The sequence below is a fragment of the Macadamia integrifolia genome, chromosome 6, assembly GCF_013358625.1.
Source record: "Macadamia integrifolia cultivar HAES 741 chromosome 6, SCU_Mint_v3, whole genome shotgun sequence".
Classification (NCBI taxonomy): domain Eukaryota; kingdom Viridiplantae; phylum Streptophyta; class Magnoliopsida; order Proteales; family Proteaceae; genus Macadamia; species Macadamia integrifolia.
In genome coordinates this window covers 6,588,979-6,694,544 of record NC_056562.1, presented here as the reverse complement: position 1 = coordinate 6,694,544, position 105,566 = coordinate 6,588,979, and the positions used below count along the sequence as shown (strand labels likewise).

At 38.9% G+C, this 105,566-nt stretch overlaps 3 protein-coding genes and 1 pseudogene across 7 annotated transcripts in view; 2 read left to right on the top strand and 2 right to left on the bottom strand.

Annotated features, from left to right (window-relative positions):
* LOC122082023 (poly(rC)-binding protein 3-like) overlaps positions 1–5,589 on the bottom strand; it is a 31,923-nt gene extending 26,334 nt beyond the window's left edge. For 2 of the 4 annotated variants that reach the window (XM_042649511.1, XM_042649509.1), the window contains exons 1-4: positions 5,347–5,589; positions 2,289–2,347; positions 2,127–2,209; positions 1,895–2,022 (exon numbers count right to left, since the gene is read on the bottom strand). In XM_042649511.1, the coding sequence (XP_042505445.1) occupies positions 1,895–2,022; positions 2,127–2,209; positions 2,289–2,347; positions 5,347–5,511 (435 nt within the window). In that variant the 5' untranslated portion in view covers positions 5,512–5,589. The remainder of the gene's footprint in view (positions 1–1,894; positions 2,023–2,126; positions 2,210–2,288; positions 2,348–5,346) is intronic. The other 2 variants (XM_042649510.1, XM_042649512.1) reach the window with 2 other exon arrangements.
* Positions 5,590–18,852: 13,263 nt separating this feature from the next.
* Positions 18,853–81,944, bottom strand: LOC122082319 (probable serine/threonine-protein kinase SIS8). 2 transcript variants are annotated; one of them, XM_042649805.1, is made up of 10 exons: positions 81,555–81,944; positions 77,285–77,346; positions 76,368–76,762; positions 70,138–70,341; positions 45,797–45,988; positions 45,360–45,619; positions 41,930–42,019; positions 36,011–36,106; positions 28,921–29,007; positions 18,854–19,114 (listed from the first exon to the last, which is right to left on the bottom strand). In XM_042649805.1, exons 3-10 carry the CDS (start codon positions 76,614–76,616, stop codon positions 18,895–18,897), a joined length of 1,398 nt encoding a protein of 465 aa, XP_042505739.1. In that variant the 5' UTR covers positions 76,617–76,762; positions 77,285–77,346; positions 81,555–81,944; the 3' UTR covers positions 18,854–18,894. The 2 variants fall into 2 exon arrangements, with proteins under 2 accessions (XP_042505740.1, XP_042505739.1); XM_042649806.1 differs by lacking the exon at positions 77,285–77,346 and having other exon boundaries at positions 18,853–19,114.
* LOC122082322 lies at positions 48,502–49,022 on the top strand (annotated as a pseudogene).
* Positions 81,945–96,548: 14,604 nt separating the features above from the next.
* Positions 96,549–100,320, top strand: LOC122081059 (low-temperature-induced cysteine proteinase-like). Its single transcript, XM_042648012.1, has 5 exons — positions 96,549–97,279; positions 98,273–98,505; positions 98,611–98,748; positions 98,856–99,383; positions 99,889–100,320. The coding sequence occupies exons 1-5, from the start codon at positions 96,790–96,792 to the stop codon at positions 100,027–100,029; spliced, it is 1,530 nt and encodes a 509-aa protein (XP_042503946.1). The 5' UTR covers positions 96,549–96,789; the 3' UTR covers positions 100,030–100,320.
* Positions 100,321–105,566: the final 5,246 nt, after the last annotated feature.

Here is a 105,566-nt window from a genome sequence, read left to right as displayed (position 1 = left end):
AATTGGTATTTTCTCCATCACGATTATTGTGAAGAGACATCCACAATAATTAGCCTGGGACAGTTTATTTGTGAAAATGGAGGGAAAATCAGTGATGTGAATGTGCCTGTGGAGACTGATTTAGAATAGAATAATACTTCAAGGAAATTGTTAGCTGTCAATCCTGTTATGGGCAATGGAGAGGCACAGTAGGGCATATACATATAGGCAGGGAGGGGAGCTACAGCAGAGAGGTCAGAGTTTAGAGCAGTTTTAAAAGGCTTCTGCACCAGGCCAAGCTAATTCTGTTCAAGGAGATTGAAGTGGACATGATGCAAGCAAAATATCTTAGTCAGCATTTCAAGAAATGGAATCGGACCAGACAATCTGGATCGGAATCGACAGAGGTCGATCCCGACTCTGGCTGATCAAGAACAGGACTCAGTGGATCAGATCAGCCATACAACTCTGATTTGGATCGGCTGACCCACCCTCCAATAACAAAATGTTTGCCAACATGATGGACATGTGGCCAACATACAGCAGGGCAAGGGGCTGCAGGGGGCAGGACGGTGATGGAGAGGGGGAGGGGGTGTTGCAGAGGGAGGGGTGGGGCACTGGAAGAGTCTGGAAAGTGGAGAGAGTCACTTTCCGCATGTCCTTTTTTTTAACCGATTCACGCCCAATCCAGGCTGATTTGGATCAGAATCGGCCAGGATCAATATGGAACCCAATTCCTAGTTCTAAACCCTGGGCGAAGTGGTTGAACACGAATTCAGAGATTGGCTGTGGGAGTAATTTAATGTGCTATTGGATGTCGAGCGCTTACGTTGGATTTCTCTTTTGTTGAAGCATCTGATGTTTCTAGAGTAGTTAATGATGTTTCTCATAGTATGGCAATTGCATAATCTGATTTCCAGTTTCCGATATCAAAGCCTACCAGGATTTTGGATGCTCTAGTTTCGGATGGTTGCAAATAACTATGCTTTCAACTCTCCCTCCCTCCCTCCCTCCCTCCCAAAAGAGTTTTTAGTTGAATCTCCCATGTTCTTAGTTCTTACAAAAAAGAATAACAATTCTTTTCCTCCACTCATTCAGTATTTTCTTGGTGCTTATTATCCCTTTAATCAACCATGGTATTTCACCCATTCCTACACATTTCTGAAACTCAACAGTTGCACCAACTCTAAGTGAAGTTGAAAGGAAAAGGTATGAATATAAGATACTAATGAATACAAATCCAAAATTGGGTCGAATTTCAAGTGATTCAGTAAAGTAACAATGAACGACATCCAAGCAACCAAGGGAATACCCAAATAGTAGTGAATCAAAAAAAAAGAAAAAAGAAGGTGCCACCACATGAAAACAAAATTATTATGCAAGCAAATCACAATATCAAACTCATTTTCTATCTTAAAACTAAATCGACTCTTGCTCTTCCTTACTGGGGCCCCATCTTTCATAGGTGAATTCATTTTTACAATTTTTCAGATGCAAAAAAAAAAAATGGCTACATAGAAAAATGGCTAAAGGGAAATAGTTGCATTCTTCCGATTGAGCGGCGAAGTTATTGAATCCAATGCCAGGAAAAACCAGGCCAGTAGGGACTTGAGCTACATTTACAGTTAACCAGGTACTTCCCATCAATCCAGGCAACATAGAAAAAATGGTCAAATGGTATAGTTGCATTCTTCCAATTGAGCCACGGGGTTATTGAATCCAACAACAGGAAAAACCAGGCCAGTTGGGACTTGAGCTACATTTACAGAAAAGCATGTTCTTCCCATCAATCCATCCTAATGAGAAAAAATTGCTTTTGATCTTTTCTTGATGATTGTTTGGGCCTGGATGTGTAATTAACAACTATTTAAGGAAAAATGGAAGAGGTTCCAACTGAAACTTCTGAACTGCATACCTTGACCGTTGCTCCAGACTCAGTTCTGATCTTTGAAATGTTGCAGCCGCACTTGCCGATGAAACCACCAACCATTGTCTCCGGAACCATCATCTCCAGTGTTACATAATCAGCTGCAAATGGGAGCCCTATAGACGATGTTGTTATAAGACAAAATGTCCCAGAATGTTGCACTTGCAGAATGGTGCAGATAGATAGTATGGTTGTTTTGATCTGAGTAGGACTGAATAACCTGAAGTTGGGGCCATATAAGGTTGATTTGGGTTGAAAGTGTACGCTGGTTTGACGGAAACTACTTTTCTTGGCGGATTTTCCCTGAAAAATAAGAAATTTCAATAAATAAGAAAGCAAGCTGATAAACATCAACTAATTGAATAAAAAGAGATTGACTAACCTCAATAGACAACCAATTTCCTCCAAAGCTTTCAGTACTCCTGGACCATCACCTGATATCTGCTTTTATACTAAAGTTATTAATAATAGAAGCCCAGAGGCCAGAAGTAAATCAAATAGTTCAAAACAAGGTCAAGAAGAGGCACAATCTCACAAAGCCTTTTCAAGCAGTCGAGAAGAAGATCACCACACAAACTACCAGAAACTATTTAACATTTCTTCATGCACATGAAGCTTAAAATTGCCCCTCGCATTCACAATATTAACCTTCAACACCACACAGTGAATAAAACAATATGGAAGATTTTCTTGTCTCATCCCTTTTTCTTTACCAAAAGCTGAGGTGGCTCAATCAGCTAATCAAGTCCTACAATAAGTGAAGCATGGTTTGAGACTGGTGGAGGAAATCGTTTCCTTACTTCCTACAAAAGGCAGCATTGGGAAGAAGCCAATGATGTCCTACTCCTATGAGCTTCAGTATGGATAGCATATGCATCCCCAATCCCAATGAATTATAGCGACCATATGGTTATTGTGGTTTTTCATTTGGACTTTGCATTGTGGCTTGCATCTTAGCATCTATAAATCGCACTTGATGTAAAAACTAGTTATGAGAAAAGAAATTCAAGCCCCCCCCCCCTCCACATGTACACTAAGTAGTGCAATAAAATTAGGAGGAATATTAGAGGAAACACAGGATTTTTGGCAGTGCCTTCATTGTCAATGGATTGTTAATGGAGACCACATATGCAGAACATATATACACCGAACTCAATAACTTACGCCAATGCATATCAGCACTTTCCATCCCGAAGAACGAGAAAGTTACCAGTTTAATATCAGTAGATCCATTTCTAATATATCTGACCAGGATAAAGCATTGACCACTGGAACGAGAGAACAATTCTGAATTCGCAAAAGGGTCAATGCCTCTGCATTCATAGTACTATATCATCAGAGGTGCCCTTAGAACCTCTTATGCTCTCCCATCTATGGCATCTCTCCCATCGATGGCGTCAGCTTCAACAGACCAAAACTAAAGCTCGCAAGGTTCAAATAATCCAAAAGAGTCGTGACATGAGCTCATACCATTATGAAAACTAAATGTTATATCCATGACTATCCAAATATGTAGTATGTAGTTTCCCCACATTACATCCCTCCTCACTCTGGTTCTGACCTTAACTGCATTGAAAAGGATCTAGTTCCAATTAATTTGTGGTGAAAATCCGGATAACAAGCTAAAAGTGCCGATGGACAAAGGCTCGATGTTTCACTCCAAGTTCATAAAGTCTTTGTCTGCTATCAAGTATCAACACCTTGCCGAATTTTAGATCTTGTTCTCCTAGACAATCTCGATTATGATCTCCCTTTTATAATCCATTCCTCTCCACCATCAGTCCCTTTGTATCTACGAAGGAAGGAATTCACAACATCTTCAATGGAGAAGGCGAGAAGCTATGTTATTACGATTCCAGCCCTATCAGTCCCTTTCACGCCTTACAAAGAATATTACCTTGCTACAACAAGAGATTGTTCGCCAAAAGAATCTCCGAGCAGCTGAGGAATCAACAAAGGTTACTCAAATAAAAACAATTCAGTACAAGTTACTACCCGAGCCATTCATATACCTGAATAAATGCAACAACATGAAGCTGAGGACCTCCTTCAAAAAGGGCTTATTTGACCCAGTAAGAGTCCCACCCCTATAGAGTGAGGGTGCAGCATTCTACATCAATAATCAGAATGACCAGGAATGTGGTGTTCCGACGCTAGTTATCAATTATAAGCCCCCCCCCCCCATGCTGCTCTTCAGTTGATCAGATATCCTGCTCCTAACTGTTAGATACTTCTATTCAGGATTACATGAGCTAGAGTTTTCAGTAAGTTTGATCTCAAGTCTGGTTTCTGGAAAATACAAGTAGCAGAAAAGGAAAGGTTTAAAATGGCATCTATAGTTCCTATGAGACAATATGATTGGTATGTTATTCAATCGATTTATTTGAGGAACTTCCTGGTCAAATTGAAGACAGGAATCAGCTCAATAGGTTTTTGTGGTACCTTAACCATCTGGCGAATCATAATATGCTCTTGCATTCAAAAAGAAGATTCCCCCAGCAGACATCAAAAGAACACTCTCCTAAGCCCCACAGTTTATGCTAGTTGAATAAAATTGGCTTTTGATCCATATACTCTGTGAGTTTCGGAATAATGTTGTAAGATGTAATGCAACCCTTGGTGAGATGCTAAGGTCAGGGCTCATGGGATTTCAGTCCAGTTCCAGGTTAGATACTTGGTTCATATCCATCTTTCTTCCAATTTTCCTCAACCAAAACATCATCAATCAGGTCAGTACTTCTTCGTTTTTGTTCAGTTTCGGGAAATTTCTGTTCTCATGGTTTACATCTTAGTTTTTAAATCAAATCAGTTTTAAATCAACTTCAGATTTTGTCATCCGATTTCATTTTAAACCCTCCTACAGTTGCAAAATCTGATCTTCCTGCTGTTATGATAGAGTCCTACAGCCATATGACCTCCTGGAATTTCAGATCTGGTTTTCCATTCTCAGTTATATGTTTCTGATTCTGTTTCAGCTTGATATTTTACTGTTGATACTTGATTCCATTTTTGTTTGATCATCCCTTTAACACTGTTGATTCTATCATAAGCTGAGGTCAATATTCTATTCTGGAACCCTATTTCAGTATACTCTAACTAGTAGGATATTATCATAACTTCAGATCAGACTATTGAATCTGAACCAAACTTTGGAAAGTTGTTCCCCTCCATAAATCAGACCTTTGACCAGAGTTTTGCATCCATCTGAATTTCTGATTTCAAATTGTCAATATTTCCTTAAGTCTGGCCTAATTAATCACAGAATTGTTCACCTCCTGTAATCTAGGTTCAAACTCTCCACTACTATAAACATAAAGCCAGAAACAGATGATGACGAAGAATAAGAAGATCATGATTTATAAATAAAGTTTTAATTTACAATAAAGGAAACTGGGAAAAAATTGTCCACAAATTGCAACTCAAGAAAAAGACAAGCTCACCTGCACCAAGCGATCGGATTCATGAGCAGAAGCACACAAAGGGAACTGATTTTGAGCCAAAATCATGATATTGGCACCAGATGAATTCCTCAATTTCTCGATATTCTGACCGGACATCCCAATCAACGATCCTGCTTGTGAACCTGAAATCAGCAACCGAAGCATTTTGACAGTCACCTGTCCAACACCAATTGAGGCAACAGCATTGACATCATCATCCTGTCAAGTCAGAGAAAAAAAGAAGTTTACAACCCAATGACCCATTAGCACATCACCTTACAAGCAAAAAACCCAGACCTAAGACTCATTTGTCCTCAGAAATTAAAGCTTGAAGCCTAGTTATTGCCATTTTAACAAGATTTCAGCATCATTACCTAAGAATATGACTCTGCAAGACAACCAACAACATATTAACCAAGTGATACCCCAAAGAGATGCTGTCATGTTCATTCCAGTCTTCTGATAAGGGTACTTCATTTTCAAAATTTCGTGTCAGAAACCAACATCAACAGTCTATCTCCAACGAGCATATATGAATTTCCAGCAGAGGACATAGGTCTCATGTTCCATACTAAATATCAATGTTGCTACTGACACCCATATAACTGTCATTACGGCGTTACCCATATTAAGAATGTAATGACAAGGGTCCCAACATCACTATTCATCTTCTCAACAAAAATAAAAGATATTAAAGGTGCACACTCATCATTCATTCTCAAAACCACGAACATCAGCTAAACACTGGGCAGATTGATGCAGATCAGAGAGTATGATCTGATGGTGGTGGGCTTAAGAGAGAGAATAAGAGAAGATAAGGGGCTGATCCTGGACTGTGAACAGTACCCCTGAACAGTACTACAGAAGATATGAGAGAGGAGAGAGAAAAAAGGAGAGGCACAAACTTCCACTTCAAAATAAAACTAAATCAAGTCATGGGTGAGGTCCAGCCTCTTACATGTGTTTATATAAAACAGAAAAAGACAATAAAAAAAAGATTTATTGAGCTGAGCCAATTAGTCACTAGAAAAGTCAAGGTAACAGCTAACCTAAGCTTTCTACTTGACTCAAACAATCAAATAATAGAAGAAATAACAGTTTAAATAGATAAGGAAACCCCTTCCTTAAGCAAATGCTTTGGAAAGAGTCCTAAGCTAACTCAAAACTAACCTTATCTCCTCCAAACTAGGTCCCACAAATAAGATAAACTTCATCTAAAAAAATAACTTCCCAACTAACAGTTCATGGGTCCCGTTATTAACACTAACTACCTAATCAAAGTACTAATTACATATAAACCCTATGGACCTAAAACTGGTGCCTTAAAATTGATTCAATTGCAAATAAAACAATTAAAACAAAAGCCCATAACCAAGTACTATCAGAACGAGCCTTAATGTTGCATCGAAACGGTATAATTCCCTCCTTGTTTGAAAAAAACTAGCCCTCGCGTTTTGTAGAACGAAAGAATCATTACCACTCGACCAGTATCAACAATCAACCGCCTTGATTGGATGATTCAATGCTTCTCTCTATAACATAGACATAATCATTGAGCATCAGGATATTGGTGTCGAAGAACTATTGTGAAATAACAAATTCCACACATTTGATCTTTCATAGGGTCAATCATGATTTGCTCCTCTTCAACATGATCTTCCGTAAGAGACAACTTACTCATCGATCAGATCATCAATTTGCCTTTGATTCTGATTATGGGCTCCTCCTGAGGGTCTTCATCGTCAAAGTGCTTCCTTGATCAACTCGTCTTCTGCATCGATCACACATTGCCCACCGAATGAAATTAATAGATTGAAAGAAGTTCCCATACGATCAGATGTGACCAACAATACACTCTTAAATTCGTTAAATTGTTGTCAATTTTCTTCGAGATTCGTTTCAACTTTGCACAAATTCTTTTGCACTAGTTGAGGTCGTTGGCTAATAACAAACAAGAAGGTAGGAAGGATATGATCCATGGTATCTATGGCCAGGTTTGGCACTCATACCAAGTTGATACAGATTAGAGAGAATGATCTGCTGCGGTGGGTTTAAGAGGGAGAACAAGAGAAGAAAGAGTAAATAAGGAGTTGTTCGAGGACTGTGAACAGTACACAAGAACAGTACTTCAGAAGAAAGATGAGAGAGGAAATAGGAGAAGCACCAACATCCACTTCAAAAAAAAAACTAAATCAAGCCATTAATCAAGTCATGGATGAGGTTTAAGCTCTTCTATGCATTTATAAAACTGAAAGTACGAAGACAAAGTACCATTTTGACTTGATTTTTAAGAAAATGATGTTTCCATTGTGTTTAGAAGGCCTAAAATAGGGTAAATGACAAGTTTTAGGGGCTACAAAGACCATATGGCCACTGAGACCAACCACCGAGTCGACCAAGAAAAATACAAGATCTCAGCGAGATCTCGCCAGATCTCTGCTTTTTGGCTTACCGAGATTAGGGGCGAGATTGAGATCTTAAACCTTGAGCCAAACCTTCTTGAATGGATCCTAGAACTTTATATTTTAGACCTTATGCTAGGGCGTCCCTGGAAGCAACGCACTGCACTCTGACCTAGGTGTAGTGAATAGTGAGCAAGGGTTAAACAGGGATCCCCTGTAGACAACACACCACTTTAGCGCATGATTCCCTCATCTACAGGCAAAGAATCTAATCCAAAAGCAAGGGATTAGATTAGCATCTTGGAACATAGGAGCTCTAACAGGAAAGATTTTAGAGTTTTGAATTGATAACATAGCTTGTATACTAGAGACTAGAAGGAAGGGTAATAAAGACAAGGAAGAGATGACTATAGACATTGACTATAGACACTGACTATAGATTTTGGTATACTAGGGACAAAAATAATAGAAGTGGGGTGGGAATAGTAGTAGAAAAAAGATTTAAAGAATGATGTCATAGATGTTAAATAATTGCAGATAGGATAATATCCATCAAACTCGAGTTAGGAAAAGAGGGGTTCAACATGATTAGTGCTTACGCACCCAAAGAAGACTGGATGAAAATACTAAAAAAACAATTTTGCGAATATATGGATAGATTAGTTCAAGGAATTATTCAAGAAGAAAAAATCATTATAGGAGAGAGTTAAATGGACATATTGGAAGAGATAGTAGAGGTTATGAAAGAATTCATAGAGGATGTGGTTTTGGACATAGGAATGAGGAGGGTTGGGCATGCCGCTAGTACATATGCTTTAAAAAAAGATAAGAACATTTAATAGCCTTCAAAAGTGGACAAAATAGTAGCCAAATAGATCTTTTTCTAACTAGAAAGACCAGTAGGTTATTATGTAAAGATTTTAAGGTTATACCATTACCAAGAGGGAGCTTAATCACGCAACATAGGTTACTTATTATAGATATGTGTTTTAAAATGGTGAATTATAAGAAATGTGAGATAATTTGCTCTAGGATAAGATGGTGGAACTTAAAAAGAGAACTTGAAGACATTTACTGTTAAATTAGCAAAAAAGAGAAAGTGAGACTTCAATTGAGACACTGATATGATATGGAACGAGATGGCTACTTATATTAAGAAAGGGTGAGTGTTGGGCATGCCGCTAGCTTTCCTGGAGCTAGCGGCTCAAACAATGGGGGGCTGGGATGGGACGGGCATCGGGGTCATTTTCCAAAAGGGAGGGGAAGAGATTGACACGGGCTGGGAACCCCAACAACGAGCCCAGCATTTTCCCATTAAGAATATAACTAAAGAAATTTTAGGAGAACCTAAAGGAAAACACTCATATAGGAAAACTTGGTGGTGGGATGAGGAAGTTCAAACAGCATCAGCTAAGAAATCCAGTTTCAAAACTTGGCAGAGGACTAAGGATGAGAAGAGTTTTAAGAGGTATAAAATTTTGCTAGAAATGAAGCCAAGAAGACAGTAGGGAAAGCAAGGTCTAGTAAATATGAGGACCTATATAACAACTTGAGCACAAATGAAGGGGAAAAATATATCTGTAATAAACTAGCTAAAATGAGGGAAATGAAAAGTAGAGATTTTAACCATGTTAGATGCATTAAAAGTGAAAAAAATAAATTAACAAAGATATCAAAGAGAGAGGAAAATTTAGTTTCTATAACTTAGTAACTTACTAAATGAAAATACAAGTAAATGTTCTAGAAGGTAGTAAAACCATCAAGAAAATTCATGTATTAGGGTGCCCGAAGTAAAGGAAATTTTAAAGAAAATGAAAATAGGTAAAGCAATAGGTATGGATGGTATTCCAATAGAGGTGTGGAAGAGCCTAAGAATTTGAGGAATAATTTCGCTAACTAAATTGTTTAATAAGATTATGAGCACAATAAAAACGTCAGATGAATGGAGGAGAAACATTGTGGTTTTGATATGTATAAAAATAAGGTGATACACAAAGTTGCAATAACTATAGAGGAATAAAACTAAAGATTTGTTATATGAAATTATGGGAGAGAGTAATTGAAACTTGCCTAAGACAAGAAACGAATATTTCGGATAACCAATTTGGTTATATGCTAGGACGATCAACTATACAAGTTATTTATCTGCTTAGGAGACTAATGAAAATTTAGAGAATATAAGAAGCATCTCCATATGGTCTTTATTGGCTAGGGAAAAAAAACTTACGCTAGAATCCCTAGAGAGTTAATTTGGAGAATAAAGTGTTATGAGTAAATATCTGGGCATAATTAAAGATAAAGGAAATTACACTCCCATCCCCTGTATGTTTCAAGTATTACACTTAGACCCCCTACGAAGTTTGAAATTACAACCGCACCCTACGTTGTTAACTCTGTTAGAAGTTCATGTTAAATGACTCATTTACCCCCTTCCGGTCATTGAGGCCGCCGGAATCAGAGCCAGGGGGAACCAGGTACTGATTGGGTTCGAAGTTTTCGGGGGCCGAGTGCAGCGGACCAGTAGCCGTCGACTCTGGTGAGAACGATCCAAGCTTATGTGAAGTTCTTCTACGTTTGATACTCCTTGATCATCGTGAGGCACCCTTCTACCAGATTGAAATACTGTAGCAATCCTTGCACAAATCACAACCATAGCCAATCAACCATCAGCAAGTAGCAGCATCTTTTAGCCAAATTTGTTCTCCCAAATGAACAGGGAGGGTAATTACCCTCTTGGGTCCAGGGCGGTGGAATTTTTTTTTTTTGGGGTAGAATTTGACTCAAGTTGACGTCTGGATTATATGAGACGACACGTATTTCTTTAGCCAACTCTTAGAAAGTGTTTTCTGCAAAATCGTGTTATCCATATCCAAATTCCGGTACCCATCTCAAACTACTTTTGCATGGCCTACAAGATAGCTTGTGGGTACTCATAGAAAGGTAAAGTTGGGTCACCGGCACCGGAGAAGATGATCGGTGGAGCTTTAGAGCTTTTTCTTATGTAAATTAGGAGTATATCATGGCCAAACTCAAACTAGTCAGTTTGTATCAGTTTCCTATACTTACCGCTCTATCGTCTCCCTCCTTCACAAGCCCGGTAGGTCACCACCAACCCCTCTGCACAAACTCTGGCCATCCCCCACCACCCTTTGACCCTCTTCAATGCCCCTGGCAACACCAGCCACTATCTCCAACCCTTAATCAACAGATGGGTTTCATCTTCAAAATCAGATTCTGTGACGTCCATCTGGTACCATAGTTTTTAAGGCGCTGATGCGGTCCTTTGGTAGTAAGGCAATCCACCGACTTATGAGAAGTGTGAAAGGCGACCGCCTTATACGCTAAGGCGCTATAAGGCGTGAAAGGCGACATCTTATGCACGAGGCGGTCGCCTTATGTACTCCCTATTTTAAAAGTAAAATTTAAAATTGTTTTGCTGAAGATTCCAAATTACATTTTCTCATTGGCAGGTGTATAAGTTTTGATGCACATGTGATGCATTGGATCGAATTTTTTTTTTTTTTAAAACACATTATCACATCCGCAGGACCGACGACTGAATGCTTCTTGTCGTATATTTTTTTTATCCACGTATATCTTCAATCTATCATAATTACTGGAAACATTTGAAAATAGGTTACCGTGAATTAGAACTTTATAACACCATACGTTGGAATATGCTATCCCGCAATGCAAGAGTTGACGCACCTTACCTTATCCGGATTAGATCATCGGTTACTATTTTTTTTTTTTAAACAAATTTTAAAATTGCTTGATGAAGATTCCAAATTACATATTCTAATTGGGAGGTGTATAAAGTCCGATGCACATGTGATGCATTGGATCAAAAACCATATAAAAAATAAAAACCCTTACCATAAAAAAAAAATTTTAATAAAAAAATAAAACCAAAATCAGTAAAAATCGTGCCTCTCATTCTCTCTCAGTCTGCGACTTTGCCTCCAAATCGCAAACCCCCAAGGCCCCAACGTCCGACGATCCTTTCTCCGGCGACTTCTCCTTCTCCTCCGACAGCCTTCGGCAACATCCGGCTATCTCTGGCGATCTCCGACGAAGTGCTTTCATCTCTCTCAGTCTCCGCTCCAAATCGCAAAACCCCAAACTAACCGATGGTGAGCCGCGGCAACTGCCTCCTTCGATTCTTCTCCGGCGGCTTCTCCTTCTCCTTTGGCAACCTCTAGCGACCTCCAATGAAGTGTTCTTCCACATCTCCAGGTATGTTTTAGTCTGTATTTTTAATTTCTGATTTGTGCGATTTTTTTTCTCTTTTCTTCTTTCTTCTCCCTGCTTCTTCCTTCTTCTTTTCTTCTCTCTCCTCCCTGCTTCTTCTTCCTACGGTGACTATTGGCTGGTTGATAAGTGCAGGTTTTTTTTTCTCTCTCTTTTCTTCTTTCTTCTCCCTTCTTCTTCCTTCTTCTTTTCTTCTTTCTTCTCCCTGCTTCTTCCTTCGTATGATTAGTTTTTTTTTTTTCTTCCTACGGTGACTGTTGGCTGGTTGATAAGTGCAGTTTTTTTTTTTTAATAACATTAGGGCTTAACGTATTTATTAAAATAATTTTGGAGAAATTAGAAGAAAAAACTTAGTTATGTAAAGAAAATCTCACAGAAAGGCTATCTGAATTTGAGCTTATGAATGAGCAACACAAGTTTTGACTCCACATTTGACTCCAATTTGTATAGATTGTGTTAATCTGAGCACTACTAATATTTTGCCCGAAGTATTTTTTTCTTTTTCTTTTTCTTATTTTGATTTTCCCATATCTCTTTAATGGAGGCATTTGCTTTTATTACCTTATTACCTAATAGGCTAATATTCCCTTATAGTAGTAATATTCCCTTTTATTACCTTTTTCTTATTCTGATTACCTTTTCACATTACAGTCTTAGACAAAGAGACAAGTTAAATCCACTCATCTATGGAAACAATTGGTGGTAGCAGTGGGGGTGAAAATACAAGTACTGCTGCTACTGCACAATCAACGATTGAGCCAAGCAAGGATCCAAAAAGGAGAGCTAAATCAAATGATCCTGGATGGAAATATGAGTATTGGCCTGACGTATCAGACAGAAATTGGATTAAGTATACCCTTTGTGGGAAGGATGTCAAGGGAGGAATAAAACGATTGAAGCAACATCTTATTGGTGGCTATGGAGATGTAGCCAAGTGTGTGAAAACAACTGAAGCAATTGCTAAAGAGATGAGAGATGCAATCTTAAAGAACCAGAGGAAGAGGAACCTTGATTGTTTGGATGATTTGGATGTTAGTGATGGACCTACAGAAGTAACAGGACCACAACAGAATATAGTATCCGATTTGGGGGTCTCATTTCCTATCCCTAGCTCTGGGACAACTTCAAGAAGAAATAAAGCTATCATTCAAACACAATCCAAACAACAAGTAAGGGGTCCCATAGATAAGCATATGAGGAGGATTCCTGAAGAAGTGGTTGCAGATAGGCGGAATAAAGGTTCATATCAGACAACAATGGAGAACCGAGTAAGAGGAGAAGAAGAAAGAGATAAACTTCGTTCTTACTTTGTAAGGTGGGCTTATGAGAGTGGTGTTCCATTTAATGCTTTGAAGTTAAGGAGTTTTGAGGAATTGGTAGAGGCTATTGGTCAATATGGATCAGGTTTCAAGCCCCCTTCAATTCATGACTATAGGGGGCCTCTATTGAAGTCTGAAAAGGACAAAATTGATGAGTTAAAGGTGAAGTATCAAGGATATTAGAGGAAACATGGGTGCACACTCATGTCTGATGGGTGGACAGACAAAAGAGGAAGGCACCTAATTAATTTTCTTGTCAACTGTCCAGAGGGGACTTTTTTTTTGGAGTCTATGGATGCATCTAACCAATCACAAACAGCTGAAATGTTATTTAAGCTACTTGATAGTAAGGTTGAAGAGATTGGTAAAGATAATGTGGTTCAAGTAGTCTCTGATAATGCTGCCAACTATGTTGCAGCGGGTCGACTACTAATGGAGAAAAGGAAGAGGTTATTTTCGAGTCCATGTGTAGCTCATTGCATAGACTTTATGATGGAGGAAGTAGGCAAATTACGCTCTTATATGTCTGTTATATCGAAGGGCAGGAAATTGACTGCATTCATCTATAGGCACATTCGTCTTCTTGAAGCCATGAGGCAAAAAACAGGAGGAGACTTAGTGAGGGCTGGAGTGACTAGATTTGCCTCTTCCTTTTTAACACTCCAGAGCTTATACAAGCACAAAGAATTTTTGAAAAAATTATTTGTTGATGATGAATGGTCCCGTTCTAAGCTTGCATCTACAGAGGCAGGGAAGAAAGCCTCTGAGACTGTGTTTGCTACAACATTCTGGAATGGTGTGATGGATTGTATAAGAGCATCACAGCCTCTTCTTCAACTCTTGAGGATTGTAGATGGTGATGAGTTGCCTGCTATGCCTGAAGTATATATGGCAATACAAGTGGCAAAGAAGAACATCAAAAAAAATTTTGGAGACGATGAAAGGAAATGGAAGAAAATCATAGCGATTGTTGATCACCGTTGTGAGACTATGATGAATGGATCAATATATTTAGCGGCCTTTTTCCTCAATCCAAACAAGTTCTTTAAGGCAATAGCAGAAAATCCAGATAATGAGTTGGACTTAGCTCAAAAAGCAAGTGATGCCTTCAATGATGTTCTTGTAAGGTTGGTGCCTGATGAGACCTTGCAAGATAAGATCATTGTCCAAGTTGACAAGTATACCACTGTTCAAGGAAGTTTTGCAAAGGACATGGCGATTAGACAAAGGGACAAGTTGAATCCTAGTAAGCATATTTCCTTTTAAAGTTCTAATTAGTTTAAAACTTTGTATGTTGATTTTTTACTTAACCTATTTGTTTATATTATATATTTATAGTCTCTTGGTGGTCTCGACATGGAAGTACTGCTCCTGACCTTTCAAAGCTTGCATTGCGCATACTTGGTCTTTGTTACTCATCTTCTGGTTGTGAGCGCAATTGGAGCACATTTGAATTTGTGAGTATTGACTATTGAGTTCTGAGTACAATAGTACATGTACTTCACTTAATATGGTTTTATTGAAGATAAGTAGATAACCTCATATTATTAATGTTTTTCAGATTCACACCAAGAAGAGGAATAGGTTAGAGCATCAGCGGTCAAATGATCTTGTCTACATTCAATATAATCGCCGACTTCAAGCAAGGTTCCAAGAAAGAAAAGAACAATGTAGAAACTATAATCCATTGTTACTCGATGAGCTTAATTGGAGTAGTGAGTGGATGATTGGTGAATCAGAGGATGAATTAGTTCATCCTGAGAATGATATCACTTGGAGAGATGTTGATAGAGCACTTGGAGCATCTTCATCATATCAAGGCCATAATAGACCAAGGAGGGCTCCAGCATCTACCAGTCGAACCAATCTTTGCTACACCCGGCGTGGTAGGAGGGTTGAGCTTGAGGATTCTTCAGATGAAGAAGTGGATGAGATGAGTGAAGAGGATATTCATGATGATGAGAACATTGAGGATGATTATGGCATAGCTCCAAATGATGCAAGCCAGCAACAGAATGCAGATGAAGAAGAAGATTTTAATTTAATTACTGATTTGGATTGAAAGTCTTTGAGTCTTAGAACTTTGACGTATTTTGAGTCTTTAAACTTTAAAGTTTTTTGAGTCATTGAACTTTTAAGTATTTGACTTTCATTGTTTACTAAATTTTTAGCATTTTAGTTTATTTTATGTTTTTTTTCATTGAAGTTTAAAGTTTTTTAGAATGATTAAGAATCCCCAAGTTAGTCACTTTTCATCCATTTAATTTGGCATCTCGATTTTTACTTTCGATGTGTTTTAATTCTAAGTTCTTAATTACTTCTTTGACAGGAGTAGAAATATAGTGGATGACCTTAGGGCTTAGGCACTCATTATGGCATCATAGAGGTAAGTATAATAAATACTTGTATATTTTATGTCTTCTTTTCTTTATATTTATAATTTTGTTTCATAATTATGTATTTATATTATATGTTAATATGTTATGATGATTGATGATTGAATATTGATGATTCATGATTGAATATTGATGATTGATGATTGATGATGAATTGATGATGAACTTAGTTTATTCACTTTATCGATTTGTTTTCTTGATGAATATCTTACATTGGTATGAATATAAACATTTAATATTTATTTAGCATATGAGTAATAGGATTTAACTAGTATTTGAGTCAAATAGATTGGTTTTATAAAAAAAAGTACACAAGAACGCTTTAGTCAATAAGGCGACGCTTTATGCCCGCCTTATTGCTAAGGCGCTCCAACAGGCCCTCAAACGCCTTAGTCGCACCAGCGCCTTAAAAACTATGCCACAGACTACATTGCATTAAAGGGCTTTGAAGCGAAGGTCAACCTCAAACATATGTTGCATCTAAGGATTGATTTGGGTGGAGGGAGTCGAGTTCCCCTGGTGGTACGGCAGCACAATCTCTAAGGTTGGTGGACCTAAATTAAGGGGGTGAAATTTTTGGACCTAGTGGTCAAGGTACTAAGGTGGGTGGACTTTGCTTTCAAGTCCACCATGCGAGACTTACATGTTGTTGTAGACATTATAAGGAGCACGTGCACAATGTGATGTCACGTGACAGTAGGGCTTCCTTAATATTATTAAGGATCGCCAGAAGCTTCAACTTACGAATCCACTACATAAGGCTAGTGAATATTTTCTTTAATGTACCTAATTCACATTGCATGTTATTACTTATAGAATATTAAGTCAATATTCAACATACTATATAAACCCCAAGATCAATATAGCCATAGACCAGGGGTGAATACGAATCTTATAAAAGCAATGAAGCAAGTGGTTGCCAAGTTCAAGCCCCGTAATCCAATACAACCTATCTACAACTTAGAGATGAGTTCTATAGTTCATAATGAATATAATAAGTAATTACTCCAACTATTATTGGCTGCTAACATTACTAATGTTTCAAATGGGTATAGATTAAAACTTTCAAGGATGCCTTTGGGAGCTTTGAAACTCCCAACGCAATGGTTGGACAGTAAAATATAGATGCTAGTATGCAATTCAGTATCTTATTCTCTTTCATCTATATTAAGACTTGTGAAATGCAAATAAAAGGGGTCAACCACACTTTTCCAGCCTCATCCCCAAGAAACAGGGTGCTTCCTAGCACGATTTCTGACCTATCACCCTCTGCAATCTCCTCTACAAGTTCATTTCCAATCAAATAAAAGGGGTCAACCACACTTCAATCCCAATCAAATCAAAGGGGTCAACCACACATCCGGATCTCATCAGTGTCGTCAGCAGTTTCTTTTTAAATCCCAATCATATCAAAGGGGTCAACCACACTTTCTTCTACCTCATCCCTAAGAAATAGGGTGCTTCCTCCATGCATGATTTTTGACCTATCTTCCTCTACAATCTCCTCTACAAGTTCATTCGCAAGATGCTTTCCAACCATTTTCATCTGGTCATTGATTCCTTGTTCAATGCAAACCAATCAAATTTTATTTCTGAAAGAAGCATTGCTGACAACATAATCTTGTATCACGTCTCATGAGATTATCAGAGGGTTTGATTGAAAATCCCACTCCCTCACCACCCTTCTTAAAATCAACATCCACAAGGCCTTCGATTCCATTAAATGGGATTTCATCTCCAACATCCTTCTCCAAATGTCCTCCCCCCCCCCCAACCCCAATCCAACTTCCACTTCACTATCCTTATCAACGGTAGCCCTACTGGCTACTTCCCCTCCTCGGTGGACATTAGACAAGGATGTCCCCGATCCCCTTTCCTCTTCTCCCTTGCTCTTGAAGTCCTTTCTAGATCAATTCAATCATCCACCAACCTCCATCTTATCTCCCCATTCCTAAGTGTAAATCCCTTATTCTCACCAATCTCGCCTTTGTTAACGACCTCTTGATCTTCTCTAAGGTTGATCCTTTATCCATCTCGTCCATCATATCCTCTGTACATCTCTTTGAAAACCTCTCAGGCCTCCATGTCAATCTCCTTAAATCCTGCATTTTCCTCACTGTTGTCCCTGAAGCTTCCAAAGATCGCCTTGTTGATCTCGTTGGGTTCACCTTGGGCACTATTCAAGTCAAGTACCTTGGCCTTCCCCTGATCGCTACTAGGCTAACTGCCCACCATTGCACACCCATGTTGGATCTCATGAAAGAAAATATTTCAGCTTTGGAAAGGAGAGCTTCTCTCCTATACAGGTCATCTGGAGCTCTACCGATCTGTGCTCCAATCTATATAGCTATATTGGTCTGGAATTCTTGTTCTTCCTCACTCCAGAATCAAAGTTGTGGAGTCCTTTCTCAGCTCCTTCATTTGGAAAGGAGTAGACTCTTCAAAATTCCTACACCCTCTTAGCTAGGCTTCTATTTGCCTTCCTAAAACTTGTATGAAAGAGGCATAACATGGTGGTGTTAGACTTGAGGCAATGGGGTAAAGTGGGTAACCATTGGGACATGGTTGTTGCAGCCATGTGGAGGTGGCAGCAAAAGGAATAGTAGCATGGTGAGGCTTCTGTTGACATATGGGAAGCAGAACTAGCAGTTCTGGAAGACAGGATGCTGAGAGTGGTCGATTGTTTGAGAGGAAGGGAGGCATGATAGTGGAGGTGGCAATGATAGGGAATGCTGCAGCATCTCAATTGGCACCAGGAGGATTTGGGGGGGGGGGATATTTAGGCTTTGGATTATATCCAAATGATTTATATCCAAGTCCCACAAGACCAAGGTTGTTAAATCATTGCCTAAGCATCCTAGCCACTTTTTTTATGGGCACCTAGACGCCTTGTTGGTGTCACCATAGTTTACAACTCCAACTCCACCTTGGTTCGCCTAGCTCTTCAACAACTATGCACAAGACAAGAATTGTAAAAAAGCAATATTTTTCACATCCACATTCGAATACAATATATCAATGACTGCACAATCCACTTCCACCACCTACTAGAGGTACTGTAGCATAAGGAAAAGACGTTTGCATAACTCAACTATGTCCTTACCAAAGGTACCAAAGATACATAGTAACAAAAAGGTGAGCAACGACAACATCAGTTGGTCTAAGAATAGCAACAAACTTTTAGAGTAGTAAGCCCTCATGCAACTTTGATGACAACAATAACAGAGTAATGCCAAATGGGCAATTAAGAACTGCAATCCTTTGAGCAGACGAAATAGAAAAGCATACATTTTGTTGAGGATCTGAACAATTGCTTTGGTCATTTGTAACCAATCCATCATCAGCTTGTTCTTTTAACAGTCGGTTTTGCTTCAGTGTCTCATTCAGAGCTCGCACAGCCCTAAAAATGAGTTCATTTGGCACAATATGAGCATGATAGCTAAAGGACAATGAAAAATGAAAGATAGTCGCTAATTAAACAGAAGAGGTTGTAAAATGACAAGATAAATAGAAGTGCTAAAAGTAATCCTAAGATTCCTATATCGTTTAGAATGCTAGTATCTTTAAATTCCATTTAGCTAGGGTGTTTTGGTTTCTTATTAATAACATGTAAATAATCAGAATGCGCAAACAGTTATATGGATTTCTCTTGAAGGTGGGTCAACTTTCTTCTCTGTTTTAACATTTCTCTTTTTTAGTTATAACGGGATTAAAGGAAGGCTATGTATCAAATCTTTGGTTTTCTCCTGCAATTTAATTTCACTCTCTCCATTCTAAATCCACGAAACAACTACTTTTCTAGCCAGGCCTTGACCATACCTGGTTTTTTAATTACATATCTCTAGATCTATTACCATTTTCTTCTCCCTCCCTCCCCTTTCAAGAACTCATTGACCAAAAATGGCCTTCCTGATATGTCTACAGTTCACATGTGACAGAACTATGTGTAAATCGTATTGGAACATGAAGCCATAAGTAAGTAGGACTGTAGGACATACTTGCTTCTGACTAACCTGATGCTCCTCTCTGAATTGACTAAAGCTCAATAAGATCCCTATTCTGAGACTTCTCACGACCAGCACAAAAATTGGACTTCCTGTAGGCCTTCTGAAGCTTAAAGTGGTCAACAATCCAAGGACCAGAGGTTACTGCTTTGACTCAGTCACTCAACCAATAAAAAGGTACAGCCTTTCACTTAACAGATGTTACAATATCATTTCAAGCAGACTAAATATAAGAACTTTACCTCTGCACAGGGTTCCAAATTTCAACCGAAATGCCGAAATTTTGGCAAAATATTTCGGTTTTGGCAGGAGTCAAAGTCCCACCAAAATCCGAACTTTTAAACCTTGCTTCTGGAATACCAATATGGTGTCACTACAAATTATATATATATGGGAAAAGGTTGGCACGCTGCTGGGGTGCCCAGCCTGTGTCACTCTCTCCCTCCCCTTTGGAAATGATCCCCATGCTCCTTCATCCCAGCCCCCCATAGGTTAGGCCGCTAGCTCCAGGAAAGCTAGCAGCATGCCCAACCCTCTCCCTATGAATATATAAATATATATATGAGGAAAATAATGCTCCCTGGTCCACGTGGCCCCCGCACTGGGGGCCACACATGGCCATCAAAGTGGGGTGGGTCTTTTGGGTTTCACTGCCCTGTGTGTCTGAGTGAAGGGGCAGCGCAACCAGGGAATGTTTATTTCCTATAAAATCCAAAGTCATGCATATCGGCAGATTCTTTCGATGAGCAAGACCAAAAGATGGCATCCGCTTCTACCATGTCATCCAACAAAGAACAAACTAAGTGTAATCTCTCCTGCATAAAATCTAGAATCTAGCCTCATTCGTCTCAGACATCAAATACTTTCTTCTTTCAGTTTGCCCGTCATTAGTTCTCCTACATGATGCTATCACTGCACTTAATGGAAATTCATCGTCAATATTTAATTTTAAATCTTATAACACCATTTTCTGCATACACTGACTATTATGAAAAATATCACGGGTTTAGAACTCAAAACTTATTCTTAGTCAGTATACTTGGTCACCTTGAATATCTCACTCTTTCCTTCTTCCATCTGTATGTGCGATGAATTAATGGCCATGTTCATGCACTCTTTCCAGGCTTTACATGTCAATTCAAGAGCGGATGGGTTTGTGTGTGTGTGTGTGTGTGTGTTTTTTTTTGGTGGTGGTGGTGGGGGGGGGGGGGGGAGGAGGAATGCATGTGTGTGTGTTTGCGTGATTATATGTAGAAGTAAATTACCATATTAGCATTGTAAGCTACTATATGAAATAAGAAAAAGACACTAAAGCAGAATCTAACTATATCAGTACATGAAAGAGAAGAAGAAAAACTATAGAGCATACCATTTAAAATTTAAGAGAATGCCCCTGATCATCGAGGAAGAGAGGATAAGATTTCCTGGCCCCCCTCTCCACAGGGATGTTCACCCCTGTCTCTGCTTGGAACCATATTCATACATCGGGCTCCCCAATCCCCTAGAGTAACTTAACCTGGTTTAAAGGCCATATCCCTCGCCACAGCTTCACTGCTTGGCGAGCTCTCTCCAACTGCTTTCCTACACAGTCTTTCCTCATCTAATGACATATGCCAGTTTCCCCTTCTTGTTGCCTCTACTAGAACGGTGTTGAAGATACTGACCATCTCTTTTTCTCCAGCCCCTTTTCCTCCTCTGTTTGGAAAAGGGTCCTTAGCAGATGCTGGCCATCTCGCAAAAGTATTCTCCCCTTGAGTAGAGAATGGATCTGGGTTGATATGACTTTTGGTGGTTCCTCCATTTGTGACACAACAGGGAAATTGGCCTTCTGTGCTACCATTAACCATCTCTGAATGGAGCGCAATCTCCGTAGATGGACTTCCAACTCTCGCTCCTTTGAGAAGATTTGAAAAGCCATCTATTTTGATGTAAGCTCCAAACTTGGACACATCTATCATTCTATGATTATTGACTCCCCAAGGAATAGGCTCATTGTTGTCTCCAGGGGTCTTCCCCTTTCTATCCCATTTGGCTGTATTTTGGTTGGGGTTTCCCCATTTGAGTTTTTCTGCCATCCCTTTGGATAAGGCTTTTGGGCTTTGTCCCCTCCCCTCCCCTCCCCTCCCCTCCCCCTTCTTTCCCCCCCGTATATTCTTTCCTCTACTTGGTAATGAACTTTTTTATTCATCCAAATAAAAAATTTTAAAGAGAACGTAGTATTTTTCTTGTATAGGATATCTAAGAATTTGACTTGTAAGCATTACATAGAGAAACATTACTGCAAATTTTAGGACACAATCACTGCATGTGGAAAAAAAACGGAGCATTTAAGGACTTCAGAGGACCAGCCGTCACCAAGACTATTCTCAAAATGGCCCAACCTAAAAGATTGCTTAAGCAAAATATCAAGGTTCGATGACTTGGATGATCTAACTCTTAGTTCTTGGAACTTGAGATTTGATAGACAACTAGATATCAATAAGATGAAACGTAAATGCTGCAATAAGGGTAAATCTATCCTATGGGGCAATTCTTGCACTTGTACCTTATTTCAATAACTTAGTCTTCTCCCAACTAAATGGTTTCGGCACTTACTATAAATAAGTAGGGTTGTCAATCTCAACGACCAATCATTCCCCATAATTCAACATGGTATCAATGCTGAGATCCACCTTGGGATCGCATCCCTAACCACAGCCTCTCCCTCTCGGTGCTCACTTCCCGCCTCTCTCTCTCTCTCTCTCTCTCTCTCTCTCTCTCTCTCTCTCTCTCTCTCTCTCTCTCTAATCACCGTCTGCTCTCGGTGGTGGTTCCTTAAGCCATCGAGTTTAACTCAAATCTTAGTCGTGGTTCCTCTTGTTTGTGGCATGTTCTAGCATCTCTTCTTCAAACTATGTGCAAATTGAGTGGTAACTATGTCAGATCTTATCACATCAACTAGAACTAATGGGATGAGTCGTGGGACTCAATACTGATGATGATTTTCCCTTCATTCCCTGTGAACTCCATTCGACTAGATGGGAGCAATTATTTGATGTAGACGCATTCGTGTTACCTCAATAGTTGTCACAGCACCAAGGCAAACCAAGGTGGAATGCTTAGGCAACAAGTCGGCTTCCTAGGCGCCTAAGTCACCCAAGTGTTATCTTTTATTTTCCTTCTTTTCTAACATTATGTAGTATGTTACGTATACCTTGTATCATCAAAAATCAACATCAAGCCACATCAAGTCATCAAAAATCAACATCAAGCCACATCAAGTCATCAAAAATCAACATTAGGCCACATCAAGTCATCAAAAATCAACATTAGGCCACATCAATTCATCAAAAATCAACATTTAGAGAAATGTTCTTGTTCTTTAGTAAGTTTGACCGGTCAAATGATTTTATTTTTACACGTGACTTTTTGTATTAGGTAGAGCACAAAACCAACTTTCCAACAAGTCTAAGGTTACTTGAATTTAAGTCATAATGACAAAGTTATGTTCTTGTCAAACTTATTTTAAAATGCGGAAATGTTGTTAATATCGCTCGAATGAAAATAATTTTATGGACATCAAAACAAAATATTATTTGGTTTTTAGCAAATTTTTACCATGATAAAATTTATAAAATTTTCAGAATTGAGAAAACCTATGTATTTGAAAGTGGAAAATTGCCCCAACAACAAATATCCAACTCTTTTTCTTGGATTGGAGGGTTGACTTTTTATCCTTTTGGAATTTGATATTTATACTATATTTAAATGATATTTGACATAAATAAGTGTTGCACCTTGCAGTAAGGTGACAGTCGCCCAAACCCCAACTAGGCAGCTAGGACGACTAGGCGACGCCATCACAACTATGGTTACCTCTCCATCAATTCAAGCGAATATGTTGGGTCTATTACAAGCAAAAGTAAGAAGCCTGCAACTGTTGGTCCTGTAGAAAAAGTGGAGTTCCGATAACTCTTTAGTCATGTCGTTTCTCATAAAACTCTATTCAGCCCCAGATTGCTCAAGGTTATCTTCTCTTGGATACTACTACCAAGATTTGGAAAGTTACTCAGGATACATATTCCTAGGTTGGAAATGATGCACAGGTCAACGAACTTTGGAAGAAACTTCATGAGACCAAGCAAAAGGACCTAACTCTGTCACAGTACTATCAAGTTCGTGCCCAAGTGCTTAGCCGAGATCCATTCCCATCCTTGGAGCAGTCCTACTCTTTGATTCAGCTGGAGGACAATCGTCACACTGCTATGTTGCAGCCTATTTCTCAAGGAGGCTCAACCTAACTTTCTGGATCTAGTTCACAACCTAGAGGTGGCCCTAGTGATCATTATCCCTCTGAGCGGGAACCTGTAAAGTGCGACTAATGTCGTAAGGAACGGCACACCAAGGAATATTGTTGGAAACTTCAAGGCCAACACACTTCCTCCACACCACAAGATCGGCTATGGTAGAGTGCATGGTGGTCTCTATTTGCCCGACGATGATACCTCCTCCATCTATCAAGCTCTATAGACCAATTCTATTTCACCCTCTTTATCTGACTTATTACTTTGGCATAGGTCTTTAGGACATCTCCTTGTTGGAACTCTAGCTAAATTTTATCCTAGTTTAATTCAGAAATGTAACCCAAAGGATTTCTTTTGTGATGTTTGTGTTTTAGCTAAGCGAACACGTTCTACTTATTATAGTTTAAATAACAGACGTGTTACTCCTGTTTGTTAATTCATTCTGATGTTTGGGGCCCTATCCATTGTGTTTCCATCTCTAGTTACCACCGGATTGTTACTATTATTGATTGTCATACGAGAGTTACTCAGGTTTATCTGATGCATCACAACAGTGAAGTATTCTACTATTTCCATCTCTTTCAAAGCATGGTTCGCACCCAAATCAATCCGAACATTCAAATCCTCAACAGTGACAATGGTTAGGAATATATGGATGGTTCGCTTCAGACTTACCTTGCCACATAGTGGATCCTCCATCAAACCAGTTATATTGACACCCTGCTCAGAATATTGTAGCCGAACGTAAGAATCACCATTTGTTAGAGGCGGCCTGCTCTCTTTTGTTGGAGATGCATGTTCCTTCCCAATATTGGAGTGAAGTTGTATGTACAACTGCCTATCTCATCAACCGGATGCCAACTCGATTTCTTGATTTTCGTGCTCCACCTGATGTTCTCCAAGGGTTGTGCACCTTCCTTATCCCTCCTAAAATATTTGGTTATGCTTGCTTTTCCTAGAATCACCATCTTCATGGAAAATTAGATTTGCGGGGACTCAAGTGTGTTCATTGGCTATTCTGCAACCCAAAAGGGATACAAGTGCTACCATCCTCTGTCTCATCGTGTCTTCCTTACCATGGATGTGGTGTCCAATGCATCTTCTGCCTATTACTCTCCAGCACCTCTTCACGGGGAGGACCCTATGCTTTGTGAAGACGTACCTCTTGTTGTTCCTCTTTTGGACCATCTTGTTGGTAAACTTGATCTTCAGTTCCTTTAGTTCAGGGGGAGATTCAAGACACTAATCAGCCTAATGTAAATGTGTATGTTCGGCTTCATAAGCAGAAAATAGACACCACCACAAGCTGCACCAACTCTACTTAATCAACCACCACCTCCTGATCCAGGACCTGCTCTATCTAGTAATCGCTTTCCTAAGTCTTCTAGCACTTCTGATCCCTCTCTTGACTTACCTATTGCTCTCCACAAGGGAACGAGATCTTGTACTAAACACCCTATTTCTTAGGTGGTTTCGTGCAACTCTCGTTGCCCTTCATATCATGCTTCTGTGTCCTCCTTGTCTTCTGTTACTTTTTCCCATAACTAGCAAGAAGCTCATATAGACCCACGGTGGAAGGCAGCCATGGTCAAAGGATGCAAGCTCCAAAAAAGAATGAAACTTAGGACATGGTATCTTCCTCCACACAAGAAAACTGTGAGTTGCAAATGGGTATTTATAGTGAAGCAAAATATGGATGGCCTTGTGGATCGGTACAAGACTAGGCATGTCGCTAGAGGATTCACTTAGACCTACGAACTTGATTATAAGGAGAGATTTGCTCCTGTTACAAAGATGAATACCGTTTGTGTGATTTTTTCGTGTGCAATTAATCTGGGATGGGAATTGCAACAGCTTGATGTCTGAATGCATTCCTTCACGGAGAGCTCAAAGAAGAGGTATATATAAAGGTTCCCCCTAGTTTCTCTTGTCAAAAAACTAAAGGGAAAGTACACAAGCTCAAAAGTGCACTATATGGGTTAAAGCAATCTCCTCATGCTATTCCATCAAGCCACGGTGTTCGTGGGTTACACTCAAAGCAATGCCAATCACACTTTGTTTATCGAAATGATCTAGTTCCAAGATTGCTAATTTTTTTATGACATTGTTGTCACCAGCAATGAAACAAAGGAAATTCTGCGTCTAAAAGCTTTACCTCGATCGAGAATTTGAAATCAAAAACCTTGGCAAGTTAAGTTACTTTCTCGGCACAGATATTGCTCATTCTACAAAGGGTATCTCTCTATCTCAACGGAAATACACTCTTGGTCTGTTATCTGAGACAAAGATGCTAGGTTGTAAGCCTTCGAACACCCGTCCTAAAGCTAATGTTCGCCTCTCAGGTAAGAATAGTCAAGGATTAAAGTATCGGTATCGGTCGCCGTATCGGTCGCCAAAATTAAGATACGTATCGGAGGGTATCGTATTGTATCGGAAATATACTAAGATACGCACATAAACGGATAGGGAACACATTTTTATACACTTTTGCATTAAAAAACAATTTAAAAAAAAAATATATATATAACATGTAGAATGCATAAACACTAAAATAGACGATATCACACTGATAGACAGGTATATTAAGTTCAAAATGTTCAAAATGATGAGGTTTCTTACAATTTTTTCTGATCTCATTGCCATTGCCACTATGATGAGCATCATGAAAAGTGTCGTGGTGGTTCATATCCATAGCTAGGACCTTCTTCTTGAATAGGAACAACTAAGATGATGTTATGCACTTGTCGGACATAGGCACAAATGGGAAGAAGAAGGAAAAATGGAGAATAGAGGTTATGTTTCAAGGAGATGGAAATAATCTGTTTTTAAGGCCCTTAACCCTTTAAAAAGTGTGTATCGGTACGATACTGTACGATGCGTACCTATACTTAACGATACGTAGGATACGCCATTGGAATTTTAAAACAAAACCAAACATACATATCACATGAATCGTACGTATCGTACCGATACGATACGATACTTACGATATGCCAATACGAGAAGATATCCAAAAAATTCCACGTAGCGTATCGGTATGTATCAAACCGATGGCTACCGATACTGATACGTATCGGCTGATACGGTACGATATGTACTGATACTTAAAACCATGAGAATAGTGATCTTGTGGATAAGGGACAATATCAACGGTTAGTTGGAAAGTTGATCTACCTATATCCCATACTCAGCCGAACATTGCCTTTGCCGTCAGCTTGTTTAGTCAGCATATACATGATCCTCACACACTTAGAAATTATGTTTTGTAACCAATGCTACTTGAAATCTACAACAGAAAAAGGGGTTATTTTCTCTTCCCATGGACACCTATGAGTCGAGGCCTTCAGAGATGCTGATTGGGCTAGCTCCCCTGATGATTTGCAGTCTACGACTGGTTATGGTACATTTATGGGTGGCAACTTGGTTACTTGGAAGAGTAAGGAGCATGTTGTGGTTGCTCAAGCCAATGCTGAAGCTGAATTTCGAGCTAGGTCTCATGGGATTTGTGAGTTGATGTGGTTCTAGAGTCTTCTGAAAAGATCTGGATCTCTCTGTGCCCCTACCAATGACACTATATTGTGATGGTAAGTCTACCATCCGCATTGCTCATAATCCAGTTCAGCACGATCGCACGAAGCATGTGAAAATTGATCATCATTTTATTAAAGAGCAGTTGGAACAATGATTGATCTATATGCTTTTTGTTTAGTCTTAAGTCTGGAAATCAGTTAGCTGATGGTTTTACCAAAGGATTGAGTAGTAAATTGTTTCACCCAATAGTGTATAAATTGGGATGTGTGATATTTTATGCACCAACTTGAGGGCGAGTGTTGTAATATGGGTGTAATATGGGTGTAATATGGTTATAAGGGTAAATCTGTCCTATAAGGGCCTTCTTGTACTTGTACCTTATTTCACTTATTGTAAATAAAGTAGGGCTGTCAGTCACAACAGTCAATCATTCCCCATAATTCAACAGTAAAAACATAAATAAATAGAACATAATTGTGGTAATCTATTCAAGACTAATATTTTCCTCGGTAATCTCTTAAAAGGAGCCCCACTCGATTTGTGCGTCTACTCAACCCTAACCATGACAACCCATGAAACATGCAAGAAATTTACTGAATTTACAAGGTCAATGAGGCGGAATGGGGAGGGGCAGGTCACATGTTTCTCATTGTACCGAAAGGGATGCAATCCCAAGAAAGGATTCACAAAAACTAAACCAAAGTTGAGTGGTAGGACCCATTTCAAGCTCCAACATTGTCATCGTTATCCAAGAACCAGGTAACAGTCAAATCCATTTGTCCTTTATTTTTTTCTTTCCCCTTAAGTTCCTCCTCTTGGGCCCTTAGCACCTAAGCTAACCCGCAACGACCCCTTAATGGCTCACTGGCAAAATTAATTACGTTTATTAAGTCTCCCTCAGTCACCACCATATATGCTAGGATTAGGAAAAGCCAAGCACTTGAAACAATTAAGGGCTTTGATACTAGTCAAATACTTCCACCACTAATCAAATGCAAAGATTAGAAACTGCTATGGTCTCTAAATGGTAGCCGAATATAAAAATTGCTCTAGTATTATGGTTTTGTTACTTTCAAAATAGAATCTTTTATAACAAAGTTGTCTGCATAAGATCACTGCTGACAAGAGCATATTAATTTTTGCGATTATTGTCCCGTAAAATTTCTCCAACAAGGTATGAACTCTCCATCAAAAGAAGCTCCAAACCAACATGGTAGAATAAGAAAAATTAAGTTTTATTTAAAAAAAAGGAGATAACAATAGAAAGAACAAAAAGGAAGATACTAATATTTCTACAAAAGATGAAGGGAAAAAAAAAAAGGACATGCACACAGTAAAAGTGCCATATAATATCTGTAAACAGAAGCCATGGTGTAGCCAGCTCCAACCTTACGATATCATCACCAATTTCTGGAGTAATGCTCATACTTCTTCTTCTTATTCTACGAGTCTCAGACGTTGATGCTCCTTCTGACCTGAAATTACATTTTCTATGGTTAATTAGTTCATGTTTTGTATTCTATATATATTCTCCTACAAAATGTAGAACTGAAAGAAACAATACAGATTGGACCAATAGAGGAAAACAAAATCAGTTCTCAATACAAGTCCAACAGACAATATACACACAGAAAATGAATAAGAGTGTAGTCCTATTGAGATTGCATCAATCCTATTACAGAATCAAAGAGTTAGAAACATCATACTATTTTCAGAAATACCAGTCTCACTAATAACTATTTCTAATTTTCTAGAACTGCTTTCTAATTTTTGAACCTAAGAATATAACTAGAACAACCTATTCACTTAAACTTCCAGAATAGAAAAGGAAATAAAACATCCTATTATTTACTGAAACTTCCAAAAAGAGAAAACTATCAAACCTGATACCATCGTGGTAAATTAGCCATACTTTTTCACAAATCAGAATTGTAACATCTTGGTCCATAGTAAAGGTAATTACATACAGCTGCCAAATGGCACCTAAAATAGCTCCAAATGGACCATTTTTTTACATTCCAAAGCAGCACCAAAGTGAGGTGATGTAAATAGTCCATAATGCCTCAAAATATTATCAATGACAAGATGCTCCAATACTAGTAAAAACAAAGAACTTATAACCTATGTTGTAAATTTTGTTTCATATTGGCAAAAATTCCAAAAGTCTCAGATTTTAGCCTGCAAAACAAAATGCATAACCCCCATCACCCACCAAAACTAAACTCAATCCAATTAAGCCTTATCCCAACTAAAATGGGCTCGGCTAAATGAATCCTGTTTCACCATTCAACTCTACATAGAGATAAATTTGGTGGTAATCCAAAGCCTTCCACATCTTTCTCCACATTTGTCCCAGAACATTTTTAGCCTATCTCCTGTTTTTTTTTTTTTTCTTTGTTTTTTTTTTCCTTTTTTTTTTTTTTTTTTTTTTTGGGGTGGGGGGGGGGTGGGTGGGTTGAAGGAAAACTATTAAAGAAAAGAAATGGATACAACAGTTAGAAAAGATGGCAGTCAATGGGCAACCCCAAACCGAAGTAACAAAAAGCCAAAGCGATAAAACAAAATTAGGGGCAGGCGGCAGGGGGCAGGGGGGGGGGGGGGAGAAAAAACTAACCAAAAGGAGGATACACCAAAACCATGGGGGAAGGAAAAAACAAACTAAAAGGATAATACACCAAAAAAAACCCCAAAGGGGGAAGAAGCAAAAATCAAAAGGATAATACATCAAAAGCCGAGGCAGAGAAATGAGAGGGAGATCCCAAGAAGAGGCAATATTCCTGTTTCTTAAAGTGTCTGAGCACACAAAATGACTGGGAAGGATCCTGTTTTTTATCTCAAATGTGATGGTTTCTTAGGTCTGCTCAATAGAATGAGACTGATGCAGATAAGTCACCTAATGGGCTTATTTTATCAGAAATAAGACTTGGGTTGGGTTATGTATGTGTTGGGTCTTTGATCCCATGGGTTTTCTTTGTAATAGGAAACTTTAATGGTCCAAAAATATAGGTAAAAAGTAGGAAAACGAGATTTAATCCATTAATTCAGTTAGAGTCTTGTTTTGAGTTTATTTTCCTTCTTATTTCAGTTTTCTAGTCAATTTAGGTTTCCCAATTAGTTAAGGATTGGGTTAGGCCTTTCCTTTTTAATGTTTAAGTCTGTTTTGAGTCTTTCATATAAGTTTGTAAGGGGCTACAACATTGAACACGAATTTAGGAATGATATTTGTAGCTAATTACTCCCAAATTATGACAAAGAATTTCTTCAACAGCTGAGATAGCTGTGGGCGAGAGGCCCAGGCTAAGATAGCCATCCCACCCATAGTTTTTAAGGCGGTAAGGCGACGGAGGCGTTTGAGGGTCTTTCAGAGCGCCTTAGCGATAAGGCGGGCATAAAGCGTCACCTTATCAACTAAAGCGTTGCTGTGTAATTTTTTTATAAAACCAATCTATTTGGCCTAAATCCTAGTTGAATCCTATTACTCATATGTTAAATAAATATTAAATGTTCATATTCATACCAATGAAAACAAATTAATAAAGTCATCAATCATCAATCATTAATCATCATAACATATTAACATATAACATAAATACATAATTATGAAACAAAATTATAAATATAAAGAAAACAAGACATAAAAAATACAAGTATTTATTATACTTACCTCTATGATGCCAAAATGAGTGCCTAAGTCCTAAGGTCATCCACTATATTTCTACTCCCGTCAAAGAAGAATGAAGCTCACTGCTGCCGGAGCAAAATGGTGGCCTGGATCAATGGTTCTTCCTTGTTCCTTGATTCCTTCTCAAAGCCCTTTCTTAAAACCCTTGACAAAATCCAAACCCTGTTTGTGAATCGTGTTTTTGTTTTGTTTGTTTTGATTATTTTTTATGGAGTAAAGCTGATCCCATACATCTTAAATGTTAACAAAACCATATACCTACCAATAAAAAATCTATATTTGGAATCTTCATCAAGTAATTTTAAAATGTGTTTTAATAAAAATAAAAAACCCATAAGATGCCACTTCACATAAGGCGGAGCACTGCCTTACCATCTCTAGACCGCATCAGCGCCTTAAAAACTATGATCCCACCCACATCTATCCCATATTAATCCTTCATCTTTCTTTTTTATTCTTTCATCATCTTTTTCATCCAACAAGAAGTAAGTATTGTTTTTCGAGTTCTCCTTGAATTTATTCAGTCTTCTAAAAGGTTGAAGTCACACGTTTTTTTCAGATTAAGCAATTCAACCATCCAATCAAAGTCACATTTTGACAATGCATTCAAGAACCCTAATTTGGAGATTGGGCCCTTTCTAATGGCTTGATCTTGAGATATTTGCAAAATACCAATTCTGCCCTTCCCTTCTCAAGATCTGAAAAAAAAATTACTGTTTTGTATTCAAATAGTTATTTTTTTGCTTCCGTTTGTTGATTCAAGTTAGCTCTTTAAATTATAGATTGTCTACACTTTATTACCCTAATTTTCGGCTAGAAATTATTTTTTTGCCCCTCACAGATATTGTTTTGTTTTTCCTCCATAGTTGCTGTCTTATTTCACTTCTAGTCTTTATTATTTGCATCAAAATTATCCTTTGAGTAAAGATCCTTGTCAACTGGCTACTATTTTAATTCTTTCAAATGTAGTACTATATCAAAGACAAGGACGACAATATTCTTTTATTCCATTCCCACCAAACATGATGAATCAGAACACTAAAAGCCAGTTTACCAATGCTGTCACAAGGAGATTTTCCACTGATTTTTTTTTAAGACCCACCTCCCTTCCCTATCAAAAGAAAAGATAATTCTGGGATGGGCAACACTTTATCAAAATTCCTTTCCAAACAGAATCGGAAAAAGGACGTGTGAAGAAAAGGTGGTCAACACCTTCCAAGGAGTTCCAACAAACACAACAATTAAAGATAGACATTTCTCTAAAGGAGAAACTCCTGAGTAGGAAGCGAATTAGTCAGCTCTCCAAACAGTAAAATAGTGTCTAGGAATACTGGAGCTAAACCAAGCCATCTTACACCAAGGAATTCTAGGGACCTTAGATATCACCAAATTCCAAACAGAATAAGAAAATTTCTCGGAAGAGTGAGCTAGCCAATGGACTAAGTCCCCGCAACCTCTAGGTCTTAATTTAATGGAAGGAAGTTTACTCCAAACCTCAACGAGAGTATGAGAATTACTAGGGCAATGATATCAGGTACCATTAGAGATAATGGAAGACACCTTTGTCAATCTGTCAGAGCCAGCATCATGTATGATTCTATCACCATCATAAAAAATGAGCACACCTTCAGGATACCAATTTTCAAACCAAAGGTAAGTGTCAATATCATCATCAATATTTGTCTTGATGGAATCACAGACAAGATGCCTATATTTAAGAAATTATCTTCAGGCATAAGAAGCATCCATAGGGAACAAGACAGTCCAAATGGAATCAGATTTAAGGAATCTGGAATATACCCAATCAACCCAAATGCCCTACGTTCTAAAGGCATTACTCCAAATAAGTTTAAAAATGCCATAATTATTAGATTTCTTAACCCTACGAAGACCAAGCCCAAGCCCAAGCCCACCCTACCCTCATCTTTAGGGAGAGAAACCTTAGCCCAACACATGGAATGAAGAAATTTTGAAATCTTTGGGCCTTTCCAAAGAAAAGAGAACATAATTGACTCAATCTTTAGAAGAAATAGAAGCTAGAAGACCAAGGACTCCAGACCAAAGAATATAAGAATTCTACATAACTGATCTCATAAGCTCAAGCCGACAAGCAAAAGATAGAATCTTACTCTTCCATAATCAAAATCTCTTCCGAAGCCTATCCAGAATAGGAGAACAATGATGAGAAGAAACCTCGGAAGAAATCAAGGAGAGACCAAAATAGGTAACAGATAACCTTTAGCTGAGCTTTCAAATTTTCAGAAACACCTGCAAAGAAAGAAAAAAGATTTTCGAGGATTAATGGAGAGGCCAGAATTCCCAAAGAAAAAATTTCAGGCTTAAGAAATGGCTAAAACAGAAGAGAGAGGCTTTAGTGAAGATTATAAGGTCATTGGAAAAAAGTAAATGGGAATATGGGATGTCTTCAAAGCCTTGCACTTAGGGATAGGTTGAATGGAATTCGCCTCAACTCTAATCATCAGAATTCTGGAAAGGCCCTCCATGGCAATAGAGAAAAGAAGAGGAGATATAGGCAACCTTAACGAATCCTAACTTAGAAATAGAGAAACCCTAAGGGGAACCATTGACCAAGATAGAAAAGTGAGCTGATGATATGCAATAATGAATCCAATAAATGAAATTAACCAGGAAGACTATCCTAGATAGAATTTGATCAATATAGTCTCACATAATGGAATCAAAAGCTTTAAGAATGTCAAGCTTGAGGAGGACAATAGTAGGATGATTTTTCCTATCAAAACCCCTAATAATTTCACGACATGCAACATTCCTAAGGCAACACAGTGCACGAGGCTCCCACAGTCCCACTAACTGTAGGGTCTGAGAGGTGCAAATGTATGCAGCCTTACCCCCTGCTTCTCAAGGAAGGTTGTTTCCAGGTTTTGAAACCGTGACCAACATTTTACAATAGTGTAACTTAAACGTTGTGCCGGAGGCTCGCCCACTGCTATCCTCAATATTCCAATCAGGGATAAAAGCAGCTTGTTTATGAATCATTAAGACCATCAATAAACAACTTGAGCCTATTAGCAATGACTTTGGCAATAAACTTATAAAAAATAATTGCAAGGGAAATGGGGCGAAAATGAGTAACAGGGTCAGCCCCCTCATGATTTTTGCAAGAAACTTATCACTTGTTCTTTTAACTCCCTATTCTGGCTTTGAGTCACACCTCCCTACCAGAGGATTTAATGGTCACACTGAGTAGATTAGAAAAAATTTCTTGTTCATTAAAATTCCTCTTTCTCTATGCAGGTGGCTAGTCCAAGATCTACTTCACACCATGTTCTCTGTCTTCTATGTGCTGTAAGTGTTAGTAGTCAAACACTCCACATTCATACAATTAAATTCCTCAGTACTAATATCCACCGAGGAATTATGAATTAACTTAGTATAATTAAGTGGTGAATGCCCTTCTCCAACTTTCAATGCTTGATGAATCAAACTCCAACATTTGTATTATGTAAAATGTCAACATAAGTATAAATCATCACTCTTTCAGATTAAAGACGTTTAGAAGGATGGGGAGCATGAAGAAAGTAATCAATGGCATGTATTACTGGAAAAAAATATCAAAGAAAGGAGCGGGTAACAATAGATCACAGTGCTCTTCATTTAAAACAACACAGAATTAGAGAATTACTATAAAGTAGAAACAGTCAATGACATGCAAATGTACAGTAAATAAGAAAAGCAGCAAGCAATACATGCCGAAATGAATTCATTACAGCATAAAAAATAAAATCTAAATAGAACACATACAACTAGTGACTAACCAAGAAAGCAATGGTCTTTCCATTAACACGTTACCAAAACCAGTGACTAGAATGACAACTAGTGTAAGTTTGTGTCCAGGCTGTCGATCTGTCTGGGCCCGCTTTGTTATGTTATTTAGTTTTTCCTGGGTGTGTCCTTTTCAGTGTAGAGATATTCAGATGTATTAGCAGTCTAACCCCCTTGATAAGGGGGGAAAGTTGATGTGGCGCTTCACTTTCTTAGTTGGCATTTGGACCATACAGAGGACAGGAAGAACTGGTCAACTGGATGTTTCAAGGATGGACTAGGACCTCTCATGAGATGATTGATTTGATTGTTATTCAGACCACTAGCTATTCTGTCACATTGGAAGCTTTCCGTGGAGTGCTGACAAACTCCTTCATTAGATATTGGCATATTGTTCGACTATTGAGTTCAGCTATTCTCAGAAATCAGATCCGCCACTTGTGGAACCCCTCTCCTACCAACACGGTCAAACTAAATGCTGCAGCTGAGTTTAAGGTGGCAATCAAAGGGACGGAGCGAGCCTTTTCAGACAATTGTTAGATGCTATCATAGAAGGTGAATTAAGATTGCTAAAAGGCTGGATTCAAACTTTTGTAGGATGTCCTTGGCTGTACTCGCACCTAATTAGGAAGGCAAGACACCTGTGTGCTCAAGGGAATTCTTAGTTATCTTGGAGATTGGAATCTGCTAACTCATTTGCTAGTGAGTGAGCTAGGGGAGGGGTTGCTAGGAAATCATTATATGTGGGATCCTGTTCTATTGACTAGCCCCTGCTGAAGCTGTTTTCAGGTGGTTTGTCCACTTTGCTGTTGTTGTTTTGTACTATATTGTCTCTTCTTGTTTCCACCTTCTTGCTTTCTTCACAAAATCTCGTCTTTCAAATAGATAAGTCCCCAAAACCAATAAAGGAAAACAAAGAATCAATCACATTTGGCTAAACTAAGCATTAGTCCATCATAATTCAAATAAGAAGGATTATTCTAGGAAGGAACCTTGATGGAGCCATATGATCTGAATATTCTCTTAATGATTGTTTGTCACCACTTAGCATGGACCGCCCACGTGCCCGAAATAAGGGATGCTCCGGACTGGAAAGGGGAATATAAAAATAAAATTAAGAAGACAAACTAAGATTGACAGACCACACAAATACAGAACAGACAATTTAAACTACACAAGTGGGAAAATCAACTATTTTTACATGACCATCAAATAATATTTCTAACTTGCATGGATAATTAACTTTCACCACAGATAGACCCTCAAGATGAAGATTCATGAAGAGTAAGAACATGTACATTGTTTGCACTTTGCAGAAGAAGCAAATGTTCAAATTACAAGGGAAGACCGAAGAATGGGAAGATATTAGCAACAACGCCAAAGAATTCAAAATTTGGTGGCCATAAAATAGTGCAGACCATGACAGAGTATATGAAGCGACACCTATCATAAGATTATTACGCATATAGATGAACCGTCAATGAAGATTTTATTTAATCATTAATTTTATTCATTTTGGGTGTCACCTATTCAACATTGACACTAAGGAGGTAGCCTGATTCAACCAATGGTATTATAATGATATTTTTTCCATCAGTCTCACAGATTGTGAAACTTCCTAGGCCATCTTCGTACAGATTCTAACAGATAGTGTCTTAAGCAGTCCTGGGCAGGACTTATAAAACTATTTCATCAAGAATTTTATGCATTAATACATGTGTAAGGGAAAATACTTTTTGTTCTTTTTCTCTCTTTTCCTCTCTATCCTTCCTTCTCACCTCTGGCTCTGGCTCTGGCTCTGGCTCTGGCTCTGGCTCTGGCTCTGGCTTAGAGTGAATGGTCTCCAAAGCATGGTCTGGCGACTATTGGGGGGATGGGGAAAGCATGATTTTTGGAGTCACCATCTAGGATTCAGGGCCTAGAACCCTATGGTGGAGCCCAATTTTGATCGAGGGATTGAGCTCGAATAGGGGGTTGGTTTCTTGCGAAAGGAATGAACCCCCTAATTTGACTTCATACTTTGGTCTGTTCCAAAGATAGGGGTCCGTGTCAGGTTACGAGTGTGGGAAGGTGTTAGGCACCCACCTCGCCCGGCATCCCGATCTTTCTACAAGAAGCTTGGATTTCGAATATTCTCCCCCGAGAATTTTAACAGTCTAAGCTAGCACAGAAGTTCTATTACATAAAATAACGCAAACATATATACATAAACTTGCTTAAAAGAATTCCACATGAAATAATAAAATTTGCATAAAATAATGAGAAATGCAATTATCTTACCCATATACACGTTCTATGCTCTATGACAGGAAAACCATGATCGTTATTTTATGTGAGGAACACATGCGATAACATATAAAATGATGAAACAAACTACATTTAATGGACAGATGCTAAAATTAATACATAAAACTACAATAGTAAATCCTTATTTTATGCAATAAACAAGTAAAACAAATATATACAAAAATGAGGCATATGAAATTACAATATAAAATTCACATGATAATAATCGATGAAAATGGTGAATTTTTTGATAATTTTCCTCGACTCAGAGGCAACGATTTAATTTTCTTTTCTCTTTCTTGGGGAAAAACTTTCGGCACCTAAATAAGAAAGTTGATAGGGCTTTTTTTTGCTAGGTTGTGACTATGGATTCTGGTTTCCGAGAATCTGAATAGGACTTCCATACTATATTTCTAGAATCGGAATCAACTCTGGAAATTTGGGCAAGGCTTCCGCGCCGTATTCCTAGGGCTGGAATCAGCTCGGGAAATTTTATGCAGAGCTTCCGCGCCGTATTTCTAGGCTTGGAATCAGCTTCGGGAATTTTGGGCAAAGCTTCCGCGCCATTTTTCTAGGGTTGGAATCAGCTCGGGAAATTTTATGCAGAGCTTCCGCACCGTATTTCTAGGGTTGAAATCAGGGGAATTTTAGGCAGAGCTTCCGAGCCATTTTTCTAGGGTTGGAACCAACTCAGGAATTTTAGACAGAGCTTCCGTGCAGTTTTTCTAGGGTTGGAATCAACTCAGGAATTTTGGGTAGAGCTTCCGCGCTATTTTTCTAGGGTCGGAATCAGCTCGAGATTTTTGGGCAGAGCTTACACGCCGTAATAAAAGCATTGAATTTAAAAAAAAAAAAATTTGAACAAGAGTTCAGTACTAACCTAATATGGATGACGTGGACTCCGTCAACTTCAATAAGCTTGGTTCAATAAGCTCGGCTCAGTCTATTCTTTTTCTTTCCTCTCTCCTTTTTTTTCTCTTTTTTGTAAAGCCTCTGGAACAATTTTTTTCTTCAGGGGTTCTTCCCTATTTTTTTCTGGGGTTTTACAGTGACCCGGGGTCACTATATATAGAGGGGAGGAGGGGTAGTGGTGTAAAAAACCCTAAAGAGGGCCAAATCTATCCCTTCTCAAATCCGTGTAAGGCCTTACACGGATGTGTAAGGTCTTACAAGGATCCCCCCTGTATCATCCCGTTGTGTGGTGAAAAAGATACGTGTCACCCCATTACGCATTGAAAAAATACGTGGCACCTCGTGAGGCTTTCAAATACCCTGTGGCACCCACTTACACCTCCAGATACTCCCCTAGACTGGGCAGCTACCCCTAGCCTGGGCGGCAGTAGCCTTTGGTGGAAATCTTATCACGTAGGTTGGTCGGCAAGATAGGGTTTGGTTTAGGGTGGTTTGGTTTGGCTTTACGTTTAGGTTTAGGATGGGTTTAGGATTTGATTTAGGGTTTAATTGAGGTTAGGGTTTTGATTCGGGTTTTGGGTTTAGTTTATGGTTTAATTAAGGTTATGGTTTTGGTTTGGATTTAGGATTTGGTTCAGGGTTTAATTTAGGTTAAGGTTTTGGTTCGGATTTAGGATTTGGTTTAGGGTTTAATTTAGGTTAGGGGTTTTGGTTTGGGTTTAGGGTTTAATTTAGGTTAGGGGTTTGGTTAGGTTAGGGTTTTGGTTCGGGTTAGGGTTTAGTTTGGTTCGGGTTAGGGTTTAGTTTGGTTCAGCTCTGGTTTGGTTTAAGCTGATTTGGTTCAAGCTGATTTGGTTCAGGGTTTGGTCTAGTTTGGTTTGGTTTAGGGTTTGGTCTGGTTCAGGGTTCAAGTAGGCATTACGGCACACCTGGGTATCCGTTTTTTTCATACAAGATATCAATGAGACCGTGTTTCCGAATACTTTCCAATGATACGGGAATCGAGCACCTGCTAGGCTTGATTGTCGTTTTCTAACAAAAGGTATTAATGACCACTTCCGGTCACCTTCCCTTTAAATTTTGACCAATCAAGTTCTGGGATAGTCTGGATTTGTGCCGAAAATTCAACTTCTTTCCGAAAGAGAAAATATGTCTCCTCATTACCCGTAATTCATCATTGCCAAGGGGGGACAAAATTTGCTGTCTACAACATGATAGACAATCATATTAACTACAGAATGCAATACATAATTGAAACTGGAAAACCATAAGTACATACGTAATTGTATATATTTCATTTACTCGTTGACAAAACACCATGGAAGCTCACAGATGACAAGCCCAAAGTATTGAAAATTACAATTGTACGCTAAATCATAGGAGTCACCATGTACCAAATGAAATTAACCTGGTAAGGTTCTTCTTCAAGTTTTTAAACCTTAGAAGTATATTTAAAACAACAAACCGATCTCAAATTAAATAGAAAAATGATTCCTCCACTTCTAATCCATATCAATCATTTAAGCAGTTACTATCAGCTATTTTACCACTTGAGCACTATTGAGCTATAGATCATGGTCATCAAAAACTCAATTTTTTTTTCTCTCACAGCAATTACAATACTCTGGCTTAACTCTAACACAATGCTTCCATATGGCATTGTATCCCTCCCAATGGAAATGGTAAAAGAACAAGTTCAGTAGATTATGAGGGTTAAATATCTGATTTCCAATTTGAAAATATTCTTTTTCCCCACAAACCAAAATTGATAAGTTTGTATTTATTTATTACCCTTGAATAATACTACTACTACAACAACAACAACAACAACAACAAAAAACATAACCTTATCCCAACTAAATGGGGTCGGCTACATGGATCCACTATGAAAAAAGGAAAATCAAGAAGCAACAAAAAAGGAAAAAGTAAAAAGGGACTAAGAGGAGCAGATAAGGCAGAAATCAAAGATGCATCACAGGGACATCCCTTATAGGGTCGGCTACCCGGGTCCTTTTCCTCCACAAAACTCTATCCATGGTCATACTAGAATCGAGCCCAACCGCATGTCTTTTCTCACCACTTCATTAATAGTCATTTTAGGCCTGCCCCTACCTCTTTTGGCTCCCTCCAAATGAATCTGCTCACTCTACTTTACTGGGGCATCTATAGGTCTTTGTTGCATATGGCCATACAACCTCCACCAGTTCTCGCGGAGCTTATCTTGGATTGGTGCTACCCCCAACTCAGTTCTAATGCAATCATTCCTTACTCTATCTCTCCTGGTCTTGCCGCACAGTCCTCTCAGCTACACTCAATTTAGTCAAATCACTCTTCTTAACTACCCATACTCCACTCCATATGTCATAGCTAGTCGTACCACTTTCCTGTAGAATTTTCCCTTGAATATTAAAGAGAAATAGGGGGCATGCAATCGAAATTCAATTAGATATAGAGAAGGTAATGTTAGTTTGTGGAAGCAGCCACGTAGCACATTTGGTGCCCGAAACTTAAAGACCTTCCATCCTCTCTAACAAGGTCTAAAAAACCCAATGACTAACAACACTTATGGTGTCCATAGAAGCACCAGACTTCCAAAGAAATAAGGGGGATAAAGAGAAAAACTTATAGGCTGTGAACAAAAACCTAGATGGGACCCTACTTGAATCATAAAATACAAGTAAAATTGTAAGACTCAACTCAGATCATAAATTGAATCATTAGATCCAAACATCATCTATACATTATTTCATAAAAGAATCCAATGCCAAGAATCTAACAACAATGGCCTAGTTAATTATAACACATTTAAAACGGCGTTCCCATATTTTCTGAATAAAACACTGGTTCCGTTTTGATACGAAAGATACAGTAAAAACAGGTATGTTTTTTGCAGCGGCTTAAAATGGGTTTTAACCGCATTTCTGTTTTTTACAAACCAAAAAAAAAGCCCAAAAATCTCCTAATTTCCAGCCCCAACTCCTAAACCCACATTCGGTCATTCGACTCATGGGTCATGACAGGGTAGTAGTGGGGGGAGAGAGATGACACACCACAACAGTAATGGCCACAAGTCATTGTAAGGCTACAATGGAGAGAGAATACACAAATCTGATAATATCACATGTATACTAGTACTCAAATAGATACCACATAAAATAACATTTAATAGTCTGTATTAAATAAATATAAGTAAACATGGGATATATTAAATGTATCATGTGTAAATAACTGAAATTAGTAATAATGATCAATAACCTTAAATTAGAATAGTGTGTATATATCAATATCTGAACCGTACTCAATTATAACATGAATACCAAGAAGTATCCAAATTCGTATCTGGTATTTGATTATCTATTAGATATCCAAATAAAAGCATACAAATCAATATTTTCAACTATTCATCCACACCCTTATCCCTCAACAATACTCAGAATCATCAACAAATATTAATGTTCCAACTTCTTAAACTACCAAAGCATATACATCCACAAATGAGAATACAATATAAACATCATGAACTACCGATGAAGACAATCTTAAGCCTGCAGCAACAAGTGCAAAACACATGCAACATAAATATCGGCACAAAATATAGCAAAGCCCAGTGCAAAATATAAATTAAGGTGGTTAAGATACCAATTCAAGCATAACACAATTTTCATTGCTATAACAATCCAAAGAAAGTAGCCATTCAAAGAAAAGAAAAAAACCTTGAACTAGCTGTTCGTTGTTCAGCAATGACTTTCTTCCGACTGCGTCGCCAAAACGTATTTGCAATGTTGGGTTCACTATGTGATAAACTGAAAAAAAAAGAAAAAGAAAAATACATATCACAACACCTCAACTTCTAATATTTCATTATTGAATAAAAATTCATGCACTAAAATGGAACAATGGTTTGAAAATTTTCAAGGAATTTCTGAAGAAAAATATTCCTGTATAGGCACAGAAGTTCTAGGCCCAAGGGTTTTAACAATATGCCTAATTCTAATTTGAATAAAAAAGCATAGTAAACCATTCATATATTCATAAATTATATATGTTTCCTTAGTTCATCAACACTCTTGAAGATATTGAAGAATGAAAAACAAAATCCTTTGGAACTTTCTGGCTAATGACCTGTCAAGGCAAGCCTCAGACTTGTAAGTGCACTCGAGCAACGAAGGTCAAGCTTCAGAATTCAAACGAGAACAGAGGTGTGAGATCAAAGTGAGACATGGATTGTGTGTTACTGTGTTTTGTGTTATAATAGATGACCAGGCCAAGGGACGCTGTTGTAATCTCCCGGTTAAGTCGGACAGCAGTGACTCACTTTCTCTCCCGAGAAGGGACTGCTCCCACCTCTGGGAACGATCGGCATGTAGACTAGCCGTATTTGCAGTTCGGGCAGGTCAAAGGTAATCCTCCAATCCGGGGAGAATCGACACTCGACAGGGACCTAAGGGAGGCCGATTAGTGATATGAACAATATATTCAATGGTCAAATGCATCTTGCTGGGAAAAAGGAAAACCATTACATAAATTAACACTGCAAGTGGAGGGACTTCTTTTCCCCGGGGGGTGGGGCGAGCAGTACTAGGAGGGGTAATGTTAGAAATAAGGAGTTGAAAGAATCTTAATATTGGCTATTGCAGTACAATATAATACTTTCTACTTATATTAAGAACACAGAAAATAGAACTGAAAAGGGTTCTACATGGCACTTTTTACGAAGATAATAAAAGTGGGATAACTTGTAGCATGAAAAAAGTTTGAAGTTTCTCCCTGTAGCTCAGTGATTTAAATGATTTGTAATTAAAAGGTATGAAACCACAAGGAATGTACAAACTAAGCGTGGTCATTAGGATTATAGGCTCAACTTGAAAAACAAGCAGACCTGGAAAGAAAGATAACCGATGCTATGAAAATCTCCTTGTTGTGGAACATAAAATAAATAAATAAATAACTAAAATTTTAACTGGTCAGCAACTTGCTCATGGGAACTATATAGCCATCCATGTGCATTCCCTCCAACCAAGCAGGTAAGATGCATATGGCTATAATTGCGGGAATGTCAAGGACCAACTACTCTAACGGCAATGGCTCAAGTGGTTCTCCAACACCCAAGATGAAACTAGCTCTACACATGGTTCAATATTGCTCATCGGTCAAAAACTCGCCAAACTCTTGGCAAAATTTCACTATTTTTACTGATTTTGAAAGGATGAGACGAAACAAGAACCGAATTACAAAATCGGCACAATTTCAGTCGAAATTTTGATGTTTTGCAGCAAATTCGTCCTCGTGTCAAAACGATACAACTTTTGGGCCTTTACAAAAGGCACTGCTATTTCACGAATTGTGGAGGAAATTTCAACTAGAACTTGTCAATGCCAACTGTTTCGCCTTCAGGAATGGGAAACCCCATTTATTCTTGGATTTTTGCCATCTCACCTCTACACACTGCTGGAATGTGCTGTTGGGGGTTGCCACATCACGACAACGACATCGTTTGCTGCATATTGGTAAAGATTTGGTCACATTCAACATTTGTAGGCAATGAACTTAAAAAGGGAGTACCCAGTTCACGAGGCTCCAGCCACTTGGGGGACTAGGGAGGGTAGCAATGTATGCAGCCTTACCCCCGCTTTATAGAGAGGCTATTTACTGACTCGAACCTGCAACCACCAGGTTGCATCAAGGGCCACCCTTTAAAAATGACTTTTTGCAAAAAATATGATAAATCCCCAAAAGTTGGTGATGCAATTTTTATTTCAAACATCAGAGCACAATCTACGACCTCAACAGTGTCGGAATTTTCTTCCATTTATATACATTCTAGTTTTTAAAATGGATTTTCCTACCAAAAAAATGTGAAACAATTAGGGTTAATATCAGCTAGATGGGGCTCCATTTTATAATATGTTAGACAACTTTGGCCGATCTACGACCTCATGGAGTCCCATTATTTTCTGTTGGTATATATATATATATTATTTTAGAAATTTTTGAAAATATTTTAAAAATTCAAAAAAAAAATCCTATTTTGGTTTGAAAAGAAGGAAATTATGAAAGTAATTTCAGCGTGTTTTGAGGGTAAGAATCCATGTAGCCTGTAATATCAGCTAGTGTTCGAACCTGTACCAACTAACAAGTATGCCTATGAACAGAGCTGATTGGAGGGTAAGAATCTATGTAGCCGAACCCATTCAGTTGTAATAAGACTGAATTGAGTCAAGTTGATATAGCTAATGATTTAAAATATCAACAAGTGCATATCTAATGATAATAGTTCGGATTTTTAACAAACGCCTCCACCAGGGAGAGGGGGCAGTGGTAGATCATAATGTAAACACTATATATTACATCAACAAAGACTCATCACGATACATCATTATAACTTAAGATGACGTCAAAATAGAATGACCCTCATTCCATTATATTTGTTATCAGAAGTACCAAACATCAATAATTCTTACAGCACAAATGAAAGTGAAAGTTAAAGTTTCAAAATCTAGGATTCATTGGCAAAACAATTTTGTAAATTCACAGCAGGTTGTCAGCATTGAAAAAGAATAGACTGAATGCAAATAAATATAGTTTCTCTGCAAATTGTTCAATAAAAAGTGGCAGAACTGTCCAAATCATAAAGGATACCACAACACCAGATCTAACCTGAACTAATAACCTCGAAGTTAAAAAAAAAACCACTACCAAAGAACCTACCAATTCCAAGCCACCACTTAGAACAGAATCAACAGATCAATTTTCCATTTTTTGTTTAACAGTAAAGGTGTTTTATATTGGAAAAAAAAAAAAATTAAAAGAGAGAAGAAAAGCATCATTACCCACAGAAAGAAGTTGGTAAGGAGGAAAAGGAAGAGGAGGGTGAAAAATGCATCAATCCTTATTCATCAACCTCCCTAACAAGCAACGTGCTCTCTTAAATAGTGACTAGAAGTGTGCGTTATTACTGTTTATAAGTATTTCATCATTTAGGAAAGGAAAGGAAAATGGCCAGCTTCACATACCAAACCATAAAAGTAGGACCAATTCTCTTAGTGAAATAGCATACAAATAAGGGGAACAACGAAAGAAAATCAAAACACTGGTGAATACATCGGAAGATTGAAAACCTAAAATCTATGCTTAGTTGCTTACCCTTCCGCATCCACCCTATCTGAAAAACCATAAAGAGGACTGTTTGGTTCAAGGGGTGAGTCGCATGAGTCATTTTCTGCTGAATCACTCTCCCCTGCTGTGGAAATGTGAGACAACCAAATTGCCTTGGTCGAACATGGAATTAGTTGTCCTGGGAACCGCATAAGATCAACAAGTAGTTCCACAGAATTCAAAACGACTATCACAGACATATGCTTATATGAGTCAGCAGGTTCAACAGCTCCATCACTTGGTAGACCCTGAAACAGTTAGTAGCAAATGAGAATGACCCTATACAGATTAGCTACGATAATCAACAATTGCATATACCAAGAAAGGTGTCTCTTTATGAAAATATAAAATGAAAGTACGCAAATATCCAACAGACATGGACATTATATCAATAAATTGATTTAACAAATAAAGAGAGAGCTTACCACCATAAGCCTACTCTCAAGTCCAACAGTATCTGCAAGAACTTTAAATAGGATTGCTCGGGGTCGGCACGAACCATGTTTTATTTGCCCCAACAGCTGGACACCTCGATTATCTGACACATGAGACATTTCCTCCAATGCTGCTTTAGCTGGACTTAGTTCTGAACTTGGTCGCTTATAAAAATCAGAAACCTACACATGAGTGACATCAGGGCATGGAACAAACATTGACAACATTTTGTTTTCATCTTTTTGTGATAATATTAGTAATAGTTACAAAACTGCAAATGCATTTGCGCATGCCAATGTGTAATGGAATTTGTATATGGTCGAGAAAGAAATTAGTAGCATGCATTGAATCATGAGATAATATTTGTTCGATGCACCTACCAGAAATAAAAAATGTTACAACGTAGGGTTTCAAAACCCTATTAGGTCGTTATGGGCCCACCCCAAGCCAATAATACTCTCAATCAAACAATTCAGGGGCAAAACCGAAATTTCCAGAACCAGACTTTTTGGAAAGGCAAAGAGACACTCGGACAAAGTGTAAATAATTTTTAAGAGAACTTTTTTGGATTTTAAACTCAGAATATGAACAATTTAGGAAAAAATCAGCAACGGAGGGCTTTTGGATAAATAACAGTCTGTTAGTATGTGGAATTTCTAAAGTTCCGATTCACCAACCTCATGACAGAACCAGAACATGGAATGATTTTCTAGCTGTAAGAACGCAGTCGATACAGCACCTACTGGCTTGAAATTTGAGGATTACATTGTCAAACCTTAGGAATCTTAAATCCACTCAACAATCACCAAAACCAGCAGCCAGAAAGAAAAAAATAAGAAAAATCCTGCAAATAGAACCTGGTGGTAGCAAGCCATGACTCAGTTTTGGTTGCAGACTTGGTTATCTTCACAGAAACCATGTTCCGGCCACAACTTCTGCGGTTAGAATCATGCAAGAGAAGAGAACTAAGCCGATTTTTTAAGAACCGAGAGAGAACAACAAAATCCTGTGAAACTACCTGTACTACACAACAACAACTCAGCCTTAAATGACTAAATGGGGTCGGCTACAAAGATCCTTGCCCTCCAATCGTCTCTATTTGACGTCATACTTAATATATAGCCTAAGCTATGCATGCTTTTCCCCACCAATTCTCCTAAGGTCATTTTAGGTCTGCCCCTGGCTCATTTAGATCCTTCAATCAGAATCAAATCCAAGGTTCAAGAATCCGTTTTGTTTCTGTGTTTCGGTGGTTTCAAAACCACCGAAACTTAGCCGAAACGGTGTACTTTTTCCCATGTGTTTCATTGGCCATTTTGAAGGGCTAATGTCTGAAGTTGCCGAAATTAGCAAAATGAGTGAACGAAAATGACCAAGATGGCCGAAATTTCAAAAAAATAGTGCATTTTTTTGGCTTACGTGAGAAAAATTTCAAAGCGAAATGACCGAGATTATGTACTTTTTGTGTTTCGTATGCCATTTCGTTTCTGTAAAAAAAAATCCAAAATTTCTACGAGATATTGCCAAGTTTTCGAACCACGATCAAATCACTCCTCCGTATTGGAGCATCCAAAGGCCTCCGTTAAACATGACCACACAACCTCAAACGACTTTCTCGTAGCTTATCATGTATTGGAGCTACTCCCAACCAGCTCTAATATAATCATTCTTTACTTTGTCCTTCCTAGTTTTACCACTCATGCATCTCAACATCCTCATCTCCGCAACACTGATTTCATCTACATGATGCTTCTTAATTGCCCAACATTCCACAACATATATCATAGTTGGTCGTATGATTGTCCTATAAAATTTTCCTTTAATTTTTAAAGGAATATGTCAATCACATAACACTCCGGATGCACCTCTCCCCTTCATCCATGATTCCATCATATTTTAATTATTTTTCAAAAATCATCCACTATATCACCTTCTTTATTTATGATTGAGCCTAGATACCTAAATAATCACTTTGCAGAACCTCGCTCTCATCAATTTCCACCACCTCATTGTCCATCCTCTCGTAACTAAAGTTACCATGTATTCCGTTTTTTGTTCTACTTGTCTTAAAAACTTTTGATTCTAAGGTTGATCTCCATAATTCCAACTTGGCATTAATCATGCTTTCGTCTCATCCAACTAAACAATATCATCAGCAAAAAGCAAACACTATGAAACCTCACCTTGAATGTCTCTGTTAATTCTTCCATGATAAGCACAAACAAATATGGGCTTAAAGTTGATCCTTGATGTCCCCAATTGTAATTGGGAATTCACTACCTTGACCCCCCAACAGTTCTTACACTAGTCACCACATCATCATACATATTTTTAAGGGTAATTTACAGCGCCACCCCCTAGAGAATGCCACTAATTATAAGAACACCCCCTCTGTAATACCAAATTAAACTCAGACCCCTTGTTGTCAGTCACTTAACAGTGAGGAGTTAAAATGACCATTATCCCCTATTCACTCCTTTCCCCTCTCTCTATCCTTTTTCTGGCAATTGCTATGGAATCGCCTGAGAGTGTCTCCAAAGAATTCGAAGCCACAAAGAAGCTCATCCTCAGGTGGGATTCCACTGCATCTGAGGAGGCCAGGGAACGTTCAAACCATCTACTGAGTACAGAGTAGGGTGAATTAGGGTTTATTGTTCATCATCGATTAAGGATTCGTTGCTCTTCCTCTACAGTTATGGCGGATGTGGAAACAGATGTTGCATCAGGGCAATCAAAAAGAAGAACATTCAAGAAGTTCAGCTTCAGAGGCGTCGATTTGGATGCTCTTCTTGACATGTCAACTGACGAGCTTGTCAAGCTCTTCCCGGCATGGGCTCATAGAAGGTTCCAACGAGGTCTGAAGCAGAAGCCGATGGCTTTGATCAAGAAACTGTGCAAGGCTAAGCGACAGGCTCCACCCGGTGAGAAGCCAGAGCCTGTTAGAACTCACCTCCGGAACATGATCATAGTACCTTTAGATGATTGGAAGCATCATTGGAGTTTACAACGGCAAGACCTTCAACTAGGTAGAAATCAAACCAGAAGTTACTTGGTTGAGTTCTCAATCTCTTACAAGCCAGTTAAGCATGGAAGGCCTGGTATTGGTGCTACCCACACGTCAAGGTTCATTCCTCTCAAGTGAGATCTTCACCAGCACCCTGGGATTTCAACTAATTTTTCTTCTCTGAGAGTTGGTCTGGTGCTAGTTATGTTTTCTTTTTACCTTTCGATTAAATTTTGAAGAATCTCTATTTGTTAGTTCCTTTTCTAGTTGGATTTTCTTTTTTTTTGGCCGGCAAACCAATTTTGAGCTTCCAGCTTCAATTGAGTTTAATTGAACATTTTCCTTGTGAACATTACTTGTGGGCCATCGACGAGATCCAACGCTCCACAAAGTTGGTCTCAGTTTCTAGAGATGGATCTCCCGATGGTGGTGGTAACTCCGACAAGGTTAACGGTGTTGTCTGACCTCTTGTCGGACGTCGATGAGGTAGTTTAGGCACTCCACATTTAATAAGGACATTTTGGTATTTAAAAAAAATATAGTAGTTGACATCAACATACAAGGTATATTCCATAACAGCGACTGACAGTAGGGGGTCTGAATATAATTTGGTATTACAGAGGGGGTGTTCTTATAATAGTGGCATTCTCCAGGGGGTGTCGCTGTAAATTACCCTATTTTTAATTATGTCCACATATTTACTTGATACACTTCTTTAGTACTCGCCAAATTATCTCTCTAGGGACTCTATCATAAGATTTTTCTAGGTCAATAAAAGACCATATGGAGATCTTTCTTCCAATCTCTAAATCTTTCCATGAGTCTTCCTAGCATAAAACCAAATTGGTTCTTTGTAATAGTAGTTTCTTTTCTAAATTGGATTTCAATAACCCTCTCCCTTAACTTCATATCATGACTCATTAGTTTTATGCCTCTATAGCAATTCCAGCTCTAAAAATTACCTTTATTTTTGTACATCGGAACCACAATGCTTCTCGTTCATTCATTTGGCATTTTCCTTGTGCTCATAATGATGCAGATCTAAAGGTCTACTCAAGGAGGAACCGAGGCTGATTGGGTCGACCTGCTTCTATGGCCCACGGTTTGGGTTTGGGTTTGGGTTTGGGCTAAATTAGTTTCTAATTTCTGTTCTAAGTTAGTTTCTAATTTCATAGATTACAAGTTCTCAGTTTTAGTAACTACATGTTGGTAGTTTATTCAGCCAATAGTTAGAAGCTTAGAGTTTCTATTTTTGTAATCTTCCCCATCATTAATATAAATAAAGAGAAGGGCAGCAACATAGCACACGATTTTGATTATTAAGAAAACAACTCTTGTTGCTGCCGCTGGGTATCTATGGTTGTTTCCTTGTGTTTGATCGAGGAAGAAGGACTTGGTGTGCGATCCAAGTGACTCCTTGCGGTGTAAAGTCCAGGAGGCCTACTTCAAGTATTATTCTCTTTTAAGTTCTTATCTAGTTTTCAAGGTTTATTAAGGCTGCAAAACCAGACTATTAGTACTTCAAACAATTCTTGGTTTAATTCTAAAACTGCTGCCGGGTTGGTTTATTCACAGTGTTACTGTCCTGACAGATCGATACTGTTTCTGCGATCTGGGGTGACTGATTGTGATCTGTTTTCTGTCCTAAATCTGTTGTTGATTGATTCTGCTTACTGGTATAATTTTTGCTAGTCGACATTCCAGAATCTTGTTTACTGATTAATTCTAGATTACTGTTGCTGTCTCCTATTGGGTGAATTTTGGTTGTTCTTTGGTTTATAATTTCCTGCAGTTTTGGATCTAGTTTGGTTGTCAATTCCAGTCCTACATTAAGTGGTATGAGAGCATGGATGAGAACAATACCCCCACCCTAGCTTCTATTATGGAACTGCTACTGAATATAAAGGCTGAACAGGAAGCTAAGTGGGCTGAATTGAATACAAGGTTGTTGGCTACTGAGACCTCACCACAACAGCCTACCGGTGGTTCACAAACAACACCTGAAGTGGAAGCTCCACTAAATGTAGCTGCTCAGTTGGCTAACAGGAGGGCAAATCCTAATCTGAGACCAACACAAAGGGTTCCTGTAGTGCAACCTACATTTGAAGAACATGTAAGGGCTTATTTCGAGCTTGAACGTACCACATATCAGAGGAACTCTGGAGACTCATAGAAAGTCAAGCTCGATCTGAAGGAGTTTGATGGTAGACATGACCCCCAATTGTTCTATGATTGGGTAGCTGCTTTAGATGATTATTTTGATTATTATGATTTGCCAAAGGAACGAAAGATGAAACTAGCTCGTGTAAAGCTAGTTGGGGCTCCTCGTGATTGGTGAAGAACCTATGAGCTAGAGTTGGAAGACTGTGGGAGAGAACCTACTAGTTGGGAGGAGATGAAGCTTGAGCTATCTGACAAATACTTGCCACGCAACTTCAGAGCTTGCATACAAGACTAGCTGAGCTCTCTTCGTCAAGGGTCTATAACTTTTGCAAAGTACATGAACACGTTTGATGCACTTTATTCGCGCATAGGCATAAGGGAGAATGAAAGGCAATTATTATCTCAATTTCGACTAGGATTGCGAGCTGAAATCAACAGGGGAATTGGTGTTGTTGATGTGTACTCAGTGAGGGATTGCTATGACAAGGCCCTACGAGCAGAGGAGCTCATAGCACAACCAATTAGAAGGTTTGGTTTTCATGCTAGGGAGAAAGAGAAATTTTCCAGCAACTAAACCTAGTAGCTCAGCACCCCCAAAGTCCACTTTTCCTCCACGGACTGATCACAAAGGAAAAGCACCCATGACAAGTAGTAACAAGGTACATTGCTTCCATTGCCAAGAGGTAGGACATTTTGCTAAGTCTTGCCCACATAAGCAGAGGGTTAATGCAGTAGCTGAGGTTGAAGACTCCAACGAGGAAGATGAGTCAACTCTTTACCCTTACCGTTTGGATGATGATGATGATGATGATGGTGGATGTGACTATGACATTGAAGACACTAATAAGGATGGCACTCATGGAATAAACATTGTTACTCGCATATTGGTGGTTGAAACCAAAGGAGAGGATTGGCGACGTAACTACATATTCTATAGTCGTATGAAGTCAGGTGAGCATACTTGTCAAATTATAATTGATAGTGGCAGTTGTGTCAATGTTGTCTCTGAAGCCTTTGTGAAGAAAGCAACCTTGAAATCTGATCCACATCCTCAACCCTATAAGGTATCCTTGCTGAATGGTAATACCTTGGAGATGAACAAGAGGTGCTCAGTTCCTTTGAAACTTTACTGGCATGAAGAGAAAGTTTGGTGTGATATGATCCCAATGAAGCTCACAAATGTATTGCTAGGTCATCCCTGGATGTATGACAATGATGCCATGGTTGGAGGGAAAAATAATCTGTGTACTTTCATGTGGAAGGGTGTTCCTACAACTTTTTATCCGGTAAATGTGCCGGCTGAAATACGGCGCAAGAGATCCCTAAGGTCAGATCAGAAGGACATTGACATAGAGAAGAAGGTAATAGCTAATGCCCACAAAAGAGTTTCTAGTTGTTCCCCGCAAGCAGTTCTTACGCACAAGTCATGAGACTGGAATGGTTATGGCTCTTGTTACTAGGGAAGTCACTCCCCAACCTAAGGTAACACATAGTGCACCTATCAGAGAGCTCCTATCTGATTTTTCTTAGTCCCTGATGATCTCCGAGATGAGCTACCTCCCATGCGATACATACAGCATGCTATTAATCTAGTACCAGGTTCGGTTTTACCCAACCTTCCCGCTTACAGACTTAGCCCAACTGAGCATGCCGAGCTAAAACGGCAAGTGGATGGGTTATTACAGAAGGGTTTCATTGAGGAGAGCTTGAGTCCTTGTGCAGTACCAACTTTACTCACGCCGAAAGATGGTTCTTGGCGTATGTGTGTGAACAACCGTGCTATCAACAAGATAACAGTCAAGTATAGATTCCCTATACCATGACTAGATGATTTGTTGGATATGCTATTCGAGGCAAAAGGTTTTTTCCAAATTAGATCTGAGGAGTGGCTATCATCAGATTCGCATCCGTTCTGGGGATGAGTGGAAGACCGCCTTTAAGACCAAGGATGGCTTATATGAGTGGAAAGTCATGCCTTTCGGTCTGACGAATGCACCTAGCACCTTCATGAGAGTTATGACACAGGTACTTCGTCCTTTTATTGGTCGCTTTTTGGTAGTTTACATTTATGATATTCTGATATACAGTAAGAACCAAGAAGAGCATATGGATCACTTGAGGCAAGTCTTGAGAGTACTCTGTGCTGAGAAGTTATACATTAATCTCAAAAAGTGTTCCTTCATGCTACCCAAGGTTGTGTTCCTTGGATTTATAGTGTCATCAAAAGGGGTTGATGCTAATCCGGAGAAGATCAAGAGCATCACTGATTGGCCTATACCTCAGACACTAACAAAAGTACGTAGCTTCCATGGGTTGGCTTCCTTCTACAGGAGATTTATTCAGAATTTCAGTGCAGTTATAGCACCTATCACTGAATGTGTGAAGGCAAGTAAAAGGAAGTTTGAATGGACAGTTGCAGCGACCAAAGCCTTCACTCTTATGAAGAGGAAGATGACAGAAGCACCCATTCTATGCCTACCAGATTTTGACATAGTATTCGAGGTAGCTACTGATGCTTCACATGTTGGGCTAGGAGGAGTGTTAATACAAGGGCACCCGATCGCTTTTTATAGCGAGAAACTGAATGAGGCCAAGAAGCGCTATTCGACTTATGATCTGGAGTTATATGTAGTTGTCCAAGTGCTACACCATTGGAGAGACTACCTTATTGGTAAGGAGTTCATTTTATATACTAATCATGAGGCTTTGAAGCACCTTCATTCACAGAAGTCAATTAGCCATAGGCATGCCAAATCGGTAGCTTACTTGCAAGAGTTCATATTTTCTATGAAGTACAAGGCGGGAAAAGAAAACACAGTGGCTGATACACTTAGCCAGAAAGTGCTCACACTTAACACTTTTTCAGCACATGTTATTAGCATTGATCAAATACAGGGTGAGTACGCATCTAATCCTGATTTCAGCACTGTCTTTGCAGAATTACAACAGGGTGGGTAGCACCTAAAGTATTCTATTCATGATGGGTACTTGTTCTTTGCACACGGCTTTGTATCCCAAATTATTCCCTATGTCATCACATCATATGGGAGTTACATGGAGGAGGATTAGAACATTTTGGGAAGGATAAGACTCTTGCACAGGTGACTGATCGATATTATTGGCCATACATAGCAAAGGATGTCGATCATGTGATCAAGAGATGCCGTGTATATCAGTTGGCAAAAGGGGAAAAACAGAACACAGGTTTATACTCTCCACTACCTGTTCCTCACGCACCGTGGCTTAATGTTAGTATGGATTTTGTTCATGGACTACCCCCTACTAGAGAACAATATGATTCCATTACAGTCGTTGTGGATCGTTTCTCTAAGATGGCTCATTTTATACCTTGTCGTAAGACTTTTGATGCTTATCAGGTTACAAAGCTCTTCTTCAAGAAGGTAGTACGACTACATGGGCTACCAACTAGTATTGTGTTTGACCGTGATGTTAAGTTCATGAGTTATTTTTGGAAGACATTGTGGTTGAAGACAAATACCAAGCTGAAATTTTCAACTGCATTTCATCCACAGACGGACGGATAGACAGAGGTAATGAAGCGTAGGTTGGGAAACTTGTTGAGGTGTTTGGTTCGAGATTATGAGAAGACATGGCCTTCTATTCTTGATATTGCAGAGTTTGCCTACAACAGCTCAGTGAATAGGACAACGGGTCGTACTCCTTTTGAGATCTTGCTTGGAGTTCATCCTAAGCGACCTATTAACCTTATGTCACTTCCACCCCAAGCTTGAGTTAGTATTGAGGCTGATGAGCTCTTACGTCATATTACTGAGGTGCATGCCAACGTCTGACCATGTATTGCCTTGAATAATGAGGTGCATTAGGCTTCTGCTGATCGTCATCGGCGTTATGTAGAGTTCAAACCCGGGGACATGTTGATGATTTGAGTAAATCCAAAACAGTTTCAGACGGGGTGTCAATACCAAGTTACATCCACGAAAGATGGGTCCATATAAGGTGCTGAAACATATAGGACCTAATGCTTATGTGCTTGAGTTGCCTAATGATATGACCATAAGCAACGTGTTTAATGTGGCTGATATTCACCTTTATGACGGGCACCATTCGGATGATGGAGACACGGAATAGATGTTAAGGCTGCCCCAACTGAAGCCACCTACTTCTGAAGTTATTGAAGATGTCTTGGATGATAATTACAAGACCTCCCACCGTGGCACTGGTTATCATACTTTTCTTGTAAAGTGGAAGGGCCATCCCCGTAGTGATTGTACTAGGATTCATGTTGATGATTTCAAGAAACTTGATCCCGACTTGTATGAATGCTACATGTCCATTGCCCATTCGTCGGAGACGAATGTTTTCAAGCCGGGGAGAGTTGATGCAGATCTAAAGGTCTACTCAAGGAGGAACCGAGGCTGATTGGATTTACCAAGGCGGATTGGGTCGACCTGCTTCTATGGCCCACGGTTTGGGTTAGTGATGGGGAATAATAGTTTCTAATATTAGTCATATTTAGTTTCTATTTTCAGTCCTAAATTAGTTTCCAATTTCTGTTCTAAGTTAGTTTCTAGTTTTGTAGGTTACAATTTCTCATTTTTAGTAACCACATGTTGGTAGTTTATTCAGTCAATGGCTAGAAGCTTAGAGCTTCTATTTTTGTAATCTTCCCTAGCATTAATATAAATAAAGAGAAGGGCAGCAACATAGCCCACGATTTTGATTATTACGAAAACAACTCTCTTGTTGCTGCCACTGGGTATCCATGGTTGTTTCCTTATGTTTGATCGAGGAAGAAGGACTTGGTGTGAGATCCAAGTGACTCCTTGCGGCGTGAAGTCTAGGAGGTCTACTTCAAGTATTATTCTCTTTAAGTTCTTATCTAATTTTCAAGGTTTATTAAGGTTGCAAAACCAGACTATTAGTACTTCAAACAGTTCTTGGGTTAATTCTAAAACTGCTGTTGGGTTGGTTTATTCATAGTGTTACTGTCTTGACAGATCGATACTGTTTCTATGATCTGGGGTGACTGATTGTGATCTGTTTTCTGTCCTAAATCTGTTGTTGATTGATTCTGCTTACTGGTATAATTTCTGCTAGTCAACATTCCAGAATTCTGGGTTTGTTACTTCTGGTTTTCAAATTCTGTTTACTGATTAATTCTGGATTACTGTTGCTGTCTCCTATTGGCTGAATTTTGGTTGTTCTTTGGTTTATAATTTCCTGCAGTTTTGGGTCTGGTTTGGTTGTTAATTCCAGTCCTACATTACATAATCTTATTTGGTTAGCTAAGACAAACCATAAATTCCTAAGCTCTTCCACACTTCTATTGGAACCTCATCTGGGCCTTGTGCCTTGCCTACTTTCATCCTCCTTAAAGCTTCTTTTACTTCAAACACCCTTATTTTTCGTATATATCTAAGACAAGTGGTGTCTTGATTGGTAATGCCTGGGACACTAGTACTCAAAATGTCTCCATTTAATAAGCTGTAGAAAATCACTTGTCATCTCTACTTAATGTTCCCATCCTCTATTACTACTTTACCATCTTCACTTTTAATACATCTAACATGGACGATATCTCTATTCTTCCTTTCCCTCAGTTTAGCTATCTTATAGATAGCTTTTTCCCCCTTTTTGTGCTCAGATTGTCATAAATATCTTCATATTTCTTTGCCCTTGTTTTTCCCACAATCCTTTTAGCTTCAGTTCTGGAAAATTATACCTTGTAGATCCACTATATCTGCAGTCCTTTGCAATGTCTCCAATGAATACATCTTTAGCAACCTTTTTAACAAGGTTTAAGATCTCAATCTCGCCCCAGTGAAATTAAGATCTCAATCTCGCCCCATGTTTCGCTGGGCCAAAATAACGAGATCTGGTTTTTTTTTTCCCAATCATCTCTGTGGTTGGTCTCGGTGGCCATATGGACTTTTTACCACATGTAATTTGTCATTTACCTTATTTAAGGCTTTCTAAACACAGTGGAAATCTCAATTTTTTTAAAATCAAACCCAAAATGGTACTTTAACTTCGGACCTATGTAGGTAGTCTTTAGACCCTTCACCCTAGGCTATTTCACAATGAAAACAAACAACTATTGATTATGTTTCTATTAAAAAAAAAGGTTTTGAGAATTTGGTTTTACCTAACAATTTTCTTGAAAAGAAAAGGATCTCCAAAGGTTGATGATGAAATGATAATCTCCAATCTCCAAGTGTCGAAGTCATCAATCTACACTGCAAATGAGAGATTTGGAAAGAAAAACCATCAAAGTCTCACTTTTTATTCATAGCACAGCAAGATGTGCGAGAGATGTCGAGTTACGTCAAGTTAGGTCGAGTTGAGGATCGGAATTATGTATATACCCCATGTGACTTGTGACTTGGTCTCAAGTCGAGTCAACACCGAGATATTCATGAGATCTCAACTGAGCTATAGTACATTTCATATATCGCTTTTGCTCTCGTCTCGCCAAGCCAAAAAAATGAGTTAATAGCGAAATCGGTGAGATCTCGCTTTGATCTTGTCCATGCTTATAATATAAGCAATAATCTCGTTCCTCATCGTATTAGTGTCTCCCTCAAAGTCTCATTTTTCTCGTCTGATCACTTTATTTGTAGATTTCAAAGCATCTCTTTTTAAACTCCACCACCTACTAGGGCAAATAAACTCACCTTTCTTACGATTCTACATAGTGAGGCATATATCCATAACCACTAATCTCTGTTGTGTAGTTAGACTCTCTCTTGGTATAAACTTACAATCCTTACATAATAATCTATTGAACCTTCTAGTTGGGAAGAAATATATTTGGCTATTATAATGCCCACTTCTGAAGGTAACTAAATGATCCTCTCTCTTTTCAAAGTAAGTATTTGCAATAGATTGAACATAAGACACAGAAAAATATAAAACTGAGATCCCCTCCTCATTCCTCTCTCAAAAACCATATCCTCCATGTACACCTCCATAGCCTCTATGATCTTTCATGTCCATTTAGATCACCCAATATTATAATCTTTTCTCTTTAACTAAAACCTAACACTAATCCATCCATGTGTTCCGAAAATTGTAACTTACTACTTTCATCAAATCCTACTTGATTTATGTAAGCACTAATTATACTGACAACCTCCTTCTCCAACACAAGCTTGATAAATATAATCCTATCTCCAAATCTTTTAAAATCCACCACATCATTCTTTAAATCTTCATCCACTATTATGCCCACTCCACTTCTGTTACTTTTATCCCCCATATACCAAACTTTAAAGCCATCCAACTCCTTAGCTTTTTTACCATTCCATCTAATCTCTTGAACACATGCAATGGTAATCCTTCTTCTCCTCATAACATCTATCAATTCTAGACTCTTACTCGTTACAGATCCAATGTTCCAAGAACAAAATACAGCCAAGGGAACTCCAAAATCCAAAATAGAGAATATATTGATTCAACTTAAGTATCAATTAGAAAAAGAAAAAGGGTTACAAGCTGACTTTTGGTGCAGAAACAAACCATAGGAAAGAAAAACTATCAGGGAATTAAAACAGCAGCAAACAAGGTGTTAATACTCCAAGCCATAACACTGGGTTTCCACACAACACAAAGTCTTTATCCTGCAATGCCTCAATTCCTCATTCATTCAAGTGACATATCATATATGTTACATTGTAGTGTATCTTCATATTTATAAACTAGCTTAGTCCCTAACCTAATTAATTAACTAACTTCAAACTTAGAAACTTTGCTAAGAACTTCATGAACTAGAAACAGAAACTAAATCAGCTACAACTAAACAAAACAGAAACCAACTCTAAATCCCGTATAGAGTCTGCTCCCACAACCCCCCCCCACAAAAAAAAAGGGCTTAGGCTTGTACAGTTGGCCCTTGTACAATCTAAATACCTTAGTTAAAAGCCCAACACCTATACTAAGAATCCAAGGCCCAATCAAAGGCTTAATTAAGCCTAATCTTCTTAAATTGAGGCCCTAGGCCTCCTACAGGGAGGGATGCACTTTCCCATTGACCTATTAATCCCCAACCTATGTTGCTGGCCTGCATCACAAAAAAGGATTTATTGTCAAACGAGCACGATTTAAAGCTCTAAAATCCAGGTTTAGGATGGGAGAGCTTGTGCACACGCATAAGAAAGACACATAAGGCAATAAATGAGGTAAAATAAGATGTATGGCCTTATAAAATGCAGAAAAAGCTGATGTACCAAGATGTAAAATACAACTGGTTACCACCTATCTGTACCACCTGCAAACGCTTCGGCCATTCTACAGTTCTTTGCATAAAAAATAAAGCCGATGTCCCAAAAGCTCTAACTATATCTTCTCGTTCGAAGCCTCCTGCAATCGCTGAGAAATCTCATGAACCCCTCTTCACGAAACATGTCTCTCGAAGAAGAAAAAGAGACCTAAATCGCAGATCAATGCCACTGGAGCTCTCGCCGTCTCACAACCTACAGATGCCTCTGAATCTTGGACCATCGGTCCGATTGAGGCCCCTTTACCCTCTGGTCAGAACCGATTATCCATGTTAGCATGCTCTGGCTCTGATGATGGAATCGATGAACTGTCGCCTCGCCCCTTTGCTCCCACTTCTTCATGCACTGCCTCTGCTACCCTGCACTCTGCACCAGTCGAAGGTTCTCTCACTCCTTTTTCTGGCCAGCCTGAACTGCTTCCTTCTTCTAAACCGATCTTCCCTACCACCTCCTCTACCTCCTCTCTCCCTCCCCTGCTTCCTCTCCCTGTTGTATCCTCCTTTGTCATTGAACCCCTCATTTCCTCCTCCCCTTCACGCACTCACTTAAACCAAACCACCTCCATTACCGCCCAGCTGGCTCAGTCTGAACCACCTTTCATACAATTGAACTAGTATATCCCAGTTCAACTGCTATCCACTTTCTCCAAATTCCCCACGGACCACCCTCTTTACCCAGGTAACCTCTACAACCTGAACACCCTCTTAAACCCGCTCCTTGCCCCCTCCTCCATACCCGACCCACTATCCTCCTCTAACCCGCCATCTTCTACTTACACTCGTAACTTGCGCCCACCTCCTTCCTCACTTGACCCCTCTTGGGACGCCCCTGGTTCCCGACACCTCCACCACCTATTCTTCACCATTCACCGTTGTCACTGGCTCGATTGTTGACTTTCGGGATTCTCCCTCATCCCTCACTGGTGCCCCCTCTATCGAGCTGGTCCTCTCGACCAAGAATTAAAGTATCAGTATCAGTTGTCGTATCGGTAGCTAAATTTAAGATACGTATAGGAGGGTATCATATCGTATAGGAGATACGCTAAGATATGCTAAAGATCAAGGATTAAAGTATTGGTACCAGTCGCTGTACCGATCAGCTAAGTTTCAGATATGTAACGGATGGTATCGTATCGGTATCACAGATACTTTAAGCCATGCTCTCGACCAGCCCTACTATCGCTCTCTTGTTGCTCTGACCTTCGAAGGTCCCACCTCTGCTTCCTGGCATGTACTGGCCCCCCTTATAATGTAGGACTGGATTTGACAATCAAACCAGACCCAAAACTGCTGGATCTTATAAACCAAAGAACAACCAGATTTCCATTAAAATAAACCAATCAAATCAGACCAACAGAAACAAAGCAAACAGCAGCTATCAATCTCAGAAAAAACCAGTAATATCTAGGACTGAACAGTACCAGATGGATAGAGATAAATCAAGGACTGATAGTAGTTCAAAACAGTATCAAACAATTGGTAATTAAGGATTCAGAATCCAAAAATCACAGCATCCCAGATCAATGGATTTCAATTCTGTCCAAAACAGATCACTAGAAGACACAAAACAGAGATTTTATAAAACTTCCAATCTGCTGGCCAGAACCAGACCTAACTGGGGTCGAGTCCTCCTTGGATACTGAAGAAGCTTCGATCAAAATTGTAGCCCCAACAGAGGACTAAAACTACTACAGATTCCAGGAACCGATTGTACAGAAAAAAGGATTTTCTAGGCAGATTTTAAAAATAATTTCTTGGCAGATTTTAAAAATAACATACCTGTTCCGATGAGCAGTAGCTGATTCTTGAAAGCAAAGCTTGAGAATAATTATAGAGCAATAAGAAGATACTTGTAGAACCCTCCTGGACTTCACGTCGCAAGGAGTCGAATGGATCAAAACACCACTCCCTCCCACTGTGATCAAACACACAGCAGTCCCAACAGAGACATAGCAGCAAGCTTCTTTTTTTTATTCATAAATCGTGGGCTATGTTGCTGCCCTTCTCTTTATTTATATTAATGATGGGAGAGATTACAAAAATAGAAAAGCTTCTAACTATTGACTGAATAAACTACCAACATTTAGTTTCTAAAACTGGAAATTGTAATCTATGAAATCAGAAACTAACTTAGAATAGAAATTAAAAACTAATTTAGAACAGAAAATAGAAACTAAATATGACTAATAGTAGAAACTATTATTCCCCAACACTAGCCCAAATCGTGGGCTATCTAAGGCCAGATCTAGTCGACCCAGTCAGCCACTTGGGTCGACTTTCTTGGTCTTGGTCCTTCTCTGGTAGACCATTGTCGGTGCTACATCAACTCTCTCTCTCCGGCTTGAAAACATTCGACTCCAACAAATGGATAAGGGACATGTAGCGCTCATACAAGTCGGGGGGTCTTGTAATTATCATCCAAGACATCTTCGATAACTTCAAAAGTAGGTGGCTTCAGTTGGGGCAGCCTTAACATCTGTTCCATGTCTCCATCATCCGAATGGTGCCCAACATAAAGTTGAAGATCAGCCACATTAAACACGTTGCTTATGGTCATGTCATCATCAGGCAACTCAAGCACATAAGCATTAGGTCCTATACATTTCAGCACCTTGTAGGGACCCATCTTCCATGGATGTAACTTGGTATTGGTACCCGTCTGAAACCGTTCAGGATTTACTCGAATCATCAACATGTCCCCGGGTTTGAACTCCACATAACGCCGATGACGATCAGCAGAAGCCTTATACACCTCATTGTTCAAGGCAATACGCTGTCAGACGTTGGCATGCACCTCAGTCATATGACGTAAGAACTCATCAACCTCAATACTAACTCGAGCTTGGGGTGGAAGTGACATAAGATCAATAGACCGCTTATGCTGAACTCCAAGCAAGATCTCAAAAAGAGTACGACCCGTTGTCCTATTCACTGAGCTGTTGTAGGCAAATTCTGCAATATCAAGAATAGAAGGCCATATATTCTCATAGTCTCGAACCAAACACCTCAACAAGTTTCCCAAGCTATGATTCACCACCTCTGTCTGTCTGTCTATCCGTCCGTCCATCTATGGATGAAATGCAATTGAAAAGTTCAGCTTTGTATTTGTCTTCAACCACAATGCCTGGACTGGATTTGACAATCAAACCAGACCTAAAACTGCCGGATCTTATAAATCAAAGAACAACCAGATTTCCACTAAAAAAAACCAATTAAATCAGACCAACAGAAACAAAGCAAACAGCAGCTATCGATCTCAGGAGAAACCTGTAATATCTAGGACTGAACAGTACCAGATGGATAGAGATAAATCAAGGACTGATAACAGTTCAAAACAGTATCAAACAATTGATAATTAAGGATTCAGAGTCCGAAAATCACAGCAGAAATCATCCCAGATCAATGGATTTCAATTCTGTCCAAAACAGATCACTAGAAAACGAAAAAACAGAGATTTTATAGAACTTCCAATCGGCTGGTCAGAACCAGACCTAACTGGGGTCGAGTCCTCCTTGGATACTGAAGAAGCTTCGATCAAAATTGTAGCCCCAACAGAGGACTAAAACTACTTCAGATTCCAGGAACCGATTGTACAGAAAAAAGGATTTTCTAGGCAGATTTTAAAAATAACATACCTGTTCCGATGAGCAGTAGCAGATTCTTGAAAGCAAAGCTTGAGAATAATTATAGAGCAATAAGAAGATACTTGTAGAACCCTCCTAGACTTCACGCCGCAAGGAGTCGAATGGATCAAACACCACTCCCTCCCACTATGATCAAACACACAGCAGTCCCAACAAAGACATAGCAGCAAGCTTCTTTTTTTTATTCATAAATCGTGAGCTATGTTGCTGCCCTTTTCTTTATTTATATTAATGATGGGGAAGATTACAAAAATAGAAACTCTAAGCTTCAACTATTGACTGAATAAACTAACAACATGTAGTTACTAAAACTGGAAATTGTAATCTATGAAATCAGAAACTAACTTAGAACAGAAATTAGAAACTAATTTAGAACAGAAAATAGAAACTAAATATGACTAATATTAGAAACTATTATTCCCCAACACTAGCCCAGATCGTGGGCTATCTAAGGCCAGATCTGGTCGACCCAGTCAGCCACTTGGGTCGACCTTCTTGGTCTTGGTCCTTCTCTGGTAGACCATTGTCGGTGCTGCATCACCTTCGGCTCCCCTAATGGTTACTGTCAACAATGAACTTACGGACTCTCAAGCTTCGCTACCTGTCTTTGCTACCCAAGAACCTATGCTTGAAGTGCTGGCATTAGAAGGCCTCATCGTCCCTCCATTGTTTCAGCAAGAACCCTCTATGCCCACTTACTGGCCCTAGCCACTGCTCTCCGAACTGGCCCCCTGGCCCCCCTTCAGTGGATGATTCCCTAACTCATTATGTTTCCTTGAAAGGCCCTTCTTCATCTCTCTGGTCCACACAAGCCCTTCTTGCGTCCACCTTTGATGCTAGCTCTGCCCTCAGCATGGATGGATCCTTGCAGACTCCACTGCATGCTACCCATAGCTCTCCTGCCCCTGGTTCCCACCTTGTTGATAACCCCCCCGAGACCCCCTCTTTACCAGGCAATTCCCTCACCTCCCCTACGATATCCTGTGCCACTCCCCCCTCCCTTCTTCCAGAGCTCCTCTTTCAGTAGCTAACCCCAAACTTTCAAAGAAAAAAGGTGCCACCCCTACCGCAAGGTCCTCCAAATCTAAGATCCTTCCTCCCACCCCCAACCCAATCCCCTATCATCAGCTACCACCATAGGCCACCCCCTAAATCTGGTTCCTCCCATCCCAAGCCTCCTCCCTGCTCCTTGGAGCATTTGTTGTCTCCCCCTCCCCCTATTTCTAAATGATCTCTTGGACCATTTGGAATGTTCAAGGCCTCAACTCCTTGTCTAACCAAGCCGACATCCGTCCCGTATCCCTTCCTCCCATAGCAACCTCTGTTGTCTTCTCGAAACTAGAGTTCTTGAGGCTAATGTAGGGGCGTCAACCGGTCCAGTCGGGCCGGGCCGGGCCGGTCTCGATCGGGTCGGTCTTGGTCAGGCCTATTCGGGCTTGACCACTTGGAAACCTTGCACCATGAATGCCCGTTTAAGTAAACGAGCTTAGCTTTGGGGGACATGGTACGGCTAATAATTGGGCCGGTTGGTATCGGGCTTTAATCGGGCTACCATAAACAGGCCTTAACCGGACTATAGACCTATTTAACTTTAAACGGGCTTTAAACGAGTCCTCTTTAAAATCGTTCGATTAAATGTGCTTGAAAATGATTACCAAAAAAATGAGGCAAAGATGCACAAAGTAACTAAATTACTAAAGTACTCGATCTTTAACTCATGAAACTCAAATCAATTATACTATGCCTACATAACCCCAGTTTAGTAAGTTCAAATCAATTAAACTATGCATAAAAAAGATGAATGTTCATATAACAATTACTACCATATTAATTGTACATATCACAAACCCTTAGGACTAAATACAAATAGTATTAAAAAAAAAAAAAAATACAAGTAGTATTAAAGGGGTCGAGCTAGGTCGGGCTTAAAAGAGTCTGTTCAAATCGGGCTTGTAAATGTGTAGGGCCGGTCGGGAGCAAGTCGGGCTAGGTGGCTACACTGTGTGCTACCTATTTATAAATGTTTCGGGCTCAAGCCCAACACGTTTATTAATCGGGCCAGTCTAGGTCAGGCCATAAACGTGTCGAGCTTGGTCGGGCCTACCAATGCAGGCTTGGAATTGACACCGTAGGCTAATGCCTCCCGAATTGCCCCCTCCATTGCTCCTTCTTGGTCCTTCATTTCTAACTACCTCCATAGCTCCAATGGCAGAATTTGGATCCTCTGGGATCCCTCTTCTCTCCACATCCCTGCGCTCTCCTCTTTTACCCAAGCCATCCATCTCTCCATCTCCCATCCTTCTGGTTCCCGCATTTGCTTCCTCTCCATCATCTATGCTCACAACCTTGCTACCCTTAGGCTTCCCCTTTCATCTGAGCTTCTCTTCTTTGCCCCCTCCACGGGCTCCAGCCCCTAGGGGATTGCGGGAGACTTTAATGTCATCTATTTTAGTCACGAAAAGCATGGGGGTAACCCCATTGATACCCAGGCAGTTGACTCCTTTAATGACTGCATTAATGACCTTAGCCTGAGTGATCTCAGATGGTCAGGTGTCAAATCTCCTGGCACAACAGAAAATCTGGCAACCTTTGTGTGGTATGCAAACTTGATAGGGCTCTGGTCAATGAAGCTTGGCTTGATTCTTTTCCCTTTTACCATGCATGTTTTGATCTCCCTGGGATCTCTGACCATAGTTATATCTCCATTTATGTCCTTCCCTTTCGATCTTTTGGTCCCAAGCCTTTCAAGTTCTTTGACATATGATCCTTGCACCCAAATTTTCTCTCTATTGTCTAAGGAGCTTGGTGCATTCCTATTCACTCTTCCTCCTCTCCGCTCATTGCCTTCAACAAAAAGCTCAAGAATGTCAAAGCTGCTCTTAAGCTCGGGAACTCCACTTTGGCAACATCTCCTCCTGTGTGTCCTCTTGCCGAGACAAGCTCCACTCCATTCAATCCAAGATCCAATCCGATCTCCCTATCCTTAAGCTTGCCGCGGAGGAAAAGGCCCTTGCTTCTGACCTTTCCTTGCTCTAGCCCAGGAAGAGAGTTTTCTTCGCCATAAAGCTCGTGTCAAATGGCTTGACCTGGGCAACTCTAATTCTGCCTATTCCACCGGTCTCTTAAGGGTAGAAATAATGCTAATACCATCCCCAAACTCATCTCCTCCTTCGGGAATGAGATTCTCAATCCTAAGGACATCAAATATGAAGTCGTCTCACTTCAATGGAATATTTCTCCTGCCCCCTCTCCCCATCCATCCCAACCTCAACAAATTCATCCCGGAAGATCTCCTCCCTAGTCTCCAGTCCATCCCCTCTGATGAGGAAATTCTCTCGGCTATCCTTTCCCACAAAGCCAATAAAGCCCCTGACCCGGACGGCTTCAGTATGGGATTCTTCTCCTCCTGTTGGAATATCATTCGCAATGACTTCATTCTTGTAGTCCGAAGTTTTTTCTTCAATCCCAACCAGATCAGTGGAATTAATCATACCTTCCTCTGCCTCGTCCCCAAAAAAAGGGTGCGGCTACCATGAATGATTTCAAACCCATTTCTCTTTGTAACCTTATCTACAAGTTCATTGCCAAAATCCTCGCCAATAGGATTCAGAATGTCCTCGACTCTCATGAGCCCTAATCAATCCACTTTCATTGCTAGAAGGAGCACTGCAAATAATATCATACTTTGCCACGAGATTATCTGAGATTTTGATCATAAATCCCATTCTCCTGCAGCCAAGGTTCAAAATATCGAGTTTCAACCCTTGGGGAGACTGAAATTTCGATGGAAATCTGAGAAATTTCGAGAAACCAGAGAATTTTTCCAGTTTGGTGGAAACTTTGGTTCGACCCCCAAAATGTGTTTTTTTTTTTTCTGCCTATTTTTTTGTATACGGCCTATTTTAGACATTTCTAACCCATTCACATAATTAGTTTCATTAAAATAAATAAAAAATACATAAAAAAAAACTAAAGTCATACTAATGGTGTTGACCAAAGTTTGCTAATGTACGTTGAGTCGTTGACTAAAACTATACTACATAAGTTCATATATAAGTTACTAACTAAAAATGTGAAATACATTATTAATAGTTTAAAAACAAACAAAACACAATGCAAAGGATCCAAAATAAATAATAATATCATATAACTGTGGGTTATCTCTCAAGTTTCATGTCTCAGCAGTCAACACTCAACAGTCAATTCCAAGTAGAGAGTCTAGGCGGTTCCAGTCCACGAGTTGCATACCATTGTAGATACTGTAGACACTCCACCGAATGCACCACATATGAGTCCTATGACATATTTTGGGCCCAATTGTTTTGGTAGTCCGTCACTGCCCATCTATAAGATGCATCATCAACATTAGCTAGGTATCCTAGCCTAGGGAATGGCTCAATCACAGTGACAGGATATGGATGTGGCACACAAGGTTGTGATGGATACTCAAAGATACTGTCAACAAAAGATGGCCCACCACCTGAAATACCCTCCTATCCAAATAAAGCAGAAGATCCACCATACTGTCCATACCCACCACCATATCCAAATGAACCGATGCTCTCGAAGGATGGTAAAAAAGGTTTAGGGAAGATGGGATTTACCTTTTTGGCCCAAGCTCCCTTCCTTAGGTAGATTTGCTATGGATGTGCAAGATCCAAGCCTAGAATGAAGATTTAATGGCATAAGGGAAAAATCATGAGTGTTTCCCAAGTTTTCCACTTCATAGAGAAGAAATAGGGGGAGAGTTGAAATTTTGAAATGAGAAGGCTTGGTTTCCCATTAAAGAAGGTTTTATAAAAGTTGGTCTACTCAAAAATTCCCATATTTCAAGGATTCCCACATTTAAACCGAAATGTGGGAATTTTGTTCGATACTGGTCGAAACCAGAGGCTTGTAAAAGTCACATGGTATTTGGTATCAGAATCCTGGGATACCGTCGAAATGTGGGAAATTTCGATAGTATCAGTGGAAACCTTGAACCATGCCTACAACCCTCCTTAAAATTGACATTCACAAGGCTTTCGACACATTAAGATGGGACTTCATCTCCAAAATCCTGCTCCACATGTACTCCCCTGCTTCTTTTGTCCACTGGACTCACTCCTGCATTTCCTCCCCCTGTTTCTCTGTTTTGGTCAATGAGAGCCCTATTGGTTACTTCCCCCCAGGTCTAGGCATCAGACAAGGGTGCCCTCTTTCCCCTTTTCTCTTCTCCCTGTCCCTGAAGTTCTATCTCATTCCATTTAATCGGCTATCGACCTCCACCTCATTTCTCCCATTCTGAAATGCAAATCCCTCCTGCTCTCCCATCTTGCTTTTGCTAAAGATATCATGATCTTCTCTAAGGCTAAACCTCTTTCCATTTCCATTATCATGTCCTCTCTCCGTTTTTATGAAAGCCTTTTGAGCCTCAATATCAACCTCCTCAAGTCGAGTCTCTTCCTGTCTGGTGTTACTGCTGAGACTCAGGCCCATCTCCTTGGGATCACAGGGTGCTCCTTGGGTTCTTTGCCTGTCAAATACCTGGTTCTTCCTCTCATCTCCTCCAGCTTTCTGCTCATCACTACTCCCCCATGCTTGATCTTCTAAGAAAGAGGCTTCAACTCTGGTCTCTCACCCTCATTAGATCGGTTCTCCAGTCCATGTACCTTTACTGGTCTGGTGTTTTTGTCCTCTACAATCAAGTCCATCAAAGGGCTCTTCTGCACCTTCCCTTGGAAAGGTTCCGATTCCTCAAGTTTCTCCGTCCCCTCTATTGAGATAAGATCTGTCTCCCCAAAGCTAAAGGAGGCATGGGATTAAAAAGAATAAAGGAGGTCAACTCTGTTGGTATTCTTAAGCTCATCTAAAAAATTGTGTCCAAGCAGAGAAGTATCTGGGTGGATTGGATTCTCTCCTCCCCACTCAAGCACAACTCTCTCTCAACTGCCCCAACCCCTCCTGATGCTTCTTAGATCTGGAGGAAAATTCTCAACCTCAAGCCTACTACCCTCAATACCATCTCCTTCTCTATTGGCAATAGCCAGTCCACCTCTCTCTGGTTGGATCCCTGGCACCCTTCGGGCATCCTTTCCTCTCTGATTACTCATAAGACCATCGACTCTTCTGGCCTTCTCAAATCTGCTCATGTTTCCTCTATCATTTCCCCCTGGGCTGCCCCCCCCCCATCTCTCCCCCTCCTCTTGCTGACCCCTAGTCCTCCCTCCCTTCGCTCCCCTTGGGACATCGAGGAAGGGAAGATAAGTGCACTTGGCTGCCCTCTTCCGATGGGATTTTCTCCCCTGCCTCTACTTGGTCCTTCATCAGATCCTCTGGCCCTGTGATTCATTGGCGTAATCTCGTTTGATTAAAGGGTCATATCTCTGACCATAGCTTCACTATTTGGCGCTCCTTCTCCAACTGCCTCCCTATGCAGTCCTTCCTCATATACCGCCACATCCCTATTAACCCCTCCTACTGCCTCTGCCCTAACGGCTCTGAGGATACTTCTCACCTACTCTTTTCCTGCCCCCTCTCTTCCTCAGTCTGGAAAGTTGTCCTCTTTAGATGCTGGCCCTCCAGCATGCCCATTCTTCCTTTTGATAAGGAATGGATCTGGATTGACACGACCTTTGCGGGCTCCTCTATTTGTGACACTTTGGGTAAAATAGTTTTTTGTACAACCATAAACCACCTCTAGATGGACTGTAACATCCATAGATGGTCATCCAATTCTCGCGCTGCAGACAAGATTTGGAATGCCATCTACATGGATGTTAACTTCAAGATCCAATCCCTTCATCCCCGCCTGGTCCCAAACACCCACAGGAACAGGCATATCATTACATCCTAGAGTTTACTCGTTAACACCATCCCCCACACTTGATTACACCCCCACCCCTCACCCCTCACCCCTCACCCCTCACCCCTCACCCCTCACCCCTCTCCCCTCTCCCCTCTCTTGCTTTGATGCTATGTCTCTCCCCTCCCCCCGTTTTGGCTGTATCCCCTTGGTTCCTGCTGGTTTAGATTTGATTGTTGCTTTGATGTGGTTTTCCCCCCTGGGTTGGCTTTTCCTAGTTGGTTTAAGCCTCCCCTCCACCCCTTCTCTCATTTGTATATTATTTTCTTCTTGTCTTCACACACACACACACACACACACACACACACAGACTAAATGAGTGAGACAGGAATAATGGTCTTGTTAAAGTCATAGTAAACATATAAATTATCACTAATGTCAAAAAAAATAAAAAATAAAATAAATAAATAAACACTGACCCATCCAGCAATCTTTTTTATCATTGCAGCTGGATTTGAATTCAATCCTCTCGCCAAAGCCGCAATCGGTTGCTTCAGCATGGAAAGTTTCTTATCCTTCTCTGCATCTACAAGTATAATATCAGCTCTAGGACCCTCCATACCTATAGCATAAAGTTCATCGGGAGAAGGAATACTATGAAAATGCTCCTTGAGCTTCTTGTCCTGCAGATCAGATAGCAACATCTTATTACAGATATAAGACACTGGAAAACATCAGAGATTCAGAATCCAAATATAAAAGAAAATACAACACAGAAAAAGAGATACCCATAATTTTAAGCAAGAACAAACATAAAAACATGGAAGCTTTATAAGATTTCCTATTCACAAATGAGAAAGATTGATGCAGTTAAAACACAGTATTGGGCTTATTTTTGTGGAAATAAGCCTTGGGTTGTGTTAGAAATGTGTTCAGCCTTCAGTCCAATGGGTATTCTTTGTAATAGGCCACTTTAATGGGTCTAAATTATGGGTAGAAGATAGCAATACGGGATTTACTTTATTAGTTTAGTTTGAGATATTTTATTTTCATTAAATAATTTTATATCCTTGCTTGGTAAGGATATGAAAGAGTCTTGTATGAATAGAACTCCTAATTCTATGTTTGATAGTTTTAATCATGTGGGACGCCTATCCTAACTAGTTAAGATAGAGTTTTAGTAATAACCTATCCTAACTAGTTAAGACAGAGTTTTAGTAATAAGGGACACTGGACATCTATTCCTATTATGGATAGAGTTTCTTATTTTATCATTCCTATTTCAAGTAACTTTCTTTTCCTATTGTAAACACACTTTTAGTTTTGTTATGTTTACGGTTCCAGCTGGTTATTATTGTCAGACCCCATGGTAATCAGTAACTTTCCTTTCCTATTGTAAATACCTTCTAGTTTTGTTATCTTTATGATACCGCAGGGTTATTATTGTCAGACCTTACGGCAATCAGTGTTTTATTTGTTTAAGTCTTTTTGTTTGGCCTTTATTATGTAATCTCATTAGACTTCTACCACCGAAGAACTGAAGGGTTTCCTAGTCCTTGAAGTGTGTATATATATATATAACGTGGGAGGGGGGCTGCCGAGAGTATTGACGGCCATTCTAACCTGCGGCAGTCTCTTCTTCGTTGCCATTTCTGGTTTCCCACATCTGATATTGTTTCATAGTATAAAAGCAGGCTTAATCTGTGCTTCCAATCACCAGAAATACTGTTTTGAGAGATTCTATTTAGATTTCTCGTGTTGTGCAGCAACTTTTTACAATGAAGACCTAGTTTCTGTCCATAGAAAACTAGTATTTCTATTCGGTAATGCTATCTACATGAAGAACACTCCCTGCTAAAGATTGTTCATGGAGTTATTTATCTATCTACATCAGGTTAACTAAATTTTCACCCAGGCGGGACCTGATTTCATGGGTTGTTTGTTGACTGAATTGATTCATTCTGGTAACTTCAATCTGGCCATCAACCTTATTTGAAGTTTAAGTATCAAATCACCTACTGCTGGTGGTACCCTGTTTTTGGGTAATTTTTTGCAGACTTTATTTCTGAAATTAGTGTGAATCTAACCATCGGATTCAATTGATTTTCTAAGGCCTTAATGCCCTCCCTTGGAAGGTCCTTCGATCCAAGGTTCGAGGTCTCGGTTTCAGGCATGGTTTCAGTCAAGCCCAAAACCGAGATATCTCGAGATCTTGCCGAAACCTTGCATTTTTTCAGCAAGTTCCAGGGTTGGATTTCAGTGGCGGCCAAGTTAGGTCCTATAATTTGTCATCAAGCCTATTTTAGGCCTTCTAAACACAGTGGAACCATTAGATTTAAAAAATCAAACCCAAAATGGTACTTTGACTTTAGAGCCTAGGTTGGTAGTCTACGTTATATATACAATCTCTACCCTAGGCTATTCTACATAATCTTTAGTACTACTAGAACACATATAATTCAAGTAAAACAACTTAAATAAGCATTAGGAATTAAAAGATATCAAATTATAAACCATTTAATAAAGGGTTCATTCAACCAAGTTCCTCCATCTTCTTTGTTGAGCCTCTGTTTGTCTCCCCAAATCTAAAGGAGGCTTGGGTTTGAGGGAAAAATCAAAGAGGTTAGCACCACAGGCATCCTCAAGCTTATCTGGAAGATTGTGTCTAAACCATAGTTGACAAGGCAGCAAGGCGACCCAAGGCAGTGAAAGGGTGCCTAAATGCTTAGGCACATAGTTTTTAAGGCGGTAAGGCGATGGAGGCGTTTGAGAGTCTTTCGGAGCGCCTTAGCGATAAGGCGGGCATAAAGCGTCGCCTTATCGACTAAAGCGTTCCTGTGTAATTTTTTTATAAAACCAATCTATTTTGCTCAAATCCTAGTTGAATCCTATTACTCATATATTAAATAAATATTAAAGGTTCATATTCATACCAATGTAAGATATTCATCAAGAAAACAAATCAATAAAGTGAATAAACTAAGTTCATCTTCATCAATCATCAATCATCAATATTCAATCATCAATCGTCAATTGTCAATCGTCAATCGTCAATCATCAATCATCAATCATCAATTATCAATCATCAATCCTCAATCATCATAACATATTAACATATAATATAAATACATAACTATAAAACAAAATTATAAATATAAAAAAAAGAAGACAAAAAATACAAGTATTTATTATGCTTACCTCTATGATGCCAAAATGAGTGCCTAAGCCCTAAGGTCATCCACTATATTTCTAATCCTGTCAAAGAAGAATGAAGCTCACCGCTACCGGAGCAAAATGGTTTCCTGGATCAGTGGTTCTTCCTTGTTCCTTGATTCCTTCTCAAAGCCCTTTCTTAAAACCCTTAACAAAATCCAAACCCTATTTGTGAATCGGGTTTTTGTTTTGTTTGTTTTGTTTGTTTTGGTTATTTTTGCTGGAGTAAAGCTAATCCCATACATCTCAAGTGTTAACAAAACCATACACCTACCAATAAAAAATCTATATTTGGAATCTTCATCAAGTAATTTTAAAATGTGTTAAAAAAAAAAACACATAAGGCGGAGCACTGCCTTACCATCTCTAGACCGCATCAACGCCTAGGCGCTGCTAAGGCGAGCGCCTAGGCGTCGCCTTACCAGCGCCTTAAAAACTATGCTTAGGCGACAAGACGCCCGCTAGGCAATGCCCAACTGTTGCATTTTTAATTTCCCTCTTTTCTAAGATTATTTAATATGCTACATATACTTTATATCATCAAAAATCAACATCAAGCAACATAAAGTAATCAAAAATCAACATTAAGCGACATCAAGTCATCAAAACCCAACATTAAGTCACATCAAGTCATCAAAAATCAACATATACGGAAATGTTCTTGTTCTCTAATAATATTGTCTAGTCAAATGATCTTGTTTTTATATGAAACTTTTTGTATTAAGTAGAGCACAAAACCAGTTTTCCAACAAATCTAAGATTACTTAAATATGAGTTGTAATGACAAAATTATGTTAGTCAAACTTATTTTAAAATTCGCAAATATTGTTAAAGTCGTTTGAATGAAAATAATTTTATTGGCATCAAAACAAAATATTATTTTACCGCACTTTTGGTTTTAAGAAATGTTTTACCATTATGAGATTTATGAAATTTTCAAAACTGAGAAAAAAAAATCAACATTTGAAAGTTGAAAATCACCCCTATAACCAAAAACCCAGATTTTGTTCTTGGACTGGGGGGTTGACTTTTATCCTTCTAGAATTTGATTTTGAAATTATTTTCATTGGATTCAAATAGGGAGTAGTTTTTTATATATAAATAATATCTTAAGTAAATGAAATAACAAATATAAATGAAATAACGATATTGGTCAACAAATTTAAGAATAATATCTTAAGTAAATGAAATAACGGTACAAACAACAACAACATCCAAAACCTTATCCAACTTAATGGGGTCGGCTACATGGAGATTCCAAGCAAGGACAAGCGCAAGGATCCATGCAAAATGATTAACGGGTTATGGCTAATTATAATAAGTGTCGGCTATCAACCTGACACATCATAGTTAATGAAATAACAGTATTGGTCATAAATAAGTGTCAGAGCAGAGCCTTTTACTAAGGCAACCCTATTACACTAAGGTGACTGTCACCTAGACCCCAGACAACCCACCTAGACGCCAAGGCGGTACCTAGGCAACACCTTGACAACTATGGTCTAAACATGACAATATATAAGTTTCTTGGGTCTACTCATCCCCCCTCAAGAATGACTCCCTTTGGACTGTCTCTCCTTCCTCTGACTGCTCTTGGAACCATCTCCTCCACCATTAGCAATGGTACCATGACCTCCTTATGGCTAGATCCCTGGCATCCTCCAGGTGTGCTCCTTCCTGTTGTTATTCCCAAGATTGTCTATTCCATTGGGTTAGGTAGAAATGCCTCCATTGCTTCCATCATTTTAAATGGTGCCTAGTCCCCCCCCCCCGTAGCTGATATTTTGGTCTACACTGCCTCCACTTCCCCCTGGACATTGTGAAGGAGAAGACAAAATTCCATAGCTCCCCTCATCCATTAGTATGTTATCTCCTCCTCCGCTTTGGGATTTAGTCAGATCTAAAGGCCCCCTCATCCCTTGGAGTAAGATTGTCTGGTTTAAAGGCCACATCCCCTTACAATTTCACTGTTTGGCATACCATCTCTAATAGCCTCCATATGGAGTCTTTCTTCATCTACCAACACATTTAGGTCCCTCCCTCTTGATGTCTTTGTTGGAATGGCATTGAAGATATCGACCATCTCTTTTTCTCCTGCCACTTCTCCTTTATCATTTGGAAGAGGGTCCTTAGTAGCTGTTGGCCTTTTAGAAGAATTCTCCCCATAGTAAAGAATGGATCTAGGTCGATATGACTTTTGTTGGTTCCTCCATTTGTGATACTGCCCAGTGCCCGGAAGCTCACCTTTTATGCCACCATCAACCATGTCTAGATAGAGCAAAATCTTCGTAGATGGACTTCCAACTCTCGATCTTATGATAAGATATGGAATGCCATCTATTTTTATGTTAGCTCCAAACTTGCTTCTCTTCACACCCACAATGTAAGGGATTCCCCAAGGAACATGCCTATTGTTGTGTCCTAGGGTCTCCCCACCTCCATCTTGTTGCCCCCTCCCACCCCGCCCTGCCCATTGGTGATGGCTTTGTTCCTCTTTCTTAGCTAGTGGTTGTATCTCTTCCTCTCCCTTGTAGGATTTGTTCCACAACAACAACTCAGCAATATCCAACCTAAATGTGATCGGCTACATGGATCCTTACCCTCCAAACAGCTCCGTTTGAGGTCGTACTAGAGTCAAGACCTAAATTATGCATGTCTTTCCTCACTATTTCTCCTAGGATCGTCTTAGGCCTACCCCTAGCCCCTTTGGTTCCTTCAATCTGAATCATATCACTCCTCCAAACGGATGCATCCCAAGGCCACCATTGTCTTAGTTGTATATGTCGATGATATTATCATATCTAGGGATGATGCATCTGGAATTACAGAGGTCTGCCTAGGAGTCAAGACAACTATTTAAGAGTTGCACTAACAAGTGACAAGATGATGGAAGGTTAATTGAGATGGCTCAAATATGCACTATGGAGACAAGAAAATCCACTAGTAAGAAAGCATTGCTGTGGTGCAAACTGAAGGTAAAACAATAAGGGAAAGACAAAGTTGCCCTTGGTTGAAGTGGTAAGGAAGGACATGAGCACTTATGAGTTTGCTGAGTGCTGATGAGTTGACTGCTCCAGCTTTAAGTAGACTGGAATGAGAAACAGGATTTGCTAAGTCAACCACAACTATTTGAAATAAGGGTTAACGTTTTGAGTTGACTTTAATGGAAAACATTAGTCAGGAAGAACAATATTTGACATAGAGAAACATAGATGATCAATTGGTAGTGATATTTGACACAAAGAAACGTTGACGAACAATTGGCAATGGTAAATATGGGACATTTAGTATTGTCTTAGATTTCTAGTAAAATAGTAGACTAATACGGTATCATTTCCATACCCCAAACTTTCGCCAAATCTTAACAGTGTTTACTTTAGATTAAAGATTGTAAATGCCCAGTGAGAAGATTTTTTTACACATTAGAAGCAAGAACCACCAACCACCCAAGCAGTCACGGTTCATATCCAAGCATAAATTATAAGCTATTGCTCACCGGAATGACAGAATAGAAACCATTAGGAATCAATCCACAAAGCATTCCAGTAGCCCAGAGGATTTGTGAAGCTGTCTGAGATGACAACTCATCTTCTTTACAATTGCTCTTCAATTCCTTACCATGCAAAGTATTTTCTTGAGATACCAGGGAAACAGACTGGAAATTTTCAATAAAACCTGAGGGCCACCAAGTAGCACTGGAAGGACCCGTTTCAGGTGGCCCTGCATCTTCTCGTGCATCCTCCATCTCCTTATTGAATTGAAAAATAAAAACATATTGCTGCTTCTCAGCTCATAATGGAAATTTTGAATATAGAATAAACTTTTGGATGACAAAAGATAGGTCCACAAACTTTCTTTACTATGACTTCCTTGAAAAGGTGGTCACATGACCTGCAAAATGGAGAAAGTTTTAACATGTCAGCAAACATTTAGTATAAATTAATTTCAGTGCAAATGCATGTCTCGAACTGGCCCTGATACATCTAAGAAAATTCAAATATTTTACAAGAAACTCTAGAAAGAAAAATTAACTGGAGGAATTAGTAAAGAAACGACAACTCATTGCTAGGAACAGTATCATCAAGGCTCCAAAACAAAGAAGAATACAATATTCTTCCCCGAACCAAGAGATTTCCAATTCCAAAATCTCTCTCAATGAAAAGAAGCACAGAAGAACTGCATTCTGCATAGGGTCCACAACTTTTGGCCCTGCCTGTTCTGTCTGTACCTTTAGTGCCTGTTTTCGGGGCTGAACTTAGTAGCCTTTTAAAAAATGATACTTGAAACGCAAGCTACTAGTTAAATATTTCATTAGCACAAAGCTCGGGAATCCAAGCATAAGCTTGATTGACTATTTAAAATAAAACAAAGTAAATGACATTAGCAGCGGATGAAGATCTAGATACAGCTCACCCAAAAAACTCGTGCATCTTTTTCCTTCAAACAGGTGCCAGTTTCAGAAACATAATGCCAACCTATAAAAAATATTAATAAATCAGGAAGCAGTACAAAATATGCCCAATAGATGGGACCAAAACATGGAACCACCTTTTTTTTTTTTTCATTACCAAGCGAGAAAAGGAGGGGGGGTGAGAACGGGGCTTGAATCTACAGCAGAGGCAAGCCAATCCAAAGAACAACACAACAAAAGGGGAGCTGCTACAAGAGAACCAAGGGGATAACATCAAGAGGGGGCAGATAATATCAGCTGGCAGACCCCAGAAAGAAATAATATATTTGTTCCTAGGGAGTTAGATACAGGGTGGTGGCGGAGATAACTAATCTTGGAAGTAACATCGAAGAAGATGGCTTTCCAAATCTTGTCCACAGAGCAAGAGTTGGAAGTCCATCTACGGATGTTACGCTCCATCCAGATGTGAGAGATGGTCACGCAGAAAGCAAGCTTGCCAACAGTGTCAGTGGTGGAGGTTCCACATATCGAAGAACTTGAAGGGCATAGGACCGAAGGATAAGAAGGGCGGGACGTGGATGGAGATAGGACTATGATCAGAAATCCCAGAGAGGTCAAAACAAGCATGGGAAGAGGGATAGGAGTCGAGTCAAGTCAAGCCAAGCCTCATTAACAAGGGCTCTATCTAATTTGCAGGCCACTCTGTAAGGCCTTGATCTTCTATTGTGCCAAGAAAATTTGACACCAGACCATCTGAGGTCATTAAGGCCAAGGTCATCAATACAATCATTGAAGGTTTCCACAGCTTGGGAGTCAATGGGATTTCCCCCATGCTTCTCATGACTGAATCGAATGACATTGAAATCCCCAGTAACCCCCCAGGGGCTGGAACCGGTGGAGGGGGCAAAGGAGCAGAGGTTAGACCATAGAGAGAGTCTGTTATGGGCGAGGTTGTTAGCATAGATGGCAAAGAGGAAGCAAATGAGGGAGCCGAAGGAGAAGGAGAGGGAGATGGAAAGATCGATGGCTTGGGAGAAGAGGAGAGAGCAGAGACATGAAGGGATGATGGATTCCAAAGAATCCAGATCCTACCATTAGGGCTGTGGGAATAATTGGAGAGGAAGGACCGGTAGAGGCAATGGAGGAGACAATACGGGAAACATTTGCCTCAAGGACTCTGGCTTCAAGGAGACAACAGAGATTGGAGCGGGAAGAACGGATACGAGGGAGAATTTCAACATGGAACCACTGTTACAACACACAAACATGCAATTCCCTCAAACCAACAAATAAGGGGTAATCTATCAAGCAACTTCCAGAAAGAGTGTGACACATGTATCTTTAGCAACACAAGTAAATGAAATTCACAGAATTTTATCAGTCTCAAGCACAATAGGAAAGACTTGCTGAAAAAGGAAAACAACATAAAAATAAGCAAGTCCGGATATGCAGCAATACTACATGAACTCATACTAAAAGTGTAACATTTTTTATTTGCAGGCTTGCACCAGCAATTGACATGCTACAGGATGTTTCCAACAAAATAAAGGAATGAACAATTATCAAAGTACAAAGTAAAAAGTAGGTAAATAGTGAGCCGACAGCTTAGACCATCACAAACCAAAATGCAGCCTCACATGCAAACTGCAGGGCATTCCTTTATGGACGAAAATATTAGTAAGGGAAAAAAGAGAACAATGTCAAATTGCATATCAAAAACTAAACAATAAAAAGAAAAGGGCAAGAGTTCTCTGTTCAAAAGCATGGCCCCTACACCAGCACAGGGGCCAATGGGAGCACACGAGAAAGCATCAACAAGGCAGGTATTTCTGCCTTTCACCGGGGGGGGGGGGTGATCATTTTGCCCCCTTCTGAGTCTGGGCGCAGCAGGCACGCTCCCAGACAGAGTCCTTTTTTCCAAAAGAAAAATAGATAAGGATAAAATGCCAGAATATCCTATGGTTCTTGTGTCTATGTCAGAGAAGTCTTTTCCACAGCAGATATCAGGAAAGTCTTGGTAAAATTTATTAATGGAGAAAAGAAAAGGTGATCAAATCTAAGAATTTGGATGCCTAAAAGTTATGCTTGCTACTTTTAAGCATTCGCAATTGACTAACCTATTTTATGAATAGATCTCATTTACAGATAAGATATCGGCAACGTCCACATTTCAAGGAAACAGATTTTAAAACCCAGATAAATTTGAGCCCATATTACAACAGAAGAATCCAACAACAAAGATATTTGAGCTACACAGTATACGAAGTTGAGACAAACATAAGCAAGGAAAAAGCCCCTTGAAACCACAGGGAGTTTCCAGCAGATGTCCAAGACAACTTCATCAACCCTTTGGGAGGCCTTATCTTTGTTTATGTCCTACAGATTAGGAAAGGCCTGTCTTGGCATTTTGCTTTGATAGTGTTGTGCTTTCCACCCTATTCACTGCATTTGGTCTTCTGAGTATGTACCGTAGTACTGTGTTTTTTTATGGATAAAGCCATTATCCATCCAAAACTTAACCCTTGCCGAGCTTTGGTAGGTTGAATTAGAAGTATAACAAAAGTATCTAGTGTAGCACCTGACTGGAGAGATCTCAATTTGTTAGCTTATGGACTTAGTGATATGCCAGAACTCAATAAATATCCCCCAGCCCACAAATTACCCTTGTCTGATTTACTTAATCCTAAAGCATTTCCCATTTACAAGAACAATTTAACTTTGTTGGTGTCAGCTTGGCTTAGTCAAAGTTTTGACTTCAATTTCAGTCCAAATTTCAGTCTCAATATAAGTGGAATTAAATCATAGATGTAAGCATTGATAAAAAGAAATATTGCAAAAAAAACTTTAAAAGTGTTCACCGAGATTTATTTCCCATTTTGTATCAGTAAAGAATTGATCTCTCAAGGCAGTATTCCAAACCTTCTCAATCAATTAAGTAATCACCATCAAACTCAAAGAAAAAAGTTTTGAGGGATGAATGTTTGTATAATTACAAACAGTATGAAGTAAGAACATTTGTAATAAATATGATATTCTTAGACATATTATGTCCCTCATTTCTCAAACAAACTCATCTTCCATTGCAAGCCAAGGTACAAAGAATGACATGGCAGGCCTATTGGTTAAACCAAGAATTGGTATCTTGCTGACTGTAACTCCTTCTCCAAGCTAGAATAGATGTGGGATGTACGAGTATGTAACAGGTCTTTTAAAATTCCCGTCTTGAGGGACTTCTGCCTAGTTGTGGGCCATACTTTTTTCTGTTCTCATCAATAACAACACTTTATTTATCAGAAGAAAAAGTAAGCTATTTTAAATTTAGCATAATAAACAAATTCTTGGTTTATCTACTTGTCTCCTTGGCAGACGTGTAATTACCAAAAACACTCAATCGGAATGTTTTAGGTCAGTCCTCTACCAGAACATTCATCCACCTAAAAAAAAAAAAAAAGAGACCCTACGTGACTCATAAAAGGTTGATTCCTAATCCACTCCAAAATAGAGTATCATCCTTCACGATTAAAAAAACCACTAAAATTCCAACTCCAGAAATATTACAGCAAACCAGGAAAAGAGCCACATTTTGAAGAAAACGCCGAACAAAAGTTTTGTTCCTGCTCCTACAATAGTAGAACGGATAATCCAGAGCTACATTAGTACTCACTACAGCCATACAGGTTCAATAGTTTCAACGATGCCATAAAGTGTCCATTCAATGTCTTTATGATCAAGACTCAGAAAAAGGTAAGATTTACATCAAATTCTAGCACCTTTGACCCCATGAAATTCCATTAAATCCACCACACAGGCTAGCTCTATCAGGCCAGTCTACTGACTTAGCACGCTTCGATTAAAAATTCATTTCTCCAGATTCCCTCAATAACTAGAAGTATGAAATATTCGAAATTTTGTTCTCAACAGAACACCAGGTGGGAGTTACATCACTTCTACCCTACTATGAGTATGCATTTATATATAAAATTATACAAATGAAAACATAGATACATTAGTAAGTGTAAGCAAGAAAATGATGAAATCCAATCACCATTCTAGCCAAATTGCCATATTCAGAATCCGATAACAATCACTTCACATCAGGAAGAACAAAAAAATTCAGAACTACCATCCATTTCATTCACTGAATGACAGAACTCACTCGTTCAATTGTTTAAGACAAAAAATGCAAAATTTGAGACAAAGAATATCAGTTTAATCACGCAAAAGTAGAAAAAGAAAAAGCAATTAGTGATTTAAAAGAAAAACGAAACTCACCAGCAGATCCGAGCATTTGAGTTTCTTCTAAATCACAATATCTGAATCGAAATTCTCTGTGAGGCAAACTGAATATCGAAATCGAATTTCTGACATGAAAACGAAAACATAAAAAAGCTAAAAAAATAAGGAGTTTCTGAAACAGAGAGCGATTGGAGTGGGTTCGAACGGAGAGAATCTGAAAAGTGATGAAAATGGAAAGAAGAGAAATGTGGAGCCCGGATAACTTCTCGATTTAAATCAGCCACCTTATTTAATATTCGTTTATTATCTGACTTCCATCTTACTATATTTTCAGGAAAGCTTTTCTTTCACCAAAACAGAAATTAGGGAAATCTTTTACGTTTCTAGGCGGTCGTCCATATGCTCCTAATATCTCCTAATACCTTATTCTTCTATATTTTTTTGGTAAAATCCTAATACCCTATTGCATTTCCGGATGCCCATCTAGATCTGCATCAGCCAATGCCATCACTGGACTAATGATTTTTTTTTTCCAGTGTACAATTAAATGGATGGGGAAAAGATTCCCACAATTCCTCCATTTGAAACATTGTAGCTTATCCTTAAGAATTGATCTAAATACTTCCTACTAGACAAGGCCTACGACAAGATCCTCTGAAATTTAATTTAGCAGATTTTAGAGAAGAAAGGGGTGTCAAGTAAATACATGAAAATAATTAAAGACGTATATGAAGATGTGGTGACTAGTGTGAAATCAATGAAAGGCCAAGGTGCTGAGTTTCCAATTACTATCGGGTTATATTAAGGGTCCGCATTGAGCCTCTACCTGTTTACACTGATCATGAATGATTTAACCAGGAATATTCAAGGAGATATCCCGTGGTGTATGCTTATTGTAGATAATATTGTTCTGATCGGTAAAACTGTGGCACAGATTAACGATAAGTTGGAACTATAGAGATATACTTTGGAATCAAGAGGTCTTAAGATAAGTATAACGAAGACGGAATATATGATGTGTAACTTTAATCGTTTGAGGATTGACAGTGAGGGAGTGAAAATTGGGGGGAGAGAGAGATCCCACAAAGTGACTGCTTCAAATAAATGAATTCTACCTTAAACAAATAAGGTGAGATTGATGATGATGTTTCTCATAGAATTAAAGTAGGATAGATGAAATAGAAAGGGGCATCTTGAATGTTAAGTGATCGGCGGATTCCTCTAAAGCTTAAGAAAAAATTCTACAGGACAATCATCATAAGACCAATTATGATGTATAGTACAGAATGTTGGGTAGTCAAGACACATAATGTAGATAGGTTGAGTGTGGCTGAGATGAGGATGTTGAGATGGATGTGTGGCAAAACCCTGAGAGATAGAATAAGAAATGACCAGGTTAGAACCGATTTGGGAATTGCCCTAATTCAAGATAAGCTCAGAGAATATCAGTTACGTTGGTCTGGGCATGTCCAAAGGAGGCCTTTGGATGCTCCAGTACGGAGGAGTGACCAGATGCAGTTGGATGAAGCTAAAAGGGTCAGGGGCAGGAAAAAAATGACTATTGATAAGTTAGTAAAAGAGAGACATACAAAAGTTAAGTCTTCACCCAAATATGTCATCTAACATAGCTACGTGGAGGGCTCAGATCCGGGGTTGCCGATTGATCCATGTAGCCCACCCCATTTAGTTGGGATAAGGATGTTGTGTTGTGTTGTTGTTGACTTCCTACTAGACAAGGTTGTCTTGTCCGACACTCTCGTTCGCCCAAAAGTGCATTCAAGCATTGAAGGAACCCTACTTCTTAAACTGATTTACAATTCCAGTACAAATTATTACGAACCTACAGAGTTGATTATAGGTGTGATTTGATATTTATAAGGGTGTAGATTTGAAATCGAAACTAATTACCATAATTGATACCAATCATATAAAAGTCATATCAAATTGAACCAAATAAGAATCAGTATTGTTTTAATGCCAAGAAAATGAATCTTATTCGGTAAGATTTTAGTATCTAAGCCAAAATGTACAGTTCAAATTGAACCATGCCGATTCTTAAATCAAATCAAATATGCACATGTATATTAATTATATTATATATTATAAATTTATCTCATATATTATTTATGACATATTTTTTACAGACCATATAAAAACCTTATTGAAATCGAATCAAATCAAATAAAGAACCATTTCTAGAACCAAAAAAAAAAAAATGAATCAATATGGTTTCAGTATTTAAATTGCATTCAAGATCTCAATATAGTACAGTTTTGATTTCTCCTTTTCATCTCTTACACTGAACTGTAATCATACCAAACTCCCAAAACCGTGCCAATTGACACATTTAGATACTATGTAACACTGAGGATCCAGTATAGGTCCGACCAAATATCCATGTTAAACTTATGATAATCAGTGTGTGTCGTAAACCGTCATCTAAATGATGCCTGCACATTTAATGGTTTCTATTTTTCTTTTTCTTTTTTTTGTGCTTGTGTGGTGAGATATTTAATGGCCCTTTCTCCAAGAATTGTGTGTAGGGGTGAAAGTTTGTCCCTAACAACCAAAACCCGTCCTAACCTGCCCTGTCCTGAGCCCGAACAAGGCTTGGTCAAGTTTTTTGACCCTGAGGACGGGTTAGGGTTGGGTCGGGTTAGGGTTAAGGCCTTAGCCTGGCCAAACCCGATCCAACCTGGCCCAAAATTTAAGCCTGAATTTTTATATTGTAATTTAGGGCTCCTATTGGTATTTCATTTTTCTATCATTTTTTAACGTATAAGATATGAATGGCAAAAATAAGTCAATCAAGGTTAATCCAAACATTGCAAAAGCCAAGGTCAGCCCAACCCTACCTTGATAGGGTCAATTAAGGCCGGATTAGGTTGGTATGAAACCGACAGGGTTGGGCTTGAACGTAAACCTGACAGATTGGATTGCGCATGAATTGAATTTTGAGGACATAGAATTGGGTTAGGGTTTTTAAAAACCTAGCCCAACCTGACCCTATTTCACCCCGAAAATATTATTACAACATCGCAAAGAGAGAAAGAGAGAGAGAGATAAATCGCAATTATAATGCTTTATTAATTTATTAGAAAATTCCCAATTAAATTGGAAAATGTAAATTTGGAAGGTGAGGTTTGTTTGTTTGGAAATTCATAAATGATTGGGAAATAATGAATATAGAATGAGAAAATGACGGGATCTACATGTCGTGGATTGCATTAGCAGCGTCACGTGCTCCGCGTAGTCGATGCAACCCCCAGTTCACAGCCCATTCGCCAAGTCTCCAACAGCCAGTTGTCAGTTGAGTGGTTCATCAATGTCCATGCGCCTGTCCAGAGTTACTTTGCCATAACATGAGGTGTTTCTGATGCAATTAAAAAGTGACCCATGCAATTAATGGTATTTAACATTATGATAGCTTGGTCACATTGCAAGTTAATATCAATTCATTTAGATATTTAAAGATACATTGAATTTATATTTGAGGATTTCTAGTCAAATTATGAATTTAATTACTCTTCTATTTATTTCAGCATTAACATTCCTTCTAGATTTAAAAAAGTGTTTTGGAAGAATTCTTAGAAACCATTGCTTCCAAAGCTATCTAAGTACCTTGGCCTTCATACTGGTATTGGAAAATCTAAGACTGTCATCTACTCTGAAGTGCGGGACTATATTTTTGTAAAAAATATGCTGCTTGAAAGGGCAATTACTCTGTTTTGGAGGAAAGGAGGTCTTAATTGAAATTGCTCACTTCAAGCTTCCTTCTACCTTGCTGAATTATTTGAATATGGTGATCGTTCATTTTTTTGTGGGGGAAAAAAGAGAATGAGAGAAAAATTCACTAGACTAGTTGGTCTAATCTATGTACTAGCAAGCTTTGTAGTGATATGGGGTTTAGAGATTTGTCTTTCAATTACAAGCTTACCTTGCTAAACTTGCTTGGAAGCCTCTTATTAATATTGATTCCTTTTGGGTCTCATGGGTCAAGAGTATCTACTACCCTCAAATGTAGGCTTCCTTAATGATCAACTAGGCAGCAAGCCTTCTTGGGCTTATAGAAGTGTTTTCTCTGGAAGCCAATTGTTTGATGAGGGGTTGAGATGGTCCATTGGTGATGGCCAGTGCATTTGTATTTGGGACTCTAAATCGGTCCTAAACCTTGAAAACCTTTTTTAGCTCCCTTGGTCTCCTGATTGTTCTGTTTTCTATGTTGCAAATCTTATTGATTTTAATAAAAAAAATCCTGGAAGCAAGACTTGATCCAAAGACTCTTTATGAGAAGTGAAGCTGAGGCCATTCAAGCAAACAATCCATCTTCACCCATCTCAAGATGAGTTGGTGTGGTCCCTTGATAAATCTGAAAATTTTTCTATTAAATTTGCTTTTTATTTTGCTCAATCTCGTGCTTATCAGATTTATCTAGATGGTGACAATCCATTATCAATCCCTTCATCTATTTGGAAAGGCATTTGGAATGCTAAGTGTGAGGCACCAGCGGCGTTTCATGGACCTCCTTTGTAAAAAGAGTGGTATGGGTTCGACAATTTCTATTGACTAGAAGTCACCACCTAGATTCGGGTTTTAGGACCCATAACGAAAAGGAAAAGAAATGACACCATCCAAACCATCTAACCATGAGTTAAGGTTCGTGTCAAGTTGTGGTCCAGAGAAGGGGTTAGGCATCTCAGTCCACCCGGTAAAAATCATACTTCAACCCTACGTTTCAAAAGAAGGGCTCGGTTATGAGTTTCAGAAGTTCTTAAACCCAAGCCCCCCATAGATTTTGGGGTGCAAACTTTGTTCTACCCAATCAAGTGTAATTTTTTTGTTCCATTATTAGTATTTCCATTCAAAATATTAAAATAAATGGAATTGAGTTTCTTACAAGTAATTTTGGGGAAAGAAAAACATGATATAAGATAAGAAGGTATAGAAGACAGTAGATTGAATTAAAACTATAAGTCCTGCAAAAGAAAGAAGGTTAGCCTTCCAGGATAAGAGTTTCTTACCCACTCTAGTAACAATGTGTTGAAATCCATTACATCTAGCTCTGATAGGGTAGATTTTGGTACCAAGGTATAGGTGGAGTTATGGTCCATTTCCTTAATTCCGATCAGATTACAGATGTTAGATTTACATGAGCTGGTTACATTTGAGCTAAAAGCTAAATCACTTTTGTCCAAATTAATAGTGAGTCTAAATGGATCTGAGAAAATCTCTAAGATGTATTTAACTGTAGAGATATCTTTAGTGGTAGCTTTACTGAAAATAAAGGTGTCATTGGTAAAAAAAGGATGAAAAATTTCAGATGCATTCTTGATCACTTTGATTCCTTTGAAAAATTTAACTCTCTATATGCAGTTAAAAGTCTGAAAAGTCCTTCAATGGCCACAATAAAGAGAAAGGGGCCTAAAGGACATCCTTACCGAATACCCTGGAGGGTTCAAAGTAATTGTAGGCTAATTCATTTGGTTTAATGGAGAAATAGGTAGAACTAATGATATAGCTAATTAAGTCACCCCATCTTTCACTAAAATCGAGATAGTCAAGGATACTCCTTAAGAAACGCCATTCAAGCTTGTGCCTTGGCCATGTCAAGCTTGATGGCCACAAAACCAGTTTTACCTTTGGTTTTTTTTTTTTTTTATATAGAGAATGGAAGATCTCCCTGGGCAATGATTATGTTGTCAGAAATCTGTTTACTAAGAGCAAAAGTAGATTGGAAAGGGGAAATAATCCTATGTAGGACAAATTTTGAGTCTCCAGACAAAGATTTTGATAATGAATTTGTAAGAAAAATTACACAAGCCGATCGCCCTGAAATCATCAACATGGTCAAAGTTTTTTTTTTTTTTAGAATGAGGCATAGAAGAGTGTGGTTAGTTCCAAAGGGAAGTGAGATGTGTTGGATTTATGGGCTAAATTAATTATTCGGGTTGATTAAATTGGTGAGAGTCAAATTGCATGAATCGATTCGGTCCACTCTCAAGTTTAGAGATATGCTAGTCAAACCCATTGTGGTTTAGGGTTTTTGGTGCATAACAGTATTATAAATACAGTGTTTTGGGTCCCTGCGGCCATTATTCACTTTTTTCCACTTTATCACTGAAGTGAGAGAACCAAAAAGGTCTAAGGGGTTATAGAAGATCCATAACCAAGAGAGGAAAAATGTGAAGAACGACGTGATCATCTTCAACATATTAGGTGAAATGTACAATTCGATCCTCTATAATTTGATAATTTTATTTGATTCGGATTCTTAATTTCCTGTGTGGTTTCTTCAACTAGGGTTTCAAGATTTGAACTCCATTGTTATTCTAACAAGTGGTATTAGAGCCAATCACATGGGAGAAGAGTTGATACTAGATTTATATAATTGAATCAAGTTATAAATTTAATGAAATGTTCTATGGTGATTAATCGTTACCAATTTTGGTTTGGGGTTTTGACTTATTATGCTTCTTCAATGTTTCTGTTATTAATTCATTAAAATAGGAAGAAGCCATGGAGGGTCGCTGGGAAAATCTATAGCCATGCCGATCATCTCTATGATCGCCACCATCTTTTTGACCACTGATTATGATGATTTTGGGTTAAACGAAAATCTTAGGAATTTAATTTTTGATTATTTTTTGTTGAAATAGGCTTGTGGAAGAGGGATTTTAACTTTTTTATTTTGGCATCGATCACCGGAATGATATTCTTCGGGATGGTATAATCCTTCGTCAACGGTTTCATAGCCACTCACCCTCTAGTCAACCTGCTGTGGGTGCTTGAAATATGAATGGAACCCTCACTGGTTCTTCTCTTTTGTGGCCGATTTAGATTGGCGGCAACAGTAGAGATAGTTCTGCTCTAGAGAAGAAAATAGGGTTGTTAAAGATGATAGACCTATTTTGGGGTCTATAAAACTTGAAGTTAGTTTAAAAGGGAACTAATGGGCCCATGGTAGAATAGCTTGTTTTATCTTTAATTTTTGTTTAAAACTTAAACTTGAATCCATTGGGCTGAGCCCATATGTTTTTGTTTTAAAACTTTAAGTTATATCTAATGGGCTAAGCCCATGTGGTTTTTGTTTTTGTTTTTTTTTTTTTTAAAAGGTCAGTTGATTATGATGGTTCAATGAACCGAACCAAAAGTGAATCAGATCAGGTTTAGGCCACACATGGTTGAATCGGTCCAGAGCTGAATCGAACTAGTCGAGTCGAGTCGACCCGTAAACCTGACCATTGACCCGTATCTTTGACCTGTTTGACTTTTCCAATGGGTCACCGGAAAAACCACCGGAAAGTTCGCCGATGAGGCATCGGCGTTGACCAGAAGTTATTTAAAAAAAAAAAAAACACTTAAAAGGCTTGTTTGGTTTCTGGTTTCTTTTTCTTAGGTTTTTATTTTAAACAACTTTAAATGTCACTTTAAGGATCATTTTAAGGCCAAATTGAAATCGCATTTTTTTTTTGCCTTGGATTCCTTGTTTTGAGCCACATTTAATGATCTAATTTTTATATGATATATTTTATTTGAAAATTTATGTTATATTTGTTTTTAATCATTGAAACAAGAGGGCATAAATCAATATTTTAAAAAAAATGTATATGTTATTGGTTACCATGAGATTGGGAAGGGTTTTTAAATTGAAATATGTTAATATTGAATTGGGTGTAAGCTTTCGCACATTCTAAGCTGCATAGTCATTTTTCAAGAAAACCTGAAAGGGTGAGGTGGAATTTACCAAAGTGATACATCTCATTCTTCCATGATTTTCCTCAGGGCAGCAAAGTATGAGACATTTGCCCTAAAGTGATGTCACCAAAAGTTAAAGAAAATGATAGTAACCTAGAGGTTCCTAAGCTCAAAGGTGAGGGGATCTCGAAAGTTATTATTCTTTTCACAGTATATATAGATATGTAAGAGGACCAGTGCATTCTTAGCCCAAATGATAGGAATTTAGTTATGATTGTAATCTTGTATGGTTATTGTTGTCCTAGTAACAGATTTAAATGTATGTTCATGAATATAAAGATACACATTTCCAATGAGAAAGATATGATAGAATTGAGTGGAACCCATAAAAGTGGTACATTCAACTCGATTGATTCCCCAATAGTAAAGATGATATTTTTTCAAAGATTATGTCATCAAGGTTTGAGGATAAATATCCACATTTCAGAAAGGGACACTGACTTAGGAGTTCTTTTGTCCAAATGTGATTGAACTCTAAAATTAGTGTTCTTTTCACAGTTAAAAGAAGGAAATAAGAGCATCAGTTAATTCCTGTCCCAAAGGACAGGGATACAGTTTTAGTTGTGACTCTTATTTAGATATAGTGATGGTATTACATGCTTTAATATTGTGGTTTATATTTTAAAATTTTGCATGTATTGTGTTGTTATTACTGCCTTAGCAGGATGGCCGTTCCCTCAAGTTATGTGTCTTCCATCTCAATTCTTACTGGTAACAACTATAAAAAATAAATAGAGGAATTAGAATTGTATTTAGGTCTTCTTGACTTAGACTTGACCCTTAGGGAGCCTAAACTTGATCCTCTAATAGACACCAACCCTGCTACTGAAAGGACTAAGTTTAAGAAATGGGCATATGCAAACAAAAAGTGTATAATAGTTGTGAAAAAGGCAGTTTCTGAAATTATACGTGGGAACATAAAAATCAAAGAAACTGCCAAAGAAATCTTGGATGCTATTAAAGCTGAGTTTGAACATAGTGTATAATAGTTGTGAAAAAGGCAGTTCCTGAAATTATACATGGGAACAGAGAAATCAAAGACACTGCCAAAGAAATCTTGGATGCTATCAAAGCTGAGTTTGAACATAACAAGAAAGCTAAGAAAACCACATTGATGACTAGGCTAATGAATACATGGTATGATGGAATGGGAGTGTTAGGGAATACATTTTGGAGCTACTGATGTTGGTAAACTTAAGGATCTTGGAATACAGATCGATGAAGAATATATTGTTCATATTGCACTGAATACCCTACCTAGCCAGTATAAGTTTATCTGCTGTACCTACATTGCATTGAAGGATGATTGAAGCTTAAATGAGCATATTTCCATTTGCACTCAAGAGGAAGAAAAATTGAAACAAACTAGGTTTGAGAGTGTAAATTCAACTTTCCGCAAGGGATCTTCTTGTGGACCATGCAGAAGGAACAAGTATTTTTCCAACAAAGAAAACTTCAAGCCATATGACAAAACTAAGGGCTCTTAAGAGCTTGAGACATCTCAGAATGCTCAGGATGAAGACAAGACAAATAATTTAGAGTATTTATGATGCCACAAGAAAAGACATGTGAAGAAGGACTGCTTCATTTTCAATAAATGGTTAGAAAAAAGAAAGAATTCTGGGGCTGATAAACATGAGGATGCCAAGAAAGGGTGAGGTGGACTGATCATCAGCAATTGAAAGTGAGTAGAAGTTGATGTCATCAAATAGTTAGGACTTCTTTGTATTGAGATGCTTGAAATGCTTGATTAGTGGGAGCTTTGTTTTTTTGAGTATTTGTTTATGTTTTAAAACCTTAGCCCGTATGTTTTGGGGCAGAGTTTGATAAATTATGTTGATATTTTAGCATTTATATAATGCACAATTATTTCATTTATTAATTGCTTTGTGGTTTTATTTGAGAATATTTTATAGGCTGTAATTGCCTCAGCTATAGGTAATATTTTTGTTATAGTTTAAAAGGCAGCACGTGCCACAGTTCAAAGGAAATGCTTGCCACAGTTTATAGAGAGTAATTGTCACAGTTATAAGCAATGTTTGTTACAATTTAAAAGACAATACTTATCATAGTTATAGGTAATGTTTGCCACAATTTAAAAGGCAGTACTTGTCACAGTTATAGGCAATCTTGTCATTCAGTTTAAAGGCAACACTTGCCATAGGTTAAGGATAATGTTTGCCAAAGTTTATAGGCAGAAGGCCATAGTTAGATGTTAACCCCATATCAAAGGCAATTTACACAGTTAAGGTTAATATCACAGTTAAGGACCTACATAGAATGACAACAGTGTTATTTGAGTATATGTCAATATTTCCATGTTAATAACCCATATAAATTCGTGTTGAGAAATTTACTTATATTTGTAATAACAGAAAGTTACATTCCAATATGAGTGGCTTTTCAACTAAATTATAGTAAGAATGATTAATGTAATGAGATTATATGGCCACACCAATATAAAAGACATCCTTATAATTAATGTAGCCAAAGTGGGAGATTTTTGGATTTATGGATTAAATTAATTATTCGGATTGATTAAATGGGTGGGAGTCAAATTGCATGAACCGGTTCAGTCCACTTTCAAGTTTAGGGATATGCTAGCCCAACCCATTGTGGTTTTGGGTTTTGGGTGCAACTATTATTCACTTTTTTTAATTTTACCACTGAAGTGAGAGAACCAAGGAGGTCTACGGGGTTGTAGAAGATCCATAACCAATAGAGGGAAAAGGTGAAGAACGGCATGATCATCTTCAATATGCTAGGTGAAAGGTACAATTCGATCCTCTATGATTTAATAATTTTATTTGATTCGTGTTCTTGCTTTCCTATGTAGTTTCTTCAATTAGGGTTTCGAGATTCGAACCCCCTTATTGTTCTAACAAGATGTCCCTAAAGAAATTGGAGACAAAGCTACAAACATCCAAACGAATGAAGCCTTGGAATTTCTAGAAAAACACAACTTGAAACCCATCAGCCTTAGGTGCTTTATAGGCACTAATAGAGAAAACAGAGTTTCTAATTTCCTCAGGGGAAGGGATGTTATGCAGAGCAGGTAGTTCAGTTGGATCAAGGATAGGGGAAAAGAGATGTTCAATAATGGTGGGGTCAAGGATGAAAGGTGGTTGGCAAAAACAGAGGCAATCTGAATTGGGTTGGATAAAAGGGAGCCATCCTGAGATAAGATAGAGCCAATCTTTCTTCTGTGTTGATTGGATCTGACAATCGAGTGGTAAAACTTGGTATTCCTATCACCGTCAAACATGTATAAGTGCATAGATTTATGATACCAGAAAAATTCTCCAGCATTAAGAATCCACATTTTTTTATGGGAGATGGATGCCAATTGTTCAGAAGAAGGACATTGGAGATTTTTAGCTTCAAGATGGGAGTTAAAAAGAGATCCTTTAAGGAGTTGAATATTCCCAAAAGTGTTGATATTCCATTTAGCAAGAATTCTATTGAAGATGACAAGCTTAGCAACAAAATTAACATAGGAGAGGGTAAGCCATTGTTTGAGACAAAAGGAGAAGAAATTCGGGTGGATGGTCCATGCATCCTAAAACTGGAAGAGTTTGTTGGCCTGGGGGAGGTTGGGAGGTTTGAGAGACAAAGTGGGTTGTGGTAAGATCCAACAGAAGAGAGTTTAGTCAAAGAAATAGAAGGAAAGACGGAGAACCAACATAGAGAAGCAAAAACCTTGTCAGTGGCCTCCTTGATTAATTCTAGAGGCTTTTGCTTGTTTGTCCATGTGAAAGGGTTGCCACATATCTTAATTTCCACAAGTTATAGGGATGAAATCAAGTTATCAAGAATAAGGGCTGTGGGAGAAGATTTGAAGGGTATCCCACCAGATTTGTCCTCAAGTTTAAGGGTTTCATTAAAATCTCCTAAAAGGAGGAAAGGGAGAGAGAGGGAGGATAGATAGCCAAAAGTTCAATCTAGGAGGTTGAATGGATTAGGCTGTGAAGGTGCCTAAAGACAAACCAGGATCCAACCATTCCTAGATTGTACTTCTATGGAAATAAACCAGGGTCTTACATAAATTGTTCTGAAGAAAAACAAAGGGGAGACCAAAAGCCATATTCCACCTTAAAGACCCTTGGATCCTTTATTGTTATAGAAATTGGATTTATCATAGTCATTGAAAAAACCAGGGAGGGGAAAAGATGAATGGTCACATATCTTGGTTTCATAAAGGAAAACAACTTCCGGTCGAATTTTTTTATAGTGCAATAGTAGACAATTTTTGGTGAGCTTGTTGTGCAGTCCACACTTATTCCAATGGACAATGTTCATAGATACAACCATGGGTAATATGAAAACAAAAAGGGAAAAGTACTATTCAGAAACAAGAAATTAATCATAGTGCAGAGGTTATCCAATCCACAAAAAGAGAAGAAGTAATAGAAGACAGAAAAGCAAGCACAAGGAGAAGTAGAAAAAAAAATTTAAATAACAAGATAGAAACACAGGTAAAAAAAGTAAACACCACCATAAACAAACTAATTATTAGGTAAGCGGCAAATACAGAATGAGTTGTAAAGAAGATGCAGATTAGGTAAAGATAGGATAACAAGGTATAAATTGTCTATGCAAATAACATGATTTTGAGTCAGAACCAAGCAAGACACAATCCAAGAGCTACACAAAAGAAACACAATAAATAGCCAGAGAAAGAAAAATCAGGTAGAAATACTATTACCCGGTCTTGCATTGTTTGTTCCAACCCTCTTCAGTGGTCAGACTCCTCCTCAGCAACATAGTAGTGGTTCGAACTTGAGGCTTGCTGAGGCATCTTCTTCTTTGCCATCAGACCTTCCCTAACTTGTAGGAAATCTTCAACTTGCTTCAACAGTGCATCGGGGTATTTGGAAGAAGACACTGCTTGTGAGATTAAGGAAATAATCATCTCTGCATACTCCTTAGCTTCCATTGGGCATTTCCTTCTGAGATAAGGAAGTGGATTGGGGGGACATGGGTTGCCGCCTGGCTAGATAGGTTAGGTGCCGATGCTACAGAGAAGTTGGAGGGCAAAGTCTTGGGACCACAATGGAAGAAGTATTGGTGGACCGTAACATTCTTTGCTCTGCCAAACTGGACATGAGGGTCCTCTAGAGCATCAGAGGACTGTCTAGTAGGGGGAGGGGAAATCTGCCTCTCAGTAGTACCAGTATCAACATCCAAGGGGATGGTTTGGAAGGCTAGGCTAGGTATGTGAATGTCTTCCACCGAAGGGCCAAGAATAGGGTTATCTAGTGGTAATTCTTGAGGCAAAGGAGGGAGGGATGTAGGAGGGGAAAAAGGTTTGGGGTCTAAGGGAGGGAAAAAATTTGACCAAAAGACATCATCCAAAAGTAAGGAGGAGGGAGAGACATTTTTTCCCTCAGAGACCACTTGGCTAGCCTCAACTACAAAAGCAGAGGGGGGAGGGTAAATCGCAGGGACGAAAGAAGTAGTATTAGGTCTAGGGGGAGAAGGGGGGAGAGGTGGTGACTCGAAGCCACTACAGATGGTGGAAGGGGAAGGGACAGTGGAGGTAAGCAACAAGCATGATATGCTAGGAGTCAAAAGAGTCGAGTTTACCTGAGGCGAGTTCACAAGCAAGGGGCAAACCATAGCTTGGTTGTATTAACTCCAAGGGGGGGCGATGGCTTAGAGACTTTCTTCAAGGCAAGGCATGACTGGTAGGAGTGGTTGATTTTACCACAGTTAAGGCAGAGCGACAATAGTTTATACTTGAATATGGCTGAGGAAAAATCTTTAGAAGGATGTCGGATGCGTGAGGTGAGTCACACAACATGATTCTTGCGGAGGGAGACCTTAACATGGGCAGTTCCAAAGGGGAGACCAAGAGCTCCAAAGTCAAGGTTCATGTCGATCACACGACCTACATAGGAAACCACACCTTTGATGGCTTCCAGATTGAAACAATAAAAAGGGATGTTTGAAATCTGCATCCAAATGGGTACAAACTTGAGCTCATTGTTTGAGTTTTTAGTATCCAGTTCGAAGAAGCTCACCTGAAGAAGAGTTTCTACCCACCACCAAGGGGTAAGGGAGATGACTCCATTCCTTTCTTCTTTGGAAGAGAACTCGATGAATAAGAAACACTTATCGAAGCAAGCAATGAAGACCGCCCCCATTAGAAACCACAAGGAAGCCAGGACGTTAACATACGATCTCTGCGAGGCTTAGGGTAGCCCACGGAGGCCCCAAACAAAGAAAAAGGAGTAGTGGTGCAGGGGCGAGTAAGGGGATCAACAGGAGGAGAGCCAGGCATAGGAATACCCCAATAAGATCTTGCAAGAGAGGTGCATGTTTGAGATTTTGCAAAGACTAATAGAGAAGGTTTAGCAGAAGAGAGCGAGGACTTGTTCAAGCAGAAAGGGGGATAGGAGGATGAGGGGTGTGGGTTAAGAGGGTTTTTGTCTATGGTAGGCAACAAAAAACGGAAAAGAGGGAAAGCGATAGTAAAGGGGGAAAGGATACTCATGGTAAAAAATAAAAAGGGAGAAAAAGTGTAACCCATAAGAAGAGGATAAGAGGGTAGAGAGAAAGGAGGGAGGGAGAAAGACTTACCCGGAGGAGAGTATATCGCACTGTTGAAAGCAAAAGGTAGATTTCATCGCAGGGTCATTGGGAGAGTTCATCGGGCCCACTGAGGGTGGAGCAAACCAATCAAAGACCAAGAAGGGGAAAAGTCGGGGAGAAAAACAAGCAAATGGGAGACAAGGGACGAGAAAAATAAGCAGTAATGATGAAGTTAATCCATAGAAGGAAGGGAGAGACGAAGAGAGAGGAGAAGTAGGATTGGATAACGCTCCAAGTTCTACTCACTTTCATGAATAGAATTCAGTTCATCGAAAAAAAAAAAAAAATTGAATTATATCTACAAACACTAAGACCAGTTACAGGGTTATATTTTATCATCTAATCCTTGCCCTTTATCTCAATTGGCAATAAATTAAATATGCAGACACTCAAACCAAGGGAAAAAGAACACTGTGGTCATATGGCCCCTACACCAGCCAAGTAAGGGGCGCACATGTGCATAAACAAGGGATACCATTTCAGCGTCCTCTAAATTTGGACGTAGGGCCATGCGACAATGGAGCGTTCATTTTCCCCTCAATTAAACTATCCATGGTGCCTCTGACTACTTTGACGGTTTGGTGCAACCACCTCGAGGTTTTGGACAATTTGGTACCATGGGAAAGTTCTATATAGACCGAAAAAAATTCCTTGTAAAAAAGTTCTATGGACCAACAAATCTCTTTCAAAATGACCATACACACCCGTCACTAATGAGCCGCTACCCACTAGCCATTAGAGCAATCGAAAAGGTTCGATCAGTCTAATTAGAATAAACAATATTAGCTTCGTCTCTTTGGTTGAGCTGAATGGCAGGCCATCGTCTGGGTCCTTTAGCTGTTTCTCCCACCTTTAAACCTATATAAAGGTTGAATTAGTATAGCACCCAAACAGGTCACTGACCCGTGATCGGTTCAGGAACATGGATTGCCGGAAAACAAAATTGGCCCTTCTTGTGTTTCTGTGGGCATCCACTTTCGGCCTGTGTCTGTGTCTTCCAAGGGAGTTCTCTATAGTAAGTCATGACAAGGACGAGTTATTGTTATCAGAAGAACGAGTCTCCGATGAGTTCAGGCAATGGAGGGAGAAGCATGGGAAGGTTTACAAGCATTCAGAAGAGTTGCAGAGGAGATTGGAGAACTTCAGGAAGAATCTGAAATACGTATTAGAGAAGAACTCGGAGAGAAAATCTCGGTCGGGGCAGGTTGTGGGTATGAACAGATTTGCAGATATGAGTAACGAGGAGTTCAAGGCGATGTATATGTCTAAGATTAAGAAGCCGATTGGGAAGAAGAGTGCTGTGAAATGGGGGAGGAGGAAGGGAAAGGAGATGATGTCATGTGAAGCGTCTTCGTCTTTGGATTGGAGGAAGAAGGGAGTAGTGACTGCTGTGAAGGACCAAGGCGACTGTGGTAAGTGGTGTTCTCTGTTCAATCTTCAGTTCCATTATAATCTTTTTTTTTTTCGAAGTTCAAACAAACTAGATGGAGATGTGTGATTACTAATTAGAAATTAGAACTTTGAATGAGGTTGTAAATGGGCCCACTGTGGGCTCTGGTTTTGCTAAATGTTGGATAAGATCAAGCCTGCCAGCTGATTACAAATATAATCAGATTATAAAGTAATTTGGATGGGGAAATGGTCCCAGTGGGCCCACATTTTAAATCAAAACCAAAGTTTTTTCCGTCAAAATTTATTTTTCCTCCAACTGATTTTTCATTATGGCTCCATTTGGTTGTAAGGAAAATTGATGGAAAGGGAAGGTATATTAAAATTTTCAAATCTTTAAAAAATTTCAAACCTAAAGAGAATAATTTTGTAATCATTATTCAACATGTTATTCAACATGATTGTACAATCACTTCAATTTCATATTTAGTAAATATGATACTTTTTAAATTTAATTTTTATGAGAAAAAAGTCATTTGGTAGAGTGGTCCTGCACCTAGACACAAGAGTGCTGAAATTACCGTCCCACACCCTGCACACTCTATGAAATAAAAAAATCCAAACATGTTGATGCCCCTGTAAAAGCTCTCCTTAGCCCCTCACTGATGCAGGGGCATTGATCTCTTGTATAATTTTTATTTTACCTTAAAATCAAGGGAATTATTCCACCAAAAAAAAAAAAAAAAATCAAGGGAATTAGATGCAAAGTGAAGTAAAGTTTAATAATCAAATATGAAATTATTTGTAGTTAGTTACATAACCATGTGGGATTATGATTATAAATGTATCCTTGTTAGGTTTGAAAATTTCACTTTCATTCCCTTAAATTTTCCTTGCAACGAAACGGAGCCTCAAGTATGCAAAGATTTTGAGAGCCAAAATTTTGAATGCGTGGTTTGGTTACAAGTTATAAGTTCTAACGAAAATGAAATTCTCCTTTTGGTTAATTCATGTAGGGAGTTGTTGGTCATTCTCTTCAACTGGAGCCATGGAAGGTATAAATGCAATAGTCTCCGGAGAACTTATTAGCCTTTCAGAACAGGAACTTGTAGACTGTGACACAACCAATGATGGGTGCGACGGAGGTTATATGGACTATGCGTTTGAGTGGGTTATAAATAATGGTGGAATCAATTCAGAGTCCAACTATCCTTACACAGGGTTGGATGGAACCTGCAATGTCACCAAGGTCTTCCCCCTAAACATATCCTACCACTATTAACACTGCTCACAGCTAAATGTGTCTTATGTCATTTCACTTCTCTGTCTAATATATGCTGTTTCCGTTGGATAGGAGAAAATCAAAGTAGTAAGCATTGATGGCTATGAAGATGTAGCTGAAGAAGACAGTGCTATGCTTTGTGCTGTTGTTCAACAACCTGTCAGCGTGGGGATTGATGGCTCAGCATGGGATTTTCAACTATATACAGGGGTAAGTCTATGATTTTTGGATTTAAATGTAAACCTTTAGTTTGATTTTCGTTTCGGAGCTAAAAGCATCCGCAATTATACAAATGTTTTAACTTGTAACCTGTACAGGGGATCTATGATGGGGACTGTTCGAGCGATCCAGATGACATTGACCATGCAGTTTTGATTGTAGGTTATGGTTCACAAGGAGATGAAGAGTATTGGATAGTGAAGAATTCATGGGGAACTACTTGGGGAATAGATGGATACATATATATAAGGAGGAACACAGATTTGCAATATGGGGTTTGTGCAATCAATGCCATGGCTTCTTATCCAACCAAAGAATCCGTTACCCCTTCACCTTCTCCTTTCCCATCTCCATCTGTTCCACCTCCACCACCACCACCACCACCACCACCAACTCCACCACCTCCTTCGCCCACGCCTCCCTCTCCTGGTCCATCACCAAGTGAGTGTGGAGACTATTCCTACTGTCCAGCTACAGAGACTTGCTGCTGCATATTTGAATATTATAATTACTGCCTCATCTATGGCTGCTGCGAGTACGAGAATGCTATATGCTGTACTGGAACTGACTATTGCTGCCCTGAGGACTATCCCATTTGTGATGTCGATGATGGACTCTGTCTCAAGGTTTGAGATTCTATCAAAGATACTTGATTGCTAGAACTTTGGTTTGCCAAGACAAACTCTAATTCACTTAGTTCTATTTTCAGTAAAACACTTAATCGGTTTCAGTTCTATGAGGCAGTACAAAATTAGACAGAGCACCTTCATGCTTGATAGTGTAACTGCTACTTTCAGTTCAGTAGGCCTGGAAAGGAACCCAGGGACAATTTCCAAAAATTGCTAAATTAAAACAATAATTACAAAACAAAGGTGTAAACCAAATTCAACCCTACTTGTTTTGTAATTTATTTTGTAATCTAGTAGATCTAGGAAATTTGTACATTATGATTTAAATTTCATATTTTGGTATTATACTATTGATACTGACTTTGAACGGTTGAGTTCAGTCACTAGCTTTTTAGCCATTCTGACTGGTTACTTGGGATAAAATAAAAGTACTCATTTGGGCTGTCTTTTACTGTAAAACTTTGGTATGTTTTGAGTTCCTAATCTGTTTCTTCTTCCATAGAACTATGGAGATTACCTGGGAGTAGCTGCAAAGAAACGAAAGATTGCCAGGCACAAGTTCCCATGGACCAAACTGGAAGGGATGGGAAACCCATATCGACCTCTCCAGTGGAAGAGGAACAAGTTTGCAGCATTGCAGTGAAGATGGTAGTGTTCCGTGGATCAAAATGGACGGAATTGCGAACCTGTATTGGCTTCTCCAGTGGAAGGCAAATTGGTTTGCCACAATGAGCCAAATATGATGTTCAACTTATTTGGTTCGGTCCTTTGAGGCTTGGATGTTGTTGCCAACATTTGTTTGCCACAGGACCTATTTGGAGCAATTGCTATCAAATAAAATTTCTGTGAACAACACTAAGATTAAACATGTGGAATGAAGACAACATATTACATAATAAAGCAACCAATGATAAGAAGAATTATATGTTCTTAATTGTTTTCTTTGAGCAATTGACAATCAATGGTTATATGCTTCAGCTTGTTACATAGTGTTCACCTGACCCAAGTTATAATCCCTCAAATGAAAGACCTTATGTTTCTGGTTCCATCCCTTTTTTGTGGTATGGCTTTCATAGTATGCGCTACATTAGTACAGTTCTTATTACAGATATGTTGTCTAAGAAGAGTTTTAGCTTCTCCTACAGACCACATAAAGTTGAAAACTGATATACTAGATTGACAGCTGACCGCAATTACCACAGAAATATGAGCAAGCGAATGAGTCATCCACCTGAACTGTGATTGAACCTCTTCAAATATATCAAGGTGAATCGAACTTTTGTTTGATAAACAACTTCATACTGTTTTCCTTTTCCATTTATTATTTTATCTTGAATTTATTGGAATTTCAAACAAATGTAATAGATAGGATGTATGAACCAATTATGTGGTTATATATGATCAGGATTTTTTTGTCAGAGGGAAGACCTCCTAGTGTAGCACATTGAATGCTCAGTCCATCCCCATAAATGTGTATGCAGCAATGCACAAGCAGGAGTATATTGATTTCCTTTCCAGTATTCATACCCAATGAATTCATTCTATTCCCAAAAGCTTAAGCTCAGAGTGCTTAAGGAAGAGGTTCCGTAATTTGTTAACAGAGGTTTCATGCACAAACCAGAGGATAAGTACTTAAATATTTGTTCTTTCAATTTTCCAATTTAATTTGGTAAAAGTGGTGAGACAAGACTACAGGAGTTGTTTGGAAATATAGGCTGAACCATCTTAGACAGATTAGCATGTTAAAAAACACATTTTTAACAAGGACCCTCTTGATTGGCTGATGAGGGAAAGACATATCTATCTATCTATCTATCTATGTATATATATATACTAGTAAATATACACGTGCAAATGCACGTGGTCTTATGGTGGGAGAAGAGAGAGAGCTAAACACTGTTGATATTTTAAATTAAAATTGCTACAAGCAAGGGTAGCACTATGTGGAAACATTAAGGCTGCCAAGCATAGCCGAAGATGTCGAATATAGATAAACACTAAAGAAGATATGAACAGTTGGCAACAAAAGATCATCTTTAGATAGATCCAAAATTGGTGTAACTCATATATAACTTGCATAAAAGAACAATTAAACACGAAAATGGAAGAATGGCATTGCAAGGGAAAGTCAAGAGGAAAGCACATGGTCAAGGGATTCCCCTTTACTGTGGCTTAAGAAAAACTTGGTCCTTTCTCTTCTTTTTTTTTTTTTTTTTTTAAATGGAAACAGGGCTTACCAACCGACTCCGTTAACTATTCTTCACTAATGGATGGCTTGTTTAAGGCAGGAAAAGAGCTTACTGCTCTTAAAACTGCCCAAGACACTACTGAGAAATTGTTTTCATGGTGAACAATGTCTACAGCATAAGGCTTGACAAATCTGTAGAAGCAACAATGAACACATACTGGAATAATATGGCTAAGCTCCTAACATACTACATTTAACATCATGTTAGATAGTTCTGCAGTGTGGGTTAAAATTCGATAATGGTATACGTTATTAGTATCCCTAGTCAATAGGGTGGATTCAAGAACCACTTACTCATTATATAGGGGCATAATGAGTATACTGTTATGATATTATCTCATGCACATTTGCAATTGACTCATTCTAAACAAGCATTCATGTATGGCTTTGTATGTTTTAGGCATAAATACAATGTTGAAGATCACAAGCAACAACATACATGCTAAAAGTTTCAATTGATAAACCAAGGAAACGCCTTGTTTGAAGGAAATAAGAACCAGAAATTTGAGTTGTTGGACAAGCTTTCTCTATCTGAAGCTAAAAATAAAATCATCTATAGAAATTTGAAGATACAGTAGCACTACAGAGAATAAAATAAAGAACAAAAAAAAAGAAGAAAACAGAAGCAAATTTAAATAGGTTGTTGTTCAAGCCAACATAAGAACATTTAGAAAACTCAACTAGTAGTTGGAAATTGGAATTAATAGTGAGATAAATTTAAGACATTAGAGAAAGTAGAGCATTTTGATGCTTGAACTTATAATTTTCAGCTCTTATATCAAAAAAAAAAAAAAATAATAATAATATTCTGCTCAGACGTGAATCATGGGCTAAGTTAGGGGTGTCAATCTTGAGCCCGCACCGGTAGGCCTGACCCAGCCCGACCCGCTTAAGGCCCTACCTGAACCAACCCGTTTATTAAATAGGTGTTCACGGTGCAGAGTAGTAGGGCGCCTGGCCCGACTCACTTAAGTAGCCCGGTAGAACCGACTCAATTAGCTCGACCGACCTGACCACCCTTAGGAATGCTTAAATTGAATATGGAATAGCTAGGACTAAATAGTAATTTCATATGGGAAAAAACCCTAAACGCCTAAAGAACTACTGGAAGTCTGAAACCTTGGAAGTCACTCACCAGAGCCACTTCCCTCTTCCCTCATCCCTCATCCCTCATCCATCTTCCCTCTAGTCACCGCATGCCGTTGGTAGCCGCTGGTCGCCGCTGCCTTATTCCATCTAGTCGCTGCATGCCACTGGTAGCCGCTTCCCTCTGGTAGCCATTGGTCGCCGGTGCCCTCTTCCCTCTAATCGCCACTGCTAGCCGCTACCCTCTTCCTTCTGGGTGCCTCTACCCTCTTTCAGACTCTGGTTTCCTTCAAAAGAGGGAAGGTATTTTTTTTTTTTTTACTATCTAAGACTCTCTGATTCTGAGAAAATCAAAGAAGCCATTGTTTGTTCTGATATAAGGTATTTTTTTATTTTTTATTTTTTGTCTCTCAGACTCTCTCTGGTTCTAATAAAATCAAAGAGGCTCAAAGAAGCCATTTCTCAAAGAGGCTCAAAGATGCTCAAAGATGCTGGTTCCTACCCTCGCCCACCCTTGCTGCTTTTGTTGGTTCTGTTAATATCAAAGAAGCCGCTGCCCTCAAGCTTCTCTCTCTTGTCTCTCAGACTGTCTCTAGTTCTGATAAGGTATTTCTATCCAAAATGATCCCCATGATCCTAAGATTTTTTTCATTCTGCCTTCTATTTATGCATTATTTAGGTAGACTTATCAAAACTTTTTCTTTCCCTGCAACACTAGGGTTCAATTGTTAATCTTGAAGATCAAGAGATGAACATTTTCTGAGTGAAGACGAGTATTCTGTGAGATTCATCATCTAGTTGGTCCCAGGGGATATGAGCTAATATGAGCTATTTGGAAGTGTGTTGCTATCCTAACAATAAGGAAGCCTAACTATTTGGTAGGAAGGAAGCCCAACCTTATATGGATGTGTTATCAAACCAATGTGTTCAGTCAAACCTGTAGTGGGAATGGGGTATTAAGGAACCATAACCACTTTGGCAAAGTCAAGTTTTTTGGAGTCATAGGAAAGGTTTCTGTAGGGCCCCTAAATATGCCACATGGCAGATCACGAGGACTATTTATGTAGAGAGATATGGCCTAAGCTATCTCATTCAAATGTTGGAACCAATTTAATCTTCATTAGGTTAGTTATTTTTGCTTGTTTTGACTGCAAATTTTTTGCACTTGGCAGCTGTATAGAGCTATCCCTAATATTTTCTTGTCTATATCTCAAATTCAGTTATCAATTCGTTGATCAGAATAATGGTGGACATGTAAATTCAAGTTATCAATGAAGGTCTAGTCATTACCATAAACTTGTGCTTCCAACTGAAATTGTTAGATTGATTGTGAAGCTGCTCATCACTTGATAAAACTTAGAAGCCCCTTGTTAATTGCAGGATATGGTTCCGGAATTGTCAATTGTGAATGATTTCCTCCATTTAATCCGCTTAAAAACTGATTTTAGGGTAGGCCCGTTTAGAGCCCGTTTAGAATTAAATAGGACCATAGCCCATTTAAGGCCCGTATAAGGGCTGTTTAAGCTAGCCCAATTAAAATCCGACACCGACCGGCCCGATTACAAACCGTACCGTGCCCCCCCAAACCCAGGCCCGTTTAAGTAAACGGCTGTTCACGGTGCAAGGATTTCACACCGTTAGGCCCGACCAAGACTGGCCCGGCCATACCGATTGACACCCCTAGGCTAAGTTATAGTGATTCCAGTTGGAAAAAAGGAGCTGAAAAAAAAAAAGAGAGAGAGAGAGAGAGAGAGAGAGAGAGAGAGAGAGAGAGTATCTATGTAACAAGGTAAGAGTTTTTATGATAAAAATCCTCATGAGTAATGACAAACCTACCCCCCCCGGCAGCCAACCCCCCGCAGAATTGCAAAACACCAAATAAAGATTAAAAGGCTTGAGAACCATAAAATTCAACTATCCATGCACTGAAAGGATTTCTTCCTATGTCAGGTCAAAAGACAAATTCATGAGTAAAACTGTAGGAAGTAAGGAATCCAATTTTTCATTTCTGATTTCAGTTTTAGCAGTAAAATGGTTTCTCAACAATCTACTTATGGATGCAGATTCTTCCATGGTTGGCAATTAAAAAATTATGCATGACAGAGAACCTTGCTCTAAAAAGTTAATCCTAAAGTAAATCTAATCTTGCAATAGAACCACATCCTTATAAGACTGTACATGAAGCAATCATAAATTTATAACTTCGAGACCTTTCTCTTATTGTTCTCTCAGCAGTTTCTAATGCCTTAAGTGCCTCAGACTCTTTCGATATCCTCTCAGAGTCTAATTCAACTGATCTGGCAAGTGATGGGGTAGGGACGTGAGTGAGAATGAGAGAGGGATGTCAGTGCAGGAGAGGTCAATACAGATTGACATCAACCAACGTTCAACTCTAAAACAAATGAAGCAGATTTTATGATTTAAAGGGGACTAACATATGATTTTTACTCGGCTAAGCCACCATCCAACATATGAAATGAAAGCAGATTTCATGATCTGATGGTTATACATGTACAAAAAGCCATATATCTGTTCATTCCAACAAAATCTAAGAAACACCAATGAGATAGCAGATGAATCAACAAATAAGAGCTTATTTGGCCAAGGATTTGCGATGAGGGTGAATCTAAAAATGCCAAGACACAAATCTAATAACAGATGGGACATGTTCCTAAGCAATTATTGAGGTTTATTTCAGTTATGAAATTCATAGAATAAATAAATCTATATTAACAGAAATCTGAATACTAAGCAAGATGAGGCAGTAACTATAAGAAGACAGAAGTACAAAACGGAAAGGTAAAAAGAAACCATGCTGTTAGCCATAGCTTAAGCACATGAAAGAA

Coding starts and splice junctions, on each gene's coding strand:
- LOC122082319 (XM_042649806.1), bottom strand. CDS start 76,616: ATGGAGGATGCACGAGAAGATGCAGGGCCACCTGAAACGGGTCCTTCC. Junction 45,620..45,796: donor TTGAGAGTAGGCTTATGGTG/GTAAGCTCTCTC, acceptor TAACTGTTTCAG/GGTCTACCAAGTGATGGAGC. Junction 29,008..36,010: donor GATCATATGGCTCCATCAAG/GTTCCTTCCTAG, acceptor ATGTAATTTCAG/GTCAGAAGGAGCATCAACGT.
- LOC122081059 (XM_042648012.1), top strand. CDS start 96,790: ATGGATTGCCGGAAAACAAAATTGGCCCTTCTTGTGTTTCTGTGGGCA. Junction 97,280..98,272: donor GAAGGACCAAGGCGACTGTG/GTAAGTGGTGTT, acceptor TAATTCATGTAG/GGAGTTGTTGGTCATTCTCT. Junction 98,749..98,855: donor ATTTTCAACTATATACAGGG/GTAAGTCTATGA, acceptor TAACCTGTACAG/GGGATCTATGATGGGGACTG.